Consider the following 144,179-nt stretch of genomic DNA (forward strand, 5'->3'; position numbering starts at 1 on the left):
TGGCCTCCTCCTGCACCTATTGTCTATTGTCTATTGTCTAATTGCTGCCTTATAGCTCTTTCAGCGGCAGAAATCCGGGTTCGATCCCAAATACTGGTGCTGTCTGTATGGAGTTTGCACATTCTCCCCGTGACATGCATGGGTTTTCATTGGTTTGGTATAAATATAAATTGTCCCTACTGTGTATAGGATAATGTTAATGTGCGGGGATCGCTGTTGGGTGCAGACTTGGTGGGCCGAAGGGCCTGTATCTGTTCTGTATCTCTAAACTAAACTAAACTGGGAAAGTTTAGCGGAGTGACCTATTGAGAGCTGCCATGTTAGGAGAATGATGGGACTGAAGGCTGATAAATCCCCAGGGCCGGATGGTCTGCATCCCAGGGTACTCAAGAAGGTGGCTCTAGAAATCGTGGACGTATTGGTGATCATTTTACAATGTTCTATAGATTCAGGATCAGTTCCTGTGGATTGGAGGACAGCTAATGTTATCCCACTTTTCAAGAAAGGAGCGAGAGAGAAAACGAGGAATTACGGACCAATTAGCCTGACATCGGTGGTGGGAAAGATGCTGGAGTCAATTATTAAAGAATTAATAACGTCGCATTTGGATAGCAGTAAAAGGATAAGTCCAAGTCAGCATGGATTTATAAAGGGGAAATCTTGCTTGATTAATCTTCTGGAATTTTTTGAGGATTTGACAAGTAAAATGGATGAAGGGGAGCCAGTGGATGTAGTGTATCTCGACTTTCAGAAAGCCTTTGATAAGGTCCCACACAGGAGATTAGTGGGCAAAATTGATGGCAAGATGGCGGCGCGCACGGACGCAGCGGCTCACAGCTCTCCCTTTCGGTGCGTTTTATGTGTGTTATCTGTGTTATGTCTGTTAGTCAAATTTAGTCAGGAAAATCAAGAAAATCAGGCAAATCCTACCTACAACCGAAAGGATCTTCTGTTCATAGGATTCCAGTGCAATCGGGACCTTGTGCGCGAATTTCCACACCCGCGAAATATACCGGAAGAGATAGCCAGGACACCGGGCGCTCCGTGGATAGTTGTCGGCACGAACAGGCGTCGCAGGCGGAGGAGAAACAGGAAGCAAAAGCGAGGATGCCGGTCCGGTATACTTGCCAAGCTAAAGAGACAGCCACACAAACCACCGCTACCCAGCATGTTTCTCACCAACGCCAGATCCATCATCAACAAAATGGACGAACTAAAACTACAGATATCAGCAAACAAACTCGTGGAGGACTGTTGCATTCTCTTAGTAACAGAGACATGGCTTCATCCACTTATCCCAGACGGAGCCATTGAGCTAGCCGGGCGTACAGCGTTTCGTTGGGACAGAAACATCGACTCCGGTAAGAGCAAGGGGGGGGGGTTATGCATTTACGTGCACAACAGCTGGTGCACTAACATCCAAATCATAGATAGCCACTGTTCTCCTGATCTGGAGTCCCTAACAGTTAAATGCAGGCCTTTTTACCTTCCTCGCGAATTTACAGGGGTTATAGTAACAGCAGTCTACATCCCACCGAATGCTAACGCTAGCACAGCTTTAGGCTACCTGCTCGGTGCAATAAACTCACAACAGAGCACATATCCAGAAGCAGCCCACATCATAGCCGGGGACTTCAACCATGCAGACCTAAAGTCAGTTCTCCCGAAACTTGAACAACACATAAGATGTGCTACCAGGGGGAAAAACACACTAGACAAGGTTTACTCAAATATTAAGAAGGGTTTCAGGTCAGCACCACTACCACACCTGGGGCAGTCAGATCACCTGTCCATATTCCTAACTCCAGCATACACCCCACTCAGGAGGAAAGCTCCAGTCACCATAAAGACTGTTAAGACATGGCCTGAAGGAGCTTCCTCGCAGCTGCAGGATTGCTTCGAAAGGACCAACTGGGATATTTTTGAGGATCATGACTTGGAGGAGTACACATCAACTGTACTTTGCTACATCAAAAACTGTGTTGACAATGTCACCGTCGACAAACGCATCCGGTTGTATCCCAATCAAAAACCCTGGATGACAAAGGATGTCAGGTCTCTCCTCAAGGACCGTAACACCGCCTTCAGGTCTAGTGATAGAGCTCTATACAGTGCTGCTAGAACCAACCTGAAGAGAGGCATCAAGGATGCCAAAGCGTCCTACAAGAGGAAGATTGAGGACCACTTTTCCAACAATGACCCACGGCGGGTATGGCAAGGCATCCAGCACATCACCAACTACAAGACCAGCAACCGCACGACTGCCGACGGCGACGCCTCGCTGGCAGAGGAACTTAACTGTTTCTTTGCTCGTTTCGAGGTGAAAGCTACAGTGGCAGACATAACACCCTCTCCAGCACCTGACAGCAACACCTTCACTGTGCAGGAGTATGATGTTAAGCGCGTGCTCAGAGCAGTGAATCCCAGGAAAGCTGCAGGCCCCGATGGTGTGACGGGCAGAGTGCTGAGGGAATGTGCAGACCAATTATCTGAGGTCTTCACAAAAATCTTCAACCTGTCCCTTTTAAAATCCACCATCCCTCCCTGCCTGAAGTCCGCCACAATCATCCCACTGCCGAAAAAGTCTGTCATCAGCGGTCTTAACGACTACCGTCCGGTAGCACTCACACCGGTCATCACAAAGTGCTTCGAGAGACTGGTCCTGCAGCACATCAAAGCCAGCCTCCCACCCACCTTCGACCCACACCAGTTTGCTTACAGAGCAAATAGGTCTACAGGGGATGCCATCGACACTGCTCTTCACACTGCACTGACCCACCTTGAACACCAGGGGAGCTATGTGAGGATGCTCTTCCTCGACTTCAGCTCTGCCTTTAACACGGTCATCCCGAGCAGACTGGTCACCAAACTTTCCGACCTTGGATTTTCCCAAACCATCTGCCAATGGATCAAGGACTTCCTGACCAACCGCCCCCAGACCGTCAAAATAGGCCCTCACCTCTCCTCCACCATTACACTGAGCACCGGCTCACCACAGGGCTGTGTGTTGAGCCCCATCCTTTACTCCCTCTACACTCACGACTGCGCCCCCACCCATCCCACCAACACCATCATCAAGTTCGCGGATGACACGACTGTGGTTGGACTCATCTCAGAAGGAGATGAGACAGCCTATAGGGATGAAATCCAAAGGCTGGCAGCATGGTGTTCAGTGAACAATCTGGTCCTGAACTCCTCCAAAACAAAGGAACTTATAATTGACTTTAGAAAAACCAGTGGAGATTACGACCCACTCTACATCAATGGGGTCTGTGTGGAAAGGGTACCAGCTTTCAGGTTCCTGGGTACGCACATCGCAGAGGATCTTACCTGGTCTACCAACACCATCACCACAGTAAAGAAGGCACAGCAGAGACTCCACTTCCTGAGGATCCTCAGGAAAACCAACCTGCAGGAGAAGCTCATGTTGTCCTTCTATCGCTGCTCCATCGAGAGTGTGCTGGCATACTGTATAACCACATGGTATGCCAGCTGCTCAGAAAAGGACAGGAAGGCCCTTCAGAGGGTCATCACGACGGCCCAGAAGATCATCGGCTGCTCACTGCCCTCCCTGGAGCACCTGTTCAGACTACGCTGCCTCAGTAGAGCAGGCAAAATAATAAAAGATCCATCCCACCCCGGCCACCGTCTGTTTGTTCATCTGCCCTCTGGTCGACGTTTCAGGTCGATCAAATCCCGAACAAACAGACTTAAGAACAGTTTTTACCCCAGGGCCATACGAGAACTGAACACTACCTTTGCACTAGGCAACACCGTTAAAAAATCTTGTACTTAATATAATTGTATTTAATTGTATTTATGTATTTATTTGTTTTTGCATTTATTGCATATATGTTTGTACGCACCGTCAGGATTGGCTATTTTTTAATTTCGTTGTACTCGTTGCAATGACAATAAATGAATATTATTATTATTATTATTATATTATTATTATTATTATTATTATTATATTATTATTATTATTATATTATTATTATTATTATTATTATTATTATTATTATTATTATTATTATTATTATTATTATTATTATTATTATTATTATTATTATTATTATTATTATTATTATTATTATTATTATTATTATTATTATTATTAGAGCACATGGTATTGGGGGTAGGGTATTGACATGGATAGAGAATTGGTTGGCAGACATGAAGCAAAGAGTAGGAATAAACGGGTCCTTTTCAGAATGTCAGGCAGTGGAGAGTGGAGTGCCGCAAGGCTCAATGCTGGGGCCGCAACTATTTACAATATATATTAATAATTTGGATGATGGAATTAAAAGTAACACTAGCAAGTTTGCAGATGACACAAAGCTAGGTGGCAGTGTGAACTGCGAAGAGGATGCTAGGAGGTTTCATGGTGACTTGGACAGGTTGAGTAAGTGGGCAAATGCATGGCAGATGCAGTAAAATGTAGATAAATGTGAGGTTATCCACTTTGGCGGCAAGAACAAGGAGGCAGATTATTATTTCAATGGTGTCAGATTAGGAAAAAGGGAAGTGCAACGAGGCCTGGGTGTTCTTGCAGGCAGTGAAGAAAGCTGATGGCATGTTGGCCTTCATAACGAGAGGATTTGAGTATAGGAGTAAAGAGGTCCTTCTGCAGTTGTACAGGGCCCTGATGAGACCACATCTATAGTACTGTATGCAGTTTTGGTCTCATAATTTGAGGAAGGACATCCTTATTATTGAGGCAGTGCAGCATAGGTTCACGAGGTTAATCCCCGGGATGGTGAGACTGTCAGTTGAGGAAAGATTGGAAAGACTGGGCTTGTATTCACTGGAATTTAGAAGGATGAGAGGGAATCTTATAGAAACGTATAAAATTATGAAAGGACTGGACAAGCTAGATGCAGGAAAGAAGTTCCCAATGTTGGGGGAGTCCAGAACCAGGGGCCACAGTCTAAGAATAAAGAGGAGCCCATTTAAAACTGAGATGAGAAAAAACTTTTTCACGCAGAGAGTTGTGAATTTGTTGAATTCTCTGCCACAGAAGGCAGTGGAGGCCAATTCACTGAATGAATTTAAAAGAGAGTTAGATTGAGCTCTAGGGGCTAGCGTAATCAAGGGATATGGGGAGAAGGCAGGCACGGGTTACTGATTGTGGATGATCAGCCATGATCACAATGAATGGCGGTGCTGGCTCGAAGGGCCAAATGGCCTCCTCCTGCACCCGTTTTCTATATTTCTATGTTTCAATGTTAAACTAAATTCTTGACTTTTAAAAAACATATATATTTTGATTGAAACAACAGCTATCTCTGTAATCTCATTTAAAGTGGATCTTGTTAGGAGCTAGGAATTCTGCTAGCTCAAATTTGGTGCTTTCAAATTCATAATATTGCACATTAACCAGTTCCAGTAAAGGGAGCATTGTCAGTTCAACCACACAAATGACCTGTCAAGCAGATGAACCTTTAAATCAATTTAAATTCAATATTTTTTTAATTTATTGTGTGGTACAGGAGCAGAGCAACAAAATATTTTAACAAACTCAAAGATTACAGGAAGAACCTTAAATTGTGCAGTCAAATGGTGCTCCTTCAGAAGCTTCCGAGCTCAGTTAAATCACCTTCAAAACTAGCATCTACTAGCACTAATCTACGGTAAGTGATGTGTGGGATTTTGAACTGACCATTCGAGATTACCCATTCTTCACAAGTAAAGGGTAAGTTTGAATGATTTATGGAGGTATAGAATGACTGTTTACAATTAACTGCAACCACCACATTATTAACCAAGTGAAAACGAGTTACTTCCTCACACCAATGCAGCAAAGCTAATAGGAAACTCCAACAAACAGACATCTTATTCTCCCAGGCATAGGAAAGAAACGTAGGAGAAACATCTCCAAAGCTAGTTACTTTATATTTTGGGGCAAGTTTTTCATAACTCAAAGAGTAATTGAACCATACAGCATGGAACCAGTCCCTTCAGCACAATTCATCCATGCTGCCCAAGCTGTCCCATCTAAACTCACCTCATTTACTTACATTTGCCTCACATCCATCTATTGATTTTCACTCTAAACATTTGCCTTCTTGTGTGATTTTGGACTTTTGTAATTACAAGTGGCATCCACAATGACCGCAGCCCAGGGAAATTATTGCCCCAGTCCTTGATGATCCAACCACTAAACACTGTGTTGTGATGCACGGAGTTTGTGCCGATTGTTGGAGTAAAATGGAAAGGCCATGCAGACTTGGTATTCGAAATAACGGGTGTTTTATTAAACTGGTGCACGCCAGGAGAACAGTCAAAGCTGATCTACCAAGTGTGACTTTGGTACAGTTTTTATATTCTCAGATGACAACATTACTCAGAAACTTGGCAGTAAAATTAGGTGTTAATTACAGAAACTTGACTAGCAATAAAATGAGGTCTTGCACAGAAACTTTGATTAACAGTCATACGAGGTCTCAATTCCGGAAACTGGACTGGCAATAAAACAAGGTCTTGCATAAAAGCTTGACAAACAGTAAAACGAGGTCTTGCGCAGGATGGAACTCAGAAAGACTTAAGTAGGTGACAGATAGAATGAGGTGATTAGCCACCAGTCTAACTTCATTAACAGTGGCTCCAATTTTCTGTTACAGTCAATGAAGTTCATGAAACTTGGGTGTCGTCACTGCTGCATTCCATGCCTCGACTTTTAGGCTCTGTCTGCAGTTTGCTGTCACCACAATCCACATCCCTATTTACTAATCATTAGCCCTCACTATTCTTTCCCCCACAACACCTGCCATGTCCTCTTCCGTGACAGCTCGCCACAACACTCAGCTCCTTGATCTTTCAAATAATTATCAGTCTCCATCTTAAATACATCTAATGACCGGACCTCCACTCTCTGGCACAGAGAATTATGGAGATCTACTACCCTCAAAGAGCAGACATTTCTGTGTGGATTATTTTAAATGGCCAGCCCTTATTATGTAAAAACGCCCCTCTCTTTGTGATTTCTTCACTGGTGGAGAACACCTTATCACTTTTATCCTTCCATAGTTACTACTACAAAGCAAATAGTACTTACATTCAGTGCCTACTTCTCTCTCTTCATGACATTGAAATGCACCCGATATCTCTTTTTATTTCAGAGGTTGAAAGTACATGCATTTCTCCATCGTTTGGAGGGGGTGGGTAAGAGGGCTATCCTTCTTGGTCGAACCCTTCTTGGTCAAAGATTTGTGAGTGAACATTTTATTTGTACCCGTCGTCATCAGTCGTGGAAAATGCCGCAGTCTTCAGCAGAGTATCTGCTAATCTAATTTGGTTCCTTCAATCACATGGGAAATTGGGAAGTTACTTGTTGGTGATGAATAACTCCATTTCTAATGCTATCTTGAGTGATTTGAAATATATATTTTCCATTATGGTAATCAAATGATTGGATGCTGAAAAGATCAGAGGTTTTAAATTGAAGACTTAAAACAGTAGTGTCAGAGAGAATAATTTAAACTCCGCAGAAACAAAAAGAAATGTTGGTAAAACTCAGCAGCCAGCATCTAGAGAGACAAACAAAGTTAATGTTTCAGGTCAATGCCATTTCACCAGAATTATGAAAACCTATACGTTTTAAGATACGTTTAAAGAAAGTGGGGGGGGGGGTGAGATGAATAGAATAAAAGATAATAGGACAGGGGGCAGGATGATGGGCTTAGGAATGGAGATGCAGGGTGTTAGGGTGGCACGGTGGCACAGCGGTAGAGTTGCTGCCTTACAGCGAATGCAGCACCAGAAGCCCGTGTTCGATCCCGACTATGGGCGCCGTCTGTGTGGAGTTTGTACGTTCTCCCCGTGACCTGCGTGGGTTTTCTCCGAGATCTTCGGTTTCCTCCCACACTCCAAAGACGTACAGGTTTATAGGTTAATTGACTTGGTAAATGTAAAAATTGTCCCTAGTGGGTGTAGGATAGCGTTAATGTGCAGGGATCGCTGGTCGGCGCGGACCCGGTGGGCCGAAGGGCCTGTTTCCGCGCTGTATCTCTAAACTGAACTATAGTGGAGAAGTTTTGAAGCTGCTTTACGTGATGCTACCAAGACTGCCGTGATGATGATCTCCATAATTAAGGAAGGAGATGTTTGCATTGCAGGCAGCACTGAGATAAAGGTGTTGACATGCACTGAGAGGTTGTGCCTGTATTCAATAAATTCAAGAACACCTCTTATTGTTTTATTACAAGACGCTGAAGGAGATTGAAGGGGTGGATGGTGAAAGGAAGTTCCTCCAAGTTAAGGTACCTGGAACTATGGAACATACACCATTTGGTAATACACCAAATCAGAAGATAGGTTGCTGTTTTTCCAGCCCGTGTTGAGCTTCATTGCATGAATCCTCGCTTGTGGTGAGCAGGCCCGACTTAGACGACAAGCGAGGACTCGCTCCACAGGGCGCCGTTGTGCGAGTGGTTGAAGTCCCGGCAATCGGTCCGGAGCCCCCAGGTCGAGTCGAGCCGAGGATGGAGTCTCGAGAACAAGGTCGGGCTGTGGAGGATGGGCTGCATCTGCAAGACCAAAAGGGGGGACCCAGCCTGGGGGGCACTGAGAACAAAGAGAGACCTGGCGTGGGGGGGCATCGAGAACAAAGGGGGGCCACTGAGAACTTAGGGGGACTTGGCATGGGGGGAGAAAAGGATGGGATGAGTACTTTATGTAATTTTGTCGGTGCCTTTGTGGCGATTCTTTTGTGTACGTTGAATGCAAAAACAAAGACTTTCCCTGCACCACGCTAGTTACACGTGACAATAATGTATCATCATCAGCATCAATAGTGCAGAACAAAGGAAAGTGTGGGCGTGGTGGAGAATTCATGTGTATTTGAAATATGCATATGGATGTGTTCTAGAATGTGGTCACCCACTCTCTCCTTGTGCAACAGATGCCACACAATAACAATTGCAGCTGATGAACATTTCTCATGATTGCTGCCTTTATTTTTCATTTCCAGCAACATTTTATCTTATTTCAGAAAAAGTTTTCAATTCTCCCATTCACACTTTCTCCGACCAATCTTGTTTCATGATTTACCCGATCCCCTTTCACTCAGCACAGAGATCGTTCATACCTTCCGTCCTAACACAGTCCTTCAAGTTTGTTTTCTCTTCCCTATATTCTCTATCTCTTAACTATATGTTCCTTAACTTGGACAAACATCCTTTCAGCATCCACCCCATCAATCTCCTTCAGCATCCTGTAATGCAACCATAGGAGGTGTTTTTAGATTAGATTAGATTAGAAAATAGGTGTAGGAGGAGGCCATTGGGCCCTTCGAGCCAGCACCGCCATTCATTGTGATCATGGCTGATCATCCACAATCAGTAATCCATGCCTGCCTTCTCCCCATATCCCTTGATTCCATTAGCCCCTAGAGCTCTATCTAAAACCCCTGTCCCACTTAGGTGATTTTTTAGGCGACTAGGCTGTCACCACACGGTCGCCGGGGTGTCGCCTGTACGGTCGTGAGTAGTTTCCAAAGAGTCATAGCATTTTTCTAGTCGCTGCTGGATTTTGAAATGTTTAAACATTTTCGGCGACTGTTGGTTTGATGCCAATGATCGTAGCTTGACTTCCCCTGATGTAGGCGCTGTCGTAGGTTGCCACCAGGTGATGTAGTTTGTCGCCGGTGCTGACTTCATTGAATTCCATTAGCGACTACCTACGTCAACTGGCGTCAAAACCGGAGGCCAAAATGAGGTGAATTATCTTCGGTTGTCGCCGACATGGTCGTAGCTTGTTGTAGCTTGTCACGGGTAGATGTAGGTTGACTTCGGTTGTCGTAGGTTGCCGCCTGTGTGTCGTAGGATGTCGTAGGTGCGGTCATAGGTGGACGTCCTAAGTCGCGACGATTGGGTCGCCGGTTGTCGGTAGCTTACCGTAGCTTGACATCGACTAGGTGGTAGGTAGCTTGTCGTAGACATTGTCGGAGGGGGGTCCAGTCGCCGGTTTTTCGGCAAACTGCTACAACTATGACAGTTGGCTTACTGAAAATTACTGAACTGAATATTGTTTGTAGATGATAATCCTTGCACTCAGCACTGAGATTGTTCTTGACTTCCATCCTGTCACAGACCTTCAAATTTGCTGGCTCGAAGGGCCAAATGGCCTCCTCCTGCACCTATTTTCTATTTTTCTAATTTCTATTTTTCGATTTTCGATTTTTCTATGCTTCGCATCTTAAAATCTAGCTGTTCACATTACTGGCGGAAGGTTAGTGGCCTGAAACATTGATTCTGTTTCCATCAGATGCTGGGTGCTGCTGTCCTGGGTGAATACTTGCTCCACTTTTTTTGTTTTTATTTTCGCTTGTTTTCGAGTGTCTACATTGGTTTGCTTTTGTATTCAAGTGCATTGGTTGTTCTGGTAGACTGAAGCTTTTAGCCTCCCTATTGAATAGGAACTTTCTTTTCCATCTCAGGTTTGCAGTCTTTCAGAGCGCCCAAGGACAGCAAAACATTGAGAACATTGAGAATTCAACATTGAGAATTCAAGGAAATATTCACGAGAAACTAAGGGTCAGAATGAAATAGTTGAACACACAATCACGCACACAAGACACCACGACGCAGGGAAAACCACTGGAGACTTCCTTCAAAATCTAGCTGCCTTCCAGTATCAGAGGAAACCCACTATGTTTTATGGTATAATTACAGATTCAAGAGGGACGAAAGTGCTCTATGATATAAAAACTCAAATGAACTTATAATTAACATTAAACTAATCCTTTCTCTCCACATTATTCTTTGTGAAATCAATTGGAAAAGCTTATTTCAAGTGAAAATGTTCAGGCTAAAATTGCATATCTGTAAACATACAACAGAGGGTTTGGGCCATGTCATTACAGTACTGCAGAAAATGCCAATTATGGATGTTTAAGGCAGACAAATTATAATTGATGAGGTGGAGTGTCTTCTTCTTCTTATCGTGTCCACACATGCCAGATATTGTGTTTCAGCCAAAACTGAACACAGCTCTTAGCAATGTCATTGCTCTCTGCGAGGTCCTCAGCTTTGCATTGGTGCTCCAAAGAGGACATCGCAATAGATGCTCCATAGTTTGCGGTTCAGTGCCACATATGCAGATGACATCTTCACTATCTACATAACCCCACTTCTTGAGAGTCGCTTTACAGCTCTCATCTGTTGAGGCATTTCGCTTCAGCCCAGCTTGATTTGGCCCCAGGAGGAAGTTCTTCGTTGGCACTTATGGACTTGGATGTCGTTGATGGGGGAATGGCTAGTCTCTCTTCCCATAATGCAACTCTAGTACCTTCACCTTCAGCATTTGGTTCAACTTCGTCGAGAAAGTTTTTCCTGGGCTTCAGCCGACTCTTTGCGGGTTCATGGCCGAATAGGGGATGTCGTACATCTGTGGTCTGGCGATGGCGTTCTCTACTGCTTGCTGCACTGCGACCAATCTCTGGTGGCGCTATACCAGATAGTATAGATATACCAGATAGGCTGTCAGTTGATGTTGGCCTAAGACTAAGGAGTGACTGAATGCAGCATAAATGAAGACAACTATATTTGCAAAACAATCTACATGAGATAGTTTCAAAGCAAATGTAGAATCTCATCAATATGAGTATACAAATGAAACAAAAACGAACTTAGATTATAACATATGGTTTTTAGAGCATTTCAAATTAAAATATTGAAATAAGACCCAGAAAAATATTTTTCAGGCTTTTATTATTAGTTAACTTTTCATGTAACTCCACCTCCAACGTGAATTAATTAGATGAACTATTAAAAAATTATAACACTAAATTTGTTTTGAATACTTAAGAAAAATCCAAATACCAGATGTTGCAAAAGCAGCTTTTAGTCAGGCACAATACAAGCACCAAAACGCCAGTGTATTTGGAAGCACAATTTATGCACAATGGTGGTGCAGCGGTCGAGATACTGCCTTACAGCATCAGAGACCCAGGTTCGATCCTGACTCCGGGTGCTGTCTGTACGGAGTTTGTATGTTCCCATGTTCCCACGTTCTCCCCATGACCGCATTGGTACAAAACGTAGGGTGGTGTCAATGTGCGGGGATTGCTGGTCGGCGCGGAATCGGTGGGTCGAAAGGCCTGTTTCCACACTGTATCTCTAAACTAAACTAAACTAAATATCTCACTCATCAAGTATAGTTCAGCTTAGTAGACATACATTAAAAAATTTAGGCCTGATACCAAAGAAATATTATTTTTGCATCCATAGCATAAAGATTCAATGACGTCGTTGGCACTTTCTCTGTATTACAGTTACCTATTGGGATGCAACTCCATTGTGACTGGACCCATACAAAAATTCCATTGCATGATTTTGTACGTATGCCCAAAGCAACCAGAAGTGAGGTCAATTATTTTACAACACGCCTTTGACCCCTTGCCATGAACTTGATTCCAGCCAAAGCACATTGACTACCACGTCCTCGTCTGTTATGAGGTCCTGCGAACAAAATGCACTTATAGCTGATATGAAAGCTATGCTTTCCTCCAATTTGCCTGCTGTTCATTTACATCTTCTGTCAGATCTATTCCCTAAGCTATTTAGATTTAGAGATACAGCGCGGAAACAGGCCCTTCGGCCCACCGAGTCCGTGCCACCCAGCGATCCCCGCACATTAACACTATCCTACACACACTAGGGACAATTTTTACATTTACCCAGTCAATTAACCTACATACCTGTACATCTTTGGAGTGTGGGAGGAAACCGAAGATCTTGGAGAAAACCCACGCAGGTCACGGGGAGAACGTACAAACTCCGTACAGACGGCGCCCGTAGTCAGGATCGAACCTGAGTCTCCGGCGCTGCATTCGCTGTAAGGCAGCAACTCTACCGCTGCACCACCTATCCTCTGCACTATGTGTAATGACCAGATCTAACACAATTGGTGAACACAATTGTCTGGTGAGTGATACATATTTTCTTCTGACTGCACAAGGGTGATCACCTGTGGGCAATAGTTCTCAAGTTCTGACGTGAGATAGGCACATGGACATGACCAAGGTGAGAGGAGTGAGAAGTATGAGAGGCGCACTGCATCTGAAAACTGCAAGTTTGGTTTAGTTTACAGATACAGCATGGAAACAGGCCTTTCCGCCCACCAAGTCCATGCCGACCATCGATCACACATTCACACTAGTTCTCTGTTATCCCACTTTCTCATCCATTCCCTACACACAAGGGGGGACTTTATAGAAGCCAATTAACCTACAAATCCGCACATCTTTGAGAAGTGGGAGGAAATCTCTGACTGATCTCTGAGCATGTTTGCAACATTGGCCTTGAACCGCTGATTTGGGAAAGTAAGAAAGGTCCGAGAAAGTCAAGCAATGCTCTGAAGAAAGATTTATACATAGCAGGAGTCTCACTCAATAAGCTCAAGCACTGTGCACTGAATGGTCGGTGCACCACGCCTCGGTCATCAGTCGATCCTAATGCCAGAAGATCTGTAAAAAAACAACTTCTAACTGCTGTGATGAAGAAGAAACAATCCGAGAAGGCATTAAAATATAAAGATTGTACATGTGAGGATTGGAACAAGGTGTTGAGGGCCATCATATTCACAGGTCTGTCGGCAATCTGATAAGGAAATGCCACATTGACAAGATTGTCAAACATCCTGAAAATATGATGTTATGGCGGGTCAGACAGCATCTCTGGAGAACACAGATAGGTACAAAGTGCTGGAGTAACTCAGCAGGTCAGGCAGCATCTCTGGAGAACACGGATAGGTACAAAGTGCTGGAGTAACTCAGCAGGTCAGGCAGCATCTCTGGAGAACACGGATAGGTACAAAGTGCTGGAGTAACAGCGGATCAAGCAGCATCTCTGGAGAACACGGATAGGTACAAAGTGCTGGAGTAACTCAGCAGCATCTCTGGAGAACACGGATAGGTTCAAAGCGCTGGAGTAACTCAGCGGGTCAGGCAGCATCTCTGGAGAACACGGATAGGTACAAAGTGCTGGAGTAACTCAGCAGATCAGGCAGCATCTCTAGAGAACACGGATAGGTACAAAGTGCTGGAGTAACTCAGCAGGTCAGGCAGCATCTCTGGAGAAAAGGAATAGGTGATGTTTCGGGTCAAAACCCTTCTTCACACTGAGAGTCAGGGGAAAGGGAAATGTGAGATGGTGATATAGCGAAATGGAACAAATGAATGAAAGATATGCAAAAAAGTAACGTTGCTAAAGGAAACAGGCCATTGTTAGCTGTGCTAGGTGAAAATGAGTTACAGACAATAAGACTCAACAAGACGACTGAAGCTGGTACGACTTGGTGGGGGAGGATGGAGAGAGAGTGGATGCAAGGGTTACTTGAGGTTAGAGAAATCAATGTTCATGCCGCTGGGGTGTAAGCTGCCCAAGCGAAATATGAGGTGATGTTCCTCCAATTTGCGTTTGGCCTCACTCTGACAATGTAGGAGTTTTCAACCATCTCCACTTTGGCGCCATCAATGCAAACTGGGCTGTGTGCACCACTGCACTTCCTGAAGTCCATCACTATCTCCTTTGTCTTGTTGGCATTGAGTGAAAGGTTGTTGTCCCGACACCAGGACACGAGGTTCTCGATCTCCTTCCATCTCATCATTATTTGATATCCGGCCCACAATGGTGGTGTTGTCTACGATTTTGAAAATTGAAGTAGATTTGTACCTGCTACATGGGTGTGCAAGGAGTAAAGAAGGGAGCTGAAAAAGCAGCCTTGCGGAGCACCAGCGTTGATGATTATCGTGGAGAATGATTTGTCCCCGATCCTCACTGATTGGGGTCTGTTGGTCAAGAGATCGAGGTACAGTTGCAGAGACGAGCGCTGACTCCAGGTCCTGTGAGTTTGGTGATCAGCTTGGATGGTATAATGGTATTAAAGGCAGAGCTGTAGTCTATGAATAGGTTGTAGGGAGGAACTGCAGATGCTGGTTTAAAACGAAGATAGGCACAAAATGCTGGAGTAACTCAGCGGAACAGGCAGCATCTTTAGAGAAAAGGAATGGGTGATGTTTTGGGTCAAGACCCCTCTTCAGTCTGAAGAAGGATCTCAACTCAAAACGTCACCCATTCCTTCTCTCCAGAGATGCTGCCTGACCCGCTGAGTTACTCCAGCTTTTTGTGTCTGTCTATGAATAGGAGTCTGACCGAGGTGTCTCTCTTACCCAGATGACCCATGGATGAGTGTAGGGCTAGGGCGGTGGCATCATCCTCGAACCTGTTGTGGCGGCCAGGCAGTAATAGTACAAAGACAAAAACGATGCCACTGCCAATGTAGTTTGCAACTTATTTGGAGGTTGTAGTGATCAATAGCCTGATGGTTGTAGGGAAGAAGCTGTTCCTGAACCTGGACGTTACAGTTTTCAGGCTCCTATACCTTCTTCCCATTAGCAGGGGTGAAATGAGTGTGTGACCAAGGTGGCGTGGGTCTCTGATGATGCTGGCAGGTTTTATGAGGCAGCAACCACTATAGATCCCTTCAATGGTGGGGAGGTCAGCACCAATGATGGACTGGACAGTGTTCATCACTTTTTGCAGTCTTCCTCATTCCTGGGAGTTAGAATTGTCAAAGCAGTCTGTGATGCAACCAGTCAATATGCTCTTTACTGTACACCTGTAGAAGTTCAAGGGAGTATCATTGAAGTACCAAATCTCCTCAGTCTTCTAAGGAAGTAGAGGCGTTGATGGGCTTTCTTTATGGTTGCATCAATGTGCTGGGTCCAGGACAGATCTTCAGAGAATTGCACAGCCAAGAAGCTGAAGTATTTGACTCTCTCCACTGCCAATGAAGACAGGTTTGTGGATCCTCAACCTTCCTCTTCCAAAGTCAACAATCAATTTGCTTGGTAACCAGTTTGGAGGAAAGTTGGGATACATCCAACGTAAATTCCAGCAAACTTGAATGACTAATTCTAGTGCCAACCAATATATAACCCCATGTATGCAAGCTTCTTTGAACTGGACAAGAATGAGATTGCAAAGATAAAGGAGATGAGAAAATAAACCTAAAAACCTAAAACTCCTACTAAGTCATTTAAATCTTATATAAATGTTTTTTGATATGCTTTTCATAAATAGAATGTCAAGTTCCTTGCAAGAGTTGCATTGGGAGTTATTTGTAGGTTTCTTAAATTCAGATGAAGACAGGATGACGACACTGGTATTATTGCTATTTACATATTGGAAATAAACTGAAAATAATTTGCATAATATATATTGTCGCTATTTCCTCGTGGGAGTTGCCTCCTAACATATTGGTGCCTAATGAACTCCGAAAAAATTAATTTTCCAAAGAGTAAATTACAGAATGCATTATAGCTGTTAAAGCAATCTTGAGGGAAATTGTGAGTTTCCACTGCAGCACCATGCTTGATAAGTAATAAATTACATGTTATACTTATTTGACTTAATTCATGCTAATTTTGCCCAATTAATGTATCACAGTAATTCAGAAGGCTGTCACAGGAGAGCTAATTATTTACTGTTTTTTTTGTCTTCTGTTTTCTGGGAGTTTACCAGCAAACAATCTAAGAACTGTCTCTTTCAGTTGGAGCTACCATGACATTTTTGGGCTTGTCGATGTGCAGAACTATTTTTGCCCATTTTGGTTCACGCGTCATTCTTGTCCAGATTTAGGCTTTATTTACCTGTCTGTAGTACAAGGGTTGCAAGATGCCATCCAGACAGGCAAACGTAACAATGTTCCTGCAGATATCAAAAATTACGGAACAAAAAGGGGCTATCAGAAGTGCCAAATTATATTAATAATCTCTAATGTTTGATTAACATTTTCATGAAAGCATCTACCAGAATTATTACTACCAGATTTAAATTAGCTTACAAAATCGAACGGTGTTGGTTGTACCCAATAAGTTTAGAAGCTTTCACTGAGGAACTTAAGTGAGCATCCATTATGAAAGACCAACAAAAGCTAGAACAGAGCAAGAAGTAAAAACATTTGTCTGAAGATCTCGACCCAAAACGTCACCCATTCCTTCTCTCCAGAGATGCTGCCTGTCCTGCTGAGTTACTCCAGCTTTTTGTGTCTACCTTCGGTTTAAACCATCATCTGCAGTTCCTTCCCACACAAAAGCAAGAACATTGTCTCATTGTGTTGCTAACACTGGTTAGCTGCTAGGTTTTGCCAGTCATAAACCAATTACATTTTAACCCATCAATAATTGCAAAATAATGCACAACAATAATTTCAGGGAAAACAGTTTGTCTCATGAATCGCGACTGAACCATGAATCGTGACTGAACCATGAATCGTGACTGAACCATGAATCGTGACTGAATGTCAACAAACAACTGCCTCAGGTGGGTCATTTTTGAAAGCAAGCCCTAATGCAAATTAAGCATGTTGCACGGGCAATTTTAGTATCACTAATTGATCTCCCATGGCAGTCCATAAACGAGCCAGGCACATATGGCAGCAATAGGAAAAGCTTTTTTGCTGTGTCATTGAAGAATTCCTTAAAACGGATTAAAGTGGACTCTCAGGAAAAGGCATAAATCTTCAGTGGTTATTTTGCAACACTTTACTCTTGTGTAATATGTTCAACTGCAAGCAATTAGTGAGGATATCATAGTAATCAAAATCATAGAATGCTTTAAATTTTACGGCACTGAAAAAGTCTTTCCAGACATTATGATCAGTAGATGAAATAAAGGAACTATTTGGACTTTGAACTACATGGAAGAAGAAGGGTCTCAACCCAAAACTTCTCTCCCAAGATGCTGCCTGTCCCGCTGAGTTACTCCAGCATATTGTGTCCATCTTCGGTGTAAGCCAGCATCTGCAGTTCCTTCCTACACATATTCCGAGCTCTAAGGCACCAAGTGTTCATCCAATAATATATATTTTAAATGGGATGTATGAGATTCATGATGTCTTGGACATATGGATTCTGAATGGACTCATGGAAGACAGAGGATTGTGGTGGAAGGCAGATATTCTGGCTGCAGGTCTGTCACCAGTGGAGTTCCGCAGGGATTGTGCTGGGATCTCTGTTGGTTATTAATGACCCAAATGTAAATGTGTGAAGAAGGGTCTGGACCCGAAACTTCACCCATTCCTTCTCTCCTAGATGCTGCCTGACCCGCTGAGTTACTCCAGCATTTTGTGATACCTTCCAGATGTAAATGTAGATGGGTTGGTGAGTAAGTTTGCTGGTGACACAAAATTGGAGGAGTTGCAGACAGGGAGGAATATTGTCAGAAGATACAGTGGGATATAGACCAGCTGAAGAAATGGGCAGAGAAATGGCAGATGGAGTTTAACTCAAGCAAGTGCAAGTTTGAGGTGTTGCACTTTGGAAGGATGAATGTGAAGGGCCAGTCCCACTTTAGGCGATTTTAATGCGACTGCCGGCGACTGTCAAAGTCGTAGCAGATCGCCGAACTTTTCTTTTACCCGACGACAATGACCACGACAATGCCAAGTCAGGTCGAGATTACAGCGTCTTCAGAAACATCGCAAAATTCCCACGCTATCAATGCTTCTTCGGCGTCCTAATTTTCGCTGAAATCACTGACAAGTCGGTAAGTACTTGAGAGTTTTGAACTATAACATCTTGTATGGGTTACTTGAAAACCAAGCTTCACGGTAACAAGGCATAAACTGGATTTACTTCTAGTTTACCAATAGCTGTATTAAAAAATTGTTTTTTTAATGTGGTTAAGTGGATTTTTGTGAAAAGTGTGTGGGCATTCTTTGAAAATGTACAGGAGATGCATATCTGGTTTTTGGGTTGCATATCTGGGTTGGGAGCCCACTTTAAATGTAATGGCTGATGGCCATAAACATCGCGAAATTCCCATGCTTACCTAACCGTCAAACTGTCACCTCCAATCTACCTGTAAAATGTCCTGATGGTAAATAAATTGGTTAAACACAAGCATTTTATGGTATTTTGAAATGACTTTACTTATTTTAATATAATGTGCTTTTTCCCCATATCCCTTGATTCCCTTAGCTCTAAGAGCTAAATCTAACTCTCCCAACAGTCCAGATGCCATCTCCTTGGCACTAATCTCATCTGTGGAACACCTACAGAACAAGGACACCCAAGTTAGACTCCTATTTATCGATTACAACTCCGCCTTCAACACCATATTCTCATCCAAACTTATCTCTCAGTTCCTGGACCGAGGAGTCAGCAGCTGCCTCTGCCACTGGATTCCCAACTATCTCACCCACTGACACAGTCAGGGAGAGTAGATTCCCAACTATCTCACCCACCTCCACAGTAATCCTCAACACCGGTGCCCAACAAGGATGTGTTCTGCTATAACTCACAACTCTGCACCCAAATTCTGCTCTAGCTCCATTTACAATTATGCAGATGACACCATTGTGGTGGGCTGGATTATGAACAATGACAAGAAGGAGGTAGAGAATTTAGCAAAACATGGTGTCCATGTCAGCAAGACGAAGAAGCTTGTTATCAGGAACTTCAGGAAACATGGTGAAGTACATGCCCCAATAAGCATCAACAGTGCCAATGCACGAGTTTGGCGTGATTGCATTTATGTATAGCATTATCTGATTTTAATTGGATAGTATAAAAACAAAGCTTTTCACTGTACCTCAGTACATAACCAGATTGTTAATATAAATAATGAACAATGGTGGACCCATTTGCTGTGGTTCATCACTTATTACAGGCCACCAGTCTGTAAAACACTCTACCACCACCCACTGTTTCCTGCCATTAAGCCTATTTAGTATCTAAATGGCTAGCTCGCCCTGGATCCCATATTTGCTAACCTTGCAGACCAATCTACCATGGTGTACATTGTTAAAGCCCACGCTAAGGTAGACAATGTGTAACACACAGACTTCATCAATCTTCTTCAGTACTTCATCAAACAATCTCAAATTCATATTAGTAGTTCAATCTGCTACTTTGGCAATATTGTAAATGGCATGTTTATTAAATGAAATGATCTATCTAAAAGTATTTCCAGACTTATAGAAACATAGAAAATAGGTGCAGGAGGAGGCCATTTGGTCCTTTCGAGCCAGCACCGCCATTCGTTGTGATCATGGCTGATCATCCACAATCAATATCCATAACCATGTTCCCGCCTTCTCACCATATCCCTTGATTCCGCTAGCCCCTAGAGCTCTACCTAACTCTCTTTTTAAATCATCCAGTGAATTGGCCTCCACTGCCTTCTGTGGCAGAGAATTCCACAAATTCACAACTCTCTGGGTGAAAAAGCTTTTTCTCACCTCAGTATTAAATGGCCTCCCCTTTATTCTTGGACTGTGGCCCCTGGTTCTGGACTCCCCCAACATTGGGAGCATCTTTCCTGCATCTAGCTTGTCCAGTCCTTTTATAATTTTTGATGTGTTATATTTCTGATGTGTGAAGGAATAATAAAAGAAATGGAATTGTTACTAAACCATCATGCACCTTGTATCACTGCTATTGTTTAATATAAGTCCATGTTTTTTTATTCTTAACACTCTTAATTTAAATGGTCCAAGAGAATTAGAAACATAGAAACATAGAAAATAGGTGTAGGAGTAGGCTTTTCAAGCCAGCACCACCATTCAATATGATCATGGCTGATCATCCAAAATCAGTATCCCGTTCCTGCTTTTTCCCCATATCCCTGATTCCTTTAGCCCTAAGAGCTAAATCTAACCCTCTCTTGAAAACACCCAGTGAATTGGTCTCCACTGCCTTCTGTGGCAGAGAATTCTACAGATTTACAACTCTCTGGGTGAAAAGGGTTTTCCTCATCTCAGTCCCAAATGGCCTACCCCTTATTCTTAAACTGTGACCCCTGGTTCTGGACTCTCCCAACATCGTTTAAGTTCCATTCTTTTGAAAGGGAGTTATTATTACTATAATTATAGGTTTGTTAACTAATGTTGCAAGAAATTGTTTAAATATCCTTATATTTTTCCTTAGTTCAGGTGTCATTGGCTTTAACTCAGAACAAGTAATCAAAGGATGGTCAGCTTTGTTTGCTCAACATCATAGACATATGAACTTTACAGAATTTATGTTGTATATTTTCAAAGAATAAGAAATATCATATCAAAAGTTTATATTCAACATGCTTGATTCATTCAATTACCTGTACAAACTATGCATAAGATACAGCCATACAAATAGCACCTAGATTCTGACATAGTACTGAAAGAATAGCAGTGCCGAAGCATATGTTCACAGCTGTCTGTTTGAGATAACATTGTGATAATGTTTAATATAAGCATGCCAGAGTGGGTCACCACTTAGTTGAATTGCCTCTGGAATAACCCTTTGTACTGAGCCACAAGTACCCATTTTGTGCATACTGAACAAATGAAAAATCAGGACTTTAAAGGAATAAAGAAAGATCATTACACCAACTTACAAAGAATCGATGTACTGTATTTTATTTCTAAATCCCATTGACTTATCTTCTGACCACGTTCTCCAATATCATCCAGATGCATTTCTACTGATAACTCCCTCTTGAATTATTTGCACGCCTTCTTTCAATGGCTCCCACAGAAAACTTGTTCCAGTGGTAAATTACTTAATTTCATTTGAAAGAGAAATTCTATGCAAATTTTCTTCTTTCTCCAGTTTTTCCAATTTTCTGCTTTTGGGCCAACAGGTGAACAATTTAACATTTAACAAATTAATATGTGGATTGAAGATGAGACCTTCCAACATTAAAAAAGGTTTTCTTGTCAACAAAAAGGTTATAAAATGAGGGGAGAGAGAGGAAAAGCCCTTTGAAACCATTCCAAATTAGAGATAAGCAGTCTCTAAAGCCTTAACTTTTACAAATTGGACTGAATTTCCATGCTCAGATGTGGATAATGTACCACTTGCAACTATTCTGATCAGTACCTCTTTAAAAATACCAAAGTGCATCTGCAGTTCTCCATGACACTATTCCCCCACATAGCTGGGCAGTGGCTACAAGGCATCATAGCCTTGGTTAGCCAACAAGAATCTTAATCAACTTCTTGGTTGTCAGCCCAAATCACTGAGCAAATGAGCCAGCTGCATCAAGACCTAAAATGTGAAAGGATTTTACATTTAAAATAGCGTGCAATTATAGAAGACATTGAAGGCAGCTGTTGTAGAAATTATCCTGTGCATGGAGCATGTCACTAAAACTGTTCAGCAACTCTTGGCAAATTGCGATCGCTTGACTTGGCAATTAATAGCGGTCATTTGGAATCAAAGTTTGTGGAATTAAATGGTGTCTTAAAGCCGAAACTGTACTGGTCAACATGATGTTCATACTTTACTGCCGATAAAGAGATTCACGAGTTTTAAGAAAAACCCGGCTGAGGAGGGTTGGGTTGGTTGATGGGGATTTAGAATATCGCCCTGAAATAGCTTCCACCATGTTCAAAGCTTTGGGATTTGTTGAAGTGCTTGCCTGGTCGTGCATGGGACCTCTAACAATCACTTACATCTTTCTTTGCTCAGAGACAGCTGCCAGTGTACATTGTCCCCTCTATTTTCATTGTTCTAGGGCTCCTTGATGCCATGCTCTGATTAGCTGGTTTTTCTTTGTTTCAGGACACTCTTCCACATTGTTCAGTATGTGCCAGGTTTGTAACTCTACTGAGACAGCTAAAGGTAGTTGTGGGTCACCATTCTTTCACTATGTAGTCTATCTCCATCTGGTGCCTTTGCCTATGTTATATCTCATACCCATGTCATTTCTTGGCACCAGGTAGAGTCATTTGTTTAATAGATGGAGCCCCAGGAGGAGGCTTCAGCGTTGACTTTGGCAGTGAGTTGCTTGACACTGCTATTGTTGGGGATGGGAGGTCCTTAGAGCCAGAGAGCTTTGGCTGTTTAATTGTTCACCATAATTCATGGCTGGATGCTGCAAGATTGCAGAGCTTAGATCCATTGCCTGTGGGATCACATCACTTGCCTAAACTGCTTAGCAAATATGCAGTCCTTTAAGAGGTGTTACCAAGTTGACTGGTTAAAAGACCTCGGGTCAGGTACATGGATCGGAAAGGTTTAGTGGGATATGAGCCAGACGCAGGCAGGTGGGACTGGTGTAGATGGGGAATGTTGGTCGGTGTGGGCAAGCTGGGCTGAAGGAGGGCAGTAGGGCGGCACAGTGGCACAGCGGTAGAGTTGCTGCCTTGCAGTGCCAGAGACCCAGGTTCCATCCTGACCACGGGTGTTGTCTGTAAGTTGTTTGTATGTTCTCCCCGTGACGTGCATGGGTTTTCCCCAGGTGCAGTTCCTCTCACATTCCAAAGACTTACAGGTTTCTAAGTTAATTGGCTTGGTATAATTGTAAATCATCCCTAGTGTGTGTAGGTTATTGTTAGTGTGCGGGGATTGCTGGACGGCATGGATTCGATGGACTGAAGAGCCTGTTTCCACGCTGTATCTCTACACTAAACTAAAATAAACCTGTTTCCGTGCTGTATGACGCTACATTTTTCGATATACATGTTGCAATCCCAGCACACTCTTCTTCACTCACATTAGAAAGGGATTCACTATCTGGCTAGAGCGTAATAGAATGGGGAATGCATTAGGTACAAGGTTACATATCACCATGGAATACATGTTGGGTGCTGCTGATGGCAAATAGTGTCCCGCAAATGCCCAGATTGCCATTGTCATATGTTATTGGTATTCTATTTGGCAATGACACAATGGAGAGCATCCTTGGTGCGAAAGTAGCACTTTTGCTTTGTCATTCAGTGGTTATTACTCCAAATACTTCCTGCCAAGAAAATAACATCCGGCAGTGTTTTCCCTTCTGTGTATACTTTCACTGTCTGCTGCAGACCTGCTCTGACAGTTCTGTCCTTCAAATTCTCCGCTTTTTCTATTCTCAACACTTTTTCAAGTACTGATGAACATTACTGTTTCAATAGACAATAGACAATAGGTGCAGGAGTAGGCCATTCTGCCCTCCGAGCCAGCACCACCATTCAATGTGATCATGGCTGATCATTCTCAATCAGTACCCCGTTCCTGCCTTCTCCCCATGCCCCCTGACTCCGCTATCCTTAAGAGCTCTATATAGCTCTCTTTTGAAAGCATCCAGAGAATTGGCCTCCACTGCCTTCTGAGGCAGAGAATTCCACAGATTTACAACTCTCTGACTGAAAATGTTTTTCCTCATCTCCGCTCTAAATGGCCTTCCCCTTATTCTTAAACTGTGGCCCCTGGTTCTGGACTCCCCCAACATTGGTTCCTGCCTCTAACGTGTCCAATCCCTTAATAATCTTATATGTTTTAATGATCCCCTCTCATCCTTCTAAATTCCAGTGTATACAAGCCTAGTCGCTCCAGTCTTTCAACATACGACAGTCCTGCCATTCCGGGAATTAACTTAGTGAACTTACGCTGCACGCCCTCAATAGCAAGAATATCCTTCCTCAAATTTGGAGACCAAAACTGCACACAGTACTCCAGGTGTGGTCTCACTAGGGCCCTGTACAACTGCAGAAGGACCTCTTTGGTCCTATACTCAACTCCTCTTGTTATGAAGGCCAACATTCCATTGGCTTTCATCACTGCCTGCTGTACCTGCATGCTTCCTTTCAGTGACCGATGCACTAGGACAACCAGATCTCGTTGTACATCCCCTTTTCCTAACCTGACACCATTCAGATAATAATCTGCCTTCTTATTCTTACCACCAAAGTGGATAACCTCACATTTATCCACTTTAAACTGCATCTGCCATGCATCTGCCCACTCACACAACCTGTCCAAGTCACTCTGCAACCTCATAGCATCTTCCTCACAGTTCACACTACCACCCAGCTTTGTGTCATCTGCAAATTTTCTAATGTTACTTTTAATACCTTCATCCAGGTCATTAATGTATATTGTAAATAGCTGCGGTCCCATCACCGAGCCTTGCGGTACCCCACTAATCACTGCCTGCCATTCTGAAAGGGACCCATTTATCCCCACTCTTTGCTTTCTGTCTGCCAACCAATTTTCTATCCATGTCAATACCCTACCCCCAATACCATGTGCTCTAATTTTGCCCACTAATCTCCTATGTGGGACCTTGTCGAAGGCTTTCTGAAAGTCAAGGTACACCACATCCGCTGGCTCTTCCCTGTCCATTTTCCTAGTTACATCCTCAAAAAATTCCAGATGATTAGTCAAGCAAGATTTCCCCTTCGTAAATCCATGCTGACTCGGAAAGATCCTGTTACTGCTATCCAAATGCTCTGCAATTTCGTCTTTTATAATTGATTCCAGTATCTTCTCTACCACTGATGTCGGACTAACTGGTCTATAATTACCCGTTTTCTCTCTCCCTCCTTGCTTAAAAAGTGGGATAACATTAGCTACGCTCCAATCCACAGGAACTAATCCTGAATCTATAGAACATTGGAAAATGATCACCAATGCGTCCATGATTTCCAGAGCCACCTCCTTAAGTACCCTGGGATGCAGACCATCAGGCACTGGGGATTTATCAGCCTTCAGTCCCATCAGTCTACCCAACACCATTTTCTGCCTAATGTGAATTTCCTTCAGTTCCTCCATCACTCTCGGATCTCTGACCACTAGAACATCTGGGAGATTGTTTTTTTATCTTCCTTAGTGAAGACAGATCCAAATTACCAGTTCAACTCGTCTGCCATTTCCTTGTTCCCCAGTAATAAATTCCCCCGCTTCTGTCTTCAAGGGACCCACATTTGCCCTAACTATTTTTTTCCTCTTCTCATACCTAAAGAAGCTTTTACTATTCTCCTTTATATCATTGGCCAGCTTACCTTCGTACTTAATCTTTTCTCCCCATATTGCCTTTTTAGTTATCTTCTGTTGCTCGTTAAAAGAGTCCCAATCCTCTGGCTTCCCACTCTTCTTTGCTATGTTATACTTCTTCTCTTTTATTTTTATGCTGTCCTTGACTTCCCTTGTCAGCCACGGGTGCCTCTTACTCCCCTTAGAATCTTTCCTCCTCTTTGGGATAAATTGATCCTGCAACTTCTGCATTATTCCCAGGAATACCTGCCATTGCTGTTCCACCGTCTTCCCTGCTAGGGCCTCCTTCTAGTCAATTCTGGCCAGCTCCTGCCTCCTGCCTCTGTAATCCCCTTTGCTAAACTGTAATGCTGACACTTCCGCAGCAACAGAAACACTGAAAGTTGGGTGGCACGGTGGTACAGCGCCAGACACTGCAGATCAAACCAGACCACAGGTGCTGTCTGTATGGAGTTTGTATGTTCTCCCCGTAACCTGCGTGGGTTTTCTCTGGGGCTCCGGTTTCCTACGCTACGATGATACGATACGTCCCGGGGAGCCATGTTGCTGAGGCTCCTCCAGTGGCAGCGGGGGCCTTGGCGGCAGCAGGAACCTCGGTGGTGGTGGAGCATGGCGGGGGGCAGCAGGAACCTGGTGGTGGAGCATGGCGGGGGGCATGGGTGGGCCATGGGGACCCGGTGTGGGGTGACCACCGTGAGGGGCGGTGGGAGAACAAAGGGGGACCCAGTGTAGGGGGAGGGGAGGGGGGGTACTCTAGTTTAGAATCCTCTGCCCAGGGGATAAGTCTGTGTGTGTTTGTTTGTTTGTTCCTTTGTTCCGGTGAAGGCGCTGTGCACACGGCAGGCAGCCAACAGTCGCTTGTCTTTTTCCTTTTTTTTCACTTTTAATTTCAAGTTTTCGTGTACCTTGTTGTGAGTTGTGACTGTCGGCAGACCCATTTCCCTCCGGGGTGAAGAAAGTTTATCGTATCGGTATCGTATCTTTTCGTGTCGTAAATGATATTCATCAGATTTCCTTGCCTAAGTTGGACTAAGGCCATGAAAATTCATGGGGTTTACAGACAACATTGAGAACTTATAACAAGCTGATGCTCAACTATTAACATGACAGAGGACTAATTGGGTGAATTTTAAAGAAGAATACAGACTATACCTATTGCTCTTCATGTGGTAGTTTCTGAAATCAAGTAGTGATCCAACTTTTGAAAATCTTTATTTAAATATGAATTCCAATTCTTTACCACAATTATATTTAACTGGACAGCTTGATAATTTTCATTAATGACATAGGAGGAGATAGACAATCAGAAATATCTGCATAAGTATTGAATAACACCAAAGCTATAAATACAATTTTCGATGCAGAACAGGAGAGCCAGGTTAAGTATCAGTTAATACAGGTGAAATGGTTTCGAGACAGAAATTATTTTCTTTCTAAATTGGAACAAGTGATAAAGGTTGGTTTCTTGTAAACTGAGGTCAAATGTATTTTGGAATATCATGAAGTGAATCTCAGTTAGAGGCCAAATGAGACGAATGGAAAAATATACTCAGTATTTTATTTTCCATAAAGCAGTATGATTAAACTGTGCAAACCACTCCCAAGGGATTACATAACTCTTGGTTGGTGTTAAAGCTTTCCATTCACCTATTAAAGCAAATGATCTGTAGTGGGAAATACTAAGTAACTTAATAGTCTTAATATCTGACCACATATCACATTGCTAAGTGTTTCATTAGAAGAGAAAATAGTAACATGCTTTAAAAACTTTTAAGGTCATATTTTGATCATTTCAAAATGGTCAAAAAAGCTTTAAAGCTGCTGTCAAAATTAGTTAATTACACAAATCAAAATAAGATAGATTTTAATGAGTTTTATATCAGTATGCATATTGATAGAAATCTTGAACGTTAGCAGTTCCAAAGAAAATTGCAAATCATATTATCAATAGTTTGCCTTGTATAAACAATTCATTGCAAATACGGAATTATTTTTAAGCATATTTTTAAGCGGTTCAAACAGTACAATCTTTCTGTAAAATTAGAGTTCTCAGACAGTAAAGACTTCATGGTTAAAAGGTTGCTTGCTATATTTTCCGTTCCAGCTAGTTCTCAGTGGAGTCAACAAAGGTACTGTAATGCATCAAGAATGAGCCCCCTTTCCTTTCAATATGGACCTCTACATTTCAATATTCTTGTAAATTTCCATCTGAAAGTACTGTATTTTACTGAAAGTAAAATATGTAGGAATAACTTTTACCTGAATCTGCAGGATCTGCCAAAAGTAACCTGAATCGCACATGTAGTTGGCAGCAAAAACATCGCTCACATTTTCGAAGAGTACTAGAAATCGGAATCTATCTTTCAGGCCAAGCGTTGATATCACAGCGTGATGCTTAACAGTGTGGAGACAAATTCATCATGCAAAACCGAAATGTGAATGTCATGTATATTGCTTCTCATGAGTAATCTTTAATGAACATTCTATCAACTGGTAGGTCCAATTTGTGGTAAAAATTGCTTTTAAATTTAATTAATTGGTAGTTGAAATGAATTTGCAGAACTGTTAACAAGTCTAGAATTGTACAGACTTAACAGATACTTAACCTTGTTACTTTGATTTTATACTTGTTTGTCCACAGAGTATTGCAATATAGAATCAGACAAAACAGCAGAATCATCCATAGAAGTAAATAACACTTGCCTAATAAAAATGAAATATATATAAAATATACTAAGCAGGTTTTAAACGGATAATTGTGTAGTTAGAAACTTAAGCTAGTTTGAATTAAAATGTGCTTTAATATTTATGTAACTCAGAAGGACATTAATTGAGGGTGGGAGTCCTTGTATCCCACAGTATCCTCCTTTGTGTTGATTGAGTAGTTTGGAATAGGTAAGGCTACCTTTACCTGTTCACTAAAGGAAAGGACACATAGGAAGCAGGAGGAGCAAAGGTACAGAAAATGAAATAGTGGAGTCAGGGGATTTATTAGGCAGGCACAGGCTACTGATTATGGATGATCAGCCATGATCACATTGAATGGTGGTGCTGGCTCGAAGGGCCGGATGGCCTACTCCTGCACCTATTGTCTATTGTCTATTGAAATGATTGAGTAAAGAACATGCCAGAGACAAAGGTTGGGATAAAATGGCTGATTTGCAAGCCAGCAGGCAGTGGGCTCTGAAATGACAAAGAAAGCAGACACAAAAGGCTGCAAGCCACATTTAACCCCGACCCTAAATTAGCCCCAAAAAACCAAAGTTACCAGCGCAAAAACATCCAAGACAGGCGAATGACACATTATTAGACGTTAGCAACACCATGAGATTGAATGTAATTTCTGGAATGATTCAATTTTCTCACCTTAGCTAGGTTCTCATTTTCAATTTCTCCTTACTGATAGACTTGTGAGGAATCCACATGATTATTAGATCGTTTTCAGAAATTCTTGCATCAGAACAATAGTGTTCAAAAGCTGCTCAGCCGTCAGGTAATGCAAGGCAGAAATTGCATGCATTTAATCACACTTGTCAATAATGCAGAAGGTTGCAAAGTTTGGTATTTGATGTGCAGAAAACATCAAACTTCAACACAAAAATTCGCAGATCATAGTTACTAATCTATTTATGCAACTTGCAGAGGTTTGGTATTTTCACCACAGGACAGGATTAAACTGTAGGTAGTACAGATTGGCGATCTCGACCCAAAATGCCACCCATCCCTTCTATCCAGAGATGCTGCCTGTCCCGCTGAGTTACTCCAGCATTTTGTTTCTATCTTTGGTGATAATCTGATCCAATCTACAATGGGGTAATATTAGAACAAAGGATTAGGTAAATTATAAAAACCTGCAGAATTGAATTGACCAAGTACCACCCTCACTCCCAACTTGAACTTTCAGATGACAAACCCATGGTATGGTAATCTCATTCACAGGTGGGAACTTTAATGCAAGTACCATCGATCTAGATTGATTAGATGCGGCATAATAAGCCTTTGAAAGAAATACAATACATGACAGCCTGCATTTAATATTATCTGAAGAAGGGTCTCGACCCTGAAACGTCACCCATTCCTTCTCTCCAGAGATGCTTCCTGTCCTACTGAGTTACTCCAGCATTTTGTGTCCATCTTTGGTTTAAACCAGCATCTGCAGTTCCTTCATACGCATTTAATATTTATTTACTTGGAAATCTTTTCTATCATGTTGCAAAATGCAAAATGCTAATTTGTGCTTAAAAAATAATCAGTATGTTACACTGAAGCTAATTAGGCAGTAGCAATTAGTTTAAACCAGTGCCTAGGTGAGGAATGAGTACTGTTCATCTCAGACTTCAATTTAACCCCTCACAGGTTAAAATAAGACATGGTGTGATGCTGGTGCAATCTTGATAGTTGATTACCCATTTTGAAAAGCATCATGTGTAGGAATGAACTGCAGATGCTGGTTTAAACCAAAAGAGACACAAAAAGCTGGAGTAACTCAGTGGGTCAGACAGCATAGACACAAAATGCTGGAGTAACTCAGCAGGACAGGCAGCATCTCTGGAGAGAAGGAATGGGTGATGTTTCGGGTCAAGACCCTTCCTCAGACTGAAAGTCACAGGAAAGGGAAACGAGAGATATACCTGTAGATGTTGATGTAGAGAGATATAGAACAAATGAATGAATGATGTGCAAACAAGTAACGATGATAAAGGAAACAGGCTGTTTGCTGGTGAGAACGAAAAGCTGTTGTGACTTGGGTGGGGGAGGGATGGAGAGAGAGGGAATGCAGGGGTTTCTTGAAGTTAGAGAAATTTGAATGACATTCTGAATGACTTCATCCTGGAAAATAAACTGGACTTCCTCTGTCTGACTGAAACCTGGCAACAACCTCTGGACTACCTCCCACTCAACCTCACTACACCCAACGGATACTCCTACATCAATAAACCACGCTCGGAGGGCCGAGGTGGTGGGATTGCCGTAATTCACCGACAGGACTTCAAGATCAGCCTCATCTCCATCTCATCTGCTCCTTCATTTGAACACCTGGCTTTCAAACTCTCTGGCCACACACAATTAGTCATGGCAGTTGTCTACCGCCCTCCCAAACCACACCCATCATTCCTTTCTGACTTCTCTGACTTTCTGACCCAGCTCTGTTCTCTCTCCCCCTCAATCCTCCTCCTCGGTGATTTCAACATCCATATGGACTCCACTGACTCCACAATAACCGCTGACTTCACTGAAATACTCAACTGCTTTAACCTCACTCAACACATCAATTTTCCCACCCATAACCGTGGGCATATTCTGGACCTTGTCTGCTCCACTGGACTAAATCTACATCACCTCTCTGGCTCCGACCCCACCCTCTCTGATCACTTAGCCATCACCATGTCCGTCAACATTCCCACCCCAGCTCCAAGGCAAAAACGCAAAATCAACTTCCGTAAGCTGAACTCTGTTTCACCTACCTCGCTCTCATCCTCCCTCTCTGAAATAATGTCCACCTCTCCCTTCGTTGACCTCCACAGCCCCTCTGACCTCACTGACTACTACAACCACACTCTCTCCTCCTGCCTCGACCAGCTTGCACCTATAAAAACCAAAACAGTTTCCTTCACCCACTCTGCTCCCTGGTTTACCCCCGAACTCCGCATGATGAAAACTCATGCCCGCCAACTTGAAAGACTCCGCAACAAAACAGGTCTCACAATTCACTCCCAAGCCTACAAAGACCACCTGCAGCACTACAAAGATGCCCTCTCCCGCGCCCACTCCACCTACTACTCTCAAATAATTCACTCTGGCTCCGGAAACCCAAAAGCACTCTTCTCTACAATAAACAAACTCCTCAGCCCCCTGGACACCATCTCCCAATCATTCACAGTTGACAAATGCACCACTTTCCTTTCATTCTTCCAAAGCAAAATAGACAGGATCTACAGCACCTTAACCACCAACGCACCTGCTCCCCCTCAAACCACCTGCCCCCCCCCCCTTATCCTGTCAACCCCTGCCTCAGTTCTCCCCAGTCTCCACCACCGACCTCTCTGACCTATTCACAGGAATAAAAACTGCCACCTGCTCTCTGGACCCCATCCCCTCCAGCTTTGTCAAGGCCTGCCTTCCTGCTCTCTCTCCACTTATCACTGCAACAATAAACTCCTCCCTGTCCACTGGCACCTTCCCGCCATCCCTCAAAATCGCTGCTGTCACCCCCATTTTGAAAAAACCTGGTCTCAACCCTGACACCCCAAACAACTTCAGACCAATCTCCAACCTACCATTTCTGTCCAAAGTTTTGGAACGTGCTGTAGCTTCCCAACTCAAATACCACCTCTCTACCAATAACCTGTATGAAACTTTCCAATCCGGATTCCGCTCCAACCACTGTACTGAAACTGCGCTCCTCAAAATCACAAACGACCTTTTCCTCTCCTCCAACGCTGGCAACCTTAACATCCTCATCCTACTTGACCCCAGCGCCGCCTTTGACACCATAAATCACTCCATTCTCCTCACCCGACTTGAAACCTCCTTTAACATCACCGGCACAGCCCTATCCTGGTTCAAATCTTACCTCTCTGACAGGCACCAGTTCATCTCCATTAACAACTGTAAATCCCCCACCGCTCCCCTTCCCCAAGATGTCCCCCAAGGCTCAGCCCTTGGCCCCCTCCTCTTCATCCTCTACCTGTTCCCCCTTGGTCAATTAATCCGCCGTCATGGTCTCAACTTCCACTGCTTCGCCGATGATATCCAGCTCCTCATCTCCACCAAGTCAATCTCCACCACCACACACTCTACACTGACAAACTGCATCACTGAAATAAAATCTTGGCTTCAATCAAATTTCCTCAAACTCAACTGCAACAAATCTGAAATCATCATCATTGGTCCAAAAACGCTCACCAAATCCACCCAAAACTTCATCCTCAATATTGATGGTCTCCCAGTATCCACCTCCCCTCACATCCGGAATCTTGGAATCATCTTTGATCAAACCCTCTCCTTCGACAAACACATCACAAAGACAGCCTTCTTCCACCTCAAAAACATTGCCCGTCTCCGTCCATCCCTCTCCTTCACAGCTGCAGAAACCCTCATCCATGCCTTCATCACCTCCCGTCTGGACTACTGCAACAGCCTCCTCTATGGCTCACCCTCAAAAATCATCAGTAAACTTCAATACATTCAAAACTCCGCTGCCCGTCTACTCACCCACTCCCCGATCCGTGACCATATCACCCCCGTCCTTTACAAACTCCACTGGCTCCCCATCCCCCAGAGAATCCAATACAAAATCCTCCTCATGACCTACAAAGCCCCCCATAACCTGGCCCCATCCTACCTGACTGACCTCCTCCACAGGCACACTCCCACCTGCACCCTCCGCTCTGCTGCTGCCAATCTCCTGTCCCCCCCCATCCGGACCAAACTCAGATCCTGGGGGGACAGGGCTTTCTCCATCGCTGCTCCCACCCTATGGAACTCACTACCCCAAACCGTCAGAGACTCCTCCTCACTCACCACATTCAAAACATCACTGAAGTCTCACCTCTTCAGCACTGCCTTCAACCACTGAAGGTCACCTCACCTTCTGTCTCCTTTCTCTGTTCGTTTACTTATTTATCTATTTATTCACTTCTCTATGTTCTAGAAATCCCTGTAAAGCGTCTTTGAGTGTTTGAAAAGCGCTATATAAATGTAATGCATTATTATTATTATTATTATATTCATACCACTGGGCTGTAAGCTGCCCAAGCGAAATATGAGATGCTGTCCCTCCAATTTGTGTTTAGCCTCACTCTGACAGTGGAGGAGGCCTAGGACAGAAAGGTCAGTGTGGTAAAGTGTTTAGCAACTGGGAGATCAGGTAAGTCCAGGCGGACTGAGCGAAGGTGTTTAGCGAAAGGGAAATGAGAGATATAGACAGTGATTTAGAGTCATATAGAACAAATGAATAAAAGATATGCAAAAATGTAACGATGATAAAGGAGGCAGGCCATTGTTAACATCAACCTTGCATATGGCTCATCAATTTTACGGCAATCGGGACCTACCAAAAGAGAAATCCGTTTGGCTGCTTGCTATGGATAACCCACTTTCCTCACGGTAGCAGTGTGAGAATACTGCAGAACAGGAGGTATCATACAACCCAGAACATCCATTCACCATCAGAACATCCATTCACCATCAGAAACCATCATCACATAGAGCAATCAGATGCAAGGTTGGGGAGAGAGGATTGTCTCGGAAGCATGTCAGTGCAGGTGAACTAGCATCATGTACCTGTGGCAGTGACTGCAGATGAAGGTAGCAAGCCACCAATGCTGATCAATAATGTTCTACTCAATTCCTACCCAGAAAATGTATTGCTGCAGAACAAGCAGGTGTCCAGCTCCAAATTGGCAAACAGATTGTGTGCTTTCTACATGCATGGCATCAAAATCACATCATCAATCAGTCAGTGAGCAGTCAGGAGCCCCAGCAACAATGGAGAGTTTTACTAACAGCACTGGCAACTTCAATGGAGCTTAAAGCTCAAGTGCACAGAAAAGAGCTTGAGGAATCTGACAACGTGCTTGCACAAAGCAAAGGGAGTGCCAAGGTTCAGCCTTCTGCGTTGCCTTGGCTCCTACACTAAGGCAGCTGCTACCCTCTTTGGATACTGGGATGCAAGCATCCAAATTTGCTGATGTGAGATCATGTGGTCCTCAGCATAGGATAGTCAGGAATTGCTGGGGTTTGCCAGCATAACCATCTCGTGTGCTGTCAGTGAAGTGATCCTTCAATACAGCCATTGGAAAACAATCTCATAAGAATTAGAATCTAATCAAATTCAGAAGTGAAGCACTGGGTATTTGCACAAGAGTGATTTGTGGTTGCAGATCCATTTGTTAAACATGACTGAAGCACTGAAATAGATAAGTGCGTGCACCATTTGGTACAGCTGTTGGATTCATAATTCCAGCAATGTAAAAGTCACAGCATGAAGTGCACAGCTTCTGGGCATTGCAGGTGCCAAATCAAAGTCAGGTGGAAATGGTATGCACTGGGGAGAAGGCAAACACAGGAGGAATCTCTCCTCAATAAATGTCCTGCCTTTGTTCTACCATGCAAGTGTTAGGCTTGTATACACTGGAATTTAGAAGGATGAGAGGGTATCTTATTAAACATGGGCGGCACGGTAGCGCAGCGGTAGAGTTGCTGCTTTACAGCGAATGCAGCGCCGGAGACTCAGGTTCGATCCTGACTACGGGTGCTGCACTGTAAGGAGTTTGTACGTTCTCCCCGTGACCTGCGTGGGTTTTCTCCGAGATCTTCGGTTTCCTCCCACACTCCAAAGACGTACAGGTATGTAGGTTAATTGGCTGGGTAAATGTAAAAATTGTCCCTAGTGGGTGTAGGATAGTGTTAATGTACGGGGATCACTGGGCGGCACGGACTTGGAGGGCCGAAAAGGCCTGTTTCCGGCTGTATATATATGATATGATATGATAAGATTATTAAGGGATTGGACACGCTAGAGGCAGGAAATACGTTCCCAATGTTGGGGGAGTCTAGAACCAGGGGCCACAGTTTAAGAATAAGGGGTAGGCCATTTAGAACGGAGATGAAGAAAAACCTTTTCACTCAGAGAGTTGTAAATCTGTGGAATTCTCTGCCTCAGAAGGCAGTGGAGGCCAATTCTCTGGATGCTTTCATGAGAGAGCTCTTAAGGATAGCGGAGTCAGGGGGTATGGGGAGAGGGCAGGAACGGGGTACTGATTGTGGATGATCAGGCATAATCACATTGAATGGCAGTGCTGGCTCGATGGGCTGAATGGCCTACTCCTGCACCTATTTTCTATTGTCTATTGTCATTTTCCCTGTGAGAAATTTCTGCATTTCCATCTTGCACCAATGGTTACATCCTCATTTTATGTTCAGCCATCTTATACTCAGAACACTCTAAGACAAAAGTCGCATGTATTGCAAGAATCATAAGCTCACTGTAAGCTTAATGGTACCTCACTGAAATGTTCACATACATTGTTCAGAAGAAGATTGGCGAGAGCACCTTTACACTGGCCGACTTTTCACCCAAGCCTACAATCCTGGGCCAAGTCAAGAGACTGATAATATGACAGGCCTTGTTCTCTAGTAGCTCAGCAGCTGCCCAGCAACCTGAACATACAGTTAAAGTTTAGTTTATTGTCACGTACAGCAAAGTGCCTTTGTTGCGTACTATCTAGTCAGCGGAAAAACCATACATGATTACTCTTGAACCATTACAGTGTACAGATACATGATAAGGGAATAACATTTAGTGCAAGGTAAAGCCAGTAAAGTCTGATCAAGGATAGTCTGAGGGTCATCAAAGAGGTAGATAATAGTTCAGCACTGCTCTCTGGTTGTGGTAGGATGATTTGGTTGCCTGTTAACAGCTGGGAAGAAACTGTCCCTGAATCTGGAGGTGTGTGTTTTCACACTTCTGTACCTTTTGCCCGATGGGAGAGGGGAGAAGAGGGAGTGACCAGGGTGCGCTTCGTCCTTCGTTATGCTGCTGGCGTTGCCGAGGCAGCGTGAGGTATAAGTGGAGTTAATGGAAGGGAGGTTGGTTTGTGTGATGGCCTGGGCTGCGTCCGATGAAGGATAGTCCGAGGGTCACCAGTGAAGTGGAGGACAATCTCAAGAATTAGAATAAGTAATCAAATTGGAACATATAACATGGAAAAACTGTGGAGCATAAAAAGAGGATCTAATCACTGGGGGCAAAACAAAGAATGTCTTCTGCCAGGAAATCAGGCAAGTGAAATGCATTTACAAAGTTTACGAAATGGCAGTTGGGATTTTTTTGCAAACAGTTTTGCAAGTTGGTTGTCAATATTGTAGCCAACCACTTGGACAGAGAGTTGTACAAGTATAGGGAATCATTGATGCATGGAGTCAGGCAGGTGGAAAAGAAAGGGCTTCAGCCAACCTCGATGAACCCACGCAGTGCTCATTTATTCAAGATAGCTGCAGGGGGCAGAAAATGAACCATTACCCAGTAAAGGATGCACCTGCAAATTGCTGGATTTCTGTGTGCAACTCATTAATGTTACATTACCAAAAGCAGTTGCATTACAATGTATAGCCATAATGACCTTCACTGCCAGACAGCAGTACAACTCCAATTCTCTCTCCAACTGGTGGCCTCGGCAAATGCTGAAACAAAGGCATCTTACACATTTCTTTCCGTGAAGTTCCGGTTTGAGCAAAGTAATTCTTCCAAAACGCTGCCATCTTCTTGGACCACTGTTCAAGGACCAGTAGACTGGATGATGTTCAAGGACCTGTCAATGGACCTGAATGATTATGCCGCAGTTGTTAAAAACTTCACAAGGAAATGTGTGGAGGTGTGTGTACCCATCAAAACCATCCGTGTTCCCCAATCAGAAGCCTTGGATCAACCTGTTGGTCTGCATTCTTCTGTGGACTAGACCTCTGGCGTTCAAGTCTGGCCACGCAGATTCTCCGAGATCTTCGGTTTCCTCCCACACTCCAAAGACGTACAGGTGTGTAGGTTAATTGGCTTGGTAAATGTAAAAATTGTCCCTCGTGGGTGTAGGATAGTGTTAATGTGCGGGGATTGCTGGTCGGTGCGGACCCGGTGGGCCGAAAGGGCCTGTTTCCTCACTGTATCTCTAAAACTAAAAATTGAAGTCATGCAAGAAGTCCAGATACGACCTTGATAAGGTCATCAAAAAGGTTAAAAGGGACTTTTGCTCCAAACTGGAGAATGAAACAGACATTCAGCAGCTGTGGTAGAGCGTGTACGCCATCACTTCCTGCAAGGTAAATCCAGGGGGCAGCTCAAGTGACAGCGAAGCATCACTGCTAGACGAGTTCAGTGCATTCTATGCACACTTTGATAGGGAAAACGCTGGTGTGCCTTACTGGCCCACCATAGCCACAGATGGAGTTACAAACTCATTCACAGAGACCTATTTCATGAGATACGTCTGGAGGGCGAACCCTCAGAGAGCATCTGGACCTGATGGTATACCTGCTCGTGTATACCTGGTGGTATACCTGCTCGTGTATATCTGATGGTATACCTCCTCGTGTATATCTGATGGTATACCTCCTCGTGTATATCTGATGGTATACCTCCTCGTGTATACCCGATGGTATACCCCCTCGTGTATACCTGATGGTATACCTCCTCGTGTATATCTGATGGTATACCTGCTCGTGTATACCTGATGGTATACCTGCTTGTGTATACCTGATGGTATACCTTGCTAACAATTTCATCCTTCCACCTCGGGACGTATGACAATAAACTCCTGTATGAACTCCGGCAATCCTGTCTCTTCCTGTATATACAGTTTTGGGTGCTAGTTTTCCTCCTGATTAAAGAATTAGACACATTGTTATCTGCTTTGGAGTCAGAAAAGATGTAATGTTCTGTATTCTACTCCAGTATAATACAGCAAACACACTGCACACGAATTCTCTCACTCTCCCAAGAGTTGATTTCAAATATGTATCAGTTTGTTATTTAATGATGCACATCTAATTGCTTCAGATGTTTCTGCCTAGAAATTGGATTATTAAAAATATTTAAGGCATGAATCAGATATGCAGATAAAACATATAAACACACATTTTAATACATTTATGCCTATTAGCCATTTAAGGCCAAATATTAGGAAATTGGACCAAACACTTGTCAGGTTACGGCTTAATCCATGAGTCTCGCACAAATAACATACTCAAGAGTGTTTATTTGTCTTAGGTACCGAAAATGGAACACTGAAATTCTTACTGGCAAAAGGTCATATATAAGGACGCTCCTCTGACACTCACGAAAGCAAGTAAATCTAAATGCAGGAACTCAATTAATGATTTAAACAAATTGTTCATACAATTTTATAAATCCACTGTTATTTTATGGTATTAAAAAATTCATTGCAAGCTGCCCCATCCCTTCTACTGCACACTGATGCCCCATCCCTTCTACTGCACACTGATGCCCCATCCCTTCTACTGCACACTGATGCCCCATCCCTTCTACTGCACACTGATGCCCCATCCCTTCTACTGCACACTGATGCCCCATCCCTTCTACTGCACACTGATGCCCCATCCCTTCTACTGCACACTGATGCCCCATCCCTTCTCTCATTTTTATTGCAACCAGTGGCTTTCATGGCAAAAGCTTTTTAATAGTACTGATTGCTTCACATGATTTAGCATATAAATGATAGTTCACCTGCCCGCTTAATTGTGATCAGGTATTAAGATAAGATAAAACTTTCTTCATCCCCAGAGGGAAATTGGTCTGCCAAAGTCAACAATTGGTCACAACACATAAGGTACACGAAAACTTGAAATTAAAAGTAAAAAGAAAAAGACTGTTGTCTGGCTGCCGTGTGCACAGCGCCTTCACCGGAACAAACAAACGCAGGCTTGTCCCCCACCCACCCACGCCGGTCGGTCTCCCCCCCACCCACGCCGGTCTCCCCCCCACCCACGCCGGTCCCCCACCCACGCCGGTCCCCCATTGTCTTCCCACCCACCCTCACCCTCATCGACCGCGAGGCCCCGCCGAGGCTCCCATCGCTGCCACCGCTGAGGCTTCTTCGGCCCAGACAGGCCTCGCTGCCCGGCTTCACCACAGTCCCCTGGGAGGCCTGTGGGGCGAGTTGGGCCTACCGGGGTGCGCTCCAGTCGTCGGTCATCGTTTTGGTCGTCAGCGGCGGTTGTTCGGTGGGTGGATCGGGCCCGCACGACTCCCCGGGACAGGTACAGGTACAGGTACAGGGGCAAACCTTAATCCTTTCTTAATGCAGGGATATTTCAGTGATTCCCAATTTAGCACTATGTACACTGGAAAATATCTCACATTATTAGCACTTCAAAAATGGGTGTAATCCAATGTCTAGATACGCATGTGAGCATGTAGTCTACTGCATTCAAATTCCTTACTCTGATAAACTGTAAACTCATTACAGATTGGACCACGAATCGAACTGCAGTCTGTTGTCAATTGTAAGCCTTGTTTTATTATGTTGTCTACTGAGTATTGTGTTTACAAATATACCATGCTGCTGCCAGTAAGAATTTCATTGTTTCGTTATGACATTTAAAAACTTTTGAGCATTTACAAAATTGGATTATATTTTCATTGTAAATACTGCACAAGTTATAAAGTCAGTCAGAGATATACAGCAGGAAAACAAGCCCTTCAGCCCACAAGTGTGTGTTAACCATCAAGCACACCATGTCACTAATCCCACATTAATCCATTAAAACAATCCCCATATTCTCATCAGTTTCCCCTAGATTCTAGCATTCACCTGCACACTGGAGATAGTTTATGGTGGCCAATTAGCCTGCCACTCCACACATCTTTGGGATATGGATGGAAACCAGAACACTCTCCAGCCCTGCTACGAAGGATGTCATTAAATTTTGAAGGGCACGGAAGAGATTTACCAAGATATCCCAACCCGAAACATCAGCTGTTCAAGTCCTTCAAAGATGCTGCCTGGCCCCCTGAGCTTCTCCAGCACTTTGTGTCTTTTATTGTAAACCAGCATCTACAGACTCTTGTGTCAACATTTAACCAAAATGTTACCTGGGCGTGCGGGCTTAAATGATGGGGTGGGACATTTTACTTTAGACTACAGGAGGCTTATTGAGGTGCAGAAGATCATGAGGAGCAAAGGTAAAGTGAATACTCAGTCACAGCGTAGATAATTCAAAAGGTAGTGGGTATTGGCATAAATCGAACGGGGAGAGATTTATGAGTAAGCAACTTTTTCACTCAGAGTAGGTATATCTGGAGTGAGCTGCCAGAGGAAGCTATAGAAATGGATAGTATAAGAAAATAACTGCAGATGCTGGTACAAATCGAAGGTATTTATTCACAAAATGCTGGAGTAACTCAACAGGTCGGGCAGCATCTCAGGAGAGAAGGAATGGGTGACGTTTCGGGTCGAGACCCTTCTTCAGACTGATGTCAGGGGGGTGGGACAAAGGAAGGATATAGGTGGAGACAGGAAGATAGAGGGAGATCTGGGAAGGGGGAGGGGAAGAGGGACAGAGGAACTATCTAAAGTTGGAGAAGTTGATGTTCATACCACTGGGCAAATGGATATAATTACAATTTAAAAAAAATATTTAGACATTAATATGGATAGGAAAGGTTTAGAGTGCTTTGCGTCAAATGGGACTAGCCCAGCCTAACTTGGTCAGCATGGACAAGGAGGGCTGAAGGGCCTGTTTCTGTGTTGTAGACCTTAATGACTAGGACCTGGAGAAAACCCAAACTCCACAGGCAGCACCCTAGGTCAGAATCAAGCATATACTGTGAGACAATGGCTTTACCAGCTGCACCCCTAGCTTTTTAATGTAAGTATTTAGCTACACGAATAGTTACAAATAGGTTAAAAGTATGTCTGTCACTGAGCTGAGGCAAGGCAAGTTGGTAGACATTGTAAAATTTCTGCAAACATCATAACTCCATTGACTAAATTGGTAATTAAAACAAATTAATGAGGAGGCAAAATGGAGTGGCTGGTTGAGCTGCAGCCTCGTAGCACCAAAGACCTGGGTTTGATCCCGATCCATGTTGATTTTGCATGTTCTCCCTGTGACCACATGGATCTCCTCCAGGTGCACCAGTTTCCTTCTACATCCCAAAGATGTGCAGCTTTGTGGTTTAATTGGCCTCTGGAAATTGCCCCTAGTGTGTAGGGAGTGTAGTCAAAAATGAGATGGAATAGCGTGTGATCAAATGACTGATGGTCGATGTGGACTCAGTGGGCTATGCTGTATCTTTCAATCTCAAACGTGGGCCAAGATTCTCCCAACCTCCTTGTCTTTTTTGTCTTGTCTTGTTGATACTGCACCAACCACCGCTGTTGGGCTATAAACGTGCACCCTCCACCCTCACTTCCCATTCAATTACATGGTATATTTTTTATTTCTATGCAATGCACATAATTAATTATTTATACCTTAAAATATGGAATATCAAAAAACTGGCCTTCCCCATTCTACCTCCAAACTAAATTTCAAGAATGATGACAAGTCAGGTGTAAAAAGTCATGGGTAAATACCAATATTCTTTCCGTAGGAAGGAACTGCAGGTGATGGGTTTAAACCAAAGATAGCTGGAGTAACACAGCGGGACAGGCAGTATCTCTGGAGAGAAGGAATGGGTGACGTTTCGAGTCTGCTCATTTCTTCTCTCCAGAGGTGCTGCCTGTCCTGCTTTACTCCAGCTTTTTGTACTAATATTCTTTGATTAAAGTGTGTAGTCAAGCTCAAAATCTAAACCACATAATTAAATTTTCATCATAATTATGAATCATTTGCAATATTCTCCCAGGAGGCAACAATTTAAGTCAGCAAAAAGGCAGTTTGCCTAACAAACCTGTCCTGAGCTCACATACTTTCACATATACACAATGTCGTTTGAACAAATTCTTCAGGGTTTATTTATATCCTGAATCCACTCCAATTGCCAATTGTTCACAATTCATCTGTGCAACTATCATAAAACTAACCAGAATAAAATCTTTTACGTTATTGACAATAAGAGAACAAAATTACGCACACAACATGTTCACAAGTTAAGTAAATTCCACATTCACACAGGATTGAATGAAATGTAGCCAATGTTTTAACCAAGTTTAATTACTTTTATTTTTAATTTGTCATGAAGGGTTTTGGTACATGGCTTCGACCAATGCTCTACTGTAAAAAAAAAAAAACAAGCTATAAAAATATATGGTCAGCCTTTGTTTCCCTCAGAAAGAGAAGCTACATACAAATTTTAACAAAATTGTTTCCCCCCACCCCCCTCCCTCCCCACCCAAAGTAGATACTTCTATCCTGCAATGTTGGATTACTACTTTTCAATGTTATTTGGTTCATTGCTATTCTACACAATAAGTTTCCAGAAAAAATAAACAAAAAGTAAAGATAAATTAATGAAATACATGAGTGTATTCAATAACCCTCCCAATTCCCCATGCAGGTATGCTTAAGTAGACATAATGTAAAACAATTCATTCAGGAAAATAAGCAGAGATGAAGACTTGTAACAAATGTTCCTGTTTGTACGATACAACAAAAAGGAAGCTTTTGCTAAATTTGTTCTTAAAAATCAAGGCACAAGGATTATACCGTATTTATATTAATGCGTTATCATTAATAATTTAGTAGAATCAACAATGATTTCTCTAATTTGGATTAAAACTAAAAGAATCAGGGCAGAAAGCCACTAGCCTGGATTGCAAACCCCATTAAGTGTGTCATCGAATTATTTCAACAACAATACACAACATTAATACATACAAAGGTCTGTGCAGGAATTGCTTTTGGTTTTGAAACCGTACATAATTTAATGATGGACACGTACAATATTCCAACATCTAACATTTATTAGCAACATCTGTGCCTAATGAAGAAAATTTGCAAGCTTTAATGCTGAATTTTACTGTACATTTAAAACATAAACATGCCAAATTGATTGTCCACGTTAGTTGAGAGATGATGTAAATTTCCACAGTAATTGCCTTTAATACCAATGTTAAAGCTTGAATGTATTTCATTAAGAATAACCAAGGCACATTGCTGCTTTGTGTTCACGGATAGAGATTATTTCCAGTTTTTATTTCAAAAAGCCTTGTTTATAAAATTCACGCTTGTTCCGCCGATCAGGAGGGAAAGCAAATGCCGCAGCATTCCATACAGATTTCCAAACAGTCTGAGGACTCGCAGCAGGCATCCATGATGCCACAGTCCATGTCACACGGGCAGTTACAGTCATCACCAAGGTCATCTGGTCCACAACAGCAGCAACTGTTTTCAGATGTACAGATACCGCATGAAGCTTGGCCCAGAATAATGTTGCAAAAGGTGACAAATTCACAGAATAGGCAGGCGAGAATGCAATGCACACAGCCGTCTTCCAAGTGTAGATTGCCATCCATCCAACAGATTATAACATGGGGGACAAAGAGAAGGAAAAACAGGTCACATAAAGGCAAAGATATATCAAAATACACTATAAATAAGTAAGAACTTCATTGTTCTGTCTGGGACATATGACAATAAAACACTCGTCGCTGAACTTGTAATTATCATTTATTCCTCAATAACATATCGTCATCTATTGTAACTATTAACATCAGTAACCATTGACAGAAATATAGGTACAAAGCTCAATATTTTATCACTACATACCTCATCCAACTGCCAAAACCATCCCTACATATCCCACCCCACAAAAACAAAACTAGACACAAAATTTGTTAATAGACACGGAAGACCAGTCTTAAAGAAATGTGGCCTGTTGTCCTTTTGAAGTGTTAAAAATGCAAACAAAAGATCAAGGCTGTCAAGATTTAAAATACTTCTGATTGGTATTTGCAATAACCCCAAAAGCCTATCCCTAAACATTGTAAGTCTTCCAAAATATTATAATTTTGCTCAATTAATACATATGATGAAGATCTTTAGAGTTATATTTATCATGTCATGCTGACACATTGGTGACCAACTATGACTGTACGGCAAACCAAATTCCTCGTAGGTTGCAAAATATACTTGGCTAATAAATTACGATGATTATGATAATTGTTATTATGACCTATTGCAAATACTTAAAACAATGCTCTTAAATAGGAAACATACAAAACAAGATCTCAATGGAAGGAAAACACAATGCGGATGCTAGTAATACTCAGCAAGACAGCCACCTCATATGATCGTAGACACAGTTAAAGTTTCCTAGCATCAGCCCTTCATTCACAGGGACGCAGTGATAGATCAGCTACCTCACAGTGCCAGAGACCCCGGGTGCTGTCTGTGTGGCGTTTGCATGTTCTCCCTGTGTTTTCCCATGTTCTCTCATGGGTTTTCTCCGGGTGCTCAAGTTTCCGCCCATATTCCATGACGTGCAGGTTTGTAGGTTAATTGGCTTCTGTAAAATGTCTCTAGTGTGTAGGATGCGACAGTAGGATAACATAGAACTAGTGTACAGATGATGGATGGCCAGCGTGTACTGGATGGGCCAAAGGGCCTGTTTCCACGCCGTATCTCTAAACTAAACATATTGACACAAACCATTAACTTTTTTCCCCCACAGATCCCACCTACATTGCCACTTTATTTTTGTCTGTACTCAAGTCTGTTTATGAATAGGTAATTACCCATATTGACGAAATGCCCTCTAAGTTTCATTCCAAGATGTTACACAACTGAATTTTGTTATTGTGTTTTGTTAAGAAGGTACAAGACATGGTTAGTAAGTTTGCAGGTGACACTAAAATGGATGGTATTGCAAATAGCAAAGATGGTTATCAAACATTACAGCAGAATCCTAATCAGTTGGACATATAGACTGAGGAATGGTGAATGGAGTTTAATACTGATAAGTATCGCATGTTGTATCTTGGAAAATCACACCAGGGCAGGACCTTCACAGTAAGTGGCAGGGCTCTGGGGAGTGTTGTAGAGCAGAGGGATATTGGAGTGTGGGTACATAGTTGCTTGAAAGTAGCATCACAGGTCGATTGGGTGGTCAAGAAGGCTTTCATCAGTCAGGGTAAATATAGAGGTTGGGATGTTATGGTACAGCTGTACAAAACTTTGGCAAGGCTACATTTGGAGTATTGTGTTCAGCTTTTGTCCTCCTGCTATACGAAAGATGTTATTCAACTGGAAAGAGTGCAAAAAAGATTTCAGAGTTTATTTCCAGGACTTGAGGGCCTGAGCTACAGGGAGAGTTTGGGCAGGCTCAGACTTCATTCTTTGGAGCACAGGTTGATGAGGGGTGATCTTATAGAGCTGTACAAAATCATGAGGGGAATATATAGGGAAGATGCAGTCTTTTACACTGTATAGGGGAATCAAGAACCAGAGGTCATAGGTTTGAGGTGATAGGGGAAAGATTTAATAAGAACCTGTTTAGTATAGAGATACATCATGGAAACAGGCCCTTCGGCCCACTAAGTCCACACTGACCAGCGATCCCCGCACATTAATATAATATACACAATAGGAACAAATTTACATTGATACCAAGCAAATTAATCTACAAACCTGTACATCTTTGGAGTGTGGGAGGAAACCAAAGATCTTGGAGAAAACCCACGCAGGTCACAGGGAGAACGTACAAACTCCGTACAGACAGCACCCGTAGTCAGGATGGAACCCGGGTCTCTGGCGCTGCAAGCGCTGTAAAGTAGCAACTCTACTGCTGTGCCACCGTAAATTAAAATTTTATTTAAATTTATTTCATATCTCTTTCATAAGTTTTAAATTGTTAACTTAAACTATGTTTCTTTTTAAACATAAACAGTTTATAAAACCTGACCCTGGCAACAGGTCATGCATATTTGAGAATTGCGTTAATACGTGCCACACTATTAGCGCTGTGGATTTTGTAGATTAAACACTAGACTGAGGACAAGCAAGTTTATTTTACATAGCACCTTTGCACAATGCAAATGATGATATTCACGAGACTCGTTTACAGGCCCTTACTGCACCCCCTGTGAACTTATGACCATCAGGCCAAATTCTGTGCCAACTTCATTTAAAAGTTTGCAGATGACACGATCATAGTGGGTGGTATCCCAAACAATGACAAGACAGAAGAGAGGAACGAAATGGAGAGCTCAGTAGCATGGTGTCAAGATAACAACCTCTCCCTCAATGCCAGTAAAATAAAGGAGGTGCTCATCATCTTTAGGAACCGGGTTGGTGTTTACATGGCAGTCATGGTCGAGAGCTTCTGGTTTCTAGGTAAAAAAGCAGAGCCATGCCGTTTCTACCTCAGAATGTAACGGAAATCCGTGATGTCCCCAATGACTATTATTCATTTCCACAGATGCACCATATCCGGATGTTTCACATCTTGGTAATGACAACTGCTCTGCCCAGGACAGCAAACATTCAGAGAGAGTAATGAACACGGCCTAGTCCATCACGCAAACCATCCTCCCTCCCTCCAATATCACCATGTAGACGTCAACTGCCTCGAGAATGCAGTCAACATCATTGAGGACAACTCACTCCAATCTTTCTTTCTTCTCCCCTCTCCCATCAGCAGAAAATGCAAAAGCTTGAAAGCACATACCAAGAACAATCTCTTCCCCAGTCATAACTCTCTCATATGACAAGGATGAATTCCCAATCTTCTAATCTAATTCATTGAGCTCCTTGCACATTTATTACCTGCACTTTCTCTGCAGCTGTAACACTATATTCTGCACTTTTTTACATTTTCTCTTTTGCACTACACAATATATTTGTGTGAGGTATAATTTGTCTGGATAGCATGCAAACCAAAAATGTTCACTGTATCTCAGCAAGCATGACAATAATAAACCAATACCAATACAACTACACCATCTTATTCCTTAATTAACATTATAATTTTATGTTTCTTACATGCAAACAGAAATTTTACACAAAAGAGTTGCATAAACTTGCCGAAGAGCAATAGAGACGATTTACCCAATTTAAATGTGGTTGTGAAAGTTACAGCCATCAAATTGAAAATAATTTATCACACCAACATTTGCACGCGGTTAATTTGAAGATAACTTGATTTTAGCGGCACGGTGGCACAGAGTTACTGCCCTACAGCGCCAGAGACCTGGGTTCAATCCTGACTACGGGCGCTGTCTGTACAGAGTTTGTACGTTCTCCCTGTGACCTGATGGGTTTTCTCCGAGATCTCCAGTTTCCTCCCACACTCCAAAGACGTCCAGGTTTATAGGTTAATTGGCTTGGTAAAATTGTAAATTGTCCCTAATGCGTGAAGGATAATTTTAATGTGCGTGGATCGCTGGTCGGCGTGGACCTGGTGGGCCGAAGCGCCTGTTTCCCTGCAGTTTCTCTAAACTAAACTAGTATGAAAGTCGAATGATTAAAGATTTAAACTTTAAACTATATATTTCAGCATCAAATTCAATTTCCTCAACAGCTGGTTTACAATTGCACAAGGTATTAGCAGAAGATCACAAATACAACACAAACCTTGGTCCAGGTCCATTTTAGTTAGCTATGCCAGCAGGGTTCAAAACACTCTGAATTAATTTCCAGACATTCAGTTGTCTCACAGCAAGAAACAAAGAGTGTAAAATTGAAGTCACAGGCACAGTTAGCAAGAATCTCCTGAAAGCTCATGCAGGAACTGCGACAGCAAACACAGCAGGAAGAACAGAAACCATGCAGACTGAGAGAGCAAACCTGAAGAAGGCCAAGGGTGAATTTGGAGCAGTGACAGAAAAGAGGCCAGAACCAAAGAAGCACGCAGTCTAAAGCAGAGAGAAAGTTTTGAACAAAGTTAATCAACTAAATACAGCTTCATAGAAAAGAGCACATTTATTCAAAAAAATTCCTGTGCAAATTGGTGCACATTTTCCAGGGCTGCTTCGAGTCACAGCAGTAGAGTTGCTGCCTCACAGCGCCAGGGACCCAGGTTTTGATCCTGGTACAGGTGCTGTCTGTATGGAGTATATACTCCTGTGACATGTGTGGATTTTCTCTGAGAACTTCGGTTTCCTCCCACACTCCAAAGAGGTACAGGTTTGGAAGTTAATTGGCTTGGTATAAATGTAAACATTGTCCTCGTGTAGGATAGTGTTAATGTGCGGTGATCGCTGGTCGGCGTATCTGAACTAAACTAAACTAAATTTGCAACCCACCTTTTGATACTTTGACTGATAGACAGCTCAAGGTCTAAAACCCAAGGGAATCCGCGATATCAAGTGATCATTACCCATCCTACTTTGGTCAGACCACATTAGTGACCACAAATCTAAGCCCTTCCTGGACATTTCCTCGCAGATATTTCAGTTACCACCAGCAGCAACCAGCCAGCCTCACTGCCTCAGGGTGCTTCACACATTGCACGGATCCTTGTCCATGTTGTACCCTCCATTTCAATCTTACTTCATCATTCAAAGCAGGCAGGAATTCAAACTCACCTTCTCGCCATTGCTTCGCCCATTATGATAACAGCTATCATTCGTGGCTTTGCGGCAAGCAAGAACAATGAATGCAGCTGCTGCGTTTACTGTGGCTGACACTGACACAATGGGACTACAGAGCACAGGAAGACTAGAGAAACATGTGGGGGAGGAGGCTGTGGGGGAGGAGGCAGTGGGGAAAGGAGCCAAATTACCAGGCCATATATGTTATACCATACGAGGTTCGACTTCAGGCGATGGGGGAAGGGTGACGGGAGCAGGCTATGTGATGGCTGGAAGCCCCTGGTCAAGAACCGGCACAGAAGCGGTGAATACTTGATTCAATCGCTTCAACGGAAAGTAGACCATCATCCTCGACCTCGGGGGATAGCCACGGCGACGACGACCATATGAGGAGAGCAAAATTGAGCCCAAATGTTAAACGTATGAGTGTTAATCTGTAACCCAGGAAATTCACCACAATGTATCGCAGTGATGAATGTAGTTTCTCGTAACTTTTCCTTTCAGCCATAAATCATTATGGCAGATAAGGTTCCACAAAACAAAAAAGCATAACATCTCTTAATATTTTTGTTCCGCAGATGCTGAAATGCATATAATTATTTTACAAATTCGTATGAATCTTTCATTTCACCTCAGAACAAGAGGACATTAAGACCACAAAGGGCAGCAATCAGTGATCTGTTCTTTAAGAAAAAATGCAGTCATTAATATGCCATTTCAAACAGAGTCCTCTGCTCACTTCCTTTATGTCTTGCACATCCTGTTTGGATTTCCTGAAAAATTAGTTGCTCCCCAAAGCCTATTAATTATCGTTAATATAACTGACTGTCGGGCCCTGAAGGCAGAATCAGTAATTGACTCATCAATTTATCTCCACTTTCAGGTATTATCCAAGTTCATGACATCGATTAAAACACTATAATGTACTTTCCAGCTTCACTAAACCTGAACTGATTAAAAAAACAACAAACAAAACACACACACACCAAGGACAGGTTAACTGGTATTTCATTGGTGAAATAGGAGTTCAGAAAATTACTCTCAGGCTCCATTATTAAATGCAAATAAGGCACTGGTAAAATAAACTACTGGCTGTGGTTTAACCGAAAGAGAAATTTGCACATATGAATAAATCACATTTTTATTCAATGCAGATCAGAAACTGAACAGAACATTCTCTGTTTAAATGCAAATTAGGAGAGAAGCTAACTAAGCATTTGATTAATCCCATATATTTTAAACCGAGGCAAGCGATCCAGTTCAGATATATGAACATTAGCAGAGATCAAAATAAAAAAAATGAGCACCTAGTTATACCTCAAAGATATGTATATAACCATCTGAGGAGTAGCACCATTGAATGTCATTTGATGATCAGTGCAGAGCAAAGCAAGCAAGGCACACTTCACTTTAAGACTATGGGTGCGTTTGTACAATGCAAATTTCTTTGCATGCTTCTATGCATGTAGAAACTGGATCATACTTTCCATTCATAGGTGAATTTTGCTTAATATTGAAAAAATGCTACAAGATGTGGGTTTGTAGCCAAGTCCTTCAAATTATACAGATATTAAATATTGGACTTGGCTACAAACCCACATCTTGTAGCATTTTTTCAATATTAAGCAAAATTAAAGCCCTTCAAATGCTCAAACTCAGTCACTATCTAAAAAGCTTCAGGAGAAGGCATTTCCAAAGTGGGTAGGAAGTTAAAAAGGTATAACCATGGGGATAAAGGACCCATGAGGGGTTTAGATCGGGTAGACGCACAATCTCTTGCCCAAAGTAGAGGAATCAAGGACCAGAGGACATAGGTTTAAGGTGAGAGGGGGGGGGGGGAGATTTAATAGGAACCTAAAGTGTAACTTTTTCACACAAAGGATGGTTGGTGTATGGAAGGAGGTAGTGGAGGCAGGAAGTTTTGCAACATTTAAAAAACATTCAGGCGGGTACATGGATAGGACAGGTTATGGGGGGATATGGGTCAAATGCAGGCAGGTGGGACTAGTGTGGATGGGACATGTTTAGTTCAGTTCAGTTTACTATCACGTGTACCGAGGTACCGTGAAAAGCTTTTGTTGCGTGCTAACCAGTTAGCGGAAAGACAATACATGATTGCAATCGAGCCGTCCACAGTGTAGATACATGATAAAGGGAATAAAGTGAATAACGTTTAGTATAAAGTCAATAACGCTTAGTGTCTACCTTCGATTTAAACCAACATCTGCAGTTTTTTTCCCTAAACATTTAGTGCAAGATATGTTGGCTGGTGTGGACAAGTTGGGCTGAAGTGCCTGTTTCCATGCTGTAAGACTCTATGACTAAGACCAGCAATATACTTCCAAGACATATGACATTTTTATGTGCCTATTGGCCTTGACCTGAAGTGATACAGATCCAGATCAGGGGTTTGGGAGGAAGCCTCTGCAAGATCCAGCAATGCATTTTGTAGATTGTACAGTGTGCAACCATGCTGGTGGATGAAGGGTATTGTTAGGCAGGTGGGTAGAATATTAATCATGTTTTGACTTTGATTGTGCCAACCAAATCAAGCACGACCCTCATCCTGGCCACAGAAGGAAGATTCCATTACTTTTCTTATTTATGCCTTTAAATAAATTAATGCATTGTGAAAAGGCTTTGGAAATATAGGAGGTGAGCCATTTGCCAGGGAGTAACATGCAGGAAGGAACTGCAGATGCTGGTTTAAACCAAACACAGCCACAAAAAGCTGGAGGAACTAAGCGGGTCAGGCAGCATAGACAATAGAGGAGGCCATTCGGCCCTACGAGCCAGCACCGCCATTCAATGTGTTCATGGCTGATCATTCTCAATCAGTACCCCGTACCTGCCTTCTCCCCATACCCCCTGACTCCGCTATCCAGCTCTCTCTTGAATGCATTCAGAGAATTGGCCTCCACTGCCTTCTGAGGCAAAGAATTCCACAGATTCACAACTCTCTGACTGAAAAAGTTGTTCCTCATCTCAGTTCTAAATGGCCTACCCCTTATTCTTAAACTGTGGCCCCTTGTTCTGGACTCCCCCAACATTGGGAACATGTTTCCTGCCTCTAACGTGTCCAACCCCTTAATAATCTTATACGTTTCGATAAGATCTCCTATCATCCTTCTAAATTCCAGTGTATACAAGCCTAGTCGCTCCAGTCTTTCAACATATGATAGTCCCGCCATTCCGGGAATTAACCTAGTAAACCTACGCTGCACGCCCTCAATAGCAAGAATATCCTTCCTCAAATTTGGAGACCAAAACTGCACACAGTACTCCAGGTCAGGTCTCACTAGGGCCCTGTACAACTGCAGAAGGACCTCTTTGCTCCTATACTCAACTCCTCTTGTTATGAAAGCCAACATTCCATTGGCTTTCTTCACTGCCTGCTGTACCTGCATGCTTCCTTTCAGTGTCTGATGCACTAGGACACCCAGATCTCGTTGTACGTCCCCTGTTCCTAACTTGACACCATTCAGATAATACTCTGCCTTCCTATTCTTACCACCAAAGTGGATAACCTCACACTTATCCACATTAAACTGCATCTGCCATGCATCCGCCCACTCACACAACCTGTCCAAGTCACCCTGCAACCTCATAACATCTTCCTCACAGTTCACACTACCACCCAGCTTTGTGTCATCTGCAAATTTTCTAATGTTACTTTTAATACCTTCATCCAAGTCATTAATGTATATTGTAAATAGCTGCGGTCCCAGCACCGAGCCTTGCAGTACCCCACTAGTTACCGCCTGCCATTCTGAAAGGGACCCATTTATCCCCACTCGTTGCTTTCTGTCTGTCAACCAATTTTCTATCCATGTCAGTACCCTACCTCCAATACCATGTGCTCTAATTTTGCCCACTAATCTCCTATGTGGAACCTTGTCAAAGGCTTTCTGAAAGTCAAGGTACACCACATCCACCGGCTCTCCCCTGTCAATTTTCCTAGTTACATCCTCAAAGAATTCCAGAAGATTAGTCAAGCATGATTTCCCCTGCGTAAATCCATGCTGACTCGGAACAATCCTGTTACTACTATCCAAATGCTCCGCAATTTCGTCTTTTATAATTGACTCCAGCATCTTCCCCACCACTGATGTCAGACTAACTGGTCTATAATTTCCCGTTTTCTCTCTCCCTCCTTTCTTAAAAAGTGGGACAACATTAGCTACCCTCCAATCCACAGGAACTGATCCTGAATCTATAGAACATTGGAAAATGATCACCAATGCGTCCACAATTTCTAGCACCACCTCCTTAAGTACCCTGGGATGCAGACCATCAGGCCCTAGGGATTTATCAGCCTTCAGTCCCATCAGTCTACCCAGCACCATTTCCTGCCTAATGTGGATTTCCTTCAGTTCCTCCGTCACCCTAGGATCTCTGGCCACTAGAACATCTGGGAGATTGCTTGTATCTTCCTTAGTGAAGACAGATCCAAAGTACCGGTTCAACTCGTCTGCCATTTCCTTGTTCCCCATAATAAATTCCCCCGCTTCTGTCTTCAAGGGACCCACATTTGCTTTGACTATTTTCTTCCTCTTTACATACCTAAAAAAGCTTTTACTATCCTCCTTTATATTATTGGCTAGTTTACCCTCGTACCTCATCTCTGGAGAGAAGGAATGGGTGATGTCTCTGGTCGAGACCCTTCTTCAGACTGAGACCCTTCAGATTCTTCAGACTCATCGACGAGAAATCTGCACCACTCTTTTGCTGCAGTCTGAAGAAGGGTCTCGAATCGAACAGATGTAGAACTGGAACCATGAAATCAGACGATGGATCTCCCTCCAACACCATTCTCTGTAATTCGTTCAACAACAGTGGTGTCGACGGCAAATTTAAAGATGGAGCTGGAACTGTATCTAGCTGCACAGTCATGGGTATAGAGTGAGTAGAGCAGGGGGCTGAAGACAGAGCCTTGAGGTGCCCCTGTGCTGATGGTCATTGGGGTGGAAGTGTTGCTGCCAGTTCATACCGATCGTTGTACATAGAAAAATAAGGGCAGGAGCAGGCCATTCGACCCTTCGAGCCAGCACCAATACGTTGATGAAGAGGTCAAGGATCCAATTGCAAAGGGACATGCAGATACCCAAGCTTGGTATCAGGTTTGAGGAGATGATGGTGTTGAATGTAGGCCATGAACAGCCTGACATGTGTGTTCTTATTGTGCAAGTGGTCCAGTGCAGAGTGGAGGGCCAGTGAGATCGCATCCCCTGATCATCTATTGTGGCAGTAGGCAGATTGTAATAGGTCCAGGTTCTTGGTAATGTAGGATTTTAAAAGCACTATAACTAACCTCTCAAAACACTTCATCACCATGGATGTTAGTGCCACTGGTCGGTTGTGATTGAGGCATATCACCTTACCCTTCTTGGGATAGACACAAAATGCTGGAGTAACCCAAGCAGGATGTTTCGGATCGAGTATGAAGAAGGATCCTGACCCGAAATATCACCCATTCCTTCTCTCCAGAGATGCTGCCTGTCCTGCTGAGTTACTCCAGAATTTGTCTATCTTTGGTTTAAACCAGCATGTTCCTACACATTTACTCTTCGTGGGTACTGGCATTATTGAGTAGGAAGGAACTGCAGATGCTGGTTTAAACCGAAGATAGGCACAAAAAGGAATAAGGTCCTAGCAAGCCCAACCTCCCTATAGATCAGGCCCTTGAGTCCGAGCAACATCCTCGTAAATCATCTCCCCATCCTTTCCTGGCTCAATGGCATCTTTCCTGTAGCAGGGTAAAAGCTCACATTGTAAATGGAGAATGCGTAGATGAGATTGGGAAAAACAATTCAAGAGTGTATGAAGGAACTGCAGATACTGGTTTAAACCGAAGATAGGCACAAAATGCTGGAACTCAGCGGAACAGGCAGCATCTCTGGATAGAAGGAATGGGTGACGTTTCGGATTGAGACCCTTCTTCAGAGATTGACGATATCCGCATAAGTGTCAGCCAGCTGGTTTGCACAGGTACACTGTAAGGTTCAGATGCTTCCGACGCCTCGCCCTCGTGAAGGATCTTCTGATGTCAGCCTCAGTGACTGAGGTTAAGGTGCCATGGGGGCCAGTGGGGGCCCGAGATGGCACTTCTGGGGTCTCGTAATTAGACAGAATGATAGTGACAGGAGACTCAATCGTTAGGGAGAGAGGCGGAAGATTCTGTGGCCTCAAAAGTGACAACAGGATGGTACGGTGCCTCTCTGGCGCCGGGTTGAGGATGAGCCTGAGTTTAGGATGTTGTAGAACATTCTTAAACGGGTGGGCGAGTAGTCCGATGCTGTTAGAACCATGACACCAATAACATAGGGAGGAAAGAAACGAGGTCCCATGGAGTGAATGCTGGGAGGAAGGACAAAGGTTAAAAAGTAGGACCTCGAATGGAGTGGATCACTCACAGTGTCACATGCCTGAGGACAGAAACAGAAACATGAGCCAGATGGTGGTTGAGGAGCTGGTGCAGGATGCAGGGAATCAGCCTTTCACATCATCTGTTCAGGAAGGAACAGCAGATGCTGGTTTAAACCGAAGGTAGACACAAAATGCTGGAGTCACTCAGTCTGAAGGAGGGTCTCGACCCGAATCGTCACCCATTCCTTCTCTCCAGAGATGCTGCCTGACCTGCTGTCTTACATCATTTGTTCGCTTCTGCAGCAGAGGTGACCTGTGGGGAGGAACGGGTTGCATCTGAACTGGCGGGTGACCAATATCCTGTGCGGTGTTAGTCCCGCTTGAGAGGGTTTAATCTAGATTGGCAATGGGGTGGGTCCAAAAGCAGAGGTGGGCAATGGGATGGGTCCAAAAGCAGAGGTCGGCAATGGGGTGGGTCCAAAAGCAGAGAAGAGGCAGAGGAGAAGTTGTCAAAAAGAACAAGTATTGTAGACAGGGCAAGCGGGAGCATGGCAGAAAGAGAAGCAAGACCTGTGCTTTAAACTGGATTTATTTCAACGCAAGGCAGAAAGTGCTGGAGTGACTCAGCAGGTCAAGCATTATTCTTGTTTCGGGTCAGCACCCTGCTCCAGTCTGAGAAAGATCCCGACCCGAATCATCACCTATCCGGTTTCTCCAGAGATGCTGCCTGACCCAGAGTTACTCCAGCACATCGTGTCTTTTTTTTTGTAAGCCAGCATCTGCAGTTGCTTGCTTCTTTTTTTCAATGCAGGAGTGTTAACAGATAAGGCAGATGACCTCAGGGCATGGATTGGGTTAGGGGACTGCTATCGGCGAACATGTGCAGGACTGGCCACTCAATGTTACAGGTTACAGGTGCTTCAACCATGATAGACATACAGATAGGGGAGTGAAAGGTTGGGTGGGGGGAGTTGCTTTTTTGATGAGACATGAGTTAGTTTATGGGTACAGCATGGAAACAGGCCCTGTGACCCACAGAGTCCACGCCAACCATCTATCATCTATTCACACGAGGTCAAAGTTATGCCACATTCTCATCCACCGGGGGCAATTTTACAGAACCAATTAACTTACAAACCCCCACATCTGTAGGATGTAGGAGGAAGCTGGAGCACTCAGAGAAACCCTAGGCAGTCACAGGTAGAACATACAAAATCCAAACAATACCCGACATCAGGATCGAACCAGGGTCACTGCGCTGAGAGGATGCAGCTCTACAGTTGCCCCACAGCTCCACCCTAACACTCTTGCCACTCATGTGGCCCGGTGATATCCCTTCCCTTGTTTGAGGGCTGCCCCACCCAACTCTGCCTCTCAATGTTTAGCAGGTGAGCTGCCTAGACTGTGAACTCTATCATTCTAATTTCAGTGTGTGTGCTGTTGAAACAAGTGCTTAACAACAGTGCTTTAGGAATATATTCTTGGGGGGGGAGGTGGGGATCATCCAGTGAGACTATGGATAGAGCGGAGAAGCAAGAAGTGGTTGATCACTTTGATGGGACTATTGTAGTCACTCCCCCCCAATAGTCAGCAGAAGTTTGGAGAACAGAAGTGTAACAGAACCTGACCCTGCTGAGTTACTCTGGCATTTTGTGTCTATCATCAGAAGTGTGAGAACAATAGGGTGGGAGATTTTAACTTCTCTAAAATCGACTTGGTCACTCACGGTGCAAAGAACCTGGATAAGGTGGAATTTGATTAATGTGCCCAAGAAAGCTCCCTTAATCAATATCTACAGAGCCCAAGAGTGGACACTGTTCCCTGTTTGAGAGATTGCATTTGGGGGAGGCAAACCAGGGAAGGTTGGCTAATATTGGACCATGATTTAAAAGGGTGGCATGGACAAGCCAGGCAACTACGAACCTGACACCAATCATGGGTAAGTTACTGGAGGGACAGAGAGGGGCAAGATCTACCCACATTTGGATAGACAAGGACTGAATAGAGATAGTCAGCACAGATTGTGATAGGGCGGCACGGTAGCGCAGCGGTAGAGTTGCTGCTTTACAGCGAATGCAGCGCCGGAGACTCAGGTTCGATCCTGACTACGGGTGCTGCACTGTAAGGAGCTTGTACGTTCTCCCCGTGACCTGTGTGGGTTTTCTCCGAGATCTTCGGTTTCCTCCCACACTCCAAAGACGTACAGGTATGTAGGTTAATTGGCTGGGTAAATAAATAAAACATTTTAAAAAATTGTCCCTAGTGGGTGTAGGATAGTGTTAATGTACGGGGATCGCTGGGCGGCACGGACTTGGTGGGCCGAAAAGGCCTGTTTCCGGCTGTATATATATGATATGATATGATATGAGATTGTGTGTGGAAATTATGTCTCACAATCCGTTGTTTTTTTTGAAGGGGCTCACAAAAGGACTGATGAGAATAGGGTGGTGGATGTTGTCCAAATGTTCAGCAAGGCCTTTGACAAGGTCCTGCATAGTAGGTTAGTCTGGAAGTTAGACTGCAGTGTCCAGGAAGGGCTAGCTAATTAGATACATCATTGGCTTGGTGGTAGGACTTAGAGCGTAATTGTGGAAGGTTGTGTTTTTGGACTTCAGATCTGTAACCTGTGGTGTGCCACAGGGACAGGTGCTGGCAACATTGCTGTTCATCACATCTAAACAATCTGGATGAGAATGCACAAAGCATGGTTAGTACGTTTGCAGATGACATTAAAATGGGAAGTATTGTAGGTATTGTAGAAAGAAGGTTGTCAAAAATCACAGCTGGATCTTGTTCAGATCGGTAAGTGGACCGAGAAACGAATAAATGACGTTCATAGAACAGTACAGATCAAGAACAAGCCCTTCGACCAGCAATGTCCATGCCAAACGATACCAAGGCCATCTCTTATCTACCTGCGAATAATCCATTTCCCTCCATTCCCTACATACCCATATTCGTATCTAAAAAGCCTCTGGACTTTGCTGGCTTTACCTAGCTCTAAACATTATTCCCTTATCATGTATCTATAAGCTGTAAATGGCTCAACTGTAATCATGTATTCTTTTTTCCGCTGACTGGATAGCACGCAACAAAAGCTTTTCACTGTACATGATAATAAACTAAACTGTAACCTGTAACTGTAAACCCTTTAAATGCCATTATTGTAGTTCCCAGCCACCAACCCTGGCTGCACGTTACAAACACTCCATCATCAGTGGAATAAAGTAGCCCTGCACTTCTCCTTTAACCCCTGGGATGGCAGGACTTTCATATGAAGAAAGGCTGGATAGACTAGGCTTGTACTCGCTGGAATTTAGAAGACTGAGGGGGGATCTTATAGAAACATATAAAATTCAGACATCAGTCTGAAGAAGGGTCTCGACCCGAAACGTCACCCATTCCTTCTCTCCCGAGATGCTGCCTGACCTGCTGAGTTACTCCAGCATTTTGTGAATAAATACCTTCGATTTGTACCAGCATCTGCAGTTATTTTCTTATATAAAATTCTTAAGGGGTTGGAGAGGCTAGATGCGGGAAGATTGTTCCCGATGTTGGGGAAGTCCAGAACCAGGGGTCACAGCTTAAGGATAAGGGGGAAGTCTTTTAGGACCGAGATGAGAAAACATTTCTTCACACAGAGAGTGGTGAGTCTGTGGAATTCTCTGCCACAGAAGGTAGTTGAGGCCAGTTCATTGGCTATATTTAAGAGGGAGTTAGATGTGGCTCTTGTGGTTAAAGGGATCAGTGGGTATGGAGAGAAGGCAGGTATAGGTTACTGAGCTGGATGATCAGCCATGATCATATTGAATGGCGGTGCAGGCTCGAAGGGCCGAATGGCCTACTCCTGCACCTATTTTCTATGTTTCTATACGTTGCCCTTCTCACCTTAAAGCTGGGCCCTCTAGTATTTGATCTAAAGGTTCTGACCGGCTACCTTACCTCTGCCTCTCACAATCTTATGAATCTTATCTTATCAGGTCACCCCGTATCCATCACCATTCCGGAGAAAACAATCCATCTGTCCACCTCTCCCTATAACTAATACCTCTTCATCCAGGCAGTATTCTGGTAAACCTCCTCCGCACCCTTTCCAATACTTCCACATCCTTCCTGTAATGTGAGCACTGCACACAATAATCTAATTATGGCCCAATCAAAGTCCTATAGAGCTGCCTGATGACTGCCCTGACCTATGAAGGCAAGCAGACCACATCCCTTCTTTATCACTGTATCCATTTCGCCACCCCCTCCCCCCACCTTCCACCCCCCACCCCCCACTCTCCCTCCCCAATCTTTGCACAATCCCCAATCCCCATCACCTTAATTTCATGTTTCATGTGTTTTATGACTGTTGCCAGATCAATTTCCCTCCTGGGATAAATAAAGTTCTATCGTAACGTATTTGAGTGGCCACTTTCAGGGAGACATAGACATAGATCCATCAGTGTATCAATGCTGTTGTAGTTCATGCCATTAATTGTATGACCAATTTCTCTTTACATTTGGGAATTCAATTGTTCAATTCAGATCAGAGTTCAATTCAAATAAGCGAGAAATTTTGGGAAATCAAACCAGGAATCTTCACAGTGAATGGTGGGCTCTGTAGAGTGCTTCGAAGCAAGGGACAGAGGAATACAAGAACATAGTTCTTTGAAAGTGGCATCACCTGTACTTGGGATGGTGAGACAGTAGTTTGGCATGCAGGCTTTCATCAGTGGAGAGAAAGAATGTCACATTGCAGTTGTACAAGATGTTGATGAGCTCATGCTTGGATTATTATGCACGCTATTGGTTACTCTGCTATAGGAAAGACATCATTAAGCTGGAACAAGGATTTACAAGAATTTTGCCAGGACTTGTTGGCCTAAGTTATCAGGGGTGTTTGGGCAGGCTGAGGGTGACCTTGTTGAGACAATTAAAATCACGAGGGGGGTAGATAGCGTGAGTCTTTTTCCCCAGGGTGAAGGATTGACAAAGCAGAGGGCATAGGTTTAATGAAGAGACAAGAACTTGCAGATACTGGAATCCCAAGCAAAACACGAAGTGCAGGGGGAGCTCAGTGGGTCAGGCACATCAGGTATTTGAGCCAGTTTCAATATTTTAAAAGAACATGGATAGGAAAGGTTTAGAGGGATATGGGAATAATGCGGGCAAATGGGTTTAACTCAGATGAGCGCCTTTGTCGGCATGGACATGATGTGCTGAAGGGCCTGTTTCTGTGCTGTAAGACTCTACCCTAAACAGCCACCCATTTTGGATAGGTGGATCAAAACCATAAACCCCCACAAATTTTTGCCTTTAAGGAATTTTATTCTCTAGTTTCAGTAAGTATTAACCACAAATGCTCCTGGACCTTTTGAAAATCCCCAATCATCAAATATATCCAAAAGCATTAACGAAGAGAGCTTGCATGAATTTAAGACACATTGGTTATTTGACAAGAATACCCTGGTTTCTTCCCAGGTCCCAAATTGTGCCGATTGGTGGGCCGATGGGTCCTGTACATTATCCTTAGTGCAGGTAGGCGGCGGTGAATCAGAATGGTACTGATGGGCATGAGAGAGAGAAAATAGCTCATTGGTAAATAGGTGGGGTGAAGGGATTGATGCAAGGAAGGGTGCCCTGAAACATCACCTATCCATGCTCTGCAGAGATGCTGCCTGACCCACTAAGTTACTCCAGCACTTTGTGTTCGCAAGTTCACAAGTTGTAGGAGTAGAATTAGGCCATTTCGCCCATCGAGTCTACTCCGCCATTCAATCAAGGCTGATCTCTGCCTCCAAATCCCATTTTCCTGCCTTCTCCTCATAACCCTTGACACCCGTTCTAATCAATAATTTGTCGATCTCTGCCTTGAAAATATCCACTGACAATATCCAGTGTCCTTATTGATACTGGAGGAGAATGCCCTGCCACTCTAGTCTTGAAGCAGGTTCCCGACCCAAAACGTAGTCCGTACATTTCCCTCCAACGATGCTGCCAGACCCACCGACTTCCCCCAGCAATTTGTTTTCAGTTTGAGATCCCAGTGGCCACAGTCTCTTGTGCCTCCAAGCCAATTTCCCTTCCCGTTCAGCATGATAACATAGTCTAGGTAATGCACTTATCTCCCATGTGTAACTTTTTGCTCATTCACAAGAGTAGCCTGAAATGAGACATTGAGTATGTCTTTAATAACTATCTTTTATTCATTTGATCAGTGTTAAAGTATCCTCTGAATGCTTACCATCAGTACCTGAGCATTTGCAAAGAAAAACAGTGCACAGCTGCATTTAGTGTTTGAGGCCAATTTCTGTTACCACACCTGCAAATAAACTGTGCTGTCCCATTATTTAAAATCGCAGGATGGTGGAAAGTACAAGTGAGCCTAAAGACATTCACTTTACTCATCTCTGTGTTAAACAAACTGTGCACATGGAAACTGGTAATCATCCTTTTCCAGATGCAGATCCAGTTGTGGATGTGCAATCCAAAATGTCGAAAGTTGGCGTGAAATTGGTGCTTGGATGCACTGGCCAAGAATTCTGTTTGGACTGTTCCCAGTTTCTGTTCATCTGTCAAAATCAGTTTCTAGAAGACAGTAAACCTCTGCTCAGTCCGCCAAAACCTACCTGATCTCCCAATTGTTAAATAATTTAACTCCCCCTCCCATTCCAATATTGGTTTTTGTCCTGGGCCTCCTTCACTGTCAGAGGTATGAATATTGGCTTCTCTAATTTCAAGTAACCCTTGCTTCTTCTCTCTCACCATCCCTCCCCCATCCTAGTTCTCCAACCATTCTGACTGTGTTCCTGATTAAATTTTATCTTTGTATGCTTCGTTGTCACCTACTCCTAGCTAACGATGATCTATTCTACATTTTCCTTGAACTTGGACCACGATGATGTCCTGTTTTCACACCTTACCCTTCCATATCTCTGTGTCTCCCTCTCCCCTGACTCTCAGTCTGATGAAGGGTCTCGACCCGAAATGTCACCTATTCTTTCTCTCCAGAGATGCTGCCTGTCCCGCTGAGTTACTCCAGCATTTTATGGCTGTCTTCATTGTAAACCAGCATCAACAGTTTCTTCCTACACAAAAGAAATTATATGTTTTCTAATTTACTTGCACAAGAAGAGTAAAATTTAAGTTGGGCTGCTACCTAAGCTTACAAAGGCTTCTCTTTTGTCATCTTAACTCTCCTACAGTTGATCTCACATTGGGATTGGAGGCGGGTGCAGAAGACCAGGTTTCCAAATGTGAAAATGTCCAAATGTCCAAATATAAATGATTGTGAAATAAGGACGTGATAGCTTACAAGGAAACGTGCCCTTTAAAAGTTCTGATCTGTGGATTATGAAAAATATACAGGTTTCATTTTAAAATAATTATGGATCGCAAGAGATGACGATTAAATAAAACGAGAATGTACATTACTAGCAATGACTAAAGATTGGTTCATCAGCAGAAATTAGAATAGGCATATACAAAAAATTCTCAAACACAACATTCTCAAGTGTGCTGATGCAGAAAGTGAGAGTTTTGTGAATGTGCACAGCAGACACATTAAGTAAACGGACACAAGCAGGGATGTAATGCTGATGCTAATAAGGCACGTCATAAGGTCATGTAATAGGAGCAGAATTAGGCCATTTGGCCCTTCGTCTACTCTGCCATTCAATCATGGCTGATCTATCTCTCCCTCCTAACCCCATTGTCCTGCCTTCTCCCCATAACCCCTGACACCTTTACTAATCAATAATCTATCTACCTCCACCTTAGCAATATCCACTGACTTTGCCTCCACAGCCGTCTGTGGCAAAGAATCCCACAGATTCACCACCCACAAAGCAGGCTGCATTTGGAGTATCGTGGGTGGTTTTGGACCCCAAAACACACTTTTAGTGTTTGAAAAGCGCTATATAAATGTAATGCATTATTATTATTATTATTATATCTGAGGAAGGATGTGCTGGCGTTGGAGAGGGTCCAGAGGAGGTTTACAAGAGTGATCATATGAATGAGTGGGTTAACATATGATGAGTGTTTGACGCCTCTAGACTTGTACTCGCTGGAGTTCATAAGGACGAGGGGGGACCTCACTGAAACTTACTGAATAATGAAAGCCCAGGAGAGAGTGGATGTGGAGAGGATGTTTCCACTAGAGGGACTGCTTAGGACCAGAGGGTACAGCCGAAGGATGTACTTTCGGAAAGGAGATGAGGAGGGATTTCTCTAGCCAAAGGGTGGTGAATCTGTGGAATTTATTGCCAGACGGCTGTGGAGACTGTCTTTGAGTATTTTTACAGCGGAGATTGATAGGTTCTTGATTAGTAAGGGTGTCAAAGGTTATGGGGAGAGGACAGGAGAATGGGGTTGAGAGGGAATGATAGATTAGATATATTCACATGTTTGAATGGCAGATTAGACTCAATGGGCCAAATGGCCTAATTCTGCTCTTATGACTTGTGAACGTATAACAGGGTAGGGAGAACATTAATGTGGAAAAATGACAGATCATCAAAGATTAATGTTAAATAGAAGGGCAAAGTATATATATTATTTTAATTGCTGAGAGTCAAAGATGACAGGGCTAAGAGTTGAGAAAATGTGAGAGGCAAGGGTCCTTCTGCACAAAATCAGGAAAATCACCATTCAGGTTCAGCAAGCAATGAGGAAGGCGAGAGGAAGGCTTTGGGGCCTTCATTGCTGGAGAATTTAAGAACACAAGGCATTTTATAAGGCCTAGTGAAACTGCATAGGTCTGATGTGTCCACCCAATGAAGATTATACTAATGATAGAGAGAATGTAACAATGATTCACTGGATGATGGGGTGGCCTAGTGAGCCTGCACACTGAGTCTCAAATTTGAAGGATAATCTGATGGAAATGTGTAATGTTCTTTAGGGGCTTAATAGGGTGGGTGTGAAAATGATAGTTTCCGTGGGTAGAGTATCTACAGTAGATCAAAGGCGTCTTTGCCTCAAAATAATGAACTACCATTTAGAAGTAAGATAAGACATTTCTTCAATCAGGGGGGTCGTGAATCTTTGGAATTCTCAACCCACAAGGCAATGCTGGCTCAGTCACCGACCAGATTCAAAGACAGATATGGATAGTTTTACATAAGGATATGGGAGGAGCCAACGCTGCCGTCGCAGCTGCGGCTTGCCTGCAGTCCGTCTGTCTTTTGTGTTTTTTGTTGTTTTTGTCTGAATTGTAGTTTTAATATGAAGTAGTGTTGTATGTTATGTTTGGGGGGGGTGGGAGGGAACGGGAACTGTAAAATTCTCTCTCCAGAATGGAGACGCGACCTTTGTTCTGTGTCGTGTCTCCGTTCCTGCTGCGGCCTACCACCGGCCATTCACCTGGGACCACCTGGGGCTCTGGTTCGCAGAGCCCACGGCCCGGACTCACCACCTGCGGCGCTGGCTGCCTGCGGATGCTGCGGGAGCGGCTGCGATTCGTCTCCGGAGGCTCCGGCGCGGGCCGCGTGGACGTCGGAAGCCCACAGGCCCCTGGGTGGGGGCCGACATCGGGAGCTCCGGCAGCGGCAGAGGCAACGTGTTCGCCCGCCCCGAATCGCGGGGCTTGGGTCGGCCCGTCGCGGACCTTTCACCGCCCAGCGGGGGCTTCAATATCGGGAGCCCCGACTGCCCCGACGTGGCAACTCCAACAGCCTGACCGCGGGACAAGACGGCAGGGAAGAGAAAAAGACATTGTGGCCTTCCATCACAGTGAGAAGGGACTGGAGGAGACTCACTGTGATGGATGTTTCTTTTTGTTTGGTGTTAGTTGTGATTGTATGTGTTATTGCATTTTTATTGATTAATCTTATTGGTCTTATTGTTCAACTGCGGGTAATGTTTCATTTTACTACACATTTATGTGTATGTGACAAATAAACCACTATTGACTATTGATTAGTGCAGGAAAATGGCACCAAGATAAAGATCGATCATGACATTGAATGGCAGAGAAGGCACAGGGGGAATGGGCTTGGATAGTAGTTGATGACAGACTGACTTACACCTGCTCAATGTTTTTTGCAAACATTGCGTTGATTTTTAAAATACGATTCAGTCTTTACACTGATGATGAGGTGACGCAGCCAGAATTGCATAATGCCAGATCTTCTGAGTATTTTGAAACACGACTGTCTGCTGGCAGATCAGGATGTCATTCAAAGTAAATGATGCTACAAGGAAGCTGACTTGTTTCTTGCTATTTGCTTTCAGGAATATCCTAAATAAATTCTTCCTTAGCAAATAATGGTTGAAGAAAATAATTTTATAAACCTTATGTATTTTCTTCTAATGAATTATAATAGCAGGTCTTTAAAAAATATATCCAGTATGGCATAGCAGCAGAGGTACTGCCTTACAGTGCCAGATACCCAGGTTCGATCCTGACTATGGGTGCTGTCTGTACGGAGGTTGTTCGTTCTCCCCGTGACCTGCGTGGGTTTTCTCCAAAATCTTTGGTTTCCTCCCACACTCCAAAGACGTACAAGTTTGTAGGTTACTTAGCTTGGTATAAGTATAAATTATCCCTTGTGTGTGTAGGATAGTGCTAATGTGTGGGGATGGCGGGTCGGTGTGGACTTGGTGGGCCGAAGGGCCTGTTTCCGCTCTGCATATCTAATCCTAAACTAAACACTGGAGAAAAAGAAAAGTTAGCCTAGATAGGTGGTTCCTCGTATCCTTGTTCAATGATCCATTCAATGATCAGCCATGATCACATTGAATGACGGTGCTGGCTCAAAGGGCCGAATGGCTTCCTCCTGCACCTATTGTCTATTGTTCCATACAATTATTTAAAAACACTGAAGAGTGTGAAAATATATACAATTTTGGATGTTTAAACATACCTTCTGGTGTCGATGCTGGTTTCTGAGAATTTATAGAACTTAATTTGCTTTTCTTGCTAGTGTTACTCGTAACTGAAAGGCTTGACTGGAGTTTTCTGTGCATTTTCTGCGAGACTGCAGCAGAGAGCTTTCTGTTGTCCGAAACCCCTTGTGTGATGCTGTTGTGGATGCCATTTACATTACTCATGCTTGTGTGGCCATTTTGCAATTTGTCAGTTTCTCCCTCAGTTTGTTCCAGTGCTGTAGTTGGTTGTGGTTGAGCTGAAATAATGAAGGAAAAAGTGAAAATTCATATTTTCAAAAGAAAAACAAATATTTGTAAATGTCAGCACAAATGAAAGACAAGTAACATTTTATAATCTTGGAATTTCACGTAAAGTTGGACTGTGTACCAATTTGAGAACAAAAGATTTAAATTGAATTTATCAGGACAAAAAATAAAGCACATTCTAAAATAGTTTAAATAATTTTCTATGAAATATACACAAAGTGCTGGAGTAACTCTGGGTCAGGCAGCATCTCTGGAGAACATTGATAGGTGATGTTTTAGGTCGGGACCCTTCTTCAAACTGAAGAGTCTGAAGAAGGATCCCGACCCACAACGTCACCCATCCATATTCTCCAGAGATGCTGCTTGACCCGCTGAGTTACTCCAGCACTTTGTCTTTCTTTGGAAACAAGTATCCGCAGTTCCTTATGTCTTCACTGTAAATAAAATAGTGTTGGTTTCACCACAATTTAGTACACAACATTTAAATGGTAAATGCAACTCGATTACTCTTGTAACAGACAATGAACAATGAAGTGCAGTTGCCTGAGCTGGATAATTTTGCAGGCAAAGATAACCGCACCACGGGAATAGTAGTTGTAAAGGTTTTTCAGATGATTGTGTTAGGAGCCATGCAAATTTAAGTGTTATCTTCGCCTCCTAAATTTGGAAAATCTAAAGACAAATTACAGTAAATTATTGGCTATCCAGTGCTTTATAATCTGGCAATGCTCCAGTGACTAGCATCTCAGTGGCAGCGGCCAGGCCGACAGAGGTAGTGTCTGAAGAAGGGTCTCGACCCAAAACATCTAGCCGATCTATTCCTCTCATGATCTCTATAAGATCACCCCTCATCCTTCTGCGCTCCAAGGAATAGAGACCAGCCTTCTCAACCTCTGCCTAAGCTTGAAAGGACACACCAGCAGACTCAGGAATACCTTCTTCCCTTCCGTTATCAGGCTCCTGAATGGTCCTTCCATATGCTAGGGTCCTGTACGATTGACCTTTACGCCATTGAGGACATTGGACTTAGCTTAAGGATCTGATCTGTTCAGATAGCATGCAAAAAAGCTTTTCACTGTACCTCATTGCATGTGACAATAATAAACCTACACCAATCCGCATGAGGAGATATTAGAGCTGATAACTGAGGTAGTTTCCAATATCTCAGAGATGGGTGGCGAAGCAAAAGTGAAGGCAGCTGTGGAGGCATCTCTCAGTCCCTGCAGTGCTTTTGATAATATCTTTAATTGTATCTTTCCCCTCGCAGTGCCTTGCACAATATCTATGCAGCCACATGCTTTATGGAGTTGACTTACTTACATCTTGCCTCCAATTATACCGTTATACAATGATTATCTCTCTTTTCTCCTGTGCTGAATCAAATGGTGATTTGTGAGGGAAAGATCAACCTTCCTGTTCCCTTGAGTGTAAACCAGGTGCTGGCTCTAAATCATTTCACCCAGCCCGTGCCCGACACCTTCAGCTTCGGAATGCAGTCCACATTCATGTCAGTCCAACATCTGCATTAGCTTGGGCCAAAATGCAGCTCACTTCCAAGGACTGTCCACATCATTCTCTGGTGGCATTTGGATGTTATTTCTGACTTGTCCAAAAGTAAACCTGTGGGGTTTTTATTGACCTGTCACAAGAAGTCTACTGCAATATCCACATTGAAAATAAATTGCTTGGACATTGTAATCAATGTTAGGAAGGAACTGCAGATGCTAGTTTACACCGAAGATTGACACAAAATGCTGGAGTAACTCAGAAGGTCAGGCAGCATCTCTGGAAGGAACGGGTGACTTTTCGGGTCGCGACCCTTCTTCAGACTGTAAATGGGTGATGTTTCAGGTCCAGACCCTTCTTCAGTCTGTTTTTTGTGCCTGGCTTCTATTTTAAATGGTAGTTCTGAATTTGCTGCATTCTTCCTCACATTGAATAATACCAGTGCCAAGAATGCAATGTTGTGTTGGCATTGGTATTATTGGTATTGTTCTAGGGTGGCACGGTGGCGCAGAGGTAGAGTTACTGCCTTACAGCGAATGCAGCGCCGGAGACCCGGGTTCGATCCCGACTACGGGTGATGTCTGTACAAAGTTTGTACGTTCTCCCCGTGACCTGTGTGGGTTTTCTCCGAGATCTTCGGTTTTCTCCCACACTCCAAAAGCCTACAGGTTTGTAGGTTAATTGGCTTGGTAAATGTTTTTTTTAAACTTGTGCGGGGATCGCTGGTCGGCATGGACTCAGAGGGCTGAAAGGGCCTGTTTCCACGCTGTATCTCGAAACTAAACTAAAGTAAACGTGTATTTCTCAATAACATCTTTAACTTCACATCTTTTCATAGCACCTCCTGGTTGGCATCGTTCCTGACCTCAAAGCAAACTATGGATTGCAGTTTTCTGTATGCCTTTCTGTTTGCTACTGTGAACTCGAGCAAGATGGCCAACAATGTTTTATGGTCTGCTTTAAATGGACAAAACTGTGCCGTTTCTCTGATGTTGATAACGGTTTTCTGTTGTTCACATTCCTACAATCAGCTGCCTTTCTGCTTGACGAGCTCCTGATAGAGAAGGGCTGCCCGGTGGCACGGGGCTAGAGCTGCTGCCTTACAGCGCCAGAGAGACGGGTTCCATCCTGACCACGGGTGCTGTCTGTATGGTATATGTACCGTCTCCCCATGAGACCTGCGTGGGTTTTCTCCGGGTGCTCCGGTTTCTTTCCACACTCCAAAGTTGTACAGGTTTGTGGGTTAATTTTTTAGATTTAGAGATACAGCGCGGAAACAAGCCCTTCGGCCCACCGGGTCCGCGCCACCCAGCGATCCCCGCACATTAACACTATCCTATACCCACTAGGGACAATTTTACATTTGCCCAGCCAATTAACCTACATACCCGTCCGTCTTTGGAGTGTGGGAGGAAACCGAAGATCTCAGAGAAAACCCACGCAGGTCACGGGGAGAACGTACAAACTCCGTACAGACGGCGCCCGTAGTCAGGATCGAACCTGAATCTCCGGCACTGCATTCGCTGTAAGGCAGCAACTCTACCGCTGCGCCACCGTGGCTTGGTTTAATTGTAAATTGTCCCTAGGGTGTGTGTAGGATAGTGTTAGTGTGCGGGGATCGCTGATTGTTGCTGACTCAGTGGGCCGAAGGGCCTGTTTCCGCACTGCATCTCTAAACTAAAGACACAGCGAATGGTGGTGTTACTCTTCTGCCCGGATTGTCCAATAAACGATGGTTTGTATCATACACTGACAAACATTCCTGCATGTTTCTTAGACCACAACTCTCATTGCTTTCTCCAAGGTTGTAGGGTTCTAAACTTTTTGGCATCACTACACCTGCACACTAACTAATCTGTCCCTTAAAGCTTCTTAGCTGAGAGAACATAACCAATCATTTCAAGTATATACACAAAGTGTCTTGCATTTGCCTGCTTCACTAGATCACCTTAGTGCAATGTCTGTCATCTCTTATGGAGCTTCCTTTTGCATATGTTAGTCTTATCACGGTGTTGAGGAATGACTTTATTTTATTAATTTTTCACAAAGCTGGAAATTCTCCCAGTCTTACTTTCTGCAAAATGTAGACACAAGGAACTGCAGATGCTGGTTTACAAAAAGAAGACACAGAGTGCTGGAGTAGCTCAGCAGGTCAACTAGCATCTCTGGAAGAGAGAGCTGATGTTTCAGGTCAGGACTCTTCTTAGATTCTGAAAAAAGGTCCTAACCCGAAACATAGCCTGTCCATGTCTTCCAGAGATGCTGCCTGGCCCACTGAGTTATAACCATATAACAACTGCAGCACGGAGTTACTCCGGCATTTTGTTTCTTACTTCCTGCACCCTGTGTGTGACACACTTATATCCCACTTTTATCAACACAGTAGTATACAGAGGCTACTCGTAAGCCAATTCCCAAACTAAACACCACTGTCCCTTATTCACTTACAAGACCGTTCAATGTCAAAGTAAAATACTATTGTGGCAGTCTTCAATGGAAGCTACCAGCACAACGCAGCACCTCAATGATTAACCACATGACTGTTCTTTTCATGATTGCAAGTTCACCATCCTTAAGGTAACCATTTTTCTCACAGTTATCAGACATACAAAAGACAAGGGTGCATATAGTGCTGGAGATATGGAACAGGTGGCATTTCCGGTCCAGACCCTTCTACAGACTGAGAGTCAGGCGAGAGGGAAACGAGAGATAAAGACAGTGATATAGAGAGATATAAAACAAATGAATGAAAGATATGAAAAAGTAACGATGATCAAGGAATCCTCTAACAACTCCTGTGTCCACACAGCCAACTTTCTCGATCATCATTACTTTCAAAAATATCTTTCATTGATTTGCTCTATCTCTCTCTATATCATCGTCTAGATCCCTAGTTTCCCTTTACCTTGACTCTCAGACTGAAGAAGGGTCTCGGCCCGAAACGTCACCCATTCTTTCTATCCAGAGATGCTACCTGTCCCGCTGAGTTACTCCAGCTTTTTGTGTCCATCTTTAGTTTAAACCATCATCCGCAGTTCTTCCCTACGCTCCTTCCAGAGTGCCTGGCTATCTCCATGAGTATCCTTCCCACACAAGGTGAATAGATCTGTTCCGTTTGGATATGTTCAGTGAAGGCTCAGACGAACAAGCCGACAAAGGGTGGAAGATGCAGGGAAGGAAAGTTGTGCAGCTCAGTGAAACTCAAAGCTTGAGACATTTACGACTGTTAAAATACACAACACAATTAGCAGTGTGGAGCTAAAGCTATTACATACCCCTTAGTTTTTGCAGTTTTTCTTTTACTATATTTCAAAGGAAAACGCATGGAGGTGCCATAGGCAGAGGTTTGAGCACGAGCTAAAGTGTAGAAGGAGAAGGAGAGTTGGGAACAGGCAATACATTTATGCTTTGAAATTCATCTTGGCTAACTGCTATAGAGAAATGGCATTGATGGAAGGAATGAGCTTTGCAGCCAAACCAGATTGAATAATAATGTAATGTTTGCCCAACAAGCAATCTCACAATTTGCATAGAAGGGGGGTTGTGGTGGGAGGAGGTGAGGTAGGGCTGACAGTCCGTATTTCAGTCAGCCCGCCTGGACCTAACCGATCTCCTGGTTGCTAAACACTAACTCCCCCTCCCATTCCCACACTGACCTTTCTGTCCTGGGCCTCCTCCACTGTCAGAGTGAGGCCCAATGCAAATTGGAGGAACAGCACCTCATATTTTGCTTGGGCAGCTCACACCCCAGCGGTATGAATATTGACTTCCTTAACTTCAAGTAACCTTGCTTTCCCTCTACTCGATCCCACCCCCATCCTAGTTCTCCAACTAGTTTGACTGTCCTCCTGATTAAATGTTATCTTTGTATGCCTCATTGCCACCTTCCCTCAGCTAACAGTGAGCTATTCTCCATTTTCCTTAGACTTCGACCCCTTTGATGTCTCGTTTTCACACCTTACCCTTCCATATCTCCGTGCCTCCCTCTCCCCTGACTCTCAGTCTGAAGAAGGGACTCAACCCAAAATGTCACCCATTCCTTGTCTCCAGACATGCTGCCTGCCCCGCTGAGTTACTCCAGCATTGTGTATCTACCTTCAGTGTAAGCCAGCATCTGTAGGTCCTTCCTACACTTATGGACCTTTGTTCTTTTCATAGGTCAGGTTGCCAAAGGAAAAAATGTGGAGGAGAGACAGTGCAAACTAGATTGATGAAAATGTAGTAAATGAAGGTGACAGTTCCAATGGGGCATTTCAACTGCAATTAGTGAAAATTGTTTTCAGAAAAATGATTTTAAAACCTGCTTCGTTGCAGCCCTCCACACTATCATTTTTTAAACAGTTTTAGCTACATAGCTGTTGTAGCATCACGCTACAAATGAAGTGGTAATGTCTTCAGCTGAACACAAGTTTCAAAGTGGAGGTCAACAACTCAACCAATGCAAGATTTTGTGTAGGAAAGAACTGCAGATGCTGGTTTAAATCAAAGATAGACACAAAATGCTGCAGTAACTCAGCGGGATAGGCAACATCTCTGGAGAGAAGGAATGGGTGACGTTTCAGGTCGATACCCTTCTTCAGTGCAACAGACTAAAGAAGGGTCTTGACCCGAAATGTCACAGATTCCTTTTCTCCAGGGATGCTGCATATTCCTGCTGAGTTACTCCAGCATTTTGTGTCAACCAATGCAAGCTTTTCTTTTGCTTGTAGTAGTCACCCATGCCTTGGCTCCACAGAACCAATCGAAGTCAAGAGAACCAATGCAGAGAATGGAGAACAACTTGTAGGTGACACGTACATTTAGTCCTAAATGACAAATGAGGAACTTCACCCTCAGACAAATCTCTTCCTGGGTACTGTACATTCTTAAATCAGACAACAACCAGCAGCAGATTAAAATGTAATTCCTCTTATGCTACCAGACCAGTAGTGGCACAGTGGCACAACGGGAGAGTTGCTGCCTTACAGCGCCAGTGACCTGGGTTCCATCCCAACTATGGGTACCGTCTGTATGAAATTTGTACGTTCTCCCCGTGACCGCGTGGGATTTTCTCCAAGTACTCGGTTTCCTCCCACACTCCAAACACCAAAGACATACAGGTTTGGAGGTCACTTGGCTACAGGTTAATTGGTTGCAGTAAAAATAGTCAATTATCCCTAGTGTGTGTGGGAGAGTGTTGGTGTGTGGGGATCGCTGGTCGGTGCAGACTCGGTGGGCCAAAGGGCCTGTTTCCACGCTGTATCTCTAAACTCTAAACTAAAGGAAACCACTTCCACACATCGTTGTTACATTGCTTAAATGTGCCACAATCTGAACCTAACCATGAAAATTTTAATGATATCTTTGTCCGCCTTCAGATTATTTCTTCAGCCATCTTCTTTGGCTTTCTCTCAGGATTGACAAGGACTTACCTCCACTCCAGCTTGTGGGCTGAGAGATGATAGAGCTGGTTGGAAAGGAAAATACAGATTGTTCTGTAGACAGCTGAGGGAGATTCTGTAGACAGTTTGAGGGTGTGCATTGAAAATGCACAGAGCCAAGACACTCAACATACTAAATGCCCCTCTGTTTTGTGCAGTCACAATGTGTCTTCATATACAGGCTCCCGCATTTCCACTTCATCTGGAAATTCGCAGATCACTGCTTTCATCATTTTCTGCATTTTGAGTCCAACATTTTATCACAACTCTGTCACAATTGTCACATTATCACCAAATGGGCGGTCACGGTGGCCTTAGAGTTACAGTGAATGCAGCGCCGGAGACTCGGGTTCGATCCCGACTACGGGCGCTGTCTGTACGGAGTTTGTATGTTCTCCCCGTGACCTGCGTGGGTTTTCTCCGAGATCTTCGGTTTCCTCCCACACTCCAAAGACGTACAGGTATGTAGGTTAATTGGCTTGGTAAAAATGTAAAAATTGCCCCCAGTGGGTATAGGATAGTGTTAATGTGCGGGGATCGCTGGTCGTCGCGGACCCGGTGGGCCGAAAGGGCCTGTTTCCGCGCTGTATCTCTAAACTAAACTCCTGCATGCCTTTTGTCCCAATTTTCCTCTCAAACCATATTCTCTCAACATTTGCCAATTAATTTGCAATATTTTGCCAACATACATCTTTGTACAACCTCCTATCCCATCACTTGCGATCAGCCCTTGCCCGCCCATCGTTACCCCTCACTTTAAACCTGCTTTCTTTTTTCACTGTTCCTGATGAACCATCTTCAGTCCTTGACATATTCAAAATCCTCTTTCCAAATTTGGTCATTTGATCATAGCTCCAAAACTCCACACTGAGAACATTGAAGTACTTTGCTGGGTCAGTACCGAAATTCAACCTTAAACGTTCATTTCTTCCTCCATTTCTGCACCACAGATGCACTGCATAATATTCATTAGCTCCACATCAACAAAATGCCACAGAAGGTAGACACAAAATGCTGGAATAACTCAGCTGGACAGGTAGCATCTCTGGAGAGAAGGAATGTGTGACGTTCTGGGTCGAGACCCTTCTGCAGACCATTCTTCAGCACAGAAGAAGGGTCTCGACCCGGAGCGTCACCCATTCCTTCTATCCAGAGATACTGCCTGTCCCACTGAGTTACTCCAGCATATTGCCTCTATCTTCAGTGTAAGTTCTCTCCTACACAACAAAATGCCACAGTTGAGTGCTCTACCACTGAGAAAGCCACAGGCAGTGGATAAATTGGGAGACCACCAAAGTCTATTCCATGCTGTAACCCATTTCAAAATGGATATTCATTCTCAATGTTCCATCGTCACTGGATTAAAATCCCCGGGATATCCTTCCCTAACATCACTCGGAAATTGTTGCAAAAAACACAACAAAACCTAGTGGTAAAAAAAAATGAGTCTGCAGTAAAAATAAAACCAAATTCACAGAGGTGTCCAAGCTGCCCAAGGCACTTAGACCTTGTTATTCTATGGGGTTGTATATTTAACAGGTTTATTTTGTTTACTTGGAAAAGGCAACATGGTGGATTATGTGCTGAGGTTTAATGCAAGAGCCAGCTCCAATGCAGTCGTCAATGTAGAGGAGAAAGAGTTGGGGGACACCTGAAACAAGGACTGTTCAGCGTAACCAATATAAAGGTCGGCATAGCTGGGGTCCAAGCAAGTGCCCATGGCCACACCCTTAACTTGGAGAAGGTGAAACGAGTCAAAAAAGAAGTTGTTGTACGTGAGGGTAGACACACAATGCCGGAGTAACTCAGCGGGTCAGGCAGCATCTTGGGAGAGACGAAATGGGTAACGTTTTGGGTCAAGACCCTTCTTCAGACTGATGATGAGGTGAGGACAAGTTCCGCCAGGCAGAGGAGAGTGTAACTGGAGGGAAATTGACTGGATCTCTGTTTGAGGAAGGGCTGGAGGACGTGGTGACCCTCCTGGTGAGGGATGGAGGTGTAAAGGCACTGGACATCCATGGGAAATAGGAGGCTGCAGCGGCCTAAAGGTTGACAGCTATGCAGGTCGTGAAAACGGGAGACAGGGCTTTCACTGGGGGAGGGGGCGAGGACTCCTTCACTGGGGGGGGGCAGGACTCCTTCACTGGGGGGGCCAGGACTCCTTCACTGGGGGGGGCAGGACTCCTTCACTGGGGGGGGCCAGGACTCCTTCACTGGGGGGGCCAGGACTCCTTCACTGGGGGGGGGCAGGACTCCTTCACTGGGGGGGGCCAGGACTCCTTCACTGGGGGAGGGGGCGAGGACTCCTTCACTGGAGGGGGGGGGGCGAGGACTCCTTCACTGGAGGGGGGGGGCGAGGACTCCTTCACTAGGGAGGGGGGGGGCAGGACTCCTTCACTGGAGGGGGGGGGCGAGGACTCCTTCACTGGAGGGGGGGGCGAGGACTCCTTCACTAGGGAGGGGGGGGGCAGGACTCCTTCACTGGAGGGGGGGGCGAGGACGCCTTCACTGGGGGGGGCCAGGACTCCTTCACTGGGGGGGGGGGCAGGACTCCTTCACTGGGGGGGCCAGGACTCCTTCACTGGGGGGGGGCAGGACTCCTTCACTGGGGGGGCCAGGACTCCTTCACTGGGGGGGGGGCAGGACTCCTTCACTGGGGGGGCGAGGACTCCTTCACTGGAGGGGGGGGCGAGGACTCCTTCACTGGAGGGGAGGGGGGCGAGGACTCCTTCACTAGGGAGGGGGGGGCCAGGACTCCTTCACTGGAGGGGGGGGGGGGCGAGGACGCCTTCACTGGGGGGGGCAGGACTCCTTCACTGGGGGGGGCCAGGACTCCTTCACTGGGGGGGGCCAGGACTCCTTCACTGGGGGAGGGGGCGAGGACTCCTTCACTGGGAGGGCCAGGACTCCTTCACTGGGGGGGGCCAGGACTCCTTCACTGGGGGAGGGGGCGAGGACTCCTTCACTGGGGGGGGGCAGGACTCCTTCACTGGGGGGGGCAGGACTCCTTCACTGGGGGGGGCCAGGACTCCTTCACTGGGGGAGGGGGCGAGGACTCCTTCACTGGGGGGGGGCAGGACACCTTCACTGGGGGAGGGCCAGGACTCCTTCACTGGGGGGGGCCAGGACTCCTTCACTGGGGGGGGCCAGGACTCCTTCACTGGGGGGGGGGCAGGACTCCTTCACTGGGGGGGCCAGGACTCCTTCACTGGGGGAGGGGGCGAGGACTCCTTCACTGGAGGGGGGGGGGGGCGAGGACTCCTTCACTGGAGGGGGGGGGGTGAGGACTCCTTCACTAGGGAGGGGGGGGGGCCAGGACCTTCACTGGAGGGGGGGGGGCGACGACTCCTTCACTGGAGGGGGGGGGGGGCGAGGACTCCTTCACTAGGGAGGGGGGGGGCCAGGACTCCTTCACTGGAGGGGGGGGGCGAGGACTCCTTCACTAGGGAGGGGGGGGGGGGGGGGGCAGGACTCCTTCACTGGAGGGGGGGGGCCAGGACTCCTTCACTGGGGGGGGCCAGGACTCCTTCACTGGGGGAGGGGGCGAGGACTCCTTCACTGGGGGGGGCCAGGACTCCTTCACTGGGGGAGGGGGCGAGGACTCCACTGGGGGGGGCAGGACTCCTTCACTGGGGGGGGGGCAGGACTCCTTCACTGGGGGGGGCCAGGACTCCTTCACTGGGGGAGGGGGCGAGGACTCCTTCACTGGGGGGGCAGGACTCCTTCACTGGGGGGGCCAGGACTCCTTCACTGGGGGGGCCAGGACTCCTTCACTGGGGGAGGGGGCGAGGACTCCTTCACTGGGGGGGGCCAGGACTCCTTCACTGGGGGAGGGGGCGAGGACTCCTTCACTGGGGGGGCAGGACTCCTTCACTGGGGGGGGCCAGGACTCCTTCACTGGGGGGGTCAGGACTCCTTCACTGGAGGGGCGAGGACTCCTTCACTGGAGGGGCGAGGACTCCTTCACTGGGGGGGCAGGACTCCTTCACTGGGGGGGCCAGGACTCCTTCACTGGGGGGGTCAGGACTCCTTCACTGGAGGGGCGAGGACTCCTTCACTGGGGGGGCAGGACTCCTTCACTGGGGGGGGCAGGACTACTTCCCACAGAGAGACGGATGCGACGGAAGAGCTCTCTATGATGGGGGCATGGAACTGGGGAGCTGTGAGGCATTGGGGTACAAAGGCAAGGCTTCTGTTGAGAAGCCACCTTTCTGCAACTAAAGCGGAGAGTTTGGGCGAGGGCTGAGCTCACAGGGGTGTGAGGGGTAATGCCAGGGTGAGGATTAGGAAAGATCCAATGGATGGAACAAGAGGAACAGCAGCAGGGCCCAGTGGCACTATTACAGAGTTCCGTGATGGGAAGGAGAACAGTCCAATTACACTTCTACTCCCAAGCAATCCAGAGGAATAATCTGTCCAATCTGCCTGGGCAACTGTATTGCTGTTTTAATCTATTAGGAGGCAGGGTTACAGCTGGGAATGTGTAGGAGGGAACTGCTGATTCTAGTTGCCCCTGACTCAGTCTGAAGAAAGGTCTCGACCCAAAACGTCACCCGTTCCATCTCTCCAGAGATGCTGCCTGTCCCGCTGAGTTACTCCAGTATTTAGTGTCTATCCTTGGGGCAGCTGGGAATATCTTTTCAGCAACAAGATTCTCTAAAATAAAAGTTGGATATCTCTAACCTCCTTCAATATTTTGTTTTTCAGTATTGGCCGATAAAAAAGAAACTATGCTGAGAAAATGACTCCCAATTCTGCAGTGCTGTATTTCACGATGCGTTTGGTATTCAATGAAGGCTGCTTTCAACATTGTTTTGAAATGCGAGATCCAGTCAACTCTGCTGAACAACTTTAAACACAAGCTTCCTCTGAAAGAGGAAGGGCCATGTGTACAAAGTTGGATGAAATTGTATGTTAACTAAAGACTACAGTTCATTCGACACTTTGTTCCTCTCACAGTTCAAAGGAACAAAAACCTGGCACGCGTTTAGACAATGTCGTACCGAGGAAGTTGAAGGTAGTTCCAGATATCCAACTTCCGTTTTAGAGAATCTAGTTGCAAAAAAAATATTCCCAGCTGAACCCCTGCCTCCTAATATATTTAAATAACTGTACAGCTGCCTTGCAATTTTCTCAAGCTAAATCGGTTACCATGCCAACCATGCAACTGGCTCCACATTTGTAGCAGGTTTTCTTTCCCCTTCAGAGTGAGATCTATTCTGTCCAAGCCAAATACCAAAATGGATACCTTGGGTGAATTGGTACATCTGGATTTTGAAGTAATCATACTTATGGGAACAAAGTCTGTTGAAGAACTCGGTATTTTCATTTGTTAGCTGTCGAGGCCGGTATAGAAAACAACTTCATAGAAACATAGAAAATAGGTGCAGGAAGAGGCCAGTCTTCCTGCCAGCACCAACATTCATTGGGATCATGGCTGATCATCCACAATCAGTAACCTGTGCCTTCCTTCTCCCCATTTCGCTTGATTCCACTAGCCCCTAGAGCTCTACCTAACTCTCTGTTAAATCCATCCAGTGATTTAACTTCCACTGCCCTCTGTGGCAGAGAATTCCACAAATTCACAACTCTTTGGGTGAAAAAGTTCCTTCTCACCTCAGTTTTAAATGGCCTCCCCTTTATTCTAAGACTGTGGCCCCTGGTTCTGGACTTGCCCAACATTGGGAACATTTTTCCTGCATCTAGCTTGTCCAGTCCTTTTATAAGTTTCTATAAGATCCCCTCTCATCCTTCTAAACTCCAGTGAATACAAGCCTCGTCTTTTCAATCTTTCCTCATATGACAGTACCTGACATAATAATTTCACCCGTGTCTGCCTTCAAGGGACCCACATTTGACTTTGCCACTCTTTTTCTCTTAACATATCTAAAGAAGCTTTTACTGTCCTTCTTTATATTCTTGGCCAGCTTCCCCTCATACTTCATCTTTTCTGCGCGTATTGCCCGCAAAGATGCTGCATTGCATTAAGGTAGCAATAAAAATGTATCAGTTTAATCAAACAAACAGTAAAGGTACCCCTGTCAAGACTGCACAGCCCATGTTCCTACAGTGACAATCACACAATCATACATTATTAGCCAAGTATGTTTTGCAACTTACAAGAATGTCATTTGCCATACACTCATACCAATAAAAAGCAACAGGACACACAAAATACATTTTAACATGAACATCCACCACAGTGACTCCTCCACATTCCTCACTGTGATAGAAGGCGAAAAAAAGTCCAATCTCTCCCTTCTTTGTCCTCCAGCGGTCGGGGACCTCTAACCTTCTGTTGACGGGACGATCTTAATCTCGTAGCCGGCAGCGGGCCTTCCTCGTCGGGGCGATCAAGCTCCTGCACCGGGGGGGGGGGGTTCTCAGCTCCCCCACGCCGGGCGATCTACCCCGGGTCGCGGCTTGTCGAACTTCGTGCAGCTTTTGGAGCTCCCGACCGGTCTCAACCAGAGACCCCGCGGTGAGGCTCAAAGTCAGTCTCGAGCAAGGCCGCCAGCTCCACGATGTTAGGCCGCAGAGCGACCGGAGATACAAACCAGAAAACAATCGCATCTCCGGCAAGGTAAGAGATTGAGAAAAGTTTCCCCCTCCCCCCTCCCCCCACATAAAATAAACCAGAGAACATTAACACAAACTTTTAAAACTTACCAAAAATAACAAAGAGTTTGAAAAGGACAGACAGACTGTAGGCGAGGCAGCCATCGCGCGGTGCCCCCTACTTCTAATATACCAGAGAATAACCCATTGCAAACTGAAGCACAAAGTTGGTTCTATGTTAAACAAAGTGAACTCAAACTATATTCATGCACTCTACTCAAACAAATATTCAGCTCATTTGACTGCAGATCAATGCTTTTTGTTGCATGTAGTATTATGTGCTGATAATTACTCTCCATCACCAGATTTGACTGCATATAGATATATTGAATGACCAATCTGGACAAATGTCACAAAAACTTTAGCAACAATTACAAAAATTCAACTCGGTCACAAAGTAGATGATTCCTCTCATGTCTCTCAAAACAGCCCTCCCGTTACTGAAAATGTTTGTTCCCAGTGATGATCTCAATGCTGACGGCAAAAAACAAAATCCAATAAAGGGGAGGCCATTTAAAACTGAGGTGAGAAGCAACTTTTTCACCCAGAGAGTTGTGAACTTGTGGAATTCTCTGCCACAGAGGGCAGTGGAGGCCATATCACCGGATGCATTTAAGAGTGAGTTAGAAAGAGCTTTAGGGGCTAGTTGAATCAAGGGATATGGGGAGAAGGCAGGCACGGGTTATTGATTGTGGATGATCAGCCATGATCACAATGAATGGCTGTGCTGGCTCGAAGGGCCGAATGGCCTCCTGCACCTATTTTCTATGTTTAATTGATTTGGATTGGTTTAACTATAGAAGGAGGTGTTAAGTCAGTCTATGTCATTATGTTTTATTCACAAAATGCTGGAGTAACTCAGCAGGTCAGGCAGCATCTCGGGAGAGAAGGAATGGGTGACGTTTCGGGTCGAGACCATTCTTCAGACTGATGTCAGGGGGGCGGGACAAAGGAAGGATATAGGTGGAGACAGGAAGATAGAGGGAGATCTGGGAAGGAGAAGGGGAAGGGAGGGACAGAGGAGCTATCTGAAGTTGGAGAAGTTGACGTTCATACCACCGGGCTGCAAACTGCCCAGGCGAAATATGAGGTACTGCTCCTCCAATTTCCGGCGGGCCTCACTATGGCACTGGAGGAGGCCCATGACAGAGAGGTCAGACTGGGAATGGGAGGGGGAGTTAAAGTGCTGGGCCACCGGGAGATCAGTTTTGTTAATGCGGACCGAGCGCAGGTGTTCAGCGAAGCGATCGCAGAGCCTGCGCTTGGTTTCGCCGATATAAATAAGTTGACATCTAGAGCAGCGGATGCAATAGATGAGGTTGGAGGAGGTGCAGGTGAACCTCTGTCTCACCTGGAAAGACTGTTTGGGTCCTTTGATGGAGTTGAGGGGGGAGGTAAAGGGACAGGTGTTGCATCTCGTGCGGTTGCAGGGGAAAGTGCCCGGGGTTGGGGTGGTTTGGGTAGGAAGGGACGAGTGGACCAGGGAGTTACGGAGGGAACGGTCTCTGCGGAACGCAGAGAGGGGAGGGGGATGGGAAGATATGGCCAGTGGTGGGGTCCTGTTGTAGGTGACGGAAATGTTGGTGGATGATATGTTGGATCCGCTGGCTGGTGGGGTGGAAGGTGAGAACGAGGGGGATCCTGTCCTTGTTGCGAGTGGGGGGAGGGGGAGGGGGAGCAAGAGCGGAGCTGCGGGATGTAGAAGAGACCCTAGTTAGAGCCTCATCTATAATGGAGGAGGGGAAGCCCCGTTTTCTGAAAAACGAGGACATATCGGAAGCCCTAGTCTGAAACACCTCATCCCGGGCGCAGATGCGGCGTAGACGGAGGAATTGGGAGTAGGGGATAGACTTTTTGCAGGGGACCGGGTGGGAAGAAGTATAGTCCAGATAGCTGTGCGAGTCGGTGGGCTTGTAGTAAATGTCCGTCACTAGTCTGTCTCCTGTGATGGAGATGGTGAGGTCCAGAAACGGGAGGGAGATGTCAGAGATAGTCCAGGTATATTTAAGGGCAGGATGGAAATTGGAGGTGAAGTGTATGAAGTCAGTGAGTTCTGCATGGGTGCAAGAGGTAGCACCAATGCAGTCGTCGATGTAGCGGAGGTAGAGTTCGGGGATGGGGCCAGTGTACGTCTGGAACAGGGATTGTTCGACGTACACGACAAAGAGGCACGCGTAGCTAGGGCCCATGCGAGTGCCCATAGCTACGCCTCTGGTTTGGAGGAAGTGGGAGGAGTCAAAGGAGAAGTTGTTGAGGGTAAGAACCAGCTCTGCTAGGCGGAGGAGAGTGTTGGTCAATGGGGATTGGCTGGTTCTACGGTCGAGGAAGAAACGGAGGGCTTCGAGACCATCCTTGTGGGGGATGGAAGTGTAGAGTGACTGGACATCCATGGTGAAGATGAGGGAGTGGGGGCCTGGGAACCGTAAGTTATCCAGGAGATGGAGAGCGTGTGAGGTGTCTTGGACGTAGGTGGGGAGGGATTTAACCAGGGGGGATAGGATGGAGTCTAGGTAGGTGGAGATAAGTTTGGTGGGGCATGAGCAGGCAGAGACAATGGGTCTGCCGGGACAGTTGTGTTTGTGGATTTTGGGTAAGAGGTAGAATCGGGCCGTGCGGGGCTGGGGAACTATGAACTATGAGATTGGAGGCACTGGGGGGTAGATCGCCGGAGATGATGAGGTCAGTGATGGTGCTGCTGATAAAGGTCTGGTGTTTATCGGTGGGGTCATGGTCCAGGGATAGGTAGGAAGAGGTGTCTGATAGTTGTCGTCTGGCCTCGGTCCGGTAGAGGTCAGCACGCACGCCTCCCTTGTCAGCGGTTTTAATGATTAAGTCCGGGTTGTTGCGGAGTGAGTGGAGGGCTGCATGTTCAGGAGGGGAGAGGTTGGAGTTAGTCAGGGGAGTGGAGAATTTGAGGCAGTTAATGTCACGCCGGCAGTTGGAGATAAAAAGTTCTAGTGAGGGTAGTTGGCCACACGGGGGGGGGGGGTCCAAGAGGAGGGGGTCCGTTGGAGACGGGAGAAGGGGTCATCAGTGGGGGGTGAGGACTCCTTCCCATGGTAAAAGGCTCGGAGGCGGAGGCGGCGGAAGAAGAGCTCCACATCATGGCGGACACGGAACTCGTTGATGTGGGGGCGGAGGGGAACAAAGGTAAGGCCTCTGCTGAGGACCGACCGTTCGGTATCTGAATGGGGGAGGTCAGGGGGGATGGTGAACACCCGGCAATGGTGGGGGTTGGGGTCGGATGGAGGCAGGTGGGCAGGTGGAGGGGATGTATGGTGGGGGGGGGTGGTGGGTTAGCTGGGCAGAGGGGGGCATGAGAACCGATGTGGGGAGTACTGGGGGTCGCCTGGCTGGAGGGGGAAGGGGGAGACCCAGTGGAACCCCTGCTGCAGTTACCTGTAGTAGAGGGTGGGCAGTAGGACCCAGCAGTACTGAGGGGCTCTACCTGGTGGGTGGGGGCTGTGGGCCCAGCGCGGTGTGTGTGGGCCGGGTGGAGCTGCAGCCTGTTGTTGGTCCCGGGGGCCGGGTACAGCGACGGCTGTGACCTGCTGCTGGGCGGTGGAGCGGCGCGGGTCAGCACGGTCGCTGGGGGAGGCCCGCGGGGACCTGGAGCCCGGGTAAGTGACGGTCGGCTCGGTCAGCGGATGGCCGGGGAGGGCGTGGGCGGCGGTGAAGGGGTCGGGAAGGTCGACGGCAGCGGTGAAGGGGTCGGGAAGGACGTGGTCGGCAGCGGCGGTGCAGAGGCCTCGCTCGTCGGCGGCAGCGGCCCCGGGGAGGCAGTGGAGGTCGGCGGCGGCAGCCTCAGGTAAGCCTCGGCAATCGGCGGCCCCGGGGAGGCGGTGGTCGACATCGGCGGCAACGACCCCGGGGAGGCGGTGGAGGTCGGCGGTGACGGCCTCAGGTAGGCCTCGGCAGTCAGCGGCCCTGGGGAGGTGGTGGAGGTCGTCGTCGGCAGCCCCGGGGAGGCGGTGGGTGGTGATGGCCTCAGGTAGGCCTCGGCAGTCGGCGGCCCCGGGGAGGCGGTGAGGAGTGGTACTGCACCTGGTGGCAGTAATGGCGCCGTGGGCCTCTGCCTCGTGGTGTGCCGGCCGGCGGTGCGGAGCAGCGGTGGAGTTGCGGGCCTGCGGGCGGTCGAGTCGCTGCCGAGGAGTGTCGGTGGAGGCATCCGTCTATAGGCAGGATAGTTTGCGAGCCTTCGTGGAGTCCAGGTAGGTGAAGAATCGAGTGTTGAGGGCGTGGATCCGGTGTAGGATGAAGTATAGTTGGGGCCCGTTGCAGGTATGGGTGAATGAGGCCCGGAGCTGTGGGAGAGTCAGAGAGAGGGCCTGCTGGTGCCTGCGCATCCCAGCCAGGGTACAACGCAGGGCACGGAAAGAAAACTGTTCAGAGAAGTGGCAGATGGTCTGTTGGAGAAGGTAGTCCAGGTTGGGTCCGAATTGGGAGGTCTGGAAACGGAGCTGGAAACCACGAGGCAGAAGATGGAGGCGCAGGCAAGTCCCAAGGAAGCAGATGTGGCTGTGGTAGCGAGTCTGGGTCAAGATGTGGTCGTAGAGTAGGAGGGCAGGAGAAATCACAGAGGGGGAGCAGCGAGAGAGCATGTTGCTAAACTCTCGTCGAAGAGAGGAGGAGAACTTCTTCAAAGTGGACATACCTCGAAGAGAAATCGCAGTGGAGCAACCAGTAGTATAAGAATTATGTATCTGTTGAAATGTGCCCAATTGTTTTTAAAGTGACCAATTTACCTTTCTCTAAATCACACTCGGTCCTAAAACACTAGACAATAATTTTTTGATCTTTAAAAAGAGGGGAGGGCGGAGAGTGTTTGTATAAGTTACTTACCCAGGTAGGCAGCTCAGTGGCGCAGCAGTAGAGTCACTGGCTTACAGCGCCAGAGACTGGAGATTGATCCAGACTACGGGTGCTGCCTTTACTGAGTTTACACGGTCTTCTTGTGACCGGGTAGGTATCCCGGATTCTCTGAATTTCTCCCACATTCCATCGACCTGCAGGTTTGTGGTTAATTTGATTCTGTAAATTGTTCCCAGAGTGTAGGATAGAACTAATGTATGGGGTGATGTTTGGTTGGCGTTGACTTGCTGGGCTTAAGGGCTTATTTCCATGCTATGTCTCTAATCTAAACTAAACTAAAATTAGAGACTTCAACATTTATGTTGAAATATTGTAAAACATTAGGTTGTAAAATACCCAAGCAAAATATGAGGTGTTGTTCCTCTATTTTGCGCGTGGCCTAATTCTGGCAATGGAGGAGGCTTGGAACAGAAAGGTCAGAATGGGAATGGGAAAGGGAGTTCATGTGGTTATCAACCAGGAGATCCAGCAAGCCTTGGTGGACCGAGCGCAAGTGTTCAGTAAAACAGTCACTAAGTCTACGCTTGGTCTCGCGAGGACCAGCACCTCATAATCTGCTTGCGTAGCTTACATCCCGATGGTATGAATGTTGAATTCTCTCATTTTAGGTAACTTACACAAACACTCCCCTCCCCCTGCTCTCCTTCCTCCATTAAGTCTGTTAACCAGTTCCAGTTTGCAATGATGTACCCCTCTTGGGATCACACTATCCCTAGCAAACAAATAGCCCAGCAAGGAACCACCCTGCCTGAGGTCATCTGTTGCTGGCCCTGATTTGTCCTGGTCTTTTCTTGCTTCCAGCCCAGCCCCCTCCCTACAATCAGTCTGAAGAAGGATCCCGACCTGAAACGTCACCTATCCATTTTCTCCAGTGATGCTGCCTGACCCACTGAGTTACTCCAGCACTTTATGTCTATCTTTGGTTATAAGCCAGCATCTGCAGTTTCTTTTTATTACATTAAGTTCAAGTCTAGTATTCCTTTAGAATATCCTTTACAAAGTTGTTGTGGCTATGCAGGACTATCTTCACCAAGACCTAACTTTAAATGGCTGTTCCAAATGAAAATCTGGCATACCAACCAAAATGCCCTGTGCAAAAGAAAGTTAAGCTTGATTAAAGTGTTCCATCCCTTTCACCACCACGCTATTTCCAGGCATTTACTTACATCATTTCAAAAATGTTCTGTTCAGACAGCACTTTTCAAATGTTATGAAGAGCCTTGCTTTGTAGAGACACTGGTAATGACCCATTTGATAACTCTTTGCTCTTGCAACAAACCATTAATAGATTTTCCCACAAATACACTAAGTGGACAACTAGAAGTAATAGAGGGTTAATTCCCAAGGCACAGTTGATTCGATGGCATTAATAAACAGCACTTAACAAGGCTAACATGTCTGCGTTACTTAATGAAACTATTTCCTCCCACTGTGCTGCTTATTAGACGTGCACGTGTTGTCATGCACAACAGCTTGCCAGCGCACAATCTTCTAAATGCGTCCCTTTTAGAAAGGTCTTTTTGTGCCGTGTGAAATCAGTCTTTTTCCCCATTCTGCTCATTCCTGAATAAAAAGTGTTGGCATCACTACTTTAAATAGAACCAATTTTGCATTCAGGTTAAAAATAAAACTCCTGCCCCCCATGTTATTGGGCATATGCACGGTTGTGTGATGAAGTGTCACAGAAGTAAATTACCTTCAAATGTTTTCCATTCCGTGCACGGCCCTTTGCCGAGATTTGGGCACTGTTTATAAACCATCTCTCAGCTACATTCCATTCTTCAGGCAGAACAAGGAGAGGCTGTCTTCATGAAAATTAAATCTCAAATCACAAACACATGTGGAAAGTCGACTGTCCACAGAACGCAAACACGAAAATACTGTGCGATTTATTTTATGGTTACCCAACAAAATAAGTTGCATTAAAATGTTGAGTAAATGCATACACATCTTGATTTGACTCTGAAGCCAGTTAATAATGCTAATATACTGTTCGCACTTGGTATGGCAATGACAAGAGGATTGAGCGGGTCCCATCATCAGTGGGACCATATAAACACAAACATGCATATCACATCCAGAATGCCTCCAAGTTTCCCTTTACAGGAATGCCAAGATCCCAAAATCAGAAAAAGTGGAAAATGTGATCCTTCAGCAGAGACATTTGCAATGTAATGTCAACAAAGAGGCACCAACAGCTCTTATATACGCTGGGGAATATGCAAATAAAATTAACCCTCAAAAAGATTAATGAGATAGTATTGTCCTCAAGATTTTTTGAATCCCACATGTTAGGCACACAATCTTACTCATACCAAATTGGTTTTATTCAAGTTTTGGGATCTAGGATCTGGGCCAAATCTTGCATTTATTGCCCAACTCAAATTGCTTTTAAGATGGTGGTGGTGAACTAATTGCGTTCTTAACTGCTGCACTTCCTTCCATTGAATATACTCCCATAGTGCTGTTGAGTCGAGTGCTCCAGCATTTAGGCCCAGTGATGGTGAAGGAACAGCCACACATTTCCAATTCAATGTGGGGTGTGAGCTGGAGAAGAATGTGCAGGTTATGGCCTTCCTTTATATTTCTTGGTAGTAGAGGTTGCCAGCTTGGGAGGTGTTGTTGGAGTAGCCTGGGCAAGTAACAATAATGAAGATAGACACAAAAAGCTGGAGTAGCTCAGCAGCATCTGTGGAGAGAAGGAATGGGTGACGTTTCAGGTCGAGACCCTTCTTCAGCCTGAAAAGGGGTCTCAACACAAAACATCACCCATTCCTTCTCTCCGGAGGTGCTGCCTGTCCTGCTGAGATACTCCAGCATTTTGTGTCCATCTTCGGTGTAAACCAGCATCTGCAGTTCCTTGCTACACAGAGTCGCAGCAATGCATAATGGAGATGGTGTTAGGCATTGTGCACTGGTAGTGGAGGGGAGGAATATTGAGGGTGGTGGAGAGGGCAGCAATCAAGCACATTGCCAGTGAACTCATACTGGCAAAAGGGAAGCACTCCATGTGCAGCAGCTTCGTGCAACATGGATGATGGTCAGGAGGCATGATATTCACACGGAATTGCAGCATCTCACCTACTCTTCATTTACTGATCAATGGCAGCCATCAGGATATTGATGATGGGGAGGCTTCAGAGATGGCAATGCCATTGAAAGCCGATGATAGTCATAGAGTGTCACAGTGGGGAAACAGGCCCTTCTGCCCAACTTGCCCACATCAGCCAACATGTCCCAGCTACAAGAGTCCCACCTGCCCGCGTTTGGCCTACATCCCTCCAAATCTAGGTGGTTATACTCTCCCACTTGTTGGAAATAGTAATTCCCCCGAGCTTTAATTGCACAATTACTACTTTAGTGCCACAGTTATTGCTAACCACTTATCAGTCACACTTCAATGCTGCCCAGGTCTTGCCACATGCAGGCTCTGGCTTCTTCATTGATGGAGGACTTGCGACCAGAATTGAACAAAGATGTTCATCAGGGAATCCTTTAATGCAAGGAATTTGGAAACCGGAAAGTCACACAAAGTGAAACCCTCACAACATTTTCTTAACAAAATAAATGATTAGCAATTGCATCAACATGAATGAGCTTGTCGAGACCACACTGACTTTTGCCGACTTAATCCTGTGGTTTGTGGGGTGGTGCCAGAAAATACATGACATAATTGCAGCCGTAAGATCTCGAATGAAGGGAAAAGACCCAAACACTCATCTTCAGGCTGCTTTGCATGTGACATTAATTCATTGCAAAAGGAGACATCAGCAAGAATGAAATGTAAATGTGGGCCTTATACCACTGCCTACACAACAAAGAAAGAAACCGAAAAGATCTTGCTGATCATTACCCTTCTGATACTCACCACACTTCATTATACTACAAATATCAATGATGCCCTCTGCTCACGTGTTAAATGCTCTTTAATAAGTGGTGTAAACTCAGAAGTAGGCTGCAGAGCTCTGGGACAGGCTGAAGGTTCTTTGCAGTACAACACCTTAATTATAATGAAAGAATGAAATTATGACTTAATCATAAGATCATAAGTGATAGGAGCAGAATTCGGGCATTCAGCACATCAAGTCTACTCTGCCATTCAATCATGGCTGATCTATCTCTCCCTCCTAACCCCATTCTCCTGCCTTCTCCCCATAACCTCTGACACCCGTACTAATCAAGAATCTATCTATCTCTGCCTTAAATATATCCACTGACTTGGCCTCCACAGCCTTCTGTGGCAAAGAATTCCACAGGTTCACCACCCTCAGACTAAAGAAATTTCTCCTCATCTCCTTCTTAAAAGAACATCCTTTAATTCTGAGGCTATGACCTCTAGTCCTAGATTCTCCCACTAGTGGAAACATCCTCTCCACATCCACACTATCCCAGCCGTTCCCTATTCTGCATGTTTCAATGAGGTCCCCCCCACCATTCTTCTAAACTCCAGCGAGTACAGGCCCAGTGCCATCAAACGCTTATCATAGGATAACCCACTCATTCCTGGAATCATTCTTGTAAACCTTCTCTGGACCCTCTCCAGAGCCAGCACATCCTTCCTCAGATATGGGGCCCAAAATTGTTCTCAAAATTCCAGATGCGGAATTCACTATCCTTTTTCCCTTTTATCCTCTCACCCTCTCCTCCTTCTTCCACTTCCATCCTTAACCCCCCTCCCCCTCCAGCTTTCCATTTTCCTTCTCTTTAGCCTCCTTTTCATCTCTAGCCTTTGTCACTTTTACCACCCATCTGACAATTACTCCACTTTAAGTGTGTCCACCTATCACTCACTGGCATTGCCCCACTCCCACCTCTCTTGTCCAGCTTTCTCCCCCTATTCCACTCAGTCCCTCCACAGATACTGCCTGACCTGCTGAGTTCCTCCAGGGCCGTGTTTTTCTCTAAGTTCCTGCATTTCCATTGTTTTGTGGAGACTTGTTGCTCCCAAATCACAATTTGAGGCTTCTACATTTCAGAATGCCCCTTCTTCCCTTTGTGCAGACTGGGCCAGTAATTCACAGGTGTCAAAGGAGATGTTGCATTTCAAGTAGATTTTGAGAATGTCCTTGAAATCATTCCTCTGTCCTCTCGGTAGTCTCTTTGTATCAGAGAGTGTAGGAAAAAAAAACTGCAGATGCTGGTTAAAATCGAAGGTAGACACAAAATGCTGGAGTAACTCAGCAGGACAGACAGCATCTCTGGAGAGAAGTAATCGGTGACGTTTCAGGTCGAGACCCTTCTTCAGAGTTTCAATCTGAAGAAGGGTTTTGACTCGAAACGTCACCTATTCCTTTTCTCCAGAGATGCTGTCTGTCCTGCTGAGTTACTCCAGCATTTTGTGTCTGTCTTCAGCTTAAACTAGCATCTGCAGTTCCTTCCTACACATGCTAAATAGCCTACTCCTGTTCATGAGATATTATGTTCTTACTTTCCCAACTGAGCCTTTAGCACCAGCCTTGGGAGAAAGTATTTTTTGGTGTTTGTATTGGCAGGATGGTATGGTAGCCAAGGCTGCCAAAGTAACCCACTAGAAAACTGAGTGTATTACATGTTATGCACAAGAAAAGTCAACCTAACACTTCAACAGTGATCACTTAAATCCTGCCTAAACGTTGGCCATTAACAGGGCTTTTACACTCCTGCAGGTCCATAAATCATGCATTAAAAGTGATACTTCATCAACTAATTCCAAATCAGTTTTTAAGCACTTGAGGTAGATATAAATGCTAATTTACAAAAGCACCTTGCAAGTGACAGCACTCTCAGCACTAGTGACATCAGCAGTGCCCCACCTTCATCCTGCCTCTCTTCCGGCAGGATTTCCATCCTTGTGGAAAAAACTTGATTTTTGAAGCATCACACCAAACAACAACAAAGATTCAACTCCAAGGTTAGATCATGCAGGCAGCAATGGTTAGAAAGTGTTTAGTTTAGTTTAAAGATACAGCGTGGAAACAGGCCCTTTGGCCCACCGGGTCCGCACTAATGAGCGATCCCCGCACACTAACACTATCCTACACACACCCGGGGCAATTTACACTTACACCAGGCCAATTAGCCTACGAACCTGTACGTCTTTGGAGTGTGGGAGGAAATTGAAGATCTCGCAGAAAACCCATTCGGGTCATGGGGAGAACGTACAAACTCCATACAGACTGCACCCGTAGTCAGGATCAAACCCGGGTCTCTGGCACTGTAAGGCAGTAACTCTACCGTGCCATCACTTGCTTCTTTCTGAATGTGGGAATTGTTTGACTTACTACTTCTCTCTTGCTCTGATCCAGGATATTGTGGGTATGCAATACTATAGATTTGAGAATATAATTAACGCTGGCACAAAAGAAATACTGCCAACATAAAGGCTTTCTCATGCAGAGGAGACTGTTCATTGAATTATTTGCCAAGTTTTCTACATGTTCTTACCAATGTACGATAACAACATTTGAATATTTGAAGACAACGCTGGAGTAACTCAGCGGTGTAGGCAGCATCACTGGAGAGAAGGAGCCAGTGACGTTTTGGGTCGAGATCCTTTTTCAGACCATTGAGACATTTAAAAGACTCACTACGTAGATGCTACGTGGATAGGAAAGGTTTAGAAGAGGTATTTGGGCCAATTGTGGGCAGATGGGATTAGTGTCGATGAGGCATGTTGGTCAGGGTGTGGGTATCTATGACTAATTAACGCCTCAAGCAAAATAACTGATCACCCCTTCAACGCTCAGGGATGAAGGAAGCTACAGGTAAAGATGGACATTACCTGGTCCCATCAAAACGTCCCCACCATCGAAGGGACCGGCAAAAAGCGCTGCTTCAAGAAAGCAGCTAAATGACATCAAAGACTCACACTGCCCTGGCCATGCTCTCTCCTCCCCACTACCATAGGGAGGGTGGAACAGGAGCCCGAGATCCATTACCTCCGGGCAGAGGTGTATCTACGGAAAATAATGCCTACGGCAAGCACTGAAATTGCGCTCCTGTCCAAACATCTGACACCTATCTTTTAGATGACTTTACCATAATATCAGCTCAAAAATATAAGTCAAGCAACACAGACATGTTTGCTATCTCAGTCTGAAGAAGGGTCTCGACCCGAAACGTCACCCATTCCTTCTCTCTTGAGATGCTGCCTGACCTGCTGAGTTACTCTAGCATTTTGTGAATAAATACCTTCGATTTGTACCAGCATCTGCAGTTATTTACTTAACACACTGATGTGGTGGAATTTGCAGCGCTGTCATTTTAGAATGACTACTTTTATGTTTTGCAATCATACTTTAATTGGCTAATGTAATGTTAAATGCAACCGAGAACCGTGGATGCACTTAATGGAGGAGATTTCCACTAATTTATACACTATTAATGTCGACTGGGGGAGGTGAAGGAGGAAACAAAAACAGTTACAATACCCTTTCACAAGAATTGTTGTGAAGTATTGCAACCCAGTGAATCACACATTCACTTCATAATTCAACACACAGATCACTTCAGCAGCCAAATGCACCTTTTTTATTTTCACTGCACCTTTGCATTTGAAAATCACACACACATTAAAAATTATTTTTTTAAAAGAGAGGTAGGTGAAAAGCAGCAAAGGAAAAAAACCAGACGTCTTGACAAGAATGATCATCGCAAATTCATAACGAGCAAAAACAAGTTGCAATGACCTTTTTCACCAAAGTCGCTGGACTCAATGGTGCACATGAAAGATATGCAAGAACACATGAATGTTGAATTAATTTGTTATGTTGAAGTGGTCAGCGGCTCCCCTCCCCTGTCACGTCCAACCTGCATGTACAGAGTGCTCCTCCTCTCCCCTGTCACTGGTCCAACCTGCATGTACAGAGTGCTCCTCCTCTCCCCTGTCACGTCCAACCTGCATGTACAGGGTGCTGTTCCCCTCCCCTGTCACTAGTGCAACCTGCATGTACAGAGTGCTCCTCCCCTCCCCTGTCACTGGTCCAACCTGCATGTACAGAGTGCTCCTCCTCTCCCCTGTCACTGGTCCAACCTGCATGTACAGAGTGCTGCCCCCCTCCTCCCCTCCCCTGTCACGTCCAACCTGCATGTACAGAGTGCTCCTCCCCTCCCCTGTCACTAATGCAACCTACATGTACAGGGTGCTGCTGTTTACTCTGCTAATCCTTTTGTTCATATCTATATTGTTTTTTGCACAGTTACCTGTCTGGAGTTCCTCTGACAGCGGTTTAAATATTCCCCCACTGCCATGTTCTCTGGGCTCCCCGAGTGCGCACTGCCGCGCCGTCATTCCGCGCCCCCGGGAACGCACTGCCGCTACCACTCCGCGCCCCCAGGAGCGCACTGCCGCGCCGCCACTCACCACGCCCCCAGGAGTGCACTGCCGCGCCGCCACTCCGCGCCTCCGGGAGTGCACTCCTGCTACCACTCCGCGCCCCCGGGAGTGCACTGCCGCACCGCCACTCCGCGCCTCTGGGAGTGCACTCCCGCTACCACTCCACGCCTCCGGGAGTGCACTGCCGCGCCGCCACTCCGCGCCTCCGGGAGTGCACTGCCGCGCCGCCACTCCGCGCCCCCAGGAGCGCACTGCCGCACCGCCACTCCGTGCCTCCGGGAGTGCACTGCCGCGCCGCCACTCACCGCGGCCCCCCTCGGGCCCGGCCAATGGGCAATCAGCCCCTGTATCCAAGGGAAAAGCGGGCGGCAGGGGTAATAGAAACTGCTCTGTGGCGCCCCCTTCAAGTGGCGCCCAGGGCACGTGCCCTAGATACCTGCCGCACCCTAGATACGCCACTGCCTCCGGGTTCAAGAACTATCTCCTCCCTGCAACCATCAGGTTCGTGAACTACCCAGCACCACCAAAACCACAACCACAACACAGCACATAACCATCTTGACTGGACCTGGCACTACCATGGTGCTGAATGTACTTTGTTAGTCCACTATCACAGTCTAGTTTACTTAGCATAACTGATGATTTATTGTATAGTCATACTTGTTGGTACTTTTAATGTGTTGTAAACTGCAACATTTGATCTGATTCATATCCGTTGCATATGGCAAACACTCCTGAAGTTCTTGAAAACACTGACACACAAAAAGATAACATTGAAATATTCTGCATCAAAGGAAAATAGGTTACCAACAAATATTGTTTAAGAATTCCTATAATCAATTTGAATAAGCAATTCTTGACAACATTGGACAAAAGCATATTACTATGGAAACAAGTTATGCAGACTAGCCATATCATTTGCCAATGTAACAGAGGTACATTGATACCAAACAATGTTTAGAACAATGGATAAAAAGGCTCACTTGCTGCTCCATCAGTCAGAAGTCAGTACATACAAGCAAGTATGTCGGTTAATTAGAGTGGTATAAATGTAAATTGCCCCTAGTGTGTGTAGGATAGTGTTAAAGTGCAGGGATCACTGGTCGGTGCGGACTCGATGGGCTGAAGGGCTTGTTTCCACGCTGTATCTCTAAATTAAACTAAAGGCATTGGGTGCTTCCATGAGCTCAGCAACCATCAAGCACAATCAAATTCCAGGAACAGAAAAAAGGAAGTTACAGAAATTATGTTGGTGTCAGCTTCATAATACTTCATAAGAATCAGTTTTGAGAGGGTGACGAAGTTTGTGCTGGGGTTTTGGGGGGGGGGGAGGGAAGGAGGGAGGATCTCAGTGTACCCCACTACTGCAACTGTAAGAGCAGCACAGTGGCACAGCGGTAGAGACCCAGGTTCGCTCCTGACTTCAGGTACTGTCTGCTGGGAATTTGGAAGTTTTCTCTGTGACCGTGTGGGTTTCCTCTGGGTGCTCAGGTTTCCTCCCACATCCCAAAAATGTCTGTAGGTTGACTGCCTTCTGCAAATTGTCCCTAGTGTGTAGGATAGAGCTAGTGTACGGGTGATCACAGGTCGTTGCGGACTCGGTGGGCTGGAGATCCTGGAGATTCCCGCTCTGTATCTCAAAACTAAAAGCAGAGCAATAAACAACAGGATTTGCTCAGCAATCCTTGCAGAAAACAACATTGTCTGACATTGTCTGTTACAGCAATGTTGTTGACTTGTGTAAATTCACTGACATAATCACATTTGACACAAGCTAACCGTACGTCGTCACCATGTGTAACTGTGGCATTATTGTCGGACAGCAATTTGTTTCACAATGCACTACATTAGTCAAAAGACCATGAGCAAACGTACTTCTGATGATATCGCCGGTGGTGTTGTCCACCAGGGTTGACGGCAGTGCAGTATCCAGATGCATGGCCCAGTTACTTGTTGGTCTGGGAACCTTTCTCTCCTCATCATCTTTATTGGCGTCTGAAACAGAAAAATAATTACTCAACGTTTCAGCTGTTTTAAGTTTTAGACATACAGTGCGGAAACAGGCCCTTCAGCCCACCGAGTCTGCACCGACCAGCGATCCCTACACACTAACACTATTCTACACACACTAGGGACAATTTTACACTCATACCATGTCAAATAACCTACAAACCTGTACGTCTTTGGAATGTGGGAGGAAACCGGAGATCTGGGAAAAAACCTATGCAGATCACGGGGAGAACTTACAAGTTCGGTACAGACAGGGCCTTTAGTCAGGATCGAATCTGGGTCTCTGGTGCTGGAAGGCAGCAACTCTACCGCTGCACCACCGTGCCACTGGCTCCACAATTATTAAGAACAGTTTAAAAGAATCCTTTTTTCAGTTTTAATGGCTATTAAATATAAACGTCTCAAATTAACAAATTGAAACATCGCTACGTGTATTCAATTTCAAGAAAAGGCTAAATACTGCATATAAAATAGCATTTCAATATATCACACGAATTAATAAATATGATGTTAAATAATGTTAATGTTAATATGGAAGAAAGAGCAGAAGTGAAGATGTACCATTACAGTGGTGATCAACATGAATGCTGAGCACAAGAAAGGAACTGACTTTGACTAAGTTGAAGAATTTACAAAATGGAATCTTATACACGAGCAACTTATTTGAATTTCAGAAGAGAAAGACTCCTGTCCAACCAAACGTACAGAGGCCATCCCATAAAGTTCCACATTGTTCAATAATACTCCCCACTGACCTGACAACTGCACAACCCGAACCAGACCCAAGAAACAATCACAAAAGCAGCTGGAATGTGGGAGGTAATGAGTCATTTATGAGACATGATGCCAGACCAATAATAAGTAAAGCTCCAGGGATTGGTACAGGAGATAATACTAGCTGTTAATATAAAAATATTTGGATTTAGAAGCTTCAGCACAACCTAGAAAAATCTGCACACGTTTAATAGGGATAAAGAATCTGATCAAAAATACTGTTGGAGCCCAAGGAGTAGTGTCACTGGAGGCCACAAGTAAACACAAACAAGTTAAAAGTGCTACATGTTTGAAAACAAAACCATGGAGACACAAGGAACTGCAGATGCTGGCTTTAAAAACAGCTCCGGCACTTGGCTTAACAACACTGGTGTACAGGAGTCCAAGTCCAAAGCTCCCTGAAAGTAGAAACACAAGTAGATGGACTGGTAAAGGAGCCTTATGGAATGCTTGCCTTCATCGATGGTTCAAGAATCAGGATGTATACCTAGTTTCTACAGAAGTACCAAGTATTGTGTGCACTGAAGATAGACATAAAATGCTGGAATAACTCAGCACAACAGGCAGCATGGGTGACGTTAACAATGATAATTTCCCATTTTCCTTGAACGATCCCCTTTGATGTCTCGTTTTCACACCTTACCCTTCTATATCTCTGTGTCTCCCTCTCCCCTGACTCTCAATCTGAAAAAGAGTCTTGATCCGAAACGTCACCCATTCCTTCTCTCCAGAGATGCTGCCTGCCCCGCTGAGTTACTCCAGCATTTTGTGTCTCTCATTGGTTTATAACAAGCATCTGCAGTTCCTCCCTACACACTGATCAGGCAGGTGGGAATGGTACGGTGTGACACCATTGCCAGGCCAAGCCGATCCCTACATCACCGACCCAGTGCCACCGCCAACATAACTGGTCTTTATGGCCAAGATAAGACTCAAACATTTCACAGCCTTAATACTTGAAAGGTACAAGATGGGCCCAAAAATGCAATGATCTTTGTCCTACTGCAGAATAAATCTACTCGTTTTACGGTACAGTCGGTGCACTCATGTACTTATATACGATTGTGCTTATGTCTAGTATCATTTTACTGGATTGTATGCAAAAAAGATTTAACTATATCTAGGTACATGTGACAATAAAGCAATATTGAACCACACACACGCATACGCGCACACACACACATCTCAACTACTTCCCCCAGCTGTGCTCTCATGCACCACACTTTACAATGCATACAACAGATAATGCTTCACATTTCTGCCAGATTCAAAAGATTCCAGCACCAAACACATTCCCTGGATTGTGCACAATCCCCCTTTCAACGTGGGGAAATTTTTTAAGTGAATAAAAAGGTATTATAGAGAAATAGTAGAGGCATATGGTTTAACTCAGGCAGATGGGATTAGCCTGGCTAGGTACTGCTATCAGCATGGAGGAGTTGGGCCAAACGGCCTGGTTCTGTCTGAAGAAGGGTCTCAACCCGAAACGTCACCCTTTACTTTTCTCCAGAAATGCTGTTTGACCCGCTGTGTTACTCCAACATTTTAACGTATATTTTCGGCCTGTTTCTGTGCTATGTAACAAAGAAAGAAATGTCAAAGAGACTGATGACTTCAGAATTCTATGGTCTGTGACCTCAGCAACCATTCCCCTAATCATAACATCTTCCCATCGACATACAACAGATGTCACACCCGTCCTTTTCAAAGATCTCATCCCACTATCCAGGGACCCCAGAAAAGGAGCAATTCACTTGAATGTCTGAAGAAGAGTCTCGACCCGAAACGTCACCCATTCCTTCTATCCAGAGATGCTGCCTGTCCCGCTGAGTTACTCCAGCATTTTGTGTCTATCTTTGATTTAAACCAGTATCTGCAGTTCCTTCGTACTCACTTAAATTGTTTTTCCCAATCTCATCTACGCATTCTCCATTTACAATGTGAGTTTTTACCCTGCTCCAGGAAAGATGCCATTGAGCCAGGAAAGGATGGGGAGAAGATTTGCCAGGATGTTGCTCGGACTCAAGGGCCTGAGCAATAGGGAGAGGTTGGGTATGCTAGGACCTTATTCCTTGGAGCACAGGAGGTCGAGGAGCGACCTTGTTGAGGTGTATCAAATCATGAGGGGAATAGATTCAGTGAACGCAAAAATGCTTTTCCCAGAGTTAGGATATCAGAACTAGAGGACATAGTTTTAAGGTGAGAGGGGAAAGAAACCATGGGACAATCATTTCACACAGAGAGCGGTGGGTATTTGGAACAAGCTGCCAAGTCAAGTAACAGCTGAAGCCGATTCTGGCATGAAACGGCATCTGTCCACTCTCCTCCACAGATGCTGCTTTACCCACTGAGTTCCTCCAGCAATTTATTTCTATTTGCTTATGATCCAGCATCTGCAGAATCTCATGTACAACAACAACAGTACAACAACAACATTTAAAAGACACTTGGACAAATATATGGATAGAAAAGATTGAGAGAGATAAGGGCCAAAAGTTGGACTAGGTGGGTATCTTGGTCAGCATGGACCAAAGAGTGTATTTCCATGCTGGCTGACTCAAAAAATTACTTTAGAGAAAGTAAATGTGAATAACTTGAAATAACTTGAAAATTAAAATGAATTACTCAGTCGAAATTAGTAATTTATTTTAGTTCTCTATCCCACTCTCAATCTTATCTGTCTATACCCTGTGTTCAATGTTCTTTTGAAGAATAGCACATTATCTTCAGTCTGGATACACTGCAACCTTCTGAGCTCACGAACTAACTGGATATTTTCAGGCACCTAGTTTCCTCTGAATGCATCAACAGTGGCCACTCATGCTTAAATTCATTCATCCATCCATCAGTGTCATTGGCCCTGAATCTTTGCACCTTCTCCTCTTCCTCTGTCTGTATTAAAGATAATGTGTTGCTGGCATGAGATTCTGCAGATGCTGGATCATAAGCAAATAGAAATAAATTGCTGGAGTAACTCAGTGGGTGAAGCAGCATCTGTGGAGGAGAGTGGACAGATGCCGTTTCATGCCAGAATCGGCTTCAGCTGTTACAGTATGGACAATTCCAGATTAAGTTTTCCTAGCACAGCTAACTTTCTTTCTAGTGTAGGAATGAACTGCAGATGCTAGGTTAAACCATAGACACAAGAACTTGGAGTAACTCAGCAGGTCAGACGAAACTGAATAGGTGACGTTTTGGGTCGAGACCCTTCTTCAAATGCCACCTATTCCTTTTCTCCACAGATACTGTCTGACCCACTGAGTTACTCCAGCTTTTTGTGTCTATCTTAGCTTTCTTTCTTTCTGTTTTCACCAGGACTGACCATTTGTGGTTTCCATTCGTCTCTCTGTATTCATTTAGTATTCTAGCACATCCTAGTGCGCCACACTTCACAGCATTAGCAACACATTGCACAAAGAATCTTACCAGATCCATTCAATAGTCATACAGCACGGGAACAAAGCCCTTCCGCCCATCTTGCCCAGGCTGACCAAGATGCCACATCTGCACTAATCCCACCTGCCGATGTATGGCCCATATCCCTCCAAACCTTTTCTATCCATGTATCTGTCTAAATGTATTATTAATGGTGTTATAACACCTGCCTTAACCACCTCCTCCAGCAGCTCGTTCCATATACCCACCACCCTCTGTTTGATGAAGTTGCCATTCAAGTTCCTGTTAAATCTTCCCCTTCTCATCTTAAACCTCTATCCTCTGGTTCTTGATTCCCATACTCTACGTAAAAGACTTTATCTATTCCCCTCATAATCATAAATACCTCTATCAGCCACCTACCCACCAAGGAACAGTCCTAGCCTGCCCAATAGCTCAGGCCCTGAAGTCCTGTCAATATCCTCTGCATTCTTTCCAGCTTAACAACATCCTTCCTTGTACAGGGTGCCCAACATTAAACACAGTACTCCTCACCAATATCTTATAAGATTGTAACATGATATGCTATCTTTTAAAGCATAACTGATGAAGCCCAATGTATCGAAAGCCTTCTTGACCACCTGCTCTACCACCCTATGGCTAAATCATGACACCCAATTACAGACATTCCCTTTGTCCCACCTGTAGCCATTTCTCCACCTTCTCTGCTACTTACACTAATTTGCTATCTCTCTCTCTCTCAGTTTTGAAGAAGGCTTTTTGAATCATTTCCACAGATGCTGCTTGACAGGTTGAATTCTAAGGTCATAAGTGATAGGAGCAGAATTAGGCCATTCGGCCCATCAAGTCTATGCTACCATTCACTCATGGCTGATCTATCTCTCCCTCCTCACCCCATTCTCCTGCCTTCTCTTGCACTAATCAAGAATTCTACTAGAAATATGCATTTTGTTTCAGATTCCATCATCTGTAGTTTCATTTATTTGCCATCAAAGATGTGCCCTTTATCTGAAGGGTCTTCCCTCACCTATTCTACAACATTGCCTCTTCTTAAGTTCTGACAAAGGGTCAGAGGGCCTCTGACCCAAAACACTTATTTTTAAACGTCTCCTTCCACAAATGCTGCTTGACCTGCTGAAGGCTTCAAGTATTGTCTGTTCTTATTTCAAATCTAAGAATTAGTTCTGAAGATATCAAAGGATTCTTATGAGCAGCAGTAATAGCAAATTTAGGAAGGCCAAGCAGTTCTATTCTAGAACAAATTTTCAAAAAATGAAATGAGCTTTTGTGTACAGAAATGAATCAACATTCTGGAAAACATCATTTGCTTTATTGCCATTATCACCATTAGTTGAACTTATTGTCAATAAACTAAGATAAACCGAATAGCCTTTCATATACCTGTCTGACAACTTGTTGATTCACGAGAGTACAAGCATGTTTTTTAATGGAGAAACTCAGTGGGTCAGGCAACATCTATGGAGGGAATCAACATGCGACATTTCAAGTCCCCTTCACACACTCATCGCCCATCTGAGCACCTCGTTTCACTTTTATCCCCACCTCTTGCCCCCTTCCCCCTACATCTGCCACACACAACCACCAATTTCATGCATGAAAACTGCATTTTTTTCCTCTAGTTAGATTTTACAAATAAATATTTTTTCTTAAGGCAGATACAAAATGCTGAAGTAACTCAGCAGATCAGGCAGCATCTCAGGAGAGAAGAAATGGGTGACGTTTCAGATTTTTAGATTTAGAGATACAGCGCAGAAACAGGCCCCTCGGCCCACCGGGTCCGCGCCGCTCAGCAATCCCCGCGTATTAACACTATCCTACACCCACTAGGGACAATTTTTACATTTGCCCCGACAATTAACTTACAAACCTGCACGTCTTTGGAGTGTGGGAGGAAACCGAAGATCTCGGAGAAAACCCACACAGGTCACGGGGAGAACGTACAAACTCCGTACAGACAGCGCCCGTAGCCAGGATCGAACCTGAGTCTCCGGCGCTGCATTCGCTGTAAGGCAGCAACTCTACCGCTGCGCCACCGTTTCGGGTCGAGACCCTTCTTCAGACAGACCAGCATCTGCAGTTTTTTACCCGACATAATTTTTCTTAAGTTTAATTACGCTACATTACTTGTTTATTATTTTTTATCTTTGATGATAAAACCAAAAAAAGCTATGGTTGAACAAAATGTACTAGATACCAAAATAAAAGAAAATGGCCGTTTGAACAATAAATTAACTTTAAAATAAGCTTTCAACTGAGTTGATTAATTTAAAATTCAATTGCAGCTCTCTTTTTTAAAAAAAGCAAAATTTCACTGAACATCTTGCATGGATAAGAATTATTTTGAAAGCTAATGGCGTTCTTTGCATTTTATGCTTTAAAAGATAGACATTGCAAATTTCTCAAATCAAAAATTATTTTACAATTTTCAGGCCACATTTTCCCCAAGCAGTTTGTTTTTTTGGATTGACACATTGAAGTCCCCATGTAATGCTGAAAACCATCAAGGAAATAATAACCCTGTATGCTACTCATCCAAACTTTCATAGAAACATAGAAAATAGGTGCAGAAGGAGACCATTCGGCCCTTCGAGCCAGCACCGCCCCATTCATTGTGATCATGGCTGATCGTCCACAATCAGTAACCTGTGCCTGCCTTCTCCCCATATCCCTTGATTCCACTAGCCCCGTCTCTATCTAAGATAGAATCAATGTAGGATTTTACTCAAGAAAAATAAAACATGTGAAAACCCAGGGAAGAGTTTGACCATTGTTAGCAAATGAAAACACTAAACCTCCTAGGCTTCGTGCAAAAAAAAAACCCCATTTCATTTGAAGGGTAACCATAAAATAATTTCCAATGTGTCTTCGCCAAACAAATGAAATTATGGTTACCTGGCTGATATTCCCAAAACATTCACATGCTTAACAGAAACATACTTCCCTCATTAATAAAAAGCATACATTTTAGAAAGATAACCTCTAATTAATTTTAATTTCACTTAATTTGTGCTGGTGTTCGTTGCAACACACATTGCTCTTTTATGTTTCCACTCCCACCAGTAAAGGGCAACATGTTTGGGAAGGAACTGCAGATGTTGGTTTACACAGAAGAAAAGAGGATTCCCACCCCAACCATCAACCATCCCTTCTCTCCTGTAAAGGGCAACATATGGTTCTAGAGAGACTGTTGGAGAAACTCAACGGGCCAGGCAGCATATGTGTAGGGCAATGACCAGCCGGTGGGTCAGGCCGGGACCCTACTTCAGTCTTGAAAACCCGAAGTACCCCAAACGTGGGGTCTCCCATTTCCCTATTACGGATGCTGCCCGGATTGCTGAGTTTCTCCAGCATAGACATTAAATGCTGGAGTAATTCAGCGGGACAGGCAGCATCTATGGAGAGAAGGAATGGGTGACGTTTCAGACTGTAACTGTCTGAAGGGTCTCGACCCGAAACAACACCCATTCCTTCTCTGCAGAGATGCTGCTTGTCCCGCTGAGTTACTCCAGCAGTTTGTGTTTATCTTCGATGCAAACCAGCATATCTGCAGTTTCTTCGCACGAGTTTCCCCAGCAGCTGCTTGTTATTCCCCTGTAGGTTGCAGCATCTGGTGCCTGTAATCCAGGACCCTCTCCCCCTCTCCCCGCCACTGTCCCAGCCTTACCATCAGTGTGGAGCAAGAGGCTGGTTTCTGTGCAAGTGTGGTGTTGTGGCCCTCCCGGCCCGGTGGGCTCCTTCACCTGGGACATCAGCTACACACTGCGCTCAGACACAGAGCCCTCTGGCAGAAGCAGCCGCCCTGTAGACAGATAGACAGACAGACAGACAGACAGACAGACACAAGGAAAGAGAAATCACACCAATGTTAGCAGCTTCCAAATGAGCAGCTTCCCGCTTCCCTTGGTTTAACTTGCACAACCCTTGCTACATTTCCACCCGGTGAACCACGGCAAAAGTTGTTTCAAATTCCACAAACAGGAGAGGAACTCCGCGTGTGTTAGTTACATGACAAATGTTACATTGCAGTTACATTGCAGTTACATTCAGAGTGCAACTCAACTCAGCTCAGCGCGGCAGTCTGGGCTACACTAGGCTGGGCCCTGCATTCATATTGGGTTACTTACCTACAGACCATTCCAGTTCCCTGTGTTTTCTCGAAGGTGTTTTGTCTTGATTCAGTATGAAGTTGTGAAGTTTCTGTTACTGGTGCGGTCCCGCTGTGACACCAGGAGGCCGGGCAGGAGCTGGGGCAGGGGCTGGGGCTGGGGCAGACGCGGCTCCCATACTCGCACTTCCAGCTCACTTCTTCACTTGTTTCTTCTCACAGGGACCCCCTTTTCTCCCCAGACTCCAGTTTTCATCATATCCGGATGCCGATGCTGTCCAGCGCTGGAGTAGAGCCACCGAGAGGCCTGCCGATTGCTGCTTGCCAATCGTTTTGTTTCACTTCAACTGCTTTCATATGAGTTCAGTTTTATTTTTTCTTTACGTGGAATAAGTTTCAGCTAGATTCGCCGCATCCCTTCGGTGAATGCCCATATCTTAACAGTTCCATACTTATAAAACAGCTGAAACATTTTTGGGTTGAAATATTGCCTGCTATCCTGAAGTTAAATGTGGAAGTGACTGGATAATGTGACAACTAACTGTCTGGGATAGCAGTAGACATCCAGAGGGACTCCGGGTGTAAGAAACAAGTGTCTGCCTTTGAACTTTCACTCAGTAGTTGAGATAGGGCAAGCTACAAAATAAAGAAATACAGAACAACTTTTTCATTCAATGCTGCACTTCAAGAAAAGGCGACTGCAATTCTTCATAATCGAGTATTATATGTGCCTCTGATAGACACAAAAGCTGGAGAAACTCAGCGGGTCAGACAGCATCTCCAGAGAAAAGGAATAGGTGACGTTTCGGGTCGAGACCCTTCAGACTGAGAGTCAGGGGAAAGAGAAACAAGAGATATAGACAATGTAGAGAGATATAGGACAAAGATATGCAAAAAGGTAATGATGATAAAGGAAACAGGCCATTGTTAGCTGTGTAGATAGACACACATCATGCAGGAGTAACTCGAGACCCGAAACGTCACCCATTCCTTCTCTCCAGAGATGCTGCCTGTCCCGCTGAGTTACTCCAGCATTTTGTGTCTATCTTCAGTGTAAACCAGTATCTGCAGTTCCTTCCTACGCATTGTCAGCTGTGTGTTAGGTGAGAATGAGTTACAGACCATGAGACTCAATAAGATGGCTTTGAAGCTGTACGACTTGGGTGGGGGAGGGTGGGGGGGGGATGGAGGGGAGAGAGGGGGGTCTCAGTTTTTTAGCTAGCTCCTCGTGGTCAAAGTTGATTCTCTTGCATGCTCTGCTAGGCAGGTTCACAGAGTAGGTGGTTGATGAGGCCATTGTGGGAGTTGTCGTGGGTAGAGCAGACTGTGGAAAGTTAGGGACATGGTGTCCTCTTGTTTGTCCCGGGCTCCTGTGCTTGTCAATGCCATCTTTACTACTCCTTCCACAATCTGAGCAGACGTGAGCTGTGGATTCTCAACAGATTTGTGGCATTACACTTTTTCAAAGAACATTTGAGAAGATCCTTGAATGCTTTTCTCTGTCCATGTGGGCAACTCTTGTTGTGACAGAGGGTCTGTTAGAATGTGTTGATAGTGTTTCTGTTTTGGGAGTGTGATCTAACTAATGTGGCTTGCAGTAGGAAGGAACTGTAGATGCTGGTTTAATCCAAAGATAGACACGAAAAGCTGGAGTAACTCAGCGGGTCAGACAGCATCTCTGGAGAGAAACACGAGGTGACGTTTCGGGTCGACACCCTTCTTCAGGCTGAGACTCAAGGGAAAAGTCCTCTTTAACTCATTTTCACATAGCCCAAAGCTAACAAGGGCCTATTTCCTTTGTCATCATTACTATTTTGCATATCTTTCATTCATTAATTCTATATCTCTCTTCCAAATTATTCCAAAATCACAAATAATAGTTAATGTGTGTGAGAGAAGTTGTTTTAGATATTTCAGTGCACAGTTAACCACACCATCCTCTTGTCATCACCACTGCATCCCCACCTTCATTTGGATTGTGGAATTATCGATATCTGTTCCATTTTTATCCATTCAGAGCCAGAGAATCTTGAGCATTGGCTTCTCGTATCCTCTGCACGAAACCATTACTCATGTCTCCAAAGATTATCCTAGTTTTTATTTCTCTCAATCATGTGCTCTTTCCTCCACTTAATGGCACCTCCACTTCCCACCTTCCACCTAGCTGAGCATTATCCAGACTGATGGCAGACACGTGTACCTTATTTTATCTCCTAACTGCTCCATTGCCCCCAAATTGTCAGATTATTTGACATCAAGTATTGAATAAGTAGAAACTTGGTTTAAACCTCCAGTTTAAATTCCATTTGGAATATTTTGGAGGACCAAGAACCAAGAAACTCCATATCACCGTCTATATCTCTCGTTTCCCTTTCCCCTCACTCTCAGTCTGAAGAATTGTCTCGACCCGAAACATCACCTATTCCTTTACTCCATAGATGCTGTCTGACCCGCTGAGTTACTTTTTGTGTCGCTCATTGGGAGCCAACCGCATGCTCGGAGAATGTCCATGCTAGGAACATAGGCCTGAGGGAGGGAGGACAGAGACACATTCAATAATCTTGCATTGATTCCGTAGAGGCAGCTTTGAGGGCAATAATGAATGGGTTGATGTCATCCACAACTTTGCCGTTGATAGAAGGGCAGGGATCACTCTTGCCTTGTGGACCATGATGTTTGTGCCACTTGCCAAGCTACAGTGCACTGGCCTAACAGCACATTTCCTTCTGAAGAAGGGTCTCAACCGGAAATGTCACCTATTCCTTTACACACTTCGTGATCACTGTGAAGAGATTCTCCAATTTAGCAAAACAGAACTGTAAACAAACTATTTTCTGGGAAAACAAAATCACAATAAGTGGTTTGAAAACTTAAAATTATATTACGTTGTTACAATAACAATTTTATTGTTTTAAACAATATTCAGCAAAAGTTCAGCATATTGTTTGAGAATTTCAGTTTATATCAACGTAATTAACTGGAAACATTCAGATGGTGCATCTGTGAGTGAGCTCTATATTAACTCCCCTCTGACTGGAGGGAAAGGGTTCAGTCCCAGGGGCACCAAACACACTTGTGCAGTTGGGCAAAGGGCTGAACACAGTACCCCTTTGACTGATCAGGAAAGGCACCTGACCATGCTCTTGCATTTAATGCACAGAATAAAATGCAAGAGTGAAAATAAACCAAAATGCAAATGCTGGGAATCTGAAACAAAAAAGAAAATGCTTGAAAAACTCAGCAGCTCAGACAGCATCAGCAGAAAGAGACGAAATGCCTAGGAAGGAACTGCAGAAGCTGGTTTACACCAAAGATGGACACAAAATGCTGGAGTAACTCAGCGGGACAGGCAGCATCTCTGGAGAGAAGGAATGGCTGATGTTTCGGGTCGAGAGCCTTCTTCAGACTCCAGCATTTTGAGTCTACAGTGGAAAGAGAGACGGCCAATGTTGCGGACTGTCAGCAGCAGATGTAGACAGGTGACCACTGGGACAAGGGATGCAGTAAGAGAACGATGACCTGGTCGGCCAAAATAAATCATGTCTTGTTAGACAGTGAGCTGATTGACTCCTGGGATGGGCATGAGTGTGCACAGTGTTCACCCTGAGGCTTACAGGGTTAGAGAAAAAGTGAACAATATCCTGGTATCAGCTGGTAACTCTAGGTTACTGTAATCTCTCAACCTTCAGTAAAGGTGTTTCACCGTGGAATAAGGAATTACGGGATTTGGCCATTTATTAATATCCTGAGTCAGGAGTTCTGCACAGCTGGAAGTAATGCATTCACAGCCCATTGTAAATATGGGTAGGCAGGCACCTGTCTTATCAAGAGGGAGCTGAGGCAGGGGAAATGCTCTCTCACTTCCATCAATTACCATCCACGTTTACTGAACTTTACTTTTAATACTGCAAAATAAAAGCTAAAGTACTGGCTACATACTTTACATTTAGTGCTAAGACCTTTGTGCTTCTTTCCTGGACAAGCCGAGCACTTTTTTCTTCCTTGCTTCTCTTCCTGGACTTTCTGCTTGTGGGACTTTGCCTTTCATGATCAGCAGCCAGTGTCAGGACCAGCATCCATTTCATGATCAGCAGCCAGTGTCAGGACCAGCATCCATTTCATGATCAGCAGCCAGTGTCAGGACCAGCATCCATTTCATGATCAGCAGCCAGTGTCAGGACCAGCATCCATTTCATGATCAGCAGCCAGTGTCAGGACCAGCATCCATTTCACTGCTCTAAACCATCGCTTTGATTTGGAAGGTGACTGCAGATGCTGGTTTACACCAAAGATAGACAGAAAATGCTGGAGTAACTCAGCGGGACAGGCAGCTTCTCTGGAGTAAAGGAACAGGTGACGTTTCGTGTCAAGACCCTTTTTCGGACTGAGAGCCAGGGGAGAGGGAGTCTAGAGATATGGAAGGATAAGTTGTGAAAATGACAGATCAAAGCAGATGCTGGTAGGGAAATGTAGAATGGTTCACTGTTAGGTATGAGGAAGGTGACAACGAGGCATATAATTCAGTAATATTTAATCAGGAGGACAGTAGAACTAAGTGGAGAACTAGGATGGGGAGGGATGAAGAGACAGGGGAAGCAAGGGTTACTTGAAGTTAGAGCAATCAATATTCATATTGCTGGGTTGTAGAGTCTGAACAAGAGTCTCGACACGAAACATCACCTATCCCTTCTCTCCAGAGATACTGCCTGCCCTCTGAGTTACTCCAGCGTTTTGTCTTCTATTGTTTAGTTTATAGTTTATTATTGTCATGTGTCATGTTTTTGAGAACAAATGTCCAGGCACACTGTGGAGTAAGAAACAGACACGGAGTAGAAGCAGAGCTGCATGGGCTGAGAGAGAGGGAATAGAGCTACATTTTGAAGCAGTGTTATTTTTAAATGTCATACGGCAAATGAAGGCTTTTGCACAAAACCCCCCCAAAATACAATAAAGTTAGTATGTCAGGTTTTGTGGAGGGAGAAAACATTTCATGCTGTTCATCCGAGCAGTTCTGTTTGTAAGTGTAGGAAAGAACTGCAGATGCTGCTTTAAATCAAAGATCTGCACAAAATATTGGAGTAACTCAGCGGGACAGGCAGCATCTCTGGAGCGAAGGAATGGGTGATGATTTGGTCCAAGAAGGGTCTTGTTCTGTTTGTATGTTTTGTGTATAAAATTATGGCTAAAATGTTGCCAGTGACATATATACCCGATTGATCCCGCCCTGATTTAATATTGGACAAACAATCAAGTCTGTGGCAAACATTGAAGAGCTGAGGGTGGCGGTTGTAATTTTGCAACCACACAGACTGACTGCATGCTTGGAGTTAAAAAATGCCAACAAAGTAGCAAATATAAGATTAAGGGACACAAAAAACCCAGGACTAGCATTTGGAAGCTTTAATTTCTCAAATTACTGGTTGAAAGCAAGCACCATAAGAATCTTCTGAAATGTCAAAATTGGCTTCATACTATAACATTAATCATCAGGCAAAAAGATAGAAGCGATTTTAAATTAAAAAAGTTCAATCTTAAATGCATTGCCACAGCTTTGTTTGTTTTTTCTTCGTGTACTAATTGTATAATTTATCACATTTTATAATTTAATAAAACAACAAAATATTTTTGGCTGAGAATTCCAAGCTATTGGCTTCTTGAAGCTATTTAAGGGTTAAGCACGATAGTCCATTTGATCTGGACCTTGGTACTGCCAACAAATTGGCCCTGTGAACATGCTGGCTGGCTGCTCCTTCACAGTGCCAGAGACTTGGGTTCAATCATGACACCAGGTGAGTTTGCATGTTCTTGCTGTGAGTGCATCAGTTTTTTCCCATATCCTAATGACTTGTGGATTAGAAGGTCACTTGGCAACTGTAAATTACCTTTAGTGTGTAGGTGAGTGGGAGAATTGGGTTGATGTGAATATGGGGAGAATAACCATATGGAGATAATATAAGATTAGTGGACAGAGTGAGGAGAGAAGGAGGTGCAGGTGATGGACAAAGCAATGACCGACAGAAAGAAGTGGCAGCTGGAGAGAAGCGTGGGAGCTACACAGTGAAACAAGCGTTATCCACTGGGCCTACAACATGAGCCGCAACAACAACCACATCCAACAGTGGGTGAAGAAGGGCTCGCTGGAGCAACTCACGAGCCACGCATGGTGTCAGCAGGCCTGTCCGCTGTAACTGAAACCCGCTATAAAGGGGTCCCCTAAAATGAGGGGTTACTGTACTCTAATGCGGTCTCACCAACGTCTTGTACAACTGTAACATAACCTACCAACTTCTATACGCAATACACTGACTGATGAAGGCCAAGGTGCCAAAAGCATCTTGACTGCGACTAGTGGTGTTCCTCAGGGTTCGGTGCTGGGCCCGTTACTGTTTGTCATCTACATTAATGACTTGTGTGAGAACATACAGGGCAAGATTAGCAAGTTTGCTGATGATGCAAAAGTGGGTGGTTTTACAGAAAGTGAAAATGGTTGTGAAAGATTGCAGCCGGATCTGGATCGATTGGCCAGGTGGGCGGAGGAATGGTTGATGGAATTTAATACAGAGATGTGTGAGGTGTTGCATTTTGGGAAGTCTAACAAGGGCAGGACCTACACAGTAAATGGTAGGCCTCTGAGGACTGTTGTAGAGCAGAGGGATCTAGGAGTACAGGTGCATGGTTCCTTGAGGTGGTCAAAAAGGCTTTTGGCACATTGGCCTTTATCAGTCAGAGTATTGAGTATAGAAGATGGGAGGTCATGTTGCAGTTGTATAAGACGTTGGTGAGACCGCATTTAGAATATTGTGTTCATTTCTGGGCACCATGTTATAGGAAATATATTGTCAAGCTTGAAAGGGTTCAGAGAAGGTTGACGAGGATGTTGCCAGGACCAGAGGGTGTGAGCTATAGGAAGAGGTTGAGTAGGCTGGGACTCTATTCCATGGAGTGCAGGAGGATGAGGGATGATCTTATAGAGGTACACAAAATCATGAGAGGAATAGATCGGGTAGACGCACCGAGTCTTTTGCCCAGAGTAGGGGCAAAGGTTCAAGATGAAGGACAAAAGATTTAATAGGAATCTGAGGGGTAACTTTTTTACACAAAGGGTAGTGGGTGTATGGAACAAGCTGCCAGAGGAGGTAGTTGAGGCTGGGACTATCCCAACGTTTAAGAAACAGTTAAAGAGGTACATGGATAGGACAGGTTTGGAGGTATATTGACCAAGCGCAGGCAGGTGGAACTAGTGTAGCTGGAACATGTTGGCTAGTGTGGGCAAGTTGGGCCGAAAGGCCTGTTTCCACACTATATCACTCTATGACTCTATGACAATGATTACTTGATCTATCTGTGACGTAATTTTCAATAAATTATGTACCTGCACTTCCAGATCGCTCTGCTCTACAACACTCCCCAGAGCCCTGTCGTTCACTGTAGAACCAGCCCTGCTTAGACTTCCCAAAATGCAATGCCTCGCACTTCTCTGAATTAAACTCAGTCAACCATTCCTCAGCCCACCTGTCCAAGCAATCAGGACCTTGCAGCAATTTGGACAACGTACCTCACTTTCTACCAAACCATCCACTTTAATGTTATCTGCAAACTTAATAAACATACATTGTACATTCTCACCAAATTATCGATACAGATGGCAAACAGCAATGGGCCCAGCATTGATCCCTAGGGCACACCACTAGTCACAGGTCTCCAGTCCAAAGAACAACCTACCACCATCACACTTTGATTTCTTCCATGAAGCCTATTTTCCATCCAGTCAGCTATCTCTCCTTGGATCTATGCAATCTAACCTTCCAGAGCAGTCGACCATGCAGAACCTGTTCAAATCCCTAGTGTATAGGAAGGAAATGCAGATGCTGGTTTACACCAAAGATAGACACAAAATGCTGGAGTAACTCAGCGGGACAGGCGACATCTCTGGAGGGAAGGAATGGGTGATATTTCAGACTCTGAAGAAGAGTCTTGACCTGAAATGTCACCCAATCCTTTTCTCCAGAGATGCTGCCTGTCCCACTGAGTTACTCCAGCATTTTGTGTCTATCCTTCTAATCAAACCCTTGCCTGAAATTCACAAATACAATGTCTAGAGCTTTGCCCACATCAACCTTTTTGGTCATGTCTTCAAAAATCTCAATCAGATTCTTGAAACACGATTTTCCATTTACAAAACCATGCTGACTATCCCAAATGAACTCCTTGTCCATCTAAATGCATGTATATCCTACCCCTCAGAATACTCTAGTAACTCTCTGACCAAAGATGTTAGACTCACTGGCCTGTAGTTCTCAGTACTACAGCCCTTTTTAAATATGCAACCCTTTTATATAGAGGTGCAGCATTTGCTCCCTTCCAGTCTTCCAGCAACTCACCCATATTTAATGATGTTTTTTTGTGGAAGGCTTTTATGTCTTCCTGCTATTATGATTTGTTTTTAAAGGTTTTAATTGATCTAAATGCACTTTTGAATGTTTCAGCTTGTCAGAAGTAATAAATTACATCTTTTAAATCTTTTAATTTGCAGCTATGACAGTGCTTACTGCCCAGTTTTCTTCCGGCTACTTGGATGGGATAGGTATGGAGGGATACGGGTCCAATGCAGGCAAAAGGAATTAGTGTACATAGGCATCAAGAATAAGGTGTGGTGATAAGCACAAAATGCTGGTGCATGTGCGGGCAGGCAGCATCTCTGGAAAGAAGGAATGGGTGACGTTTCGGGTCGAGACACTTCTTTAAACCAGCATCTGCAGTTTCTTCCGATACAAGTGTGGTAAAAGAATAGGTTTTGAATTGTACATTTCTATGATTGTATTCATCTATAACTTTGCAAAATCGAGGACCAGACGACATAGGTTCAAAGTGAAGGGGAAAAGATTTAATAGGAATTTGAAGGGTAACATTTTCACACAAGGGGTGGTGGGTGTATGGAACAAGTTGCCAGAGGGGGTAGTTGAGGCTGGGACTATCGCAACATTTAAGAAACAATGAGACAGGTACATGGATTGGACAAGTTTGGAGGGAAATGGAGCAAACGCAGGTTGGTGGGACGAGTGTAGCTGGTTCATTGTTGGCCGGTGTGGGCAAGTTGGGCTGAAGGGCCTGTTTCCACACTGTATCACTCTATGACTCTATGACCACCCCTACCTGCCATGTCTGTTTTCAGCTCTCAGAGCCAAGGATCGAGCAGAGATTTGAAACTCTTCTGTAAACAGTCATTTAAAATTGGATCAATTGTTAATTTTAAATGTGAGATTTCTGTTGAGATTTTACAAGGGGTGGGGGCAAAGACATTTGTCATTTGCTCACATGGCAGCCAACATCTCATTGAGAGGCTGATCAGGCTCCAGCAGATACATGGTAAGAACACTTGTTCTTACATTCCGCAGTCAAGATACCTGGGAGACTGAAACCACATTAACTTAGCAGAGAAAGACACAAAGTGCTGGAGTAACTCAGTGAGTCAGGCAACATCTCCACAAAACATGGACCAGTCCAGTTTCCGATTTGGACCCTTCTTGTGACTGACTGTATTAGGAGGGAGAATGATTTGTGCATCCTCCATCTCTCTTCCAGCTTTCTCTTCCACATTACAATCAGTCTGAAGAAGGGTCCCGATCACAAACATTGTTGATCCGTGTGCTCCAGAGATACTGCCTGATCCGCTGACATCCTCCAATACTTTGTATCTTTTTTCATTAACCAGCACCTGCAGTTCCTTGTGCCTTAATTTTGCAGAGAATGGTTTACCTTCATTTGACACAATACCAAGGTTTATGTCTGCTTTGGAAGTGTTTGAGTCAACTTGGCACGATGTGTTGGGATATTAGGATAGAGAAAAAAATAATGGCCTTTCCAGAACTGCCCAGACACCAAGAAAATGAATGTAACATTTTGTATTGATGCATTACAGTATTGATATTGTAGGTGAAGACTTCAATATGCAGGTTGTGCTGCATCCGTGGTACAATATTCCGATGCGATGAGATGAAACAGTGAGCAACTGCCTGGTCCACAGCTGTACGAGTCTCTGCAGCTCCTCTTTTGATAAAGGGCTCTTGTCACATCCTGACCAACATGACTCCCGATCCAAAACCAGCAAAATACTGCCCATTAATCTTATTATTATTCATAAGATTTGCTGCGCAAAAGTTGCCACAGTTGTCAACGAAAGAACAGGAGCTGCATTTCAAAAATAATTAATTAGTTGTGGAGCACTTTGAATTGTTCTTCTGAGTCAATGGAAACACGAATCTAAAACAGGAAAGATCTAAAGCAGGCAGCGAACTCATTATCATCTGTTTTATACTATCACACAAAATCAAGATCTACCCAATTACATTCACATTACTCTGTAAGTAAGCATCTATCAAGATCTTTCTCAGTAACTGAGTCTGTCATTAGAAAGGAAAGCAGAAATTGGAAAAGGAGGTTGCGATGAGTTTAATGACCAATTGCAGAACAGTGACAGGAGCAGAAAGCTGCTTCAAGGCCACTGCTAGCATTAGCCTCAACAGATCAGAAATAATCACAACTGTATTTTTAAACAGTTCATCTCGATGTGGAAAAGTGAACATCCAAGCTCATTGTCAATAATCTCAGGGCTCTAAAGCCGAGTTGAATTGCACATACCTGTCGCATAAGGAGCTAGTCAGACAAGACGCACCATCCAAGGTGACCTAGACACATCGTGATAAATGCAAAGATAGACACAAAAAGCTGGAGTAACAGCGGGTTAGACAGCATCTCTGGAGAAAAGGAATAGGTGACATTTCGGGTCAAGACCCTTCGTCAGACAAAGATATTTGTCCATGCCAAAGTTGCTGTGACGTGACTAGTTTACATAACAGGTCTAAATCTTGCAAAAGATTCAATATTGATGTTCACCTCGACCTCTGACAGTAAAGTCAATTTTCATTTTAATTCTAATCTTTTCAAGATTTCTGAAACAAAATAGTTACCCCCTTGTGTCATAGGACAAGAACATTACTTCAAGTGTTTTGTTTAGTTATAATTTGAAATGTTGGTCATTTGTGTAGACTCTATCCAACAATACTGACAGGGAAATCCACACTTCTTAGCTTGGACATTCCTCTCAATCGCTCTTGTAAAATTGGTCAACATGGTCACTTCACACAAGCCATACACAGAGGTAAGTGATGGCAGCAGAACTCCAGTGGCTTTGAGGGAATATCTAGATCACAAGTGCATTGGAGCAGAAGTAAGCCATCCTTAAGTCTGCTCCACCATTCAATGTTCAAAACTGATCTGCCCCAGGCCTCAACTGCTCTGTCGTACCTGGTTCCCTGAGTCCTAAATTCCCTGATCAATGTGTCCGGCTCCAGGAATCTAGTCTCCACAACCATCCAGGATAGAGAATTCCACAGATCCCCAACCTTCTGTGAGAAAGAAAATCCTGGCACTAATGTGATAAATATCCTACATAAATGTTTCAATTTATTGTAATATGTAAAATGGAAATAAATATATGAACTCCTTTCTCATTTGATAACGGGTCATACAGTACGAAAAGAGGCCCTTCAGCCCAATTTGTCCATCCGACTAAGATGCCTCATCGAAGTTAGGCCGAATCGCCCATAACCCTTTAAAACTGTCCAAATGTCTTAGTTTGCTTTATTAGTTTTGTTTAGTTTAGTTTAGAGATACAGTGCAGTAACAGGCCCTTTCGACCCACCGGGTCTGCGCCGACCAGCGATCCTCGCACATTAACACTATCCTATACACACTAGGGACAATTGTTTTTACATTTACCCAGCCAATATGTGGGAGAAAACTGAAGATCTCGGAGAAAACCCATGCACATCACGGGGAGAAAGTACAAACTCCTTCAGTCAGCACCCATAGTCAGGGTCTCTGGCACTGCATTCGCTGCAAGGCAGCAACTCTACCGCTGCGCCACCTTAGTTTAGTTTAGTTTAGAGATACAGCATGGAAACAGGCCCTTCAGCCCACTGATTGCATGCTGACCATCGGTCACCCCTTCACACCAGTTCGACGTTACTGTCTCATCCACTCCCTACATACTGGGGGGGTGAGGTCATTTGCAGAGGCCAATTAACCTACAACCCTGTATGTCTTTGGGATTATGGATGAAACGGGAGCACCTGGAGGAAACCCACACGGTCACAGGAAGAACGTGCAAACTCCACACAGACAGCACCTGAGGTCAGGATCATACCTCGGTCTCTGCCAGCTGCCCCACTGTGATGCCATATTTTTAAGGATTTTTTGTTTTGGAAATTAAAAGTTGTTATTGTACTTGGTGCAACAACTTCCTTTGGCAACTCGTTCTATGAATGCACAATCCTCTGTGAAAAAGTTGCCCCTCAGGTTGCTATTAAATCTTTCCCCTCTTACCTTAAATTTTGCCCTCTAATCCTTGACTCCCCTATCCTGGGATAAGACTGTGCATTTACCATCTCTATTCCCCTCATGATTTTATACACCTCTATAAAATTAACCTCAGCCCTCTGTGCTCCAAGGAAGAAACTCCTAGCCTGTTCAAACTGTCATTCCAGCGCATGGGCCTTGAGTCCTGGCAACAACCTCGTAAATCCTCTCTGATATATTTACAAATATGCTTTCATTCTAATTGATGAACAGTGGCACAGCAGTTGAGCTGCTGCCTCACAGCGCCAGAGACCCAGGTTCGATCCCGACTACGGGTGCTGTCTGTACAGTTTGTACGTTCTCCCCGTGACCTGCGTGGAATTTCAGGAGCTTCAGTTTCCTCCCACTCTCCAAAGACATCCAGGTTTGTAGGTTAAATAGTTTCGTATAAATATAAATTATCCCCAGTGTACATAGGATAGTATTAATGTGCGGGGATCGCTGGTCGGTGCGGACTCAGTGGGCCAAAGGGCCGGTTTCCGTGCTGTATTTCTAAACTAAACTAAACCTGTCCAACCTCTCACTCTAGTGCATGACCCTTGAGTCCTGGCAACAACCTCGTAAATCTTCTCTGATATATTTACAAATATGTTTTCATTCTAATTAATGAACAGTGGCACATCAGTAGAGCTGCTGCCTCTCAGCGCCAGAGACCCAAGTTCGATCCTGACTATGGGTGCTGTCTGTGTGGACTTTGTATTTTCTCCCTGTGACCACATGGGTTTTCTCTGGGTGCTCCGGTTTCCTCCCACAATCCAAGGACATTAGGGTTAGGGTTAGGTTAATTGGCTTCTGTAAATTGCCCCTAGTATGTAAGATGCAAAAATTGGAATAACATAGAACTAGCGTGTGGGTGATTGATGGTCGGCGTGGACTTGGTGGGCCAAAAGGCCTCTTCCCATGCTGTGACTCTAAACTTTTTTTACACAGACTGATGGATGCCTGGAACCAAATTTGTTAAACATAAGTTTATAAGTTATGGAAGTAGAACTAGGCGATTTGGCCCATGAAGTCTACTCCATGATTCAATCATGGCTGATCTATCTTTCCCTTTTAACCCCATTCTCCTGCCTTCTCCCCATAACCTCTGACACCCATACCAATCAAGATTCTGTCAATCTCTGCCTTTTAAAATTTCAATTGTCTTGGCCTCCACAACCTTCTGTGACAATTAATTCCCCTAAATAAAGAAATTCTTCCTCATCTCATTTCTAAAGGCACATCCTTTTATTCTGAAGCTATAACCTCCAGTCCTAAACTCTCCCACTAGCTTCTTCTTTCTCCAAAACCATGTATAGCAATATACAAATGAAAAATGAAAAAGCAGAATATTACCAATGCTAGAAATCAGAAATAAAAACAGAAATTGCATGAAATTCCCATGTTTGACAAATATCCTCCGTGAGAGTAAATGACCAATTCTTAGCCCAGTCTGCGTTTGTAGAGAAATACTGTTACAGATGGTTATTGACTGATTTCTCACCAAACTCTGGGGCAGTCCAGCAATAAAGAACTTCGCAAGTGAGGAGGTTATTAACTGTCACTGAAAACTTTTCATAAGTAAAATAATAACTAACTGACCTTTGATCTAGTCCACTGTCTTCGAGCCTCAATAATAGATGTTTTCTCCCCCATTCCATTGAACATTGATAGACCCAAAAAGCTGGAGTACCTCAGTATCTCTGGAGAAAAGGAACAGGTGATGTTTCGAGTCGAGACCCTTCCCCATTGAACAGTTCCTTTGGCCAAAGATGTATATTGTTTGAAAGACTGAAAGCATGTTAAAATAGGAACTTCTAAATCACAGCAAATATTTGAGTGGAGCCATAAGAAAATGAAGCAGTAAAACTCCTCACAACCTTCTCAACACCTAATATGCTATTAACATTCTTCAGGCAAGGAACATTAACTGGTTTAATTGCTAACCTTGGCACAATCCCAGAAATGACATCTAATGAGTACAATGAGTGAGATGGATCGGAAATCAATTTATATATAGAAAGATGCATGTTGGTTTAGGCTGAATGTGGGAGACAGGAACAATTTGTATCTTTCAACCAGAACAGTGCTGGAAGTGAAATCCATTTTATTTACTCAGTGTGTTAATACAGGTGTGTAATATTGATCATAGTGACGCCAGTTGGTATTTTCACGTGGATTGTATCTCCAGAATTGCAGATAGCTATAGTTGGATTAGTGGACACACACACAATTTAAAGCACGCACATTGGCTTGGAGATAGACACAAAATGTTTCAGTTTAGTTTATTGTCACGTGTACCGAGGTACAGTGAAAAGCTTTTGTTGCGTGCGAACCAGTCAACAGAAAGACAATGCGTATTTACAATCGATCCATTTACAGTGTATAGATACATGATAAGGGAATAGTTAAAGTAAGACATGTTGCTGTAGAGATTTGAGAGTGTGGAGCGACTGTAATATGTGATTGTGGATCTGCTTCTGTGGCTGGCACGCAAATGGTCGCCTGGGTTGGACGCCATCTTGGAACGCTGGAGTAACTCAGCAGGACAGGCAGCATCTCTGGAGAGAAGGAATGGGTGACGTTTCAGGTCGAGACCCTTCTTCGGACTGAGAGTCAGGGGAGAGGGAGACATAGAGATATGGAAGGGTAAGGAGTGAAAAAACGACAGAACAACGAGAACGATGTTCAAAGAAAATGTAGAACGGTTCATTGTTAGCTGAGGGAAAGGTGACAACGAGGCGTACAATCAGTGACGTTTAAGCAGGAGGACTGAAACCAGTCGGAGAACAAGGATGAGGGAGGGACAAAGAGAGAAAGAACTATAATAAGTAATACACATTTGATAGCAGAAGTATAAAGGTTTTGCCACTGATCTGGTTACCAAGTGCAGATTCTAAAATAAGACCTGGTCATCTTGATGACTGATTTATGCTGTCCATTCTCAGTAAGTCACAACTTATTTTGGCATTCCCATGAATTCTGCAATGCTCACACTGAGCGCGAACAACACCTGTATTAAAAGAGCAAAAGGACCAGTGTATTGTGACCTCGTGCTGAAAGCAACATCAGCTTTGGTTAATTCACTCAACAATAGTACACGCTTTTGACTGTGACCCTGGGTCATTAGCATGAGGCCGTGTTGCAATGGGACGATGGTTGATGGGGGATGCATTGCAGGGCGCAGGGTTAGCTGAAGCCCTTTCACCAATCATAGTCTGAAGTAGGGTCTGGACCCGAAACGTCACCCATTCCTTCTATCCAGAGATGCTGCCTGTCCTGCTGAGTCATCCCAGCAATCTTCAGTGTGAACCAGCATCTGTAGTTCCTTCCTACACACATTTCCTCGTGTATTTTACACATCTGAAGCCATGCTCTGCAATGACGGTTTATCCTCTCTCTGCATGGTTTGGTTTCATTAGGAGGCTCATCCCATACATGTCCCATGACATGCCACTGGAAAAGAGTACCCTAGATGTATGACCATAACTTTACATGATATCTGTAATTAGGGTGCCAACTTCCTCACTCCCAAATAAGGGACAAGGTGACGTCACCGCCCCGCGCCCCACGTGACCTCACCCAGCCAGCGGCCACGTGCTCCCGCTCCACCAATGGCGGCCGCCCGGGCCGGGAGGCGGGTTGCTACGCAACCTCCGTTCAGTGAACACACTCGGCCCCGCCCCCCGAACACACTCCGTTAGCTTATACTGTCCAGGCTGACAGCGGCCCCTGGGCCTACAGTGTCCGGGCCTATAGTGTCCGAGTCTACAGCACCCCCCGGGCTTAATACAGGACAAGGGCGGTCCCATATGAGACAAACCAATTTAGCCCAAAATATGGGATTTCCCGGATAATACGGGACAGTTGGGGACCCTAGCCGTAGTTACGATGGGTTCTATTTGAATGAAGCCCTCCTTTTTTCAATCTCTTACCTCGACAGAAATGTGAATTTTCTCCGTATCATATCTCCGTTCCCACTGCGGCTTAACATCGAGGAGTTGGCGGAGACCAGCCTGGCGCTTCAAGCCACAGGCACGGCGCGGACTTTAACATCGGGAGCTGTGATCCTTTGCCGGGGATCGACTGTGGAGAGCTCCAATCGCGGGGCCTGTGGACTTTAACATCGTGAAGCCCGCGGTCCCCGGTAAGAAGAGGCCGACGCGGGAGCTCCATGCCGCGGAGAGAGTTTCAACCGTCCCGATGCGGGGCGTTTCAATCATCCCGATGCGAGGACATCGGACAGTCGGCAGCGGCGACTGCGGACGGTTCAACAGCCTCGACCGCGGGTGAACAAAGAGGAAGATGGTTGAACTTTATTACCTTCCATCACAGTGAGGAATGTGGAGTGCACTGTGGTGGATGTTTATGTTAAATTTTATTTTATGTGGCTGTGTGTCTTGTTGCTTTTTACTTAGTATGGCTGTATGGTAACTCAGATTTCACTGTACCTTAATTGGTACATGTGACAATTAAATTGAATCTTGAATCTTGAATCTTGTACGCAACAAGGAAGTGGGAGATTATTTCTGCGCCTTTCTACTTTGGCGCAACGAGCACAAAAATAGAGTTGACAGAAAATAAAAACCTTGAGGAACAATCCTCCAGTCTGAAGTGAAGCTCCACAGCTTCATATTCTGTGTTTGCAAGGATGTGGTTCATGTCAAGATCATGTTCTCTGTTACCAGTGGCTTCAGACTTGAATTACGAGCTCTAAGCCACGATTAATATGCATCATAGACCAAATCCAGCAATTTCATGACATGCAATTAATTTCAATCGAAAGTCTCACCATGAAGTTGCATTTTCTCTGGTTTTATAAAGGACAGTGGTGCAAATTATCCAGCAGTCTGTAAAGCTCACAATTCACCGTGCACCACTTTTTACCAAACTGATAAAGCATCTGATTTTTTAAAAATGTTGTCTTGTTTTCTACTTTCTGAACTATTTCAATTCATCACATTTTTTTTTCATCTGTCAGTTGTAACTGCGCTGCTGTCTTTATATCTCACACACCCCCCTAATATAGCCGAGGAAGTCACAACATTGTACAAGTTGACATGTCAAGACATAGAAATAAGAAAAAACCCGGCTAAATCATTTCTGGGTCAAAAACCTGCAATTCTATACTCAGCAACATTGCTGGACTATCTTCAGCAGAAGTACTGAAACGTACCACTGCATAGTCATAGAGTCATCCAGCATCGCCCTTCGGCCCACTTGCCCATGCTGACCATAATGCCCCATCTACACTGCTCCCACCTTCCTGAGCTTGGCCCAGATCACTCTAAATCTTTCCTATCCATGTACCTGTCAAAACAACTTTTAAATGTTGATATTGTACCTGTCTCAAGCACCTCTTCTGGCAGCTGGTTCCATATACCCACCACCCTCTGTGTGAAAAGGTTACTCCTCAGGTTCCTATTAAATCTTCCCCTTCCACCTTGAACTTTTATCCTCTGGTTCTTGATTACCTTACTCTGAGTAAAATAATTTGTGCATCCACCCTAACATTTCCCCTCATGATCTTATACACCTCGAAAACGTTACTGTATGTTCGTGTTGTTACTTGCGAGCGGAGCACCAAAGCACATTCTTTATATGTGTATGTACATACTTGGCCAATAAACTTCATTCATTCATTCATTCATTCAAAAGATCTCCCCTCATCCTCCTGTGCTCCAAGGAATAAATCCTAGTCTGCCCAATCTCTCTCTGTAGCTCAGGCCCTCAAGTCCTGGCACCATTTTTGTAAATCTTTGTGCCCTTTCTGGTGTAACAAAATCATTCCTAAAGCAGCGTGGCAAAACTGAACACAATACTCCAATATGGCTGCACCAACTTGCCATTAAATACTAGCTCTATTTAGTTCTATTTTATCGAACACCAACAGGGCATTATATGCCAGCTCTATCAGCAACAATCCCATGTAATTCAATGTTGTCTTTTGCACTTCCATTTTTTCTGACAAAGGGTTGGTCAAATTGGAAGGATAAAAACATTGTATTTGTGGTGAACGGGAGATTTAGTTTAGAGATACAGCGCGTAAACAACCAGCGATCTCCACACATTAACACTATCCTATACCCACTAGGGACAATTTTTACCAAGCCAATTAACCTACAAACCTGTACGTCTTTGGAGTGCAGGAGGAAACTGAAGATCTCGGAGAAAACCTATGCAGGTCACGGGGAGAACGTACAAACTCCGTACAGACAGCACCCATAGTCAGGATCAAACCGGATCTCCAGCGCTGCATTCGCTGAAAGGCAGCAATTCTACCGCTGCGCCACCGTGTACAACCATCTGACCTCTGGGGTATTCCATACTTCCAGATTACAAAGAGTAAGTGCACACGTATGCTATTTATCTAGCCTGTATTTTCCTGGAACAACCTGCTAGAAATCACCATAATTAGCTTGTATATAGGTTTACTATTTTGACTGTGAATGTGACACAAAGCAAATTTACTATTGATAGGTTTTATAACACTAACACTAGATTCACTTTGGAAGGTTTGCTAGTTCAGATATTCTACATTCTAGAACATTTTTAAAAACTCCCTTTATTATTTTTTAAATACTTTATTCCCAACTCCTGAAACATTATTTTTCTACTTTAATTCTTTCTGTTGGGATCAAATCAGAAAAATATTGTTGAAAATACCTTGTTGTAGTTGCAGAACTCCTTTCCACTTTAATGCCAGGAATGCTTTAATATTAAGGAAGAGTGCCTTACAGTTTACTCGACTGCTTTTCCCTTCAATTGACCCAAAATGATTCTGGTGGCAACCCTGTAAAAAATATCAAAAATAAGGATAATGCACACCGAAGAGTAAAACAATATAATGCTTTCCATACATCCGGAATAATATTTCCAACTAAATCTTTGTCACATATCAATCTTGCTTACCTTGAACTCAAATGTTCTTTGTTGTACATACATGAGAAAATAACAAATGGGGACAGAAACCATTTTTCTTTACTAAATCATACTCTGTGTGTGTGTGTGGGTGTGTGTATGAAATTCAGTAGCGGCAAATTGACCACTTTTAAAGTAGCAATGGAAATTGACCAATTTTCCCACAGAATCATCCTTTACATTTTCTTATCTTGCCCTTAACTGATCGTTTTCAGGACACTTAGGCACCAAGAGATGTGTCAAAGGTCAACATTCATTCAGAAAACGTCTTTGAATATAACTCACACTTTTGGTGAAAACCATTACCACTGATAGCGACCTTCGCTATAATTTCTGTACAATAAATATTGAAATCTTACAAAAGTAATTCAGACTGCAAACAGCATTTATGGTGAGACAATATCTGGCGGCTTCTTACCACATCTTTATTTTGCTTACTTCTTGGCATTGAAATCATATTTTGGAAGTGTCACAAAGGCTTTTAGAAATTGAAGATTATTCTCAGTCTTAGAGAAATAAAAACAAGGCAAATTAAAATTGACAGATCTTCCATTAACATGGATAGGAACATGGCAAAATGGTGACATTAGGCTTAGTCCCAGATACAACAAACATCATTTATTGTACAGCATTCATTTTGAAGGGTTGCTTCCCATTTTGGTTTAGCAGATTAGGCACTGTTCATCGAAGCAAAGAGCAGAGTTTAGTTGTCACACAACTTAAGGACTAATTATCAACAGGGTCATGGAGCTACACAGCATGGAAACAAGCCTTTCAGTGCAACTCATCCATATTTACCAAGATGCCTATCCAGGCTACTCCCACTTGCCTGTATTTAGCCTCTATCCATCCGAACCTCTTAGATACATAGATACATAGAGAATAGGTGCAGGAGTAGGCCATTCGGCCCTTTGAGCCAGCACCACCATTCAATGTGATCATGGCTGATCATCCACAATCATCCACAATCCTGCCTTCTCCCCATTCCCCTTGGTTCCACTAGCCCGAAGAACTCTATCTAACTCTCTCTTGAATGCATCCAGTGAATTGGCCTCCACTGCCTTCTGTGGCAGAGAATTCCACAAATTCACAACTCTCTGAGTGAAAACATTTTTCCTCATCTCAATTCTAAATGGCCTAGCACTTACTCTTAAACTGTGGTGTCTGGTTCTGGACCTACCCCCCAACATCGGGAACATGTTTCCTGCATCTAGCGTGTCCAATCCCTTAATAATCTTATATGTTTCTATAAGATCCCCTCTCATCCTTCTATATTCCAATGTATACAAGCCCCGTCGACCAATTCTTTCATCATATGACAATCCCACCATCCCGGGAAATTAACCTCGTGAACCTACGCTGCATTCCCTCAATAGCAAGGATGTCCTTCCTCAAACTAGGAGACCGAAAACTGCACACAGTACTCCAGGTGTGGTCTCACCAGGCCCCTGTACAACTGCAGAAGGATCTCTTTGCTCCTAAACTCAACTCCTCTCGTTATGAAGGCCAACATGCCATTAGCTTTCTTCACTGCCTGCTGTACCTGCACGCTTACTTTCAGTGTCTGATGTACAAGGACACCCAGGTCTCGTTGCACCCCCCCCTTTTTCTAACCTGACTCCATACAGATAATAATCTGCCCTCCTGTTCTTGCCACCAAAGTGAATAACCTCACATTTATGCACATATTACCTCACATTTATCCACTTCTATCCATGTACCTGCCCAAATGTCCTTTAAACACTGTAATTGGACACACCACTGTAGCTTCTTCTGGCAACTCCTTCAACAGATGCACCACCCTTCGTATGAAACGCTTGCCCCTCAGGTCCCTTTTAAATCTTTCCCCTCTCACCTTAAATCTATGCCTTCTACTTTGAGACACCCCATCCTTGAACAAAGTCTGCAACCATCCATCTCATCTATACCCTTCATGAATTTATGTACCTCTGTAAAAACACCCCTCAACCTCATATGCTCCAGGAGGAAAAGCCTCAGCTTGTACAGCCTCTCCTTGTAACTCAAACTCTCCAGTTCTAGGAACATCCTTGTGAATCTTTTCTGCACCCGTTCCAGCTTGATGGCATGTAGCTGGGTACCAGAGCTATGCACAATATTCCAAGCTTAGCTTCACGAATGATTTGCACAGTGCAACATGTCATGGCAATCCCTGTACACAAAGTCCTAACTGATCAAGGCAAGTGCCCCACATGCTTTCTTCACCATGTCTGTGTCACGTTCTGTGCCACCACTTTCAGGGAATGATGTACCTGTACCCCTAAATCATTCTGTTCTACAACACTTTCCTGGGCCACAGAGGTACAGTCAATGGTCACAGTCATTTACTGTGTAAATCCTGCCCTGATTAAACTTACAAAATTACAACACACTTGGCCAAGTTAAATTCCATCTGCTATTCCTAAGCTCATTTCTTCCACATCTTGTTAGAAACAGATAACCTTCAGTACTGCCCACTATAGCACTGATTTGGTTGTCATCGACAGATTTCCAGATCGTGTTAACAGCACTTTCATCCACATTGTTAATGCGCATGACAAATAACGGCACTGAAGTCATGACAGATCTTAAGCTAGCCAGAGCAGTTGCCACGAGACAACTGTATGGAGTTTGTACGTTCTCCCCGTGACCTGCGTGAGTTTTCTCCAAGAGCTTCGGTTTCCTCCCACACTCCAAAGACAAACAGGTATGTAGGTTAATTGGCTTGGTAAATGTAAAAATTGTCCCTAGTGGGTGTAGGATAGTGTTAATGTGCGGGGATCGCTGGTCGGTACGGACCCGGTGGGCCGAAGGGCCTGTTTCTGCACTGTATCTCTAAACTGAACTAAACAGGAAGATACTCAGCAAAGTCAGATTACATGCCTCAACAGAAATCTCAACTCCATGTGTGATGATATTAAGAACACACTTGGCCCTAAGCTGTGTCCCTGAAATCTCCAGCTGGTGAAGCACTTGCGAACAGAAACAAACATAAGGCTGAGTGGGAAGGCATTGTTCTAAACCACTGTTCTGCTCACAAGGGATGAGCATCTCCCAGCCTATGCAAGGAGCCCTTCCACAGCCATCTGTTGTGGGTGGATGATGCTGCATCTGCTGTACCCAAGCCTGGAAAACCTTTTAGGTTCAAGGCAAATAGGAAACACCTGATGAGGATTAACTTTCAACTAATCTTCTCAACGATAGAAAAGTATTATCTGCTGCCATATCTCAACGACCCCCTCATCTTCTGCTGAACAGATGGTTCTACATAATGCATACCTCAGCATGTTATTTGGCAAATGTTCTGTTTGTGTCTTTTGTCGATGCTTTATTTCCATGTCAGTATGAATGGATATCTTTTTCATGCACATTTGGACAGAAAACCCTTCACTCTGTTTGGTAAATGTGGGGCAAGTCCTGATCAGGGAACGACTCTTTGCTGAAGATAGACACAAAAAGCTGGAGTAACTCAGCGGGTCAGGCAGCATCTCTCGAGAAAAGGAATAGATAACGTTTAGGGTCGAGACCAAAAAGGGAAATGAGAGATATAGACGGTGATATAGAGAAATATAGAACAAATGAATGAAAGATATGCAAAAACATAACGATGATTAAGGAAGCGGTCTATTGCTGGCTGAGAGCTCGGTGTAAACGACTTATATAGACAATGAAACTCACCAGGATGACATTGTTACTTATCATTGTTACTCTGTTTGCATATCTTTCATTTATTTGTTCTATATTTCCCTATATATCACTGTCTATATCTATCATTTCCTTTTCCCCGACTCTCAATCTGAAGAATCGTCTCGTCCCAAAACGTCACCTATTCCTTTTCTCCAGAGATGCTGTCTGTCCCGCTGAGTTACTCCAGCTTTTTGTGTCTATCTTCGGTTTAAACCCGCATCTACAGTTCCTGTCTACACATTTTGATGTTCCACTCATTGGCCAGACAGAGCAGCAACTTCAGTGTCTGATGGATTGTGTTTCCCATCGCTACTGCATGCCCCTTCCTGCCTTAAGTACCAAGAAAGCTTTGTGTCTTTGTCCACGATCAGATTAGGCAGTAGTATGGTGGAAACAGTCTACACGTTGCAACTTGGGATCAATGGCAACGGACAAGATTTCTCCTGAAGAAGTGCACAACGTGCTCATGAGAAGGATAGCGACCAGCTTGAGCTGATTAACGAAACAGGCATGGAATAATGTCACCAAAGATAGACACAAAATGCTGGAGTAACTCAGCGGGACAGGCAGCATCTCTGGAGAGAAGGAATAGTTTTGGGTCGAGACCCTCCTTCAGACTGAAAGTCAGGGCAAAGGGAAATGAGAGATACTGTAGAGATGGCAATATAGAGAGATATAGAACAAAGAAATAAAAAAGATGCAAAAATCTAATGACAATCAAGAAAGTAGTATATTGTTAGCTGTGGGGTCAGTGAAAATGGGTTATACAGACAACGAACCTCACCAGAACACCAGTCACCCGTGGCTTAAAGTGCTGACCTATTAATTCTAACGTTGTTGTATATGGCTGTATAAGCCTCCTGTATATTATACAGCCGTGCTGTTTAACTTGCAAACCCTTTTATTCTCCGAGGGAATTTACCTCTTTCATTCTCGCTGGAGTTTACATCCCCCCTGCGTACATGAAGCACAAACGCAACGAGCTGACCAGGTATTGAGGGCAGAGTGACTTCCTGGACTCCATGGTGATTGTTTTGGGGGACTTTAACAAGGCCAACCTCAGTCGTGAGCTCCCAACGTACAGACATCACGTTACCTGCCTCACCACTCGATCATTGCTACACTACAATCAGGAACGCATATCGCTCTGTTCCTCGGGCGGCTCTGGGTCTCTCCGATCATTGTTTAGTTCACCTTATTCCGACCTACAGGCAGAAACTAAAATCTGCTAAACCTGTGGTCAGAACAACGAAAACGTGGACAAGCGAGGGCATTGAAAACCTACAGTCCTGCTTTGACTGCACTGATTGGAATGTGTTCAGGGAAGCAACCACAAGCCTCGATGAGTACACACACACTGTGACATCCTATGTCAGCTTTTGTGAGGACAGTTGATTCCCTCGAAGACCCGGATCTGGTTCAACAACGACAAGCCCTGGTTCACAGCAGAACTCAGACAGCTCCGCCAGTCAAACGATGAGGCCTACAGGAGCGGGGATGCAGACCTCTACAGGCAGGCCAAGTACAAGCTGAGAAGAGGAATCAGAGCTGCCAAGGAAAGGTACTCTGAGAAGCTGAGGAGCAAGTTCTCAGCTAATGACTCTTCAGTTTGGAAGGGCTTGCAAGAAATCACCAGCTACAAGAGGACAATCCTTGTACAATCCTCAGCTGACCAATGACCTGAACGAGTTCTACTGCAGGTTCGATAGACAGAAAGATAACCTTGGGACCCCCTCCCCCACCCACTCCTCCCCAATCACCACTTCACACCCACTTACAGCCTGACTCCAGTCTGCAAAGACTGGACCCTCGTCCACTACCCACTCCTCCTTGCTGCCCAACATCAGTCTGACCACTTCACCATCATTAACAATAGCAATTGCGGAGGTGGAGAAGCTATTCAGGAGACAGAAAAGCCAGAAATCTCCAGGACCGGACAATGTTTCCCCCTCTCCCCTCAAGCTCTGTGCTGAACAACTGGCACCGATCTACACAGACATTTCAACCAGTCCCTGCAAACCTGCACTGTCCCTGCCAGCTTCAAAGTCTCCACTATTGTCCCTGTACCTAAAAAGACAAGGATTACTGGTCTTAATGACTACAGGCCTGTTGCACTTACCTCTGTAATCATAAAGACCTTTGAAAGACTTGTGCTGGCCCAGCTGAAAAACATCACAAACCCCCTGCTGGACCCCCTGCAGTTTGCATACAGGGCCAATAGATCAGTGGATGACGCAGTCAACCTAGGCCTGCACTTCATCCTCCAGCACCTAGACCGCCAGGGGACCTACGCCAGGATTCTGTTTGTGGACTTTAGCTCTGCTTTTAACACCATTGTGCCAGAGCTACTACACTCCAAACTCTCCCAGTTGACTGTGCCTGAACCCCTCTGTCAGTGGATCATCAACTTCCTGACAGACAGGAAACAGCATGTGAGGCTGGGAAAGCACATCTCGGACCCGCAGACCCTCAGCATAGGAGCACCGCAAGGCTGCGTACTCTCCCCTCTCCTTTACTCTCTCTACACCAACGACTGCATCTCCACACACTCCTCTGTCAAGCTCCTCAAGTTTACGGATGACACTACCCTGATTGGACTGATCCAGGATGGGGAGGAATCTAGGCTTGTACTCGCTGGAATTTAGAAGATTGAGGAGGGATCTTATAGAAACATATAAAATTCTTAAGGTGTTGGAGAGGCTAGATGCGGGAAGATTGTTCCCGATGTTGGGGGAGTCCAGAACCAGGGGTCACAGCTTAAGGATAAGGGGGAAGTGTTTTAGGACCGAGATGAGAAAACATTTCTTCACACAGAGAGTGGTGAGTCTGTGGAATTCTCTGCCACAGAAGGTAGTTGAGGCCAGTTCATTGGCTATATTTAAGAGGGAGTTAGATGTGGCCCTTGTGGCTAAAGGCATCAGGGGGTATGGAGAGAAGGCAGGTACAGGTTACTGAGCTGGATGATCAGCCATGATCATATTGAATGGCGGTGCAGGCTCGAAGGGCCGAATGGCCTACTCCTGCACCTATTTTCTATGTTTCTATGAATCTGCCTACAGACAGGAAGTGACACAGCTGGCGTCCTGGTGCCATCGCAACAACCTGGAGCTCAATGCTCTCAAGACAGTAGAACTGATTATAGACTCTCCTCCCCCCACTCACCATCAACAACACCATAGTCACATCTGTGGAGTAATTTAAGTTCCTTGGAACCATCATCTCCAGGGACCTTAAATGGGGGCCACCATCGACTCCACAGTCAAAAAGGCCCAACAGAGGATGTACTTCCTGCGGCAACTGAAGAAACACAATCTGCCACAGGCAATGATGGTCCAATTCTATACTGCTATCATTGAGTCCATCCTCACCTTCTCCATCATGGTCTGGTTTGGCTCAGCCACCAAGCACCACATCCGGAGGCTGCAACGGATCGTTCGCACAGCTGAGAAGGTTGTTGGCTGCAACCTTCCCCCCATTGACGAACTGTACACTGCAAGGGCCAGGAAGCGAGCGGGCAAAATCATCTCTGACCCCTCTCACCCTGGCCACAAACTCTTTGAAGCACTTCCCTCTGGAAGGCGACTCCGGACTGTCAAAGCAGCCACAGCCAGACTTAAAAGCGGCTTTTTTCCACGAGTAGTAGCTTTACTCAATAACCAAAAGTCTGTAGCCTCCTTTTGCTCTGGTATTTTATTTCATCTGTGGAATTCTCTGCCTCAGAAGGCAGTGGAGGCTAATTCTCTGGATGCTTTCAAGAGAGAGCTAGATAGATCTCTTAAGGATAGTGGAGTCATGGGGTATGGGGAGAAGGCAGGAACGGGTACTGATTGAGAATGATCAGCCTTGATCACAGTGAATGATGGTCCTGGCTCGAAGGGCCAAATGGCCTATGCCTACACCTATTGTCTATTGTCTATTATTCTTCACATGTTTAAATTATAATGTTTTATTTTTAATTGTCTACCGTATATCATATTGTTACTTGCGAGCAAAGCACCACAGCACATTCCTTGTATGTATACATACTTGGCAAATAAAATGTATTCAATTCAATTCAATGAAACATGGATGACATACAGATATCAAAAAAAGCTTAACATCTTCAATGTCTGTGATGTATTCCTGGCATCTCTTAAAGGAAAAGGTTTTCAACATGATAGTTCTGTCTGAAGCAAAAATTCCAAGAATTCCAAGAATTCTGTGCGAATCTGCCCTCAGGTCAGGTGTATGCCTAGATTCCTGCACTCCTGAGGAGATATCATATGGAGAGGTGGCCCGAGCTTAAACACCAGGCGGGGGGGCAATGTTCTGTTGTAAAGCTGTCGATAGAAAAGACGTGAAACCTTCAATATTCATTGTGGTAAGTTGGAAACGATAGCTTGTGACAGAGCAGATGGTGATTTTGATTGTGCATTTAGACGCAATATCATCATAATCAGCGATTTCAATAGTTCGAAGACCCCAGCATGGTAATCAAGGACATGGAACTATAAATAATCCTGCCTCGTGAGCCAGTTGTGGCCTGTGTGGCCAGGTGTGTCTGTCAAGAAGCGGATAGTTTAGTCAGTAATGTAGTAGTCTCTCCAGCGTTTGAAAGGTACATATCCATCATCCTGTTAGATTCAGGGATGGCAAACAACCAACATCCAACTCCCATGGAAATATTTGAATATCTTCTCTCCAGATCATCAGTCTAGTCATCCAGATTAAGAGACAAGTAACTTAATCGCTAGGCTGACACACCCATGAAGATAATGGTAAAGGAATGAGAATGGTCAACATTTGTGGTTGACGTTCAGGCAATGGCATAGAAATAAGTAATTTTGTATTCTCGCAGGGGGACTGAGGAATTTGACTTTTTTATTTAAAAATAACAACTCAGACATTATAATCTCTGGATTGGTTTTAGTGCTTGCATTAAGTAGTTAAGGTGAGGAAAGTAAAGAAGATTAGAGGAGGTGGCACTGCTGGACAAGACAAGACAGGAAGGGATTACATTCTTTGTGAAACAATGGACATTTGTTTCTGAAGGGCATTTCTCTGTCTGAATGAATATTGCTCATGTCCCAGCCAAGATAATTAGAACCAGGGGTACAATCAAGCTGACAGTGCAATGAGGTTCTCAGTCTACCTGGACCGACCTGATCTACCGGTTGCTAAACATAGAAACATAGAAACATAGAAACATATAAAATAGATGTAGGAGGAGGCCATTCAGCCCTTCGAGCCAGCACCGCCATTCATTGTGATCATGGCTGCTCATCCACAATCAATAACCCATGCCTGCCTTCTCCCCATATCCCTTGATTCCACTAGCCCCTGGAGCTCTATCTAATTCTCTCTTAAATCCATCCAGTGATTTGGCCTCCACTGCCCTCTTTGGCAGAGAATTCCACAAATTCACAACTCTCTGGGTGAAAAAGTTCCTTCTCACCTCAGTTTTAAATGGCCTCCCCTTTATTCTAAGACTGTGGCCCCTGGTTCTGGGTTCGCCCAACATTGGGAACATTTTTCCTGCATCTAGCTTGTCCAGTCCTTTTATAATTTTATATGTCTCTATAAGATCCCCTCTCATCCTTCTAAACATCCTTCTAAACACTTTAATTCTCCTTCCTATTCCCACACTGACCTTTCTGTCCTCAGTCTCCTCCATTGTCAGAGTGACACCAAATGCAAATTGGACGAACAGTATCTCATATTTTGCTTGGGCAGCCTGCAAACCAGTGGTATGAATATTGATTTCTCTAACTTCAAGTAACCCCAGCATTCCCCCCCTCCCTCCCCCACCCAAGTCGCACTAGCTTCTCGTTTACAACCAACAAACAGCTAACAATGGACTGTTTCCTTTATTATCATTTTGCATATCTATTATTCATTGATCTTTGTCTCTCTACATCATCATCTATATCTCTTGTTTTCCCTTTTCCCTAACTAGTCTGAAGAAGGGTCTTGACCCGAAACGTCACCCATTCCTTCTCTCCAGAGATGCTGCCTGTCCTGCTGAGTTACTCCAGCTTTTTGTGTCTATCTTCGGTTTAAACCAGCATCTGCAGTTCCTTCCTACACAGGGCAGATACCATCATCATATCACAAGGCAGAGTGTGCTCCTGGCAACACAAAGGTTCAGGTGGGAGATTATGAGCCTCTCCTCCAGTATGTTGTGATGAGCCGTTGTTCATAGGCCTTGTTAGCTGTTTAGTTTTCTGATGATCAGATATTTAAAAATAAAAGTTGAAATAGATTTGTGCAATATAAAACATCAAAGTAGAGAAATAATAAATTAACTTTAAAAACTCAGAATATTGAGTACAGAAGTTGGGAGGTCATGTTGCAGTTATATAAAACGTTGGTGAGGCAGCATGTACAGTATTGTGTTCCGTTCTGGCACCATGTTATAGGAAAGATGTTGTCAAGCTGGAAAGGGTGTAGAGTAAATTTACAATGATGTTGCCAGGACTCAAGGGCCTGAGCTATGGGGAGAGATTGAGTAGGCTGGGTCTCTATTCCTTGGAGCGCAGGAGGATGAGGGGTGATCTTATAGAGGTGTACAAAATCATGAGAGGAATAATTTGGGTAGATGCACAGCCTCTTGCCCAGAGTTGGTGAATTGAGGACCAGTGGGTTTAAGGTGAAGGGGAAAAGATTGAATAAGAATCCGAGGGGTAACTTTTTAACACAAAGGGTGTATCGAACGAGCTGCCAGAGGAGACAGTTGAGGCATGGACTATCCCAACTTTTAAGAAACCATTAGACAGGCACATGGATTGGACAGGTTTGGAGGGATACGGGCCAAATGCAGGCAGGTGGGACTAGTATAGCTGGGACATGTTGGTTGGTGTGGGTAAGTTGGGCTGAAGGGCCTGTTTCCATGCTGTCGGACTCTATGACTCTTAAGTTAAATTTCTAAAAAATATAGATTAACTCTGAAATAAATAAGCCACTCACACGACTTACCTTTAAAATTAAGGTTGGTTTTCTCGTTGAAGTGAACGTGATTGCATAATTTCTACCAGCCGTCTGGGAGTAAAGGGTTTGTTAAGGCTGGGTGTGTAAGCAGGTCACCTCCAGCTCATCGCTGAGTTCCAGTGTGCAGGTTTGGAGGGCAGAGGCTCTCTGACCTCAAGGAAACAGAGCAACTCTACACTGTGGTGCAGCGGTAGAGTTGCTGCCTTACAGCGATTGCAGCGCCGGAGACTCAGGTTCGATCCTGACTACAGGCGCCGTCTGTACGGAGTTTGTACGTTCTCCCCGTGACCTGCGTGGGATTTCTCCGAGATCTTCGGTTTCCTCCCACACTCCAAAGACGTAGGGGTATGTAGGTTAATTGACTGGGTAAAATGTTTAAAAAATTGTCCCTAGTGTGTGTAGGATAGTGTTAATGTGCGGGGATCGCTGGGTGGTGCGGACCCGGTGGGCCGAAGGGCCTGTTTCCGCGCTGTATCTCTAAATCTAAAAAGAATCTAAATCTAAACAATTCTATCTGAAGCCGCCAGCTGGAAGGAAGTACATTTCAGCCCGGTATATTCAGGAGTGCCGGCACTGGTACATTTCAGCCCGGTATATTCAGGAATGTCGGCACTGGTACATTTCAGCCCAGTATATTCAGGAGTGCCGGCACTGGTACATTTCAGCCCGGTATATTCAGGAATGTCGGCACTGGTACATTTCAGCCCGGTATATTCAGGAGTGCTGGCACTGGTACATTTCAGCCCGGTATATTCAGGAATGTCGGCACTGGTACATTTCAGCCCAGTATATTCAGGAGTCCCGGCACTGGTACATTTCAGCCCGGTATATTCAGGAGTCCCGGCACTGGTACATTTCAGCCCGGTATATTCAGGAATGTCGGCACTGGTACATTTCAGTCCAGTATATTCAGGAGTGCCGGCACTGGTACATTTCAGCCCGGTATATTCAGGAGTCCCGGCACTGGTACATTTTTCTATCGCAGCAATAGAACTTGGGCCAGGAAATGAATCGATTCAGAACCTGGAAGAGAAATGTTACAGCATCAGTGTACAACATTAAACACCAAGCAGTTCACAGCTGGAGGGTGGAGAGCTGCCTGCAGAGATGAGAGTAAAACTCCAACCCAACAGACCAATAATAAAAGGCAATTCTAATCTATTAGACTGAAATAAAGTCAGAGTCATGCAGCGTGGAAACAGGCCCTATGGCCCAACCTGCCCACACCGACCAACATGCCCCATCTACACTAGTCCCAACCGCCTGTATTTAGCCCCTATCCCTCTAAACCTGTCCTATCCATGTACCTGTCCAAATGTTTTTTAAACATTGCGACCGTACCTGCCTCAAATACCTCCTCCGGCAGCTCGTTCCATACACCTCCTGCCCTTTGTGTAAAGAAGGTGTAAAATGTTGTTAAATGTTTTGCCGTTTAGAATTTCGCACATTTGAAGTAAACATATGGCAGCATCAAGCCACATCGCTGCATGGTTCAGTGGAAATTCACCAATGACCTCTTGGGTTTTATATTTAAGAGGTGAAAATCACAGACTTTGTGGCAGTGAAAGACACCGCCGATACATCGCTTCCCCCCCCCCCCCCCCCAACTGCCCTCACCCCCCCCCCCCCCCCCCCCGCCCCCCGCAGATTGATTGATTAAAAGCTACATCATGGGAACAGACACTTCGGCCCATCCTTGATCACCCATTCACATTGGTTATATGTTATCCCACTTTCCCATCCATTGCCAACACTCTAGGAGCAGCTTTACAGACACACATTGACCTACAAACCTGCAAGTATTTGGGATTAGCAGTCCCCTGATTCCAAATAACCTCTCGCTTTACTTGTCATCCGTCTAATGCTCTGACTTTGGTCGGGCTCTGTTAATTTTACTGGTACTTGTCCCTTCTGCTTTTGGGTTCTCCCCGACAATTAGTTTGTGATCTGGCCATTAAACAAACATTACCAGAAGTATTGGGCTGTCGGAGGTTAAAAGAAGACTGGCAGAATTTTAAAAAGGATATGAAACACAGATATGAAAAAAATGCTGTGAAAATATCATATAGGTCTGTGCACATGCTCTAAATTGTGAAAGTTTGGATTTTGCCGAGCAGTTATAACTAAACGGGCCTCGGCGTTTGCTTCGGTTTTATGTACACGGGCCCACGAAGGCACAGTGAATATTGAGAGTGGGGTGATTTGGACTAGTCAGATGGAAATACGTAGACTAGATCGAGTCAGTCCCATTTAAGAACACAAAGTTTACAACAGCACATCTTCACATTCTGCACACATGCGGCCCTGTGGTACTTTAATGAAAAGCTTTGGGAATCTCTGCTCAATTTGTTCCAAAAAAGACCAAGACACGGATCAAAGACGCCGTCATTGCCAATCTACCTTCTAGGGGTTCGTTAGTAACTCCGAACTAGGCAGCGTACCGTGGCAGAATGACATGATCTGAAGACCAGCAGCAAACAGCCCACTCCACAAGCAGAGGTCCACCACTCCAGGAAGAGAGCCCCCAAAAGACCACAACCCAAGCCCCTTTTCAGTGCCCCCCACACCCTCCTAAAGGAGTTTATTTTTCGATGCAGTGCATTGGTTGTGTTGGTTTGTTTCAATGATCAAAATAAATGAAAAGAGTTCTCCTTTCAATGCAGTGAATTGTTTGTCTTTGTGTTTGCTTCATTGATCTAAATAAATGAAAATAGTTCTCTTTTAAATGCAGTGCAATTCCTGCGTCAATGTTTATTTCATTGGTCAAAATAAATGAAACTAGAATATTTGAAAGAGATGCCATGAGAAAGTACTTAGAAATGCAATAACTTCAGACTCCAATTTTTTTTTTAAAATGTCCAAAATCTACTTTATTTAAAAAAAAACTATATTCCTATGAAAGGTAGATAACTACACGCAAAAATCTTTAAAAAAAATAAACTTCAAACAATTACAAAATCTACCTAAAGAGTGGTGTGTCCGGGCCTTGGTGTCGGTATGGTCAGATGCCCGCCCCCCTCTGACAGCATCGTGGTCCCCGCCCCCATTCCACAGCTGGCCGTTGCAGCTGAACTTCTGTGGACGGGGTTTGACGGTTCCTGTCACAACTTGTCTTCTCCTGATCCCGGTACCTGTCGCTGGTTGACGTTGGTAGTCGCCAATGAAATTCATCCGTCCTCAGTACCGGCGACAACCTCCCACACCTGGCAACAACCTGCGACAGCGCCCACGACAAGCTGCGACAAGCCAGCTGTCACCGAACAATTTTGAACAGAATCAATTTTCCGTGACAATCCGAAATTTTGAACAGGATCAATTTTCCGTGATGATCCGAGATCTGCTACGACTCATTGGAGACTCCTCACGGTCATGCTCGCGACACCCCGGCAAACGTGCAGCAACAACCTAGTCGCCGGCAGTCGCCTTAAACATCGCCTAACTGGGACAGGGCCTTTACGTTTCTACATTCCAGCTCTTAATTTTCTGCCTAGTTACCCAGAGTGATATACTTACTGACATTGTATCTTTTAGTTTAGTTCAGTTTAATTTAGAGATACAGCGCAGAAACAGCGGCCCACTGAGTCCACACTGACCAGCAATCCCCACCCACCAACACTACCTGACACACACTAGGAACAATTTTACTTTTTTAGAATACGTTTATACCAAGTCAATTAACCTACAAACCAAGATGTCTTTGGAGTGTGGAAAGAATCCGGTTCTCGGAGAAAACCCACACAGATCACGGGGAGAACGTATAATCTCCGTACAGACAGCACCCGTAGTCAGGATTGAACCCGAGTCTCTGGCGCTGTAAGGCAGCAACTCTACCGCTGCACCACCCAGCCGCCCTGTTACACATAAAACAGTTAATGGAAGTCCAAATGTATCACAACAACATGTACCTTTTATATATTCAAGTCGCTACATTATGAAAGGTCCACTGATTCACTATTAACAAGTTATTGATTAACTCATGCATTGTAATCTCAAGCCATGTATTGTCACCCACCTTTAAACCTTTATACCTCTCTATATCTCAACAGTATTGTCCAGTGAGGATCAAAGTACCAAGAGATGGTGTATTTAGCTCTTTGTGCCGTGTGCCCACCTCCACAGTTTTAACACTTACTGTAGGCATCCAGTGACATGTTTTTGCCGGCAGTTGAGCAGGGGATTTGTATACATGATGGAAGTTGGGATCTGAAATCAATGTTGTACTCTATCGTGCTCATCCTGCTATAGAAACCTGGCAACAGGTAGGCACAACCAAGTCCACAGGAATGTTGATTTTCTAACAGTTTAAGGTTCTCATTAGGTCTGGAGAAGTTGGAAATTTTTGTCAGGTCCTGCTGGGAAACTCCAATCTTGCCTGTTCTAAATTTTAGTCCCATTTCCCCAACCACAAAGCCCTCTCAATCGCCCTCTTCAGCATTATTATTATTCACACAAAACACTGGAGTAACTCAGCGGGACAGGCAGCATCTCTGGACAGATGAAATGGGTGACGTTTCGGGTCGAGACCCTTCTTCAGACTGAGAGTCAGGGGAGAGGGAGACAGAGATATGGAAGGGAAAGGTGTGAAAACAAGACATCAAAGGGGTTAAAGTTATGAGAAAAATGTAGAATTTTGTTAGGTGGGGGAAGGTGACAACGAAGGCAACCTCCTCCACTGTCAAGGTGAGGCCCAGCGCAAATTGAAGGAACAGCACCTCATATTTTGTTTGGGCAGCTTACAACCCAGCTGTATGAATATCGACTTCTCTAACTTAAAGTAACCTATGCTTTCCCTCTCTTCACCCTTCCCATCCTAGTTTGACTGTCTTCCTGATTAAATTGTATCTTTGTATACTTCGTTGTCACCTTCCGCTGGCTAACAATGACCTATTCTACATTTTCATTGAAATTTGATCACTAAGATGTCTCGTTTTCACACCTTACCCTTCCATATCTCTGTGCCTCCCTCTCCCCTGACTCTCAGTCCGATGAAGGGTCTCGACCCGAAATGTCACCCATTCACTCCTTCTCTCCAGAGACGCTGCCAGTCGCGCTGAGTTACTCCAGCATTTTGTGTCTATCTTCGTTGTAAACCAGCAGCTGCAGTTCCTTCCTACACATTATTATTCACATGTCTCCTTTGTGTCCCATTCCCACTAATGCCATCTGAGTACACTCACATTTTGTGGAGCAACACTCCCTTCTGTATACTTTCTACAACTAATTGGCCCATGCAAAGACTAGGCCTTGTATTTCACTTCCTCATATTGCATGCACCCTGAATTAATATCAAGTTTTAAAAGTTTGCTCGTTACTGACATGGTTACCAGTTCATTCTTCTCCTCCCTTATTAATCAAGAGCGAGCTTCTCTCGAGTTCTAAAGGACAATTTGCAATTTAAGGAGGATTGAAAAATTGTGATCAAAGTCATTCCTATCTCCTTTCAACAGCATCAGCGTGCGTAGCATAATGACCACATGACTCACACGTATTGAATTCTGTTAATGTTTTCAGAACCAATTCCTTTTTGACAGTTATCTATTGTTCTATTTCCACTGTACACCTATATTGTAACTTCGTTCGGCATTTGCAAAACTGATACTTATCTCTGCAATGTCTTAATCCTGCATAACTAGATTTCCTTCTTCGTTCCTGAATACCCTATTCTCTCTTTAACTATTCTGTGACTTTATATATGCCTTACTATTCCCTTTTATATTATCTTCTGTGTTTCCTTTTAGCTCTTTAATCTCCACACTCTATTTTCCATATTCCTCAATGTTGTCTTTAATATTTCTAGCTTTAATTTGATCATAATGCTTTCTTTAAGTTTTTCAGGTTAATTTTAATCCTTCTATTTACAAATGATCCTTTACACTTTCATATAAGTGGAAGGTAAGTGGAAAATATTTTGTACTCTATCCATTTCATTTTGATAATTTCCCATTACAGCTTTGTCAAAACTGCTTCCAAAGTTTCTGTCTCATTAATATGAGCCAAATCCTTTCCTATTTCCTAACAGCATCTTTTGCACATAATTACATGGAGTGTTTAAGTGCAGGTTGATGTCGGTTGTCGTAGCTTGTCGTAGTCCCTGTCGTAGTGGACGTCCTGGGTCGTGAAGACTGGGTTGCCGGTTGTCGGCAGCTTGCCGTTGCCTAGGTGGTAGGTTGATGTAGCTTGTCGTGGTCATTGTCGTGGTCATTGTCGTGGTCATTGTCGTGGTCATTATTGTGGTCATTGTCGTGGTCATTGTCGTGGTCATTGTCGTGGTCATTGTCGTGGTCATTATTGTGGTCATTGTCGTGGTCATTGTCGTGGTCATTGTCGTGGTCATTGTCGTGGGCATTATCGTGGTCATTATCGTGGTCATTGTCGTGGGCATTGTCGTGGTCATTGTCGTGGTCATTGTCGTGGTCATTGTCGTGGTCATTGTCGTAAGGTAATTTATTTTTTTTTTAAATCGGCGATCTGCTACGACTTTGACTGTCGCCGGCAGTCGCCTTAAAAATCGGGTATCTGGGACAGGCCCTTTAGGTTCATTGTGACTGAGGATTTGAGGATCATGACTAAAATGTGATTGTTAGTATTTTAAAAGAGATTACAGTATTTAAAAATTACAGTATTGACATAATCTTTGAAGCAGATTGTTGTCCTTACTCATTGCTGAAATTGATGCAGTGAACACAGAAATAAATGAAGATTAAAGAATAAAACTAATTAAAAAATGAAACACATTGTATATAGATCCATGAAATGCTCTGCAAATGTTCTCCAAATATCTAGATACAGTTTGATTTCAACAATGAAAAAGCATAACACTCACAACTAGAATTCCAGAGCCAACCTCTTTTACATTTTTGCTGCCCGTACTCAAAGCCAAATGGAATCTGGCTTGATCTAAGTCTTCCAGCAAATGTGTACATTACAGGGAAGCAAACCAGGAAGAAAACCGGGTTTATGAAAAAAAAATCCGGTTTATGATTCACATTTGAATCACTGTGCAGAAAGCAACGATTGGAGCAAAGACATGGTATCGACCTTCTCAGACAAACTTTAAAATTTGAAATGGATATTTTATATTTAAAAATCACGGAATGTTTCAATGTGCCAAGGAAGTGGAATGCTTTGTCAAAAGCACTAATGAATACACTGTTACATCTTAGCTTAGTTCAGTTTAGTTTAGTTTAGTTTAGTTTAGTTTAGTTTCATATCATATCATATCATATATATACAGCGCGGAAACAGGCCTTTTCGGCCCACCAAGTCCGCGCCGCCCAGTGATCCCCGTACATTAACACTATCCTACACACACTAGGGACAATTTTTTTAAAACATTTTTTACCCAGTCAATTAACCTACATACGTGTACGTCTTTGGAGTGTGGGAGGAAACCGAAGATCTCGGGGAGAAAACCCATGCAGGTCACGGGGAGAACATACAAGTTTAGTTTAGTTTAGTTTAGTGTAGTTTAGAGATACAGCGCGGAAACAGGCCCTTTGACTGAATCCATGTTGATTGCCTGTTCACACAAGTTCTCTGCTATCCCATTTACACATCCACTCTCTACGCACTAACAGCAATTTTGCAGAGGCTAATTAACCTACAAACCCGCAGGTCATTGGGATGTGGGTGGAAGCTGGAGCACCTGGAGGAAACCCATGTGGTCACAGGGACACCGTGTAAATTCCCAGGTGACCATGCAAAATCCATTTTAACAAGGTATAACCATGTCAATGGTTTTTATGTAAATAGCGTGTAAAATTTGAAGATCATGCCAATTCAGTGAACCTGAAACATCTGTGTTCAACAGTGCACTCTGTGGAGAGACAAGAAATCATTGAGAGCTAATTCCAGTTTCCTGCATACGTAGATGATGCAATTACTGGGGGCTCATGTTGATGAGTACTGGCACTGGTCCAAGAGTCAAGAGTCAAGAGTGGTTGTCCCAGATAGAACAATGACATTCTTACTTGCAGCAGCACAACAGAATATGTAAACATAGTACACTGTAAACAATACAATATACAATACAATACAATACAATATATCTTTATTGTCATTGTACAGGGATACAACGAGATTGGGAATGCGCCTCCCATACGATGCAATAAATTAATTAATTTAAACAACAACAACCCAACGAAACAAATTGTAACAGTTTTAAGACAGAATAAAGTGCAAGTAGATCTGTGCCGGTTCACTGTGCGATGTGACCATCCGGCTCAGCAGGACCGGTTCATAGCAGCTATGGCCCTGGGGATGAAGCTGTTCCTGAGTCTGGAGGTGCGGGCGTAGAAGGCCTTGTATCGTCTGCCCGATGGAAGGAGTTCGAACAGACTGTTGCAGGGGTGTGAAGAGTCTTTGTGGATGCTGGTGGCTTTTCTGAGGCATCGTGTGTTGTAGATGCCCTCCAAGGCTGGTAGCTGTGTTCCGATGGTCCTCTGAGCTCTATGGACTACCCGTTGAAGAGCTTTCCTTTCTGCCTCCGTGCAGCTGAGTTGAATATAATAAACAAGAAAAAAAAGTTCAGTGTGTGTGTCTATATATATAAACATATACATACACATACATACATACTGTATATAAACATACACACACACACACACACACACATATACATATATATATATATATATATATATATATAGACACACAAATACACATAAAAACAAACAAACAATAATAGTGCAAAAAGACAAATCTAATGCCCCCAAGTCTATATAGTTCAGAGGTTATTTGAGGTTGTAGTGTTTAATAGCCTGATGGCTGTAGGGATGAAGCTGTTCCCGATGGCAGGGGTAAAATGAGTGTGTGGCCAGGGTGGTGTGGTTCTCTGCTGATGCTGGCTGCCTTTTTGAGGCAGAGAGTCCTGTAAATCTATTGTTACAACTGTAAATTCTATGTTCTTAAAGTTACAATTCCGGTGAAACTTTAGGAGCATCAATCATCTCTAAACTCACTAATCGTGCCGTCAATCACTTCAATCGTTTCAACTCATTTGAATCACTTACAGAGATGACAAACAACAATGTCCTGAGGCATGGCACTAGTCCGGGATGATAGTGGGAAAACAATCTTCCACTAACACCCTCTTCCTCCTGACATCAAGATGATTATTTATCTTGTTAGAGTGATGCAGTGTGGCCCTTCGATCCAACTTGCCCACACTAGCCAACAATGTCCCAGCTACATTAGTCCCACCTGCCTGCGCTGGATCCATATCCCTCCAAACCCTGTCCTATCCATATACCTGTCTAACTGTTTCTTAAACATTGAGATATTCCCAACCTCAACTAATTCCTCTGGCAGCTTGTTCCATACCATTTGTGTGAAAAAGTTACCCCTCAGATTCCTATTAAATCTTTTCCCCGTCACCTTGAACCTATGTCCTCTGGTCCGCGATTCCCCTACTCTGGGCAGGAGACTCTGTGCATCTACCCGATCTATTCCTATCATGATTTTGTATACCTCTATAAGATCACCCCTCATCCAAGGAATAGAGACCCAGCCTACTCAACCACTCTCTATAGCTCACACCCTCTAGTCCTGGCAACATCCTCATAAAACGTTCTCCCTCGATCCAGAGCAGACGATGTCTACTGCCCTGCCCCCATTGATCTTCGTGTTGACTTCTTCAAAAAACTCAGTCAAATTGATGAGACATGATCTCCCTTGTACAGTCATGTTGACAACCCCTAATAAACCTCTGTCTTTCTATTGCATGTATATCTCACAGAATCCACTCAAGTAACTTATAAACCATGGATGTTAGGCTGGCTGATCTATAGCCTTTTCTTTGCAGGCACAACATAATAGAGGCACAACATTAGCCATCGTCCATCGTCCATCGTCCGGCATTTCATCTGCTAATGGTAGTGCAGCGGTAGTGTGGCTGCCTTACAGCGCTTTCAGTTCCAGAGATGCAAGTTCGGTCCCGACTACGGGCGCTGTCTATACGGAGTTTGTACGTTCTCCCCGTGACCGCATGGGTTTTCTCCGAGATCTTCGGTTTCCTCCCACACTCCAAAGACGTACAGGTTTGTAGGTTAATTGGTCTTGGTGTATGTGTAAATTGTCCCTAGTGTGTGTAGGATAGTGTTAGTGTGAGGGGATCGCTGGTCGGCGCGGACTCGATGGGCCGAAGGGCCTGTTTCCGCGCAGTATCTCTAAACTAAACTAACAATGATGCATATATCTCAGCAAAAGCATTTGCAATTTGTTCTCTAGCTTTCCACAATGTTCTTGGATATACCTGATCAGACATTAATGATTAATCTACCTTCATACATTTTAAGATGTCTTTTACCTCCTGTATTGTAATATGGATTCTTCCCAATACATCCCTATTAATGCTTCACGGTTCCCCAGTCCTTATGCCTTTCTCAATGGTAAAAGAGAAATAATCATTGAGGACCTTGTCCATCTCCTGTGGCTCCTCACATAGATATCTACTTTGGTTTTTAAGGGGCCCTATTCCTCTTGACATTATATTAGAAGATCTATTTTGCTTCTCCTTCATCTTCTCTGCCAAAGCTGTCTGCTGCCCCATTTTAGCCTTTTACATTTCCTTATTAAATATACCCTCCATCCAATCTACTCCTCCAGGGATTCACTTGACTCTAGCTACTGTTCCTAACCCAGGCCTTCCTCTTTTTCTCTGACCAGTCTCAATATAATAAACCCTCATTATAATGGGTCATAGTGTGGGGGGAGCAGTATTTGTTGTTGCCGGTTGTCTACGATACCCGACTGAGGTATTACCATTGTATGTAACTGAAACAAAGAACTGCAGATGATGGTTAATACACAAAAGGACATCAAGTGCTGGAGTCACTCAGCAGATCAGGCAGCATCTCTGGATAACATGGGTAGATGACCATTCATCAGGACCATTCTTCAGACTGATTCAGTCTTCTGCATTACTGCAGCACCCCGTGTCATTTCACCTTAA

The 144,179-nt window shown here is 44.4% G+C and overlaps 1 protein-coding gene across 1 annotated transcript; it reads right to left on the minus strand.

Moving 5' to 3' along the window:
* Positions 1–42,614: 42,614 nt before the first annotated feature.
* On the minus strand, positions 42,615–103,561 carry mdfic (MyoD family inhibitor domain containing). The gene is made up of 5 exons (XM_078416665.1): positions 103,281–103,561; positions 102,821–102,955; positions 94,831–94,950; positions 65,955–66,215; positions 42,615–43,694 (listed from the first exon to the last, which is right to left on the minus strand). Exons 2-5 carry the CDS (start codon positions 102,903–102,905, stop codon positions 43,444–43,446), a joined length of 717 nt encoding a protein of 238 aa, XP_078272791.1. The 5' UTR covers positions 102,906–102,955; positions 103,281–103,561; the 3' UTR covers positions 42,615–43,443.
* Between the last annotated feature and the right edge of the window lie 40,618 nt (positions 103,562–144,179).

This window comes from Rhinoraja longicauda, chromosome 20 (genome assembly GCF_053455715.1).
Source record: "Rhinoraja longicauda isolate Sanriku21f chromosome 20, sRhiLon1.1, whole genome shotgun sequence".
Taxonomy (NCBI): Eukaryota; Metazoa; Chordata; class Chondrichthyes; order Rajiformes; family Arhynchobatidae; genus Rhinoraja; species Rhinoraja longicauda.

Coding starts and splice junctions, on each gene's coding strand:
- mdfic (XM_078416665.1), bottom strand. CDS start 102,905: ATGTCCCAGGTGAAGGAGCCCACCGGGCCGGGAGGGCCACAACACCAC. Junction 66,216..94,830: donor CACCGGCGATATCATCAGAA/GTACGTTTGCTC, acceptor TCATTATTTCAG/CTCAACCACAACCAACTACA. Junction 43,695..65,954: donor ACCAGCATCGACACCAGAAG/GTATGTTTAAAC, acceptor TACACTTGGAAG/ACGGCTGTGTGCATTGCATT.